Genomic DNA, 144,179 nt, shown 5'->3' on the forward strand with positions numbered 1-144,179 from the left:
TGTGGCTGATGTTATTAGGCCCTGTGATGGTGTCCCCTGAATAGATATGTGGGCACAGTTGGCAACGGGCTTTGTTGCAAGGATAAGTTCCTGGGTTAGTGGTTCTGTTGTGTGGTATGTGGTTGTTGGTGAGTATTTGCTTCAGGTTGCGGGGCTGTCTGTAGGCAAGGACTGGCCTGTCTCCCAAGATTTGTGAGAGTGTTGGGTCATCCTTTAGGATAGGTTGTAGATCCTTAATAATGCGTTGGAGGGGTTTTAGTTGGGGGCTGAAGGTGACGGCTAGTGGCGTTCTGTTATTTTCTTTGTTAGGCCTGTCCTGTAGTAGGTAACTTCTGGGAACTCTTCTGGCTCTATCAATCTGTTTCTTTACTTCTGCAGGTGGGTATTGTAGTTGTAAGAAAGCTTGACAGAGATCTTGTAGGTGTTTGTCTCTGTCTGAGGGGTTGGAGCAAATGCGGTTGTATCGCAGAGCTTGGCTGTAGACGATGGATCGTGTGGTGTGGTCAGGGTGAAAGCTGGAGACATGCAGGTAGGAATAGCGGTCAGTAGGTTTCCGGTATAGGGTGGTGTTTATGTGGCCATTGTTTATTAGCACTGTAGTGTCCAGGAAGTGGATCTCTTGTGTGGACTGGACCAGGCTGAGGTTGGTGGTGGGATGGAAATTGTTGAAATCATGGTGGAATTCCTCAAGGGCTTCTTTTCCATGGGTCCAGATGATGAAGATGTCATCAATATAGCGCAAGTAGAGTAGGGGCTTTAGGGGACGAGAGCTGAGGAAGCGTTGTTCTAAATCAGCCATAAAAATGTTGGCATACTGTGGGGCCATGCGGGTACCCATAGCAGTGCCGCTGATCTGAAGGTATACATTGTCCCCAAATGTGAAGTAGTTATGGGTAAGGACAAAGTCACAAAGTTCAGCCACCAGGTTAGCCGTGACATTATCGGGGATAGTGTTCTTGACGGCTTGTAGTCCATCTTTGTGTGGAATGTTGGTGTAGAGGGCTTCTACATCCATAGTGGCCAGGATGGTGTTATCAGGAAGATCACCAATGGATTGTAGTTTCCTCAGGAAGTCAGTGGTGTCTCGAAGGTAGCTGGGAGTGCTGGTAGCGTAGGGCCTGAGGAGGGAGTCTACATAGCCAGACAATCCTGCTGTCAGGGTGCCAATGCCTGAGATGATGGGGCGCCCAGGATTTCCAGGTTTATGGATCTTGGGTAGTAGATAGAATATCCCAGGTCGGGGTTCCAGGGGTGTGTCTGTGCGGATTTGATCTTGTGCTTTTTCAGGAAGTTTCTTGAGCAAATGCTGTAGTTGCTTTTGGTAACTCTCAGTGGGATCAGAGGGTAATGGCTTGTATCCCCGATAATGTCACGGCTAACCTGGTGGCTGAACTTTGTGACTTTGTCCTTACCCATAACTACTTCACATTTGGGGACAATGTATACCTTCAGATCAGCGGCACTGCTATGGGTACCCGCATGGCCCCACAGTATGCCAACATTTTTATGGCTGATTTAGAACAACGCTTCCTCAGCTCTCGTCCCCTAAAGCCCCTACTCTACTTGCGCTATATTGATGACATCTTCATCATCTGGACCCATGGAAAAGAAGCCCTTGAGGAATTCCACCATGATTTCAACAATTTCCATCCCACCACCAACCTCAGCCTGGTCCAGTCCACACAAGAGATCCACTTCCTGGACACTACAGTGCTAATAAACAATGGCCACATAAACACCACCCTATACCGGAAACCTACTGACCGCTATTCCTACCTGCATGCCTCCAGCTTTCACCCTGACCACACCACACGATCCATCGTCTACAGCCAAGCTCTGCGATACAACCGCATTTGCTCCAACCCCTCAGACAGAGACAAACACCTACAAGATCTCTGTCAAGCTTTCTTACAACTACAATACCCACCTGCAGAAGTAAAGAAACAGATTGATAGAGCCAGAAGAGTTCCCAGAAGTTACCTACTACAGGACAGGCCTAACAAAGAAAATAACAGAACGCCACTAGCCGTCACCTTCAGCCCCCAACTAAAACCCCTCCAACGCATTATTAAGGATCTACAACCTATCCTAAAGGATGACCCAACACTCTCACAAATCTTGGGAGACAGGCCAGTCCTTGCCTACAGACAGCCCCGCAACCTGAAGCAAATACTCACCAACAACCACATACCACACAACAGAACCACTAACCCAGGAACTTATCCTTGCAACAAAGCCCGTTGCCAACTGTGCCCACATATCTATTCAGGGGACACCATCACAGGGCCTAATAACATCAGCCACACTATCAGAGGCTTGTTCACCTGCACATCCACCAATGTGATATATGCCATCATGTGCCAGCAATGCCCCTCTGCCATGTACATTGGTCAAACTGGACAGTCTCTACGTAAAAGAATAAATGGACACAAATCAGATGTCAAGAATTGTAACATTCATAAACCAGTCGGAGAACACTTCAATCTCTCTGGTCACGCGATCACAGACATGAAGGTCGCTATCTTAAAACAAAAAAACTTCAAATCCAGACTCCAGCGAGAAACTGCTGAATTGGAATTCATTTGCAAATTGGATACTATTAATTTAGGCTTAAATAGAGACTTGGAGTGGCTAAGTCATTATGCAAGGTAGCCTGTTTCCTCTTGTTTTTTCCTACCCCCCCCCCCAGATGTTCTGGTTTAACTTGGATTTTAACTTGAAGAGTGGTCAGTTTGGATGAGCTATTACCAGCAGGAGAGTGAGTTTGTGTGTGTATGGGGGTGGGGGGATGTGAGAACCTGGATTTATGCAGGAAATAGCCCAGCTTGATTGTCATGCACATTGTGTAAAGAGTTGTCACTTTGGATGGGCTATCACCAGCAGGAGAGTGAATTTGTGTGGGGGGGTGGAGGGTGAGAAAACCTGGATTTGTGCTGGAAATCACTTTAGATAAGCTATTACCAGCAGGACAGTGGGGTGGGAATAGGTATTGTTTCATATTCTCTGTGTATATATAAAGCCTGCTGCAGTTTCCACGATATGCATCTGAGGAAGTGAGCTGTAGCTCACGAAAGCTTATGCTCTAATAAATTGGTTAGTCTCTAAGGTGCCACAAGTCCTCCTTTTCTTTTTGTGAAAGATAAATATGCAGATTTGCAAAGGTATTTAGGTGCTCAAAGATGCTGACAGGCCCTTAACTGCATCATTGGTGTCTAAACACCAATATAAATTGGGCCCAAATTCCATTTAGAGCTAACTGGACCATTTGTGATGTATCTGTGGGCCAATCTCATTCTTCCCTTGCTTCTTACAGTGTGGGACACGAAGCTCACTCCTATGTGGAAGAGCACCTAGAAGGTCAATATGCCAGGTTCAGAGTATGCTCAATGGGAATAGTTCATGGAGACATAGATTTAACATCTTTCCTCAAGAAATGCTACTCAGGAAATGATTGTTTCCCTCACCCTAGAAAAATGCTTTCATCTTCACAAATATTTTTCTTTGCAAATGTTCAAATTTTCCTTAAAAAGGTAAAAAACCCAAAGCTGAAAATATTTCAGCTTTTGGCAACTGAAAAGCTTAAAATTTAAAACCAAAAATGTTCAGGTTTTTTGGCTGCTAAAAGCAAAACCAAAAAATGTTGGGTTTTGGTTTATCGATGAAAACCTAAAATGGCTTGACAAAAACAGAATTTTGGGGATGAAAATTTTCCTTTTTGTTGAAAAGCCCATGCGCCGGTGAAAAATCTTTTTTGATGGAAAATGTCCAAACAGCTCCATCAGCTCTTCTCTGAGAATTCATTTGGTTGGAAACAGCAATGCCTGCTGTGGGCCATGTTGGCTATCCCCAGCCGCAGCCTGGACTACACCCCCATGTTATGTAGTCAAATATTTTTTTCCTTGCTTGTTTTGCAGCAATGTTCCAGGCTGTGAGGGCCCTAATGATCGTGGGCATCGTCCTGGGTGCCATTGGCCTCCTTGTGTCCATTTTCGCCCTGAAATGCATTCGAATTGGCAATATGGAGGACTCCGCAAAAGCCAACATGACTCTGACCTCTGGCATCATGTTTATTGTGGCTGGTAAGTCATTGTGCTCTACACAATTTCTTCTATTATGTGCAAAGCTCAGCAAGCAGCTGAATTTAAGATTGAGGAAGTCTTTGTAAAACAAAAAAGCAAAAGGACAAATACAGTCAAGATGCACAGGGAACAAATGTTTCAGAATTGCAAACTGCAGTGCTACCAACTCTGACAATATTTCTGGTGTTTTTATTAAGGCCTCAGCTCCCAGAGTCATGTAAATATATGAGAACCTCAGTTTTCATTTAATAGAAATGTAAGTTTCTAGCTTTCATGGAGATGGAAATCAGCATGAAAACGTGAACCCTAAAAGCTCAAAAACCAGATAACAAATAAAAAGATCCCAGAAATTATTACTTTTAAAATGTCATGATTTTTAAGACAGTTTCATGATTTTTGAATATTTGGGATTGCCAATAAAATCTAGTCATTCTTGTCTTCCTCATGTGGGCAATCCCAGAGGTTCAAATAACATGATCAGAGGAGAGGGGATAGCTCAGTGGTTTGAGCATTGGCCTGCTAAACCCACGGTTGTGAGTTCAATCCTTGAGGGGGCCGTTTAGGGATCTGGGGCAAAAAAAAAAATTGGGGATTGTGCCTGCTTTGAGCAGGGGGTTGGACTAGATGATCTCCTGAGGTCCCTTCCAACTCTGATATTTTATGATTCTATTCTATGACTTACATCAATAAATAAGCAGAATTTACCCCTGTATTTGCACTAAGCAACCAACTGTGAAAGTGGTGATACTTAAGGGAATTTCTTCATCACAGATTTACCCACAATCCATTGCAGGTGAGTAAAGAAACTGAGTCCATATTCTCATTGAAGCTGGAATGTATCAGCAGGATTGTTGTAAGGAAGACACGAGAAGTAATTCTTCCACTTCACTCTGTGCTGATAAGGTCTCAGCTGTAGAACTGTGTCCAGTTCTGCGTGCCACATTTCAGGAAAGATGTGGACAAATTGGAGAAACTCCAGAGAGGAGCAACAAAAATGATTAAAGGTCTAGAAAACATGACCTATGAGGGAAGATTGAAAAAACTGGATTTGTTTAGTCTGGAGAAGAGAAGACTGAGAGGGGACATGATAACAGTTTTCAAGTACATAAAAGGTTGTCACAAGGAGGAGGGAGAAAATTGTTTTTCTTTAATCTCTGAGGATAGGACAAGAAGCAATGGGCTTAAATTGCAAGGGCGACTTAGGTTGGACATTAGGAAAAACTTCCTGTCAGGGTAGTTAAGCACTGGAACAATAGCCAGGAAGGTTGTGGAATCTCCATTACTGGAGGTTTTTAAGAATAAATCAGACAAAAACCTGTCAGGAATGGTCTAGTTATTACTTAGTTCTGCCTTGAATGCAGGGGACAGGACTAGATGACCTATTGAGGTCCCTTCCAGGCCTACATTTCTATCATTCTATGAAGGCCTGATTTCTGCAATGCTTACACAGGTTGAGCACTTACTCAGGCAGGTTGTCCCAGTGACCTCAAACAATACAGTTCAAGCATGTACAATATACACTGTTTGGATGAAAGAAAGGGCTTCAGAAATGTGGGATCATTTTTGCATTTAAAATACATATAATTTTACCCACTGACTTCACAGGGAGCAGAGTTAGGCCAACAGTGAAAGTTTCTGCAAATCCCACCCATATATTCTACATTTGTGAAATCATTGAAAGACAATGAATGGAAGATATTATCTATCTAAAATACAGGCAAGGCCTCAGCTACACTGTGGCATATTAGAGCTGGAGAGCAAAGTCAAAAGGAAGGATAGTTCAATGGTTAGATCTAGCCTAGCCTTCAGGAGACCTGGCTTTGATTCCTTACTGTGCTATAGACTTGTTGTGTGACCTCAAGTAACTCTCTGTAAAATGGGGATTATTGCACTTCCCAAAGTCACCGAGGCTCTGGGAGGATAAATGTATTAAAGACTGTGACATGCGCAGATACTAGAATAATGGGAGTGATTTGATTCCTAAGATGGAAACACCACTGATTTCTGTGGTCCTGGCTCCTCAAGCTCTCCCACTCCTGCCATCAATAAAGTCCTACTTGCATTTTTTATTTGGCTATTAAAACCCATTTGATTTCCACAGCCCCCAAATTTTCAGTTGTCAGCATGCTGCAAATAGAGGGTCTTATGGGGAGCCAGAGGCCCTGGCAGCTGGATAAAGGATAGGTGGGGCTTTTGGAAGGTATCCCCTGGTTGGCAAGCAGGGGACTTTTGAGGACTTTGGTAATGTGATGGGTTCGAGTCTTTTCCTTTCCGCTTTGGGGCAGGGATATCTGTGACTTCAGATTTGCAAGAGGGATGTTTGGATTCCTCATTCACAACCTCAGAAAACGTTCATAGCTTCTATTTGCACCCTTTCCCAATATCCCAATGGCTGTGAAATGATTTTTTTCCACATGAAAATTTTAGATGACAATGGAAATACTTTCTTTGAAGTTTTTCACTGAAAAACCAAAATCTCAAAAACCGGGGGTGGGGGGTGGGGGGAGAGATGGTTTTCAGCAATCAAAATTTACATGTCTCAAAATGGTTTTCCTTTGAGAAAAGGTTGAACTGAAAAAATCTACCAGCTCTACTAGAGAAGGTTTTTTTGGGTGGGGGAAAGGGAGGGCTGGGTTGTAATGAATGTTTTGATTCCAGAGCACTCCATTATGGAGCAATTCACATGGAAACCTGACAATTAGTCTCAGTGCTTCTGCCATTGTATAACTTGTGCAAAATGAGTGCAATCGGAATGGTAGGTAGCACTTTACTCCCATTTTTTCAGAGATCTGAATGGCTCCCTGACATATAAGGCAGTGGGGAATCTTGCTCCCAGGCCCATATTATCTCTGTTCCCAGGTCTATGTGCTATTGCCGGAGTGTCCGTATTTGCCAACATGCTGGTCACAAACTTCTGGATGTCAACAGCCAATATGTACCAAGGATCGATGCAGACAATCCAGACAAGGTAACCTTCTCCTTTTGGAAGAGCAGTCAATGGGAGGTCAATATAGCTCAGGAGAAGAATGTTAGCATTGGCATGCAGTAGCCATGGCTGCCCCAGAATCAACAAGCATGTAGTGATGGCATCTACTCTGTGTTTGTAGATCAGTTCTGATGCTATGGCTAGATGGATTTATCAGGCCAGATCTTTAGCTGTGATGAGTGCACAGTGTAGTGAACACCACCCTTGGGATCCACTCTATCCAAAGCCAGTTCCCCAAGCACATGCTCAGCCTGCTGTAACTTGTATCAGCTGCCAATGGTCCCCAGAGGCTATTACAGCAGCTGAGGACAGGGTTGCCCAGTAATGTCATTTTTTGAGTATGTCTGCAGGGAAGGGGGCGTGCGTGATGTAGAAGTAACTATAGTGGTGATATGCTACTTGCTTATTCTCCTGCTTGGGGTGAGACTGGGGAGGTGTGGAGGTCCTCCTATGACTGATTAATCCTGCTTTAAGATCTGATCCAAAGCCCAGTGTAGTTAATGGTAGTCTGTCAATTGCCTTCAGTGGGCACTTTGAAGGTTGAAATGAATAAACAAGCAACACAAACAATGTAGCTGAGGGATGTCCGTGCTCACCTATCCAAACCAGAGGAGTAGGGAGAACACATCCGTCCACTCTACAATATGGATGACACTTGGGCGGCTGGGTGGGATATAGTCACTCTCATTCTTTTGGGACAGAGGGAAATCTGAAGGTAAAAACTAAGAAAGACCTCTGCTAAGAGAGACCAATGTGGTAGAAGAGACTTCGTGTTCCAGGAGAGAATTCTGTATCTTAAACACACTTCAAAACAAATTGCATGGGGAGTTCCTGCACCCCTACAGCATTACGGGCCCTTTGTCTTTTTATTTTGTAGGTATACCTTTGGTTCAGCCTTATTTGTTGGATGGGTTGCTGGGGGCTTGTCCCTGGTAGGAGGCGTTATGATGTGCATTGCCTGCAGGGGACTGGTACCAGAAGAAACCAAGTAAGTCCCAATGCTTCTAAGTTGGAAGCTTTGCTGGTAATGAAACAGTGTTTGATTGTGCACTAGAAAAGTGATGGACAGTCTTCTGCGGGGTTCATTATTTTATGGCACATCACAGATCTCTAGTTTAGATTACCCTGGCAAGCACTGGATGTGCAAAATGTATATAGCCCATGGACCAGATGCGCAGTAGCTGCAATCATATAGCACACCCAATTTACGAAGGATAGAATGATTAGAGCTTGGCAATTTTTTTTCAGAGAATAGTAATTTGACTGAAAAATGCATTTTGGGGGGCAAACTATATGCAAATTCAGGCTGAATTTTGGCATAGTTTGGCCAAAAAAAGATTTTAAAAAAATTAAAAATATTTCTTTTTGATTTTTTGTTTTGAAACTTTTTGTTTCATTTTGAAATTTGGTCACTTTAAAAAAATATATAAACAAACAAACAACGGTGAAAAACAGCCAAAAAGAACCAAAATGAAAACCCCAGAAGCATTCATAATGGATTCACAAACATTCATTTTCTCAAGTTTTTCAATACAGTGAAACATCTAGAAAAAAATTGGTTTGGATTTGAATTCAACCAAATTGGTGGGAGGCAGCGGGGAGGGATTTTTCATTTTGGCCCTGGAACTCAAAACCAATTATTTGCTCAGCTGTAATCATGATGTCTGTGGGCCGCCTGAGAATACAGTATACTTACTTGTATAGTGTTTACTTACATGAGTCACATGATATTGTTTCTCTTCCATGACTGGGTGATATATGTATCAACAAAGTATGAATTGCAATTTTTACAATCAAACATACAGTTCAAAATGTGCACTATGACTATGTTGGTTGGCTAACTTTGTTATATACATTACAGCATGAGTTGCAAATTGTGTAACTTGTCATAGAATCTCTGAAGCCAAAGGAGCGAGGACAATTTACACCAGATGCAAATCTGCCCCTGTATGTTTCATTGTTACATTTTCAATCTGCAATTCAAACAATCTGCAGGCCAGGAATTATTCGTGGAAGAAACTGGTGAAGCATTTCAAATAACAAATTTAAAGGAGAGAATTTTGCAATCTGTTTGTGGACATTTGGCCCTCATCTTAATCAGGGCCTCCAAGTGTTACTATCATACAAATAATAGGAATTAATATAGTGCTTAATCAGTTGCATTAAATCCAGGAACTCACGGGAATAAAGTTCACAGCAGAGTGGATATTGGAGAGTCTGCATTGCCGACATATTTTATTTCTCTTTCAGTTACAAGGCAGTGTCCTACAATGCATCAGGACGGAATATCTCCTACAAGACTGCGCCATATAAGGCTGGTACTGGCTACGAATCTGAAGCCAAAAGTAAAAAAGTCTCAGCATACAATGACGCTGCTCGTAGCGATGACGGGAAACGCTCATACCCTTCAAAATATGACTATGTCTAGAAGTCCTTCAGGGGTCAAAGATACACTATTGTTTTATAACACTTTGCAATCCAAAAACAAACCAAAAAGAATGCTTAAACAAGAGGCACATAGGCCTGTACGTAGGTTCACTCTTTCTTATTTTGTTTGGTTTACTGTGGTGAGGTGTAGGGCATTTTCATTGGTTGTTAATGTGACCTTGATTTGACTTTGTACTGGTGTCCCCAATATGACGAGGTCCATAAAAAAAGCAGTGTGAGTTCTTCTAGTTGTTCTCATCCTTAAAAGAGATGGTTAGTATTTCAAATACAGCTTATGAAAGCCAAAAGCATGGTTCTTCTATGTGCCGTTTTCTTTCTTTTAATTGATTTACATTTCTATTTAATAACAGAACACAGCTGGAGTTTGCAACCCATGTAAATCAATCACGATCACATTTTTGTTTGTGACTAAAAACTAAATAGCACTGAGAGCAGGCATGATAGGCCTTTGCAAGTCAGGTTGCTAAACCTAAATGTCTGTGCTGACTAGTAACAAAAGGCAATTGTCTCCAGAAACGCTGGTGGCTGATCTTAATTACAGAGCAGTATGGAAAAACAGCACCACACCACTACATTCCCCACCTCCCCATTCAATTTCATGCAAGGTATAGAGATTTGTCTCCTGTTTTTTTCAGATCCTGGAGACCTTAACGTAACCTCTAGTTATAGTCAGAGAAAGCAACAATGCTTTGCTTAAATGATAGTGTATCTTTGCCCTAGCTTTGTAACCCAGCCCTGCCACCGCAGGTTAAAGAGCTAAACAATCATTGCCTGCTGTGTTATATGCTGTGTGCTTTAACGAAATTCCAGTGGCCTTTCTTTAAGCAAAGTGAGCATAGACAGGCAGATCCCACATTTGTGCTTGGTCATCACTTGTACCCAGACACTTCCTTCCCTGGTACTGTAATGTATTATATGATGCTGATTTGGTGTGATATTTAATTTGATTTACCTTACTTAGACGTTAGATGTAACCTGTGATACCAAAGTGTATTTATTTCCTCTGATCCCATCAGGGAATATACATAATCCATTGTTATTCGCAGGCATGGTATTTTCTGTGAGAGCTGACAACCTTTGTGCACAAATGGTATTCCTGCAGATGTCATCTTTAATGAAGCCAGAGAAATTTCTCATTTAGAATTAATTAGAGTTACATTTGGAGCAGGAATCCCATGGAGCATTAGATGTGTAACTCTCGTCACTGACATTAGGGCTTCCTTGTATTAATTCTTCCCATACTGATTTAAATATTAACCCCTTAAAGGGTCACTATCCTCTTCTCAGTGGTCAATTTGACAATACAATCTGCTTGAGTCCTCAAGGCCAAGAGCACAAAAAAGGGACCTGGCTCAGTCAGAGGATGGGAAGCATTATCTGTCACCTGAGCAAGTCTGACTCAAGGGGTATCTTTGGTGGGTCTCTGAACAATGACTCGTTGGCAGAGTGAGGATCCTTCTCATAAGGGGCCTTGATGGTTTGAAGGGAAAAGCAAAAGAGGGATCCTAGAATCCCTTCCCTCCCAAGCAGCCATTTTGATAGCTAGCTGTGATGGGATTTTGCTCTCGTTCTTAGTAACAGTCTGAGTTCTCTGTATCCACTAGCTTGTGAACTCAATTGAAATGGAACAGAAATGAAGGCAGAAGATTTCCCCAACAATTTGATCCTTTTAATGTCTGGAGGTATTGACAGTGTCACCTTTCAACACACACTGGTTGTGTGTCTATTAAACTCCTAATCACAGTGTATCATGAATCTCCGTACTCACACTGCGTGTAGTCCACACACACACACACGTGCACACAGCCCATCACAAGACTGAAGCTCTGCAGTGAGCCCATGCTGGATGGGTCCCCAGGTGGAGTGGCTATGCACCCCATGTGTATCTCCACACTAGCTCCAAATAGGAGAGTGTATAAAGGGAGTTTAGAGGTGGGTTGGGGTGGAGCCACAAGAATCCAAAGGGCCAGAAAGGATGCATCAGTTGGGGAAGGGCAGCAGCAGCACAGAGGCTGTGGTGAAGCCACAAGGCTCAGCGGAGATGAACTGCATCCCCTAACCCTAGTGCAGAACCCTAAAAAAAGCCTTATTGTACTGTGTTGGGGTGGGAGTATGTGAATGTCACCAATTAAGTACAAAGAATGCTCACTTCCTTAAACCCAGAGGCACAGAAGGTATAAATCTGCACAGGAATATTGTATTCAATGGAGATATGCTGATTTACACCACTGGAGGACTGGGATAATTATTTTTATAGGCCCATTTAGTTACATGGCACTAAGATGTTTGCTTTTTTTTTTTTTTTACTAATATGTTTGTTATTTTGAAGACTAGATTTTCATACAGCTCTGATACATACTTTGCTTTTCTGTCTGTGTTTTGCATGCTGGAAATATTGTGCTCCATTATGTTTTTGTTACTTGAATATTAAATAAAGTGACTTTAAGTTCAAAAAGTGTTAGTTGATTTATTTGGCTTTCGTTTTGTCATTCCCTGAAGCTAGGTAAACAGTAGCCATTAATTTCCCTGCATTACTAGATTAATTCTGGCTTTAGACGCCTCAAGCTCTGAGGGATGTGATCTGCAAAAGAGGGGAAAATGGGTCTTGTTTTTTGCTTCTTCTGGTGTACAAAGAAGAACTAGAAGGGGTTTTGTTGTTGGGTTTTCAAAGTTTCTTTCCTGCCTGTTGTTACACTGGAAATTCAGTTTTATATGTAGGGTTGCTTTGAGGTCTAATAATATGTTCTCCAAAATGTGCTCCATACAGAACACTGAATATGGATCTGGAATGATCAATCAGGAATCTACACCTGAGCTTTCAAGAGTTAAGTGAATCAGAGCATCAGATCCAATGACTCCATTTTGTCCAACAAACTCAAAGAACTCTCATATTACTTTTGCAAGATCTATTGCTGCCTGTTACCAGGGAATCCAGCCATGCTCTTATTAAAAAGCAAATAAGTCACATATTAGCAGATGGCTGCTTTTACTGTGTAAACACAGAGAACCTGCAACGGCAAAGCACAAGAAAGGTTTCTTCTGATAACGGAGTTTCAGATGGCTGCTGGTTTTCACCATGAGTCTGGTTCACGTGCTCATTATGTGAAAGTGCAAAAGGTATTTTGGGTTTGCTTGTCATTTCCTGCTGGGCAGCTAAAGAGTCTAATCCCATACAGTTGGATCTCCAAGAGATAGGGTGGAACTTTCAGCCAGTTGTACTGTTACTGACATGGTTCATCATCATATGAATATGAGAAACAACCTAACTCAGACTTCATTTACCTTTAATGAACTGTTAAAAATATATTCTGGGACAGTAATAGAAAATCCAACAGATATGCTACTATAACCCACCTGTGAGTATATGTTATGGGCTCCTCTGTGCCTGATCTGCAGAGGATATGAATCTATTACAGCCCAAACTAGCAATTGCTGACTCTTGAGCTTTACCTACAACAGCTCATGTTCTTATCTGTGGAGGTTCCCAGTTCAGTCCCTAGTGTGTCCATCAAGATAGCAGCAGTCACTTTATCACAATGCCACAGGGTTGATTCAGCTCTGCAAACCAATGGATTTACCCCGGCATAGAACTGAAGTAACATAGTGGTGAATTAAGCCTCCAGTTTCCAAGCCGCACCAAATCAAACAGTTGGAAAAAAACCAATGACCAGCTGACTGTGAACAATCCCCGAATCACAGAAAACATAGGTCCTGATCCTGCAAATCCTTATGCATGGGTTTAACCAAACCCATGTGAATAGGGCCATTGGACTCAGTGAGTCTACTTGCAGCTGTAAAGTTAAACATCTTTGCAGGATTGGGGCCATAGCCAGTTCAGGCTCTGCCCCTGACTAGCACTCAATAGCTCTTCAAGGAAAGGGATCATTAGAAAAACAAATACTACTGAATACTTCATTGTGCTTTGAATGGGACAAAAATTGTTGGTATGCTCTCACTTCTGCTGCTAGATTCCGTCAGAGGAGAGACTGAAAGGACTGGAACTGTTTAGTTTAGATAGCAGTCAGATAAGTGGTGGCATGACAGAGGTACATAAAATGATGAGGAATATAATAGAATAGAATAGAATAAAGGCATGGAATAATCACAAGAATAAATTTTTGACCATACAAGAACAAAGAGTAACCCAAGTCAGTTACAAGGCAACACACTGAAATGTAAAAACAACAAGGAGTCTGGTGGCACCTTAAAGACTAACAGACTTATCTGGGCATAAGCTTTCATGGGTAAAAAACCCACTTCTTCAGATGCATGGAGAGAAAATTACAGATGCAGGCATTATACTGACACATGAAGAGAAGGGAGTTACCTCACAAATGGAGAACCAGTGTTGACAGGGCCAATTCAGTCAGGGTGGATGTAGTCCACTCCCAATAATTGATGAGGAGGTGTCAGTTCCAGGAGAGGCAACGTTGCTTTTGTAGTGAGCCAGCCACTCCGAGTCCCAGTGCGAGATGGGTACCCAGTGCGAGATGGGTACCCAGAAGACACCTACAGGATAGGCCCAACAAAGAAAATAACAGAACACCACTGGCCATCACATACAGCCCTCAACTAAAACCTCTCCAGCACATTATCAACTATCTACAACCTATCCTGGAAAATGATCCCTCACTCTCACAGACCTTGGGAGGCAGGCCAGTCCTCGCTTACAGACAGCCCCCCAACCTGATGCAAATACTCACCAGCAACTATACACCACAGAAACACTAACCCAGGAATCAATCCCTGTAACAAACCTCGTTGCCTACTCTGTCCCCATATCTGCTCTAGTGACACCATCAGAGGACCCAACCACATCAGCCACACCATCAGGGACTCATTCACCTGCACATCTACTAATGTTATATATGCCATCATGTGCCAGCAATACCCCTCTGCCATGTACATTGGCCAAACCAGACAGTCTCTACATAAAAGAATAAATGGGCACAAATCGGACATCAGGAACGGTAACATACAAAAGCCAGTAGGAGAACTCTTCAGTCTTCCAGGATATTCTATAACAGATTTAAAAGTGGCCATACTTGAACAAAAAATCTTCAGAAACAGACTTCAAAGAGAAACTGCAGAACTAAACTTCATTTGCAAATTTAACACCATTAATTTAGGCTTGAATAGGGACTGGGAGTGGCTGGCTCACTACAAAAGCAACTTTGCCTCTCCTGGAATTGACACCTCCTCATCAGTTATTGGGAGTGGACTACATCCACCCTGACTGAATTGGCCCTGTCAACACTGGTTCTCCATTTGTGAGGTAACTCCCTTCTCCTCATGTGTCAGTATAATAATGCCTGCATCTGTAATTTTCACTCCATGCATCTGAAGAAGTGGGTTTTTTACCCATGAAAGCTTATGCCCAAATAAGTCTGTTAGTCTTAAAGTTGCCACCAGATTCCTTGGTGTTTTTGTGATACAGACTAACATGGCTACCCCCTGATACTTGACACTGAAATGTAGTAAGTTTTTTTTTACACAACATGGTTAGTTTGAACTGCTCACTGACCCTGCCATTATTGAGGCAAAATTCTGATTAGGATTCAAGTGAGTATCTGAATAACAAGAACATAAACAGATATGTCACAGAGGATGAAATAGAGAGGAGTGAAACGTGGAAATTCCATTCCTAGGGAAATTCCAAGAATGAATTATTTATTTTTGTGCTAAATCGGGGGGAAATGAAAACATCAATGAAAATTTCTGAAAACATTCAGTTCCAAAGTATCAAAATATTTCATTCCAAATCTGTTCAACATTAAACTGCATCTGCCTATTTTGCTCCAGTGCCTCATATGAGTTGTAGTTTGGGTGTCCCTTGCCCCATTATCCACTATGGGCCACACTCCCTGGCTGGACTACATCCTTCATGATGCAGCCATAGAAATGTGGGATGGGATCCATGAAAGGACTTAGGCCTTGCAACGCTGAGCATCACAGCCCACAACTTTTAGGTATCTAGAAATATCAGGGAACAACAGTGTCATCCACAAATCTGAGTTCAGTGCTTACGCTCCCCATACAATGAGACACTGAATGGGGAGACACTGGCATGTCAGAATGTGATCTACAAAAGCCAGCATGCTAAGTGGAGAGCTGCCTCAGCTAGCCATTGAGAAATGTTGGCTAGACAGGTGAGTGATGAGCCCTGCCCCTCTCTCAGAGATCCATACCTAAGTTTTGGCCACAGGGAGCTGACTAGCTCTGCTTAGCAATACACAGATGGGAACTAGCCACTTGGACTCAGATGGCTTTGGTGCCTAAGGCATTTCTTGCTGGAATGAATTAGGCACCTGCCTTGGCACACACAAAATACCTGAAGGAGGAGGTGGTGTCTTTCTTATACTTTTAGCCCAGTGGGTAGAGCACTCAGCTGGGATGTGAGAGACCCAGGTTCAAGTTCCCCCTCTACCTGAGGGGGAAAAAGGCTCTGAACATCGGTCCCTTACCCCTCAGAAGAGTGGGCTAACCACTGAGTTAAGGGATATTCTGCAAGAAGGTTTCCTCACTCTCTCCTGTTGAATCTGTTCCACTGTGGCTCAATAATGAAAGAGTGGTTGGAGCAAGTGACCGAGGCTCTCCTAGGTGGGCGTGCAAACCGCTAAACTACAGAGTCATCTTCTCTCTCTCTCTCTAGCCAAACACTGTTTCAAATTTTTAATCCACAGTGGAGCAGCTTCAGCAGGAGAGCCTGAGGGAGCCCCCAAATCAGAATGTCCCCTAGCCCAGTGATTCTCACATCTCTGAAAAGTAGGAGACTCCTGTTTAACCCTTTCTCCCTGGCTGCCTAAGAGGGAGGACTTGAACCTAGGTCACCCACATCCCAGGTGAGTGCTTTAGCCACTTGTCTAAAAGCTATGAGTTTGGCAATGCAACCTCCTCCTCTGTCCAGATTTTGAATGGGACCCATTCTGGTAGGTGACCTCTAAGCACACCTACTGGATCAGGCCCTGCACACCAGGGGCATAGCCACAAGTGGGCCTGGGTGGGCCGCGGCTCACCCACTTAGCATCCAGGCCCACCCAAATCTGAGCAGGGGTGTAGTGCTGCCACAACGGCCCGGAGCATCACTCGGGCACCTGAAATCCAGGATGGAGCTATGTGCCCACCCTTCAGAAAGCTACGCTCTGGCAGCTCTGCCTTGCAATTTTCTGAGCCGTGGGCCAGAGGGTCCCTGCCAGCCTGACCTCTCGGGGCTGCCCGGCTGCAGGAGCACACGCAGCGAAGGACAGCACCGCAGAGACACATTAGCACCCCAGCTGCTCTGCCGCCCCACTTCTCCGCCCGGCCAAACTATCAGGCTGCTAATGTGTGCAGGGGGGAGGATTGGAAAGGAGGTGACAGGAATGACCCCCTCCACGTGTGGAGCGCATGGCCTGGGTCTTCCCCCATGCAGAACACAGCGTGGGCTGTTTGAGCTGGGAAATCAACCTCGTGCATGGTGAGGTGTGGCTGACACATCTCTCCCCCTCCCCCCACCTCTGAGGGGGAATGGTTGGGTCCCCACCAGCAGCTGCTGTGAGGGGAAGGGGGTAGCAGGCACTTGAGGGTGCTGCACCAGGTCCCTACCGGCTTTAACAACGCGCAGTGCGACCATGGGGCGAGGAGGCGGAGCTATGGCCCCCCCAGGAGAGGGGAGCTGCACCCAGTGGAGAAGGAGCTGCTGGCTGTGATTGCCCAAGGTGAGACATGCATGTGCCCAGCTCAGCAGGTGCAGCCCTGTGTCTGGGGGCACCAGGGCTAGGGAGAGGGCGTGATGTCGGGGAGAAGCTCAGCTAGCGTAGTCTGTCATTGCCCACACACCCGAAAGTCAGGGCCCACCCACATTTCCACTCCGAGCTATGCCACTGCTGCACATGAGCAGGCAGCCAAACACATGCCTCCCCTGCTGCGTGACTCACTCTGGGACTTAGGTGGGGAGCTAGGCATCCAGACGCCACAGTGGAGGCAACGTAGTGTGCATGCCTGGAAACAGAAACATGGAAACAGAAACATTTTTATTCTGAAAACTCAGGCGCTGAGTGAATTTAATACCTAGCGGTTTTGGCGGGAGTTTTGTGGGTCGGAGTGGAGCCAAAAGCGGGACTTGGGCACATGGATCCCACCTATGACACCCATGAGGTGCCATTCCACGAGCTAGCTGGGCTGCATCAAGGGTGATGTAGGCCAGTGAAGAGGCTCAGAAGGAAGAACGAGAGCGTGAAGCACCTGAACTACAACTCCCATGAGACACTGCAGCTCCGTAGGCAGAAGCCGTTTAATGCTGAGCAAACTGGAAACAAAATGTTTTTTGACCAATTCAACAAACCAAAATATTCAATTTGGGTCAAACTGATCTAAAACAAAATGTTTTGTTTTGATTTTCTTGGTGGAACATTTTTTTTAAAATGGCAAAATGAATAAGGGATTCATAATCTGGCATTTTTAAAATCTTTTGGCGAAGGGACTTGGATTTTAATGTATCTCAGTGTTGCTAGCTGTGGTGATTTTATCACAGGACTCACAATATTCGGTGCTTTATTCAAAGCCCCAGCTTTGGGAGTCATGTGATTATGAAATCTTAGTTTACAGTTAAAAAAACCAATTCCTAGCCCTCATGGTTGAGCAGAAAAGATTTTCAGCATGCCCTGAATGAGCCCTCTTGTTCTCCACATCCACTTTGAATTAAAAAAGTATGTTTTATACGACAAGATTTAAAAGACAAGGGAGAAAATTCCAAATCCTGCAGATTTACCCAGCCACGGTTTGCTAATTGTACATCATGGCCCAGTGTCGTGGTCTCCATGGTGACCCTGCTGATAAGTCTAAGGGAGCCTGCTTGCAAAGGACATGAAACCTAACACCACACCTGTGGGAGGGTGAATGTAGGTCACCAGGGGGGTTAGACTGGGCAAAGTGTTTGCCAAGGGACTCAGAGTCAAGTAGAGAGGACATGGAGAGACCAAAAAACAAAAGAAAGGAAGGGGTGAACAGAAATGGAGGTGCAGTAAGAAAATACAGACAAAGGCCAAGTCCAGGTGAGCCTGCTATGGAGGTTGGCTAGGCTGGTGACTCAGGAGACCTGGGCTCTGCTACTGATTTCCTGTGTGACGGGCAAATCACATAATGTCACTTGGTTTCATTTCCCCATGTGTAAAGGGGAGATAATAATAATCCTCCCAGTATCTCTTTTGTCCCTTTAGATTGTAAGCTCTCTGGAGCAGGGACTGTTTCTCACCTACCTTCAGTTGGGGCCCCTGGGAGCCACTGAATGGTTTTGTTTTCACACAATTTGGTCAGCTAGTGTTCAGCTCTTTGTGCAACTGTTTTAGGCTCATCTAATGAAAAACACACTAAAAGGTTGCCCGTATTGCCTACAAATAGAGCTTGCTATAGGTTCTTTCTGAAGGACTTTGGGCTCCTGAGACATTTCTCACTTTATGGAGTGCTGTGAATTTGTATTGACTTTGACCAAGGGAAGCAAAGACCCATATCTGGAGCTCCAAATTGGACTGTGAGATAAGAACTCTCCTGAAATCTATATGCAATTAAAAGCCCTATCTCCCTGCCTATAGTGACAAGGTTACTGCTTTTATATAGCTGAGCAGAAATGAATGAGGCTGTGGATTAATAGCGCTAAGATTTATGACACCGTGCTGCCCAAATATTATGGGAGTGTAGCTTGCTGGGTGAGATACTCCAGCTGCATAAATGTGATAGGATTTTTCTTTTTCTTTATTTTTCAGCTTTTGTGGTTTTTGGGTAAGCTGTGTTCCATTTTGAAAAGCAGATGTTGATGCTGTTTGCTTACCTGTTAGTTTTCCAGGAACGTGTGTAGCCTATAAGGGTATTACTGTTAGATACAGCCCTACACAGGAAACTGTCAACAGGAAAAACAAAATCCATGCACAAATACTCTAAAACAAATTTTTGACTTCTGTGGAGGTACAGTGATTGACACACAGCTGGGGATCTGGTCTATTGACTCCAATGGAACTAGGCTGATTTACACCACCTGGGGATATTAAGGAATCCTTTGTATCTGAGTCTCGCTGTGTGTCAGGCTATGGTTAAACCAGGATGTCTATAGCAGCAATCAGGGAGTGGTAAGTGCTTCAGTAATTTTTTCATTTCTTGGTCTCTTGTGTGAGTGGAGATTTCCATGAGCAATGGTGTGGAATTGGCATGCCCCATGGCTTTTCATAGAGGGAGGCTCCTCCGGCTGGGCAATAGAGAGAGGAAGTGGTCTGATCAGGGCAGGAGGTACTTCTTGAGTTTATGTGCATGGACAGCCTAATCTCCTTCATCTTCCCAAAGAGAGGATAATTGAGGGATGACCAGTAGAGGCTCCTTCCTAATTTCTTATTCTAGCTTTGTTTGGAGTGAGTTGCTGGTGAGGTCCTTCTTAAGGGAGGAAAACTTAAGGACTGATAAAATATTCCCATTGATTTCAAGAGGGTTTGGATCAGGCCTCTAGTGATTCCAAGCAGTAAAAAGGAAGAAATGCCCTGCCTTATACATAAAGGACAGCAGGGTCAGGCATCATACAAAATAAGGAGACAGAGAACTCCTTATTAGTTTGTAGGGCTGGTCAACAATGGTAAGTATCTTCCATAGGAAACATCTAAAGAAACAAACAAAAACTAGTTTTGTTCAAAACTTTGCACAGAATTCTTTGATTTGCCAGCAACATGAAATGGAACAAAACATTTCAAATGGAACCAAATAAGATTTTGTTTCTATGGGTTTTCCATTGGAAGTGGGGTGGAGACACCCACAAGACCACAAGCACTGATATTATTTTAGTCAAATGGAATCAAAATGATTTTTTTCTTGTGTTTGCAAATGAACAATTTTGTTTTGATGGATAATTTTGAACAATGCATGCATTTTCACATACATTCAGAAAGCCACATTTCATCCTGCTAATTTTGTGTTTCTTTTTGTTGCTGTCACTCTAAATGTATTTGGATTTTTCTCTGAAATACCCCTCAACTCATGAGTCAGATGAGACTAGTCTATGCAGATACTTTTATATATTATTTAGCTTGTTAAAGGTGTATCATAAAATATGGACAGAACTTTACTTTCCACTGCATTGCAACTGCTATAGTCCTTTACCCTGTGCAAAGGAGATATAAAATTTTGCTAATGTTTTCAACCCATTTATGCTTACTTTGCACAACTTTAAATAACTGCACAAGTCTGAGCAACACAGTATGTATGACATCAGCAGGAGGCTGGGATTGTGGGCATCCACAGAGCTGTGTTTCTAGGGGGGAGCCAAAAGCTGGAATAGTAGAGAGAGCTGCATATTGGGATGTAGGGCCCGTTGATTTAGCTGTGGGTGGATGGGGAAGGAGCCCAGGAATGGAATAGCAAGAGGGTCTGCAAGTTGGAGGGGACACCTTGGCTGGAATACTGGTGGAGGGACATTAGCAGGGCTGTGTAGCGCTGGACTAGCAGGGGGGCTCTGGGTTGGGAAAGAAGAGCATATGCATAGCTGGAGGGGATGGTGGAGGGCTGGGATTAGCCGTGTTTCGTAGTTTGGTATTGAGCAGCATTGCCAGAACTTGGATGGACGGCAGGACCCAGGCGAGCCCAAGCTTGGAATAGCAGGGGGTTGCTCGTTGGGACTGAGGGGAATCAGCAGAGGTGAGGGAAGCCCAGGTTAGAGTAAGGCATAGGCACTGAAGGCCTGTGCCTACAGGCTCAGCATGTTGAGGCTTGTGATTATGTGAGGCTTGCAGCTTTCACTGAAAGAAAATGTCCATATATAGCCCTTGTGGTTGCGAAGAAAAGCCTGGAACGGTGAGTGTAGTGTAAGCATCACAGCAACATCTGCCCGTGTCTGTAGAGAGCCTGAGATGATTGCTCTGTGAGGGGGTCTCGCCCAGTCCTTTCAATGTCATGTTTACTCCCAGAACCCCTGCTCTGGGGGCCCAACAACCCAGCCTCAGCTGAGGACTTCTGTATGGCAGGCGGGACAGAGCAGTGCAGTGCTGTTCTCACTCAAATAGGGAAACCCCAGATGATGAGGCAAGTATTAAGGGTACCACACACTGCTGTCCTGTCCATACAGGAAGGGATGCACACAGGGCCTGGCTGCCATAACCAGGGCCAGGTAATGAGTGTTTCTTGGGCCCACATTACTCCAATGTGTGGCTGACACATCACCATTGATTTCAGTGGAGTTACACTGGGAAATTGGGCCCTGGGGTTTTTGCAAGGCTAACATCCCTAATGAAACAATTCGTTAGCATTCACCTTCTAATCTAACTGTCATTTCAACCTGACTCAGATCTGGGTCCTAATCCAATGTGTGGTAACTCTTCTCTCTAAACATTTACTGCTGTTGATTATTGCACCAGTCCTGCTTCTGTCTAAACAAAATGAGAGCATGGCTGATAGTTTCTCTAGAAGCAAAATCAGGCCCTAAAACTAGAGGCCAGATTTTCAGAAGAGCTCAGCTGGTTGGGCACTGAGATCTTCAGGATATCTGGCCCCAGATGTGGGTCTGAGCCCACTTAGCTCTAGAACCAATGACCAGAACCTGCCATTAGAACTCTCAGCATGACCTAGAAAATTAAACAATGGGTTTGGGGTGAGTAGCACCTCTAAATGATGAGGCTGGATTTGGAGTTACCCCAGTGCTAGGATCTCAGAAGGGTGTGTCTGAGTGCTAAGAATGCAACCCATTAGTCACACAACATAACAGCATCTTCAATTTGCATGCACGGTTTCTGCTTGTAGAGGGCTGGCCTGCCCAGCTCCCCACTTGCATTTGCTGTTAACTGCATTGCATTGTCTTTTTTGTTTTGGAATCTCATCTTTACAGGAAGAGGGAAAATCATTTTGGATTAAGCTTTTGTTCTTTTGTGTTTCTCTTGTGGGAGAAGCCAAATTTGTTTTCTAATTCTGTCACAAGTAAATCTTTGTGTAAAGCAATTACCAAGACACTTGTTTCTCTATTTAAACTCAATTCATAGTAATGTAAGCAGAGTCTGAATGAGCTCTCCCTGACATCTAATGGTGAGCTGTGGAAAAAGATTTCAGGAGCTGATCTCATTTGCATGGACACACCCACCTGGTGTAGGTGCTCAGCATGATGGGATTGCTTGCCCAAATGATCACTTGTGTCTGGTGTTGGATCCCCAGTCTCCTTGTTATTGGGGCAGGAGTAATAAAGCGTTGTTATCCTTGTTGTGTGAACCGAGGGCAGCAGAACTATATCTGGGATACCCTGATGGAGGGACTCACCCTCAACTAAATAGCACTCGCTAGGCAGGGGATATGGGTTCCAAAGCCCTATGAGTGAAGAGAGGGTAAGGATGGGTATTTATACTGTCATTTCCTGTTTAAGGGTGTTAGGCATGATTTGACTCTTTCTTTCTCTCTGCAGTATAATAAAAGAGCTAATTTATGCTCAGTTGAGAGTCTTTTTACATACTGCAAAACTGAAGTCACTGATATGTAGGTCTAAGTATTAGACCTACTTTGGGACAATGTACCTATTGCAAGAGACTGTTCAGTATGCACCAGCAGTGAGGCTCCCCCACTAACAGCTGGAATCACTGAGAGCTGTGTTAAGTGCAGGGCCCTGAGGACATATTGGCAAGTGGCCAAAAGGGTGGCTGGTGGAGAGGCACAGCCAACAGGGCAGGTGGCAGAGATGGCCAGAGCATAGCCCCATAGAGAGGTGTGGCAATCAGCTGTTGGGGTGATGAGCAAGTGCCTGAGCAGTGGAGCATGTAAGGTACCTCCTTACCCCCTCCCCCTTCCACACAGGATGGGAGGTGAACTCTGAGGATGAATCTCTGAACTCTGGGTCTGCACTGGCCAAGGACAGCAACTGTGAGTGGGGTGCAGAGAAGGGATGGACACATTAAAGGGACTTTTGGGTTGTTGGACTTAAGAACCTGAGGGGAAAAGGACATTGCCCAACTTACTTGGGGGTGGGTCTTTTGCTCATGGTTTATGTTTATGAAACCTAGTTGTGGTATTTTCCCAAATTAATGGTGAGTTACTTTTATTCTTTTATTAAAAGTCTTTGCTACACAGATTCTGTGCTTGTGAGAGGGAAAGTGTTCCCTTTTAGAGGCACCCAGCAGGTGGTGTGTATCTGTCCCAGCTCACTGGGTGGGGGCTCGAGCCAGTATTGTGTTGTATTGTTGAAAAGGAACCCCTAGATACTGAACCTGGCCCTTGTTGCTGCTGGCTCCACCTGGCAGAAGGGTTACAGTAAGATTCCCTGCCCCTGCTTTTGACTCTCTCTCTCTTGCTGTGAACTTCCTATTGTTGGGTTTTTTTTGTTTATTCCCTTGGATTCGGTAATCCACCTGCTTGGTGGGAGTGAAATTCACTTCTATTTCTAGCCTGTATTATCATTGTGTAGCACATCAAGAGCATTCAGTACTGTTAATGTGCAATTTCTTGGCAACAGACATGCAATGATGCCGTTGAATTTTGGAACACAGAGACTGGATTAAACTGGAGACTATGCCCACCTGAAAATCAAGGCTTGACATGAGGCACAACAGGCAGTCTGACACTTTTCCAGGACTACACTGGTGGCCCCATCAGTGTCTGCAGAATTTTAAGTGTCTTGTCCCTTTGGCTGCAAAATGATAACTTGACGTGGTGGGAAACTTTCCATCCAAAAATTGTGGGGGTTTTGTTTGGTTTGACTGAAAATGATTTTTTAAATCTAAAGGCAAATTTCTGTAGCAAAGGTCCTTTTTTATTTTTAAAATTGCTTAATCTAAATGCTCCATGAAAAAAATGTGACTTTTTAGCAAACAATCAGAAACTGAAAATGTTGATACTGAAATGCCACCCTGGTGCTTCATGGGAACTTAATTTGTAAGCCTCATGCCCACATTCTCCTCTATGGGCCAGTTTCCCTAGCTGGTCGACATATCCCATGATACACCATAGACTCCCCTTTTGTTGAACCACCACAGTGCATCATGGGAGTCCCCTTACCATGTGCATCTTGGGAGATATAGGTCAGCTGGGGAGCCTGGCTCCATACGGGAGAATGGGGGTATGAGGTACTTGAACTACATGAAGCAGGATCACCAAATTGAAAACTTCTGTTTCTGGCTGAAGATTTTCAGTTTGGGGCCAAAAATATTTGGTTTTTCATTTTTTTAAAACCCAAAAGTCAATTTTCCATGGAAAGCAGATGCTCTCGATGGAAAATTTCACTTAATCAAAAATCCAATTTTCCATCCAAAAACCAAGTCAATGGGAAAATTTTCAACCAGTTTTAGTGAGATTATCACCTGGCAATTGCTTCTGCGTAACAATCATCCTAGGAGACCCAGAATGATTAAAACTTCTTGAATTTCATCATTAGCCACAAACTTTGTGTTCATTAGCAGCACCGGAAAAAACAATACAGAACATATGAATGGCCAGACTAGAAATGACATTCTGGGTGCAGTCCAGACCAGTGAGGGACTGTCACCACTTGCCATGCAATCTGGGGTGCCTCACAATGCATTGCTGCTATAGGTCCCAACCTGGATGCCTAACAAATACCCAAAGAGCATGCAGGTCACACCCTGAGTGTCTGTCTATAGCCACAGGTCCAGCAAACACCAGCCACACTCTGGCTCCCATCAGCCTTGGTTACTATTTTCAGGGTGACACCAACACACTCCCAGTCCTGAATTCCACCTCCACCCCTGCAACAAAGTGTGGTCTGTGCTGTCCAGCTCTCTCTTGGACAGTCCAGATATACTAGGTCTGTTGCTCCTCTAAGGGGATCAACATACAACAGCTTGCTACCTTAAATGGCATTACCTAAAGAATCTACAACACTGGATTAGTTTCAATTAAAGAATAAAACAAGTTTATTTACTTACAAAAAGATTTGAAGTGAGTACAACTAACGAGGCATTAAAATCAGAAATGGCTACAAGAAAAATAAAGATAAAACTCTTTCTAAATTTAACAAACTAGACTTCTCTCAAGGCGAAGTCCCTTACCATGTTGTTAGTACATTGCTGATGAAACTCTCAGGCCAGGGTCTGCTCCCCAAATCCAATGGCAGTTTCTTTTGTCTTCTCAGATGAAAAGAGAGATGGATAGGGAGAGAGAACTTGGGGTGGTTTTGCCCCTCACTTTTATAGTTGTCACCCTTTGGAATGCATTTCCCTGAGAGTGACGCTAGGTAAAGTTATTTCCAGCTGAGAGCATGGAGACATGGAATCTGGTGTGGGAGAGGTTTGCTAAATTGCTTGCTGAGATGCAGGTCTGTTTGTTCCTGCCCCCCTTCCTTGCTAAATACTCATTTGATAGGTAATGGCCCATCAGCTTTGATGACACCTGGCTGGGGAGTCAACTTGTCCTTTGTCTTTGAGAAACAGGCTTACCCACTCCCAAGAATTGTCTGGTAAACACGCTTCAGTCATGATTTCAGCTTATGTTCATAACTTTACATATAATGTTGCTACATACATTTCACCATAATATTATTTACCAGTAAGTTATTAGTTTTCAAATAATACCTTACAGGGCATATTTTGTACAAAAATTATTACAATAGTATGTAGGGAGTGAATACAGGGGTGCATTCTGTCACACTGGGTCAGATAAATGGTCCCGCTAGCCCAGTATCCTGTCTCTGACACTGGCCAATACCAGATGCTTCAAAAGGAATTAACAGAACATGGCAATTATCATGTGATCCATCCCCTGTCATCCAGTCCTGACTCCCAGCATCTGGCAGTCAGAGGCTTAGGGACACCCAGAGCATGGAGTGGCATCCCTGACCATCTTGGCTAATAGCCATTGATGGACCTGTCCTCCATGAACTTAGCTAATTCTTTTTTGAACCACGTTATACTTTTGGCCTTCTGAAGATCCCCTGGCAATAAGTTCCACAGGGTGACTGTAAATTATGTGAAAAAGTACTTCCTTATGTTTATTTTAAAGCTGCTAACTATTAATTGCATTGGGTGGCCTCTGGTTCTTGTGTTATGTGAAAGAGTAAATAACACTTCCTTATTTGCTTTCTCCACCCCAGTCATGATTCTATAGACCTCTCTATCATATTTCCCACTTAATCATCTCTTTTCCAAGCTGAACAGTCCCTGTCTTTTTAATTGCTTCTTGTACGGAAGCTGTTCCATACCCTTAATCATTTTTGTTGCCCTTCTCTGTACCTTTTCCATTTCTAATATCTTTTTGAGATAGGGCAACCAGAACTGCATACGGTATTAAAGGTGTGGGTGTACCATGGATTTATACAGTGGCATTATGTTATTTTATGTCTTCCCTTTCCTAATGGTTCCTAACATTGTGTTAGCCTTTGACTACTGCTGCATATTGAGCAGATGTTTTCAGAGAACTATCCATGACTCCACGCTCTCTTTCTTGAGTAGTAACAGCTAATTTAGTCCTCATCATTTTTGTATGTATAGTTGGGATTATGTTTTTCAGTGTGCATTACTTTGCATTTATCAACACTGAATTTCATCTGTCATTTTGTTGCTTGGTCACCCAGTTCTGTGAGATCCTTTCTAACTCTTTACAGTCAGGTTTGGACTTACTATCTTGAGTAATTTTATATCATCTGCAAAGTTTGCCACCTCACTGTTTACCCTTTTTCCCACATCATTTATAACTATGTTGAACAGTACTGATCCCAGGATAGATCCCTGGTGGACACGACTATGTACCTCTCTTCATTCTGAAAACTGACCATTTATTCCTACCCTTTGTTTCCTGTCTTTTAACCTGTTACTGATCCATGAGAAACCTTCCTTCTCATCCCATGACTGCTTACTTTGCTTAAGGGCTGTTGGTGAAGGCTTTCTGATAGTCCACGTACACTATATCCACTGGTGTCAAGTATTAGAGGGGTAGCCGTGTTAGTCTGGATCAGTAAAAGCAGCAAAGAGTCCTGTGGCACCTTATAGATTAACAGACGTATTGGAGCATAAGCTGTCATGGGTTGCATCCGACGAAGTGGGTATTCACCCATGAAAGCTTATGCTCCAGTACATCTGTTAGTCTATAAGGTGCCACAGGACTCTTTGCCGCTTTTATAGATCCACTGGATTACCCTTGTTCACATGTTTGTTTGACCGCCTCAAAGAATTCCAATAGATTGGTGAGGTATGTTTTCCCTTTACAAAAACTGTGTTGACTCTTCACAACAAATCATGTTCATCTATGTGTCTGATAACTCTGTTCTTTACTATAGTTTCAATCAATTTGCCTAACACTGACGTTAGGCTTACTGGTCTATAAGTGCCGCTGGTGCCTTTTAAAAAAAAGTTAGCTATCCTCCAGTCATTTGGTACAGGAGCTGATTTAAGTGACAGGTTACATACCATACTTAGTAGTTCTGCAATTTCATATTTGAGTTCCTTCTGAACTCTTGGGTGAATACCATCTGGTCCTAGTAACTTATTACTGTTTAATTTATCAGTTTGTTCCAAAATTTCCTCTGACACCTCAGTCTGGGATAGTTCCTCAGATTTGTCACCTAAAAAGAATGGCTCAGGTTTGGGAATCTCCCTCACATCCTCAACTGTGAAAACGGAAGCGAAGAATTCATGTAGTTTCTCCTCAATGGCCTTGTTGACCTTGAGTGCTCATTTGGTACCTCTTTCGTCCAGCGGCCCCACTGATTATCAGGCTTTGTGCTTCTGATGCACTTAACTATTTTTTTTTTTACTGTTTTGGGGTCTTTGTCTAGTTGCTCTTCAAATTCTTTTTTGGCCTGCCTAATTATACTTTGGCTCGCCAGAGTTTATGCTCCTTTCTATTTTCCTCAGTAGGATTTAACTTCCAGTTTTTAAAGAATGCCTTATTGCCTCTACCTTCTTCTTTTACTTTGTTTTCTGATGGTTACATTTTTTTGTCCTTTCACTATTTTTTGTAATTTGGGGAATACATTTAATTTGATCCTCTATTATGATATTTTGTTAAAAAAAAAAAGTTTCCATGCAGCCACAGGCATTTCACTCTTGTTGTGGGAGGGATAGCTCAGTGGTTTGAGCATTGGCCTGCTAAACCTGGGGTTGTGAGTTCAATCCTTGAGGAGGCCATTTAGGGATCTGGGGGAAAAATTGGGGATGGGTCCTGCTTTGAGCAGGGGGTTAGAGTAGATGACCTCCTTAGGTCCCTTCCAGCCCTAATATAAGTTGGTTACTCACCTTTGTAACTATTGCTCATATCCATTCCAATTAGGTGTGTGTGTGCATGATTGTCAGAAGATTTTTTACCTTAGCAACACCCGGTGGGTCGGCTGAGGCGCCCCCTGGAGTGGCGCCTTCACGGCGCCGAATATATGCCCCAGTCGACTTAGCGCCCCCTCAGTTCCTTCTTGCCAGCTACTCCAACAGAGGGGAACGAGGGTGGGTTTGGAATGGATATGAGCAACACATCTCAAAGAACAACAGTTACAAAGGTGAGTAAGTTACAAAGTTACAAAGATGACCAAGTTGCTGCTCTACATATCTCCTGAATTGGTACATGAGCCAGGAAAGCAGAGGATGAAGCTTGAGCCCGGGTGGAGTGGGCAGTAAGGTGTGTAGTTGGGACACCAGCCAAGTCATAGCATGCACGGATGCATGATGTGATCCAGGACGAGATGCGCTGGGAGGAGACTGGGAGGCATTTCATCCGGTCTGCCACAGCAACAAACAGCTGAGTTGTTTTCCTAAAAGGTTTTGTTCACTTCATGTAAAAGGCGAGGGCTCTGTGAATGTCTAGGGGGTGCAGCTGTTGGTCCTGTCGAGAGGTGTGCAGCTTTGGATAGAAGACCAGGAGGAAGATGTCTTGGTTGACATGGAAGGCAGAGACCACCTTAGGAAGGAAGGCTGGGTGTGATCACAGCTGTACCTTATCCTTGTGGAACACCGTGTATGGTGGTTCCGACGTGAGGGCTCTAAGCTTGGACACACACCTCGCCGAGGTGATAGCTACAGGGAAGGTTGTCTTCCAGGAAAGGTACAGGAGCGAGCAGATGGCCATCGGCTTGAACAGGGCACCCATGAGTCTGGATAGGACCAGGTTGAGGTCTCACATAGGGACCAGATGCTGAATTTGAGGGTACAGGCATTCCAATCCTTTGAGGAACCTGCTGACCATGGGATTGGAGAAGACCGAGCGCCCATTTTTGCCTGGGTGGAAGGCTGAAATCGCTGCTAGGTGTACTCTAATGGATGAAACTGCCAGGCCCTGCTGTTTCAAGGATAATAGGTAATCCAAGATGGTAGCTACTGACACCTGCAGGGGGCCCGTATCACCCAGAGCACACCAGCAGAAAAAACGCTTCCACTTGGCTGAATACGTGGATCTGGTAGAGGGCTTTCTGCTACCCAGAAGGACCTGTTGCACCGAGCAGGAGCAATGTAGCTCAGATTGAGTTATCCATGCAGCATCCACGCTGTGAGGTGGAGGGATCACAGGTCGGGATGGCAGAGTCGTTCATGTTCCTGCATGATCAGGTCCGGCCACAACAGAAGTGGAATTGGAGTGACCACCGAGAGCTCTAGGAGAGTGGTGTACCAGTGCTGCCTGGGCCATGCCAGGGCGACCAAAATTAAGTGGGCTCTGTCCCTGCGCAACTTGAGCAGGACCCTGTGGACTAACGGGAATGGAGGAAAGGTGTAACACAGGTGGTCTTTCCACAGTATTAGGAAGGTGTCCAACAGGGAACCTGGGGAGCATTCTTGGAGAGAGCACCTTGCACTTCCGATTCTCACGAGAGGCGAATAGGTCTATGTGGGGAGACCCCCACTTCTGGAAGACAGAGTGGATGACGTCCGGGTGAATCGACCACTCATGAGCCTGGAAGGATCTATTGAGGCAGTCTGCTAAGGTGTTCTGGACTCCTAGGAGAAAAGACGTCACCAGATGGATCGAGTGGTCTATGCAGAATTCCCACAGGAGAATGGCTTCCTGACAGAGGGGGGACGATCATGCTCCCCCTTGTTTGTTGATATAAAACATGGCCGTTGTGTTGTCTGTGAGAACTTCAACACAACGGCCCTGAAGGTGCCTGTGAAATACTTGACAAGCCAGGTGCACTGCTCTCAGCTTCCATACATTGATGTGCAGGGATATCTCTTGTGTGGACCAAAGGCCCTGCGTGCGAAGGTTCCCAAGGAGAGCACCCCAACCCAGATAAGATGCGTCCGTGGTTAGGGCCAGGGAGGGCTGTGGGGCATGGAATGGTACCCCCTCAACTACTGACTTGGGGGTCAGCCACCAGTTCAGGGAGCCTAAGATGTCCAGTGGTACCATGACCACCATGTCCATGCTGTGCCGGCCTGGATGGTATACGGTTGAGAGCCAGGCCTGAAGTGGACGGAGGCATAGTCTGAGGTGTCTGGTCACAAATGTACAAGACGCCATGTGTCCTAGGAGACCGAGGCACATCCGTACTGTTGAGGTCAGGAAGCCTTGCAAACCACGGATGATGTTCACTAGGGCTTGAAAACGTGCATCCAGTAGAAACGCATGGGCAAGTCTCGAATCTAGGACTGCGCAGATGAAGTCTATCCTTTGGGTCAGCTCCAAAGTGGACTTTTCTACATTGAGCAGCAGGCCTAGCTGTCTGAATGTGCTCATGGTGAACTGAACATGAGATTGCACCTCGTCCCTGGAGTGGCCCCGAATGAGTCAGTCATCGAGGTACAGAAACACTTGGATCTGATGTCGACGAAGGGAGGCAGCTACGACGGCCATACACTTCGTAAAGACCCTTCGTGCTGTGGATAGACCGAAGGGAAGGATGGTAAAATGGAAGTGCTGTCAGTTGACCACAAAGCAAAGGAAATGCCTGTGTGGCAGGTAAATCGCAATGTGGAAATACGCGTCCTTTATGTCGAGGGCGGCGTACCAGTCTCCAGGATCCAGGGAAGGAATAATGGTCCCCAGGGAAACCATGCGGAACGTCAAATTTACCATGAATTTGTTGAGTCCGTGCAGGTCCAGAATGGGCCGTAGGCCCCACCCCCTTGCCTTGGGGATTAGGAAATATCGGGAGTAAAATCCCCTACCCCTCAGTTCCCTTGGAACCTCCTCTATCGCTCCAATAGCTAGGAGCGTTTGCACCTCCTGTAGAAGGAGTTGCTCGTGAGAAGGGACTCTGAAGAGGGATGGGGAGTGAGGGTGGGAGGGGGAGGAAAAAGCAAACTGAAGGCTGTATCCACTTTCCACCGTGCGTAGCACCCAGCAGTCTGACGTTATATGGGACCACGCATGGAGGAAATGGGAGAGGCAGTTGTAGAAAGGCAGGGAATGATCCTGGAAGGAGACTGGTGCTCCATCCTCGGGCGCACCTTCAAAAGTGTTGTTTGGGTCCCGCTGATAGTTTGGGGGGACCCTGGTTCTGGCCCGTCTGCTGACCAGACTGTCTTCGCCTACCACCTCGGCCGTGTCTTCTAAAGAAGTCCTGTCTGGGCCGGGGTAGGTGCGCTGCGGTTGGGGTCGGAAGGGCCTATGTTGCATTACCGGGGTATGCATGCCCAGTGAACGCATGATGGCCCTGTTGTCCTTCAGACTCTGAAGCCTGGAGTCTGTCTTCTCTGAGAACAGACCCTGGCCATCAAAGGGTAGGTCCTGTATGGTCTGCTGGAATTCAGGTGGGAGACTGGAGACCTGTAGCCAGGAGATGCAGCGCATAGCTACTCCCGAGACTAGAGTCCTAGCTGCCGAGTCTTCCATGTCTAACAAGGCTTGTAGAGATGTTCTGGCTACTTTCTTGTCCTCCTCTACTAAAGCCCCGAACTCCTCCCTGGACTCTTGAGGGATAAGCTCTTTGAACTTCTGCATCGAGTTCCAGATATTATAATTGTATTGGCTCAAGAGAGCCTGCTGGTTAGCCACTCTGAGCTGCAAGCCACCAAGAGAGTATATTTTGCACCCCGAATAAATCCAGGCATCTAGTGTCCTGGGCGGGGGGCGGGGGGGGCTTGTTGGCCGTGTCTCTCCCTCTCGTTGATGGACTGTACGTCTGGGGTTAAGTATACAAGTACTCGAAGTCTTTGGAGGGGACAAAATATTTCCTCTCCACCCGCTTGGCAGTAGGAGGAATAGAGGCCGGAGATTGCCAGATTGTAGTGGCATTAGCCTGAATAGTCCGAATGAAGGTCAAGGCTATTCTGGATGGTGTGTAGGCAGACAGAATGTCCACTACTGGATCCTCTACCTCCACCACCTCCTCCACCTGGAGGTTCATGTTTTGTGCCACCCTGCAGAGCAGCTCCTGGTGGGCATGGAGGTCTATAGGTGTGGGGCCAGAGGAGGACGTACCCGCTACCACCTCATCTGGGGAAGACGAGGAGGATACTGCCGGGACTAATGGGTCCTGGGGAAGGTCTTCCTGGGGAGGGTCCGGTTGCCTTAGGTCCACCACGCTGGGGGCATGGGCCTGAACTGAGGGCAGGGCAGTCGCCTCCGAGCAACCCAGGGGAGGGCGACTCACGGGGCTCCGAGTGGGCAGAGCGAGAAGCCCCCGAGGGGACACCCTGGGCCTGATGGTAAGCCCAAGGAGTCCAAAAGGACCATTGTGGAGGACCCTGACCAGGGTCCTGGCCCTCATCCTGCCATTGGCTAGCCCCGTCCACCTCTTGGTCCTGGACATGGTAGCCACTTCCTGTTTGAGATGACCTCGAGGCGGAGCAGGATGGCCAAGGTGGTGCTGAGCACATTTGCGGTGCTATCTTGGCATGTGGTACCGTAGTGCGCTGGGGAGATGGAGATCAGTGTCACGACCCCGATCAGTACCGGTGGCCATATCGGTTCTGGGAGCCGGATCTGGACCTCGACGAAGATCTATAGGTGGATCGGTGCTGGGATCAACTCCGAGTAAATTGGCGCTCAGACCGGCGCCGTGATCGGTGCCGGGAGCTGGACCGGTACCGACCGTACCAAGAAGATCTTTGTGAGGCGGAGTGGCACCGTGAGTTCGACTGGCGCTGAGATGGTGATCGGTGCCGGGACTGCATGTGGTGCCGTGAACAAGACTGGCGTCTGGACCAGGATCGGTGCCGTCCTATCTCGCTCTGCGATGGAGGGTATAGCATGGAGGGCTTTCCTTTTTGAGGGAACAGCCTGTACCGGCGGCACTGGACGCTGTGATGGTCCCGGCTCGGTGAGCGCTATCAGGTCGCGCGCCGTGGAGAATGTCTCCAGCGTGGACAGTGGCCTAAGCTCGACCACCGTGTGCACCGGGGAGCTTACATGTGCCGGACTTGACGGCCCTTGCCGCACCGGAGTCAACAGTTCAGGGGTTGGTGCCTTTGCTAAGCCATGCTCCACAGTTCCAATGACTGTCACGGGCGGTAAGAAGGACCTGAGCGGGCACTGGGTTGGCTGGGGCATATATACGGTGCCATGAAGGCGCCACTCCAGGGGGCGCCTCAGCCGACCCACCGGGTGTTGCTAGGATAAAAATCTTCTGAGGATCGTGCATACGGTGCGCACACACATCATTGGAATCGATATGAGCAAGCACTCAAAGAAGACTGTTCCTTTTATTTTCTGTTTAACTAGCTTCATCATTTTTGTGTAGTTCCCATTTTTGAAGTTAAATGCCACTGTGGTGGGCTTCTTTGGTATCTTCCCATCCACTCCCAAGGATGTTAAATTTAATTATATTATGGTTGCTATTGCTGAGTGGTTCAACTATATTCACCTCTTGGCCCTCCTGTGCTCCATTTAGGACTAAATCAAGAATTGCCTCACCCCTTGTGGGTTCCTGGACTAGCTGCTCCAAGAAGCAGTCATTAATAGCTTCTAGAAACTTCAACTCTGCATCCCATCCTGAGGTGACGTACCCAGTCAACATAGGGATAGTTGGAACACATACACGTACACTGGTAAAACTGGTTGTTTTTATCTAATGTGCTGAAGTGTGGCAGAGGCTCTTTCAAGCATGAGGCTGCACTGTTTGTTTGCAGGTTGGAAATTATGTATCCAGGTCAAACATAATTGATTTTGATCTAAAGACTATTGCAACCGGTGGTGTTACTTAATTAATACAGCACTGTGTTCCATGGGAGCGCTAACTGAACAACAGAGGCTGGTAAATACATTTCCAGGGTTCCTAGCAGAAGGTGTTAAGGGATACTAAGACCTGGTATGCTGGTTAGAAGATTGATCAATCTGTAGAATATTCATGTTCCCGTAGCACACTACTGCAGTACAAGTGTATCATGTTATTTTCAATCCAGCAAATATAGAAAGGGACCTGGGCATTCCCACCAGTGGCCCCCATTGTGTGGTGTCTCTTGTTTGCAACCATCCCTACCTCTGGCACACAGATTCTTTTCTCCTTCCCCTCATTTGTGAATGCTGCACTACCTGCTCCTTTCAATGAGCTTTGACTCTCCCGTTGGCTGGGTCAGTGAGACACAAAACTTTGGGAGTCTCTGACTGCCCTTGTGGGCTTTATGGTTCTTTCCACATGTTCATAGACTTTCTACACTGAAATGGTTAAAAATGCTGGCCAGGGCCGCGAGAACAGCTGCCTTGGAATCCCTGATACAAAGTGGACATCAATATAAAGGCCATTGTTAGGCCTCTGCATGGGATTCATATTCATAGATTCCGAGGTCAGAAGGGACCACTGTGATCCTCTCTTCTGACCTCCTGCATAACACAGGCCAGACACCTGCCCCCAAACCATTCCTAGAGCAATGACATGTGGGGAAGGGGCTGGGTTCAGGCGGAGCCAGGGGAATGGCAATGGGAGCCAAAGCCTACAGGACTGCATGTGGCATCTCTAGCTGAGAGAACCAGTGTGGTCCAATGACTAAGGCAGCAGCTGAGCTCTTCCATTGCCCTGCTGTGTGAGTCAGTTCACCTCTTTATGCCTGTGTTTTGGCTCTTTAGAGTGGAAGACCTGCAGCGAGGGTCTGTCTCTTACTATGTGATTGTACAGCGCCTAGCATGATGTGCTGAGCTGGAGCGACCAGAAATCATTAATAACAATAAGGGAGCTACAGCTAGGGAGTGGCGGCCTGCAGCCCATGAGTTAAAAACTGGATTTGACTTCCTTAGCCCATGTGTGTTTACTCTAGCTTCAGGTGCATTCCAGCTAACACCTTGGACCTGTGACAATGTAAACTCATTTACTATTCTAGAGCATGTTTGGTGGGACTCTTTCATTTGCTTTCCCCAGACAAAAGCTCCAGAAGGAACAATTTAAAAGAAAACCCCGCTGCTGAAACAAACACGTTATATTGAAGGAAGTATTCACAAATAGGCTGATCACCAGCCAAAAAGAAGGATAACGTCTGTTAAAGTAATTGTAGAGTATCAGGCCTCGCTATGACACTGTAGCCATAATAAATAATTAATACAAATAAATCATAATTCTTTCTTAAAATGGGAACATTAATTAGTGATGAGGTGTGTGGAACACACTTCTGTGTTTTCAGATAGGGTTTGTTTATATTTGTTTTGAGATTGCTAGTTACCAGGTGTTCTTGATATTTTATGAAAGCTCAGAAATATCATTTTGGATTGAATTTCTATTTCCATTCTCCTAAACTCAGACTCTTTTATATTCCACAGACAATGAGACCAGATATGTAAAATGTTAGTTTAAAATATTTTTTCCCTAATGACACTAGGCACTAGAAATTAAAATTGGTTGAAAAAAGTGGGAAAATGTAATGAATTTTGCTTTTAATTTGACCTTTTTCTTTAAAAAAAAAATGAAATTACAAAAATGTAAAAATTCCAACCAGCTCTATACTTGGTTGAAAAAAAAGGGGGCAGGGACATGGAGGTTGTAAAAATGTCACTGATTTTTCCTTTTTTCAAATTTACAAAAATTAGAAATCTGAATTGTCAAAATTGTCTCAGACACAGCATATAAGTAGATGTACAAAAATGTATAGATTTCCTGGCACTTACTTCATTTTTAAGGCTAAATTTTAGTAGCAAAACTCATTTTGTGCAGTAACTTATTTTCATGGACTATATTCATTCTTTGGATAGGGTCCTCCAATAATTTAAAAATAAGAAGGGGGGAGTAAAGCTATGATATGCATTTCTGTTCAGCTGCGCACAGGCAAACTCCATTCTAGAGCAGGAAGTCCCTGGTTGTTTCCCATCATATGGAGGGTGATATAACAAGAAGAGGATAGGTCCAGCAATGGCAACTAGCCAAGATTTTCAGGGACACAACCCCTCCTCTGGGTGTCCCTAGCCCTCCAAATGCCAGATATGGGGACTGGATGAAAAGGAAGGGATCACTTGATAATTGCCCTATTCCCGCTGAAGCATCTGCCACTGGTCACTGTCAGAAGACAAGATACTGGGCTAGATGGACCATTGGTCTGACCCAGTATGGCTGTTCTTATGCTCTTGAGAGTCCTTTTGCTTTCTAAAACCAGTTCCAAACTCATGCATAGATGTTTTTGATGGGCATAACAAAGGGACACCATTCATTTAATCCCCACCACCCCGAAGTCTGACACTTCTTCACATACTCTTCTTTCAAGCAATGCTTCAGTCTCTTCAGTGATGCCAATCTGAAAACTAATTTTGTTCCTATTTTTCCATTAAATTTTTACCTTTGACAGCACTTTTTGTCAAGTCACTTTGTGTTTCTCCTTGTCTAGTCAGTTTCCCTTGCACCGGGGGGAGACAAATCATATTTAAAAAAATGAAAATTTGATTGTACAACAAAAAAGGGCAGGCGGACTCAGGGTCAGGGTTAATACCTGGAATAATTTTTAACTGTTTTAAAAAGTCACCTGATTTCAAAATGAGTGTCCCTTGAACACAGATTGGATTTCTTTTGATTCACTTGGCTGAAGGCAGTTGCCTCTGAAACACTCATCTAGCAAAGCACTTAGGCCCAGCTCCTCAAAGGTGCCTAGCTCCCCTGAAATAACTTTCAGGATCTAGGCCTTAAGCACATGCATAATGTCAAGCACTGATGCCCTGAAGACAGTGGGACCATTCCCATGCTAAAGTGCTTTGCTGCATCAAGGCATGGGAGCAGAATAACTCTCTTGCTAGGAGGAACACAGAGGAACTCTGCAACAAATAAGAAAAATACCCTGATTAGGAAGGACAGTGCAAATCAACAGCAGATATGTTGTAAAGCAAAGGGAGCTCGAGCAAATGCAGTGAAACCTTGTTAACCCTTTGGAGTCTGTGGAAATTTATCACAGCCTTGTAAAAGTACCATGAAAAGCATCCTCAAGTGAGTGGGAGGTAGCATTTGGGAAGGCTGTTATATTGATTATGTAAGTAATACACCGTATCCAGCCATTCTAGTCACACAGGGAGCCAGATCTGTCATTAAGGCAGAGCTATCAGTAGGCAGAGGTACGGCTCTGCCCTATAGCTCTGGGGCAGCATTGTGTGGCTCCACTCACTCCCTGTCCTTTTGGCATGGCTTGAGATTCAGGAAGCACTCGCAGGGGGCAGCTCCTGCCCTCTGGAGTGGCCATAGACTGCAGAGGTCCCTTGCCAGTGGGACACTAGGAAAGCGTTTGCATCCTCCTCCTTTTGCACCTGAACAAGGCCCAGCCACAAGCCACCTTGCAGATATACCTGAAATTCACAGTGTTATCGGTCGTAACAGCTATGGGCTGTGTCCCTCTGGTGCAGCTGAGGAGATTGTGAGGCACTGTAGAGTTCATTGCTGAACCTTGTGGATTCTCAGTACACAGAGCCCAGGATGTGGTTTCGTATGCTCTTCAGTGCATGACACTGTGGGGCTGATCTTCTGCACTGCACCTTGTGTAACAATTTATGCACATGCAAGGGGAGGATGTAAGTGGCTACCGTTCTGACCAGGTAATATTTTACGCTCCTTGGCGTAAGCAACGGCATAAGGTGCAAGCTCACGGAGAGCCAGACTCTGCGTATTTATGTGACAGAGCTCTGCTGCTTTCTCTAATGTGCTTTAGACAAGTGCACCTGCTTGATCAGATCTGTTCCTACAACCTGCTCCTGACTTTCCAGCAGCTCCCTTAGTCAGTACTAAGTATAGCAGCCCTGCCCATTTCTGGGGCTATGGCGCCATCGAGTGGACGTTTCTGTACATGTGTGTTCTCAGAGAGAACTTGCCAAGCATTCCCAATCCTTGTTAATGTTTTCTCTGTCACCTTCTCTCTGCATTGCTTTGCCAGCTGTAGGACACGGCTCATCTGAGCTGGCATACGCTGTCAGAGGGAGTAGCTGCAGCCAGGCCCATGCTGAGGGGCCTGTCCATGCAGCGCTGAGGGGGTTAACAGAGTCCTGTTTCTTGTATCTTATCTTTTGCTCCCCGGCTATAAAATCAGGGCCGGATTCCCGCTCCTAGGGGAACACCCCCAGTGTGAGGTGGGGAAGAGGGATGGAAACCTACTGAGGCTCTCCTTGTGGACAGCGTTCCAGTGGGGAGAGGAGGTTTGCCCCCTGAAGAACAGGCAGTGGGGCCAGCCCAACCATCCCCCAATGTGGGAGGACCAGCCATCCATCTGAGACCCTGTGCCCCTGGCAGGCTGCCCCAATCCCTCCTCCCCTGCCTGCTCCCTGGCAAAGTGCATCCTATGGAACTGAGCTGATGGGGCCTCACAGCCAGCAGTTGTCACTAGGATCCCTCCTAAAGGGGGCTCCCCAGTGCAGACAGTGGGGAGGCATTAAAATAACCTAGCTGTGGCCTGTGTTATCTTTTCATGGCTGTGCAGGGCTGTGAGGGTCCAAAATACATCCCCATCCCTCCAAGGGCCCTGCCCTATCCCCTCCCCCAAGGCAGACCAAGGATCACCCGCCACGGGCCTGGAGGAATGGGGGGATGATGCCACCAAGGCAGCTGACCCCCTAGCCGCATGGAAGGGGTTGATCTGCATGAGGAGAGTCTGCACTGTGCATGGAGCTCTGGGGCACAATCGGACTTCTTTAGGGCCTGATCCTGTGAATCTATGCACAGTTAGCTGTCTGCTGGGGATCTCTCTGGGTGGGAGGAGTGAGGGGTTCCTTCCTCCGCTCGGCCAAGGAGGGGATGAGAAGCTTGGGGGATGTACCTGCAGCCTTGATGCTCCCGTGGCCTTCATACTATGCTTGACCCAACTACAGAGTGTCCAAAGGATGGCAACCATGCCCTTGCCCTGCCCCCACAGAGCCCTGTGTATCCCCTGAATGCTGACACAGTGTCTTCCCTCCACAGGCTCAGTCCCACTACTTTCTTCACACTGGTGGCTGGGCAGCAGAATGTGCCCCTCCACACGCAGGGGTGTTGAATGATATGTTTTTCCAACCAGCCCAGGATATACTGACCCTCATGCACTGTGGAGAGGGCACTTGGGCAGCCATTGCAAAAATGCGTCATGGCTAGGTAGCATTTGAGGCCATGGGACAGGGATTCCCATTCTGATCGCTCTAAACTGGTGGGTTGTTTTTAAATTAGAGCCCAGTGCCTGATCATCCTATGAGTAGCGGGATTCCAAAGCCTTGTGGCCACATGGCAGGAACTTCCAGCTTTGGGACTGGGCCCTGAAATCCAAGCACTTGTAGGGTACGGCGAAGGGAGCTATCAAGCAAGTCACCAGCCTCCAGCCCTCATGCTGTTGGAACTCCAGACGCTGGTGCCCTGCGACCCTGCCGAGTTCCCGCTGTGCCTCACAGCTGGTTGCTGCTGCTGCTTCGTCTGGCTCTTAGCATCCAGGAGCTGGGTGATCTCTTCAAGGGAGGAAGTTTCCAAGTCGCTGTTCTCATCCACAAACTGCATGGGGAATGGGAGGAGACAGAATGAGCAAACATGGCGAGCATTAGCCGGTGCTGTCTTTGCTGATAATGGCCCTGGCTGATTGCAGGGGGCTGGCATGGGATTAGTATAGTGCTTGCCCTCTGCACCCAGGGGAGCATTTCCACGTGGCAAACCCTTATCATTCAAATCCAAATATACGTTTATCAAATGCTTCCTTCAGCTAATGGTTTTCTGCTGCAGCGCCCCAGCACTTCCCAGTGCAAGGCAGGGCTGGCCCAGCAGCAGAACTACTTACATGCTCAGATGTGTATTATGGAGCATGAACTACAGGGACTCCCTAGGAAACTCAAATACGCAGTTATAGGCCTGACCAGGCTGTTGGGATCATGTAGTCTGACCTCTTTCATAACACAGGCCAGAGGTTCAGCCTGGGATTCCTGCACCAAGCCCACATCTTGTGGGTTGAGCTAGAGTATATATTTTAGAATGACACATCCAGTCCTGATTTAATGAAGCTGGGAGAGGAATTGGGCAGAGCTGCTTGAAGTGTGTCAAGTTACAGAATTTCCATGACATTTCAAAAACTGAAAAAAATATACATGGGGGAACAATGTTGAGATAGTTGCAGAAAGTCTTCCCCTGAGTATATTCCTAAACAATCCCTCATGCCCAGAGCATAAACACACATTCCTCCTCCCCAGTGCGAACGCTCTAAAACTCCTTCCCCTACCCCAATGGCTTGTTATTTTTTGAGTCTCTGGCTGTATAGTGGTCTCGACTGGGAAATGGTTTGAGACGATGCTGGTCTCCATACTAAATCGTTGCATTCCTGAATACCAGACACTTCCCATTCTCTGTATGGCTTGCCCAGCTTTCTCCAAAAGTCTGCCTGTTGCACAAGGTACCTGGAGTTTCTTGTCTGAGTGACTTGGTTTCGGAGAATCAGAGGGCGCGGCAGGGAGGAGTTTTCTCCCACCAGCAGGCTTCCTTGCTGGCATGCTCAGTGTGCGCTCCAGATTTTTAGCCATTGCGGACACCAGCGTCCCTGCACAGAGCACAGCTTGTTAGAATTGGAATCCAGGGCCCTGCAATCACATGGTCAATATCGCTGCACAACTGAATTGCTCATCAGGACTCAGAGTGGATGGGAAAGGATTTCCTTCCAGACCTCTTTTCCAGTTTAAAAGGGAACATGTTGCTGGTGAAAGGTGTCAGTGATGGAGTTCAGAAGCCAACTATAGTTCATAGAATCATAGAATATCAGGGTTGGAAGGGACCTTAGGAGGTCATCTAGTCCAACCTCCTGCTCAAAGCAGGACCAATCCCCAACTAAATCATCCCAGCCAGGGCTTTGTCAAGCCTGACCTTAAAAACCTCTAAGGAAGGAGATTCCACCACCGCCCTAGGTAACGCATTCCAGTGTTTCACCACCCTCCTAGTGAAAAAGTTTTTCCTAATATCCAACCTAAACCTCCCCCACTGCAATATGAGACCATTACTCCTTGTTCTGTCATCTTCTACCACTGAGAACAGTCTAGATCCATCCTCTTTGGAACCCCCCTTTCAGGTAGTTGAAAGCAGCTATCAAATCCCCCCTCATTCTTCTCTTCCCCAGACTAAACAATCCCAGTTCCCGCAGCCTCTCCTCATAAGTCATGTGTTCCAGTCCCCTAATCATTTTTGTTGCTCTCCGCTGGACGCTTTCCAATTTTTTCACATCCTTCTTGTAGCGTGGGGCCCAAAACTGGACACAGTACTCCAGATGAGATCTCACCAATGTCCAATAGAGGCGAACGATCTTATCCCTCAATCTGCTGGCAATGCCCCTATTTATACAGCCCCAAATGCTACTGGCCTTCTTGGCAACAAGGGCACACCCTTGACTCATATCCAGCTTCTCGTCCACTGTAACCCCTAGGTCCTTTTCTGCAGAACTGCTGCCTAGCCATTCGGTCACTAATCTGTAGCAGTGCATGGGATTCTTCTGTCCTAAGTGCAGGACTCTGCACTTTGTCCTTGTTGTACCTCATCAGATTTCTTTTGGCCCAATCCTCTAATTTGTCTAGGGCCCTCTGTATCCTGTCCCTACCCTCCAGCGTATCTACCTCTCTTCTCAGTTTAGTGTCATCTGCAAACTTGCTGATGGTGCAATCCACACCATCCTCCAGATCATTAATGAAGATATTGAACAAAACTGGCCCCAGGACCGACCCTTGGGGCACTCCGCTTGATACCAGCTGCCAACTAGACATGGAGCCATAGTACACAGGACTGGAAAGGACCTCCTGGGTCACTGAGTCCAGTCCCATGCTATCTCAGGCAACCCGATCATATCACTTGCAAACTTACCAAGCTCCGTCTTCAAACAAACAATTTGGTTGTTTGCCCCCAGTGCTCCTATTAGTAGGCTGTTCCAAAACCTCACTCCTCCGATGGTTAGAAACAGTCCTAACTTCCAGCCTCAATTCACCCATAGGACAAATACAATCAGCTGCAGGCTACCACAGCAGTGTGCCTCAATCCTGAGTTACTAAGGCTCCTGCTAAGTGTTGGAGCTTCTAGCTCCATGTCTAGTCAGTCCTTCCGAAAAGAGCTGATGTGGACTCTGGTTGTGGTGACAATTTTTGTGATGCAGATGGCTGCCAGCTAGGCAGTGGATAGAAGGCACCCGCTCATTTCATAGACAGGGCTGACTAGCAGCCAGGGAAGAATGACTTTTGTCCACGCCCAGCATGGTTCAGCTCTGAACTGCTGGCCTGCACAAGAAAGGCTTTGTGGCTCATGGCCAATCACTGAGATTACCCAATTATTGGAGATGTCGATGCAAAGTACTGACATCATGGAAGGTGGAGCCACTGGGTCATTTCCATAGATGCCAAGGCCAGAAGGAACCATTAGGACCATCCAGTCTGATCTCCTATGTAGCACAGGCCAGAGAACTTCCCCAAAGTAATTCCTAGAGCAGAGCTTTTAGAAACACAGCCCATCTGGATTTAAAAATTGTCAGCAATGGATAATCCGCCACAAACCTTGGTAAGCTGCTCCAATGGTTTAGGGCCTGTTTAGTGCCCTCCAGCTAACTGATTGCCAGTTAACTCAACATAGTTAGCATGTGTGTAAGAAATAGTCTTAACATGCCCCAAATGTCTGTTCCAGGATAAAAGTGCCTGTAGTTGACCACGGAGCTGGGCACAGGGAGAACCACAAAGGCAATAGTTTTCACTGCCAAAAACCATTGGTTTTACTGCGGGATAATTAACACGCATTAACTATCCTGCTGGAAAGCCGTAGTGGAGACAAGGCTGTGAAGTTTTTACTGCAAGGAAGGTCGGTGAGATCAAAACTATACCTCTGCCCATGGTTCACCAGGTTTATATCCTTCAACAAACGCTTGGGGAGCATTCACACTAGCCTTTACAAAGGGGCTAGCTAAAAAACCTTTGGTGTAAACAAGTTCTTTGCCAATAATGTGCATCAGGAGTGTCATTTAAAGGGACAACTTCAACATGTGGGACTAAACATGTGGTACCCATGTAACATGCTTGCCAAATGTCTGTCTCTGCGGTGGCTGCTCCACAGATGAAAGATGCCTACTGCTGCTCCCAGGAAATGGACATCATTTAGCTCAAGCAGGAGAAGCTGGCACGTTGGAGATAAAAGTCCTGGATTTATTCCCCACTGGGGATTCAGCCAGGGAACTGTGGTATCTACTATAGCACCAAAGGCTTCTATAGTCGAAGGGAGCTACTTGAAATAAGTGATTCTTTCTGGTGTCCATTTGACAGCCCTTTGTATATAGTTTGTTTCATTGTCTCCCTGTATAGTCAGTTTCTACGTTGCTAGAAACGCCCCCCCACCCCATAAACTGACACTAAACTGGGAGGAGAGGTAGATACGCTGGAGGGTAGGGATAGGATACAGAGGGACCTAGACAAATTGGAGGATTGGGCCAAAAGAAATCTGATGAGGTTCAACAAGGACAAAGTGCAGAGTCCTGCACTTAGGATGGAAGAATCCAGTGCACCGCTACAGACTAGGGACCGAATGGCTCGGCAGCAGTTCTGCAGAAAAGGACCTAGGGGTGACAGTGGACGAGAAGCTGGATATGAGTCAACAGTGTGCCCTTGTTGCCAAGAAGGCCAATGGCATTTTGGGATGTATAAGTAGGGGCATTGCCAGCAGATCGAGGGACGTGATCGTTCCCCTCTATTCGACACTGGTGAGGCCTCATCTGGAGTACTGTGTCCAGTTTTGGGCCCCACACTACAAGAAGGATGTGAAAAAATTGGAAAACGTCCAGCGGAGGGCACCAAAAATGATTAGGGGACTGGAACAAATGACTTAAGAGGAGAGGCTGCGGGAACTGGGGATGTTTAGTCTACGGAAGAGAAGAATGAGGGGGGATTTGATAGCTGCTTTCAACTACCTGAAAGGGGGTTCCAAAGAGGATGGCTCTAGACTGTTCTCAGTGGTAGCAGATGACAGAACAAGGAGTAATGGTCTCAAGTTACAGTGGGGGAGATTTAGGTTGGATATTAGGAAAAACTTTTTCACTAGGAGGTTGGTGAAACACTGGAATGCGTTACCTAGGGAGGTGGTGGAATCTCCTTCCTTAGAAGTTTTTAAGGTCAGGCTTGACAAAGCCCTGGCTGGGATGATTTAATTGCGGATCGGTCCTGCTTTGAGCAGGGGGTTGGACTAGATGACCTCCTGAGGTCCCTTCCAACCCTGATATTCTATGATTCTATGATAAATCTCAGTAGGGCAGCAGAAAAACCCTGATATTTGTTCCCCAAAAGCATTTTTTAAAAAGACAGCACTCACACTTTCAGGGTGAGCTAGCAGAAACTAGCATTTTAGTCTATTTAAAAATGCCAAGCTGAGAGGTCCCTTTGAACAACATTATTTCTTACACCTAAAGAAGATATTTAGAAATCCCCTGGATTAATGGCAAGGTCTATTCTAAAGGGATAGAGAAGGAACCATGCACCCCACTCTCTGGGGTTTAAGAGGGGAGCAACAATGCATTTTGAAAGCACATCAGTGTTAATCCCCTCACAAAGGCCCTGATCCAGGAAGGTACATGTGTACATGTGTATCTTTATGCGGGTGAATAGTCCCATGGACTTCAGTGGGACTGCTCATGTGGATTGGAGCCAAAGTGACTTAGTAATGGCTCCGCAGGAAAACAGAAGCTGGTTTTGTTTCTCATGGGGAGGACTACCCCAGAGCAGGGTGCAGGCTATCTATCTGTGAACACCCCTTAGCTGAACCAGCAGCATGCCACTGTAACTGACTCCCAAGAGTGCAGATGCATCAGAACAAAGTCTTACTCCTGACACCCATTATCTTGGTACCTCTGGGTCTTGTGTTAGGAAAAGCAAGGTGAGAAATGTCCTTTTCTGGGGCCTTGGCACTAGTGCATTTAGGATTCTATTCCTGGAGAATGACCACCCCATTCTCTTCACAATCAGTTTCCCCCAGGCTGAGAGCGGGCTTAATAGACACTAACACAGAATTACCTCTTTTGTTGGCTTAAGCTGTCAAATGTAGAAACAGATGTGCATGCAAATCTCCCCTTTCCTTCAGTATCAGGGCATGAACTACGATAGAGATTTCTGATTTTAGCACATTAACTATATTCTGATAGATGAAAATTATTATTTATGATTCACCTGTTGGAGTGGTTCTCATGGCTGGGCTGGCTTTTCCCTCTGAGGAATCGATGTCAGACCAGTCTGATGTGGTTTCGTCATTCTGGGTCAGCCTCAAAGGGGTTTGCGCTTGCTGCAGGGTGATGGGATGTTTGAATTTCACTGGGGTGAGGCTGGCGCCGTCCTCCCCAGAGTCCTCCTCGGAACTGAAGGGTGGGGTGCTGAAAGTAAAATGATGGAAGAAGGAAAGGTCAGACATGGAGGAAGTGGAGGGCTCTGAGCAGTTGGGTCAGGGATATCTGGGACAATCTGTGATGAGGAGACCAAGACCGTTGTCATTAAATATAGATTGGCAGTGCTTTCAGTGGTTGGCTAGAAGGTTGTGTGTTCAAGTCCCCTGGTGGGGCGAGAGCATATGTACAACCAGCACTGAAACTTTGAACAGCAAGGTAGAGTACAGGGGCAAATATTAGGCCTGTTTTCCTTCACCCCCATTCCACTGGTACTTGCAGCAGCTGCTCCATGCACCTCAGCCCTGTCTTAGCACCACACCACTTTCAAGAGCAGGCTATCACAGCTTCAGTACCTAGCTTGTTCCCAACCAGCAGGGGGAGCAGGAATTTCTGACTGCCAATTCATCCTCTTCAATCCAAAATGCTGCCACAAAAACTCAAGTATCTTGTCCAATTCTTTGTCTACTTCCAGCCCATCTTCAAAACCCTCAGTTGGCTTCCTCTTCCTCCCTGGGGCAAATGTGAGCTCCTTGTTCTCACTTTTAAAACCCTACACAACCCAGTTACTCCATACCTCTCCTCTGTCATCTCTTATCCCCTCCCAGTTGCCCTCTTCATTCTGCCTAAGCGGCATGGCCTCTCTGTTCTTGTCCTTCTAGTCTCTTTTATTACTAGAGCTACTTGGACATTTTTCATCAAAACATTTGGCATTTCATTCATTTGGCATTTCATTTCATCAAAACAGTGTTGGCATTTCCTGTAGAGGGGAAAACCCCCCAAACAAAGCACTTTGATTATGTCAAAATGTCTTGGTTTGATATTCTTGGAATGAAATGTTTAGACTTTTCAGTTGGAAACAAAATTAATTGGGATATTTTTATGTTATATAATATTTGAAAAAGTTAAAGGTCAAATTGGACAAATTGAATCTCAACATCTACTCTCATTAAATTTTCACAGTTGTGAGAAGTTATGGGGGAGGCCAGACAATTATTTAAATTGACAAAAATAAAAATAAAAGTTTATTTTTAGGCAATGGCATTATCTGTTGAAATTATAAAACAATAAAAATGGAATTCTGCAAAGTCTATCTGTATTGGAGCTGGAGGTGTCCTTTCCAGCTCATGTGGACATATCCACATGACCTCTGGTTGAGCTAGCACGCAAAAAGTAGCTACATGATTTAAAAAAAAACAACTGCAGCTGCATGGGCGGCGGGATGAACTAGTCACCCCGAGTCTTATCCCATCCAAGACCCTAGGCATGTACTTGGGGCGGCTAGCCCATCATGCCAAGCATACCCTGCTATTTTTAGCATGATAGCTCAATCATGGCTGTCATATTACAACACATGAAAGCTCCTTCCCTGGAGGCTTTCAAAAGGAAGCTAGATAGTCTTGGATGGTTTAGACACAACAAATCCTGCACCTTACCAGGGGGTTAGCCTAGATGACCCTTGCAGTCCCTTCTCACCCCATGGTTCTGTGAATCAGAGTTAGTGCTGGTGTATCTACTCGAGCTGGAAATTCCCTAGGGTAAACATACCCTCCATGGGTCCTGCAGCTTAGACATTTCAGGTGCACCCCACGCAAAGCTTCCTGCCACAACAAATGATCTGCGTTTGCACTTCACCTAGCACTGTGGGGCCCTGGGGCTACTGCAGTCCACATTGTAATAGAATAGCGATGTCCACGCTCGGTACGAGGCTGCTTGCCCCAGTAAGCATGCTAGTGAAAGGCATGAGTGCAATGTCCGTAGTGAGGATGGGAGGTGTGGATGGGCCTCACCTCGGATGCTGGATGGCAGCATGTCGTGAGCTGCTGGCTTTGCTTTGTGGCATTACTCTGGGCACCTCTACTGGGCTGTGGGAATAGCTGGCTTTGCTCCGAGGAGCTGGTTTGGGCGTCTCCTCCGCATAGGGCTGTAACTCAACTTGCAGTGCTCTAGGCTTGGCAGATGCAACCCGGCAAGGCGACAGGGGGCTCTTCTGGCTTTTAGCTGGAAAGGTACAAGGGACACTGAGAGCAAAGGCTAGATGGACCTTTGGTGTGACCCAGTATGGCTGTTCTTTAACACCTACAAGCTGCTTGGCCCAAGCAGGTTTTTGCCCAGCAAAATTAATTAAGCAGGATTAATGCTTGTAAATTGATGCTGTTAAACTGGATTGGCTTAAAAAAAGAAAAAAACATACAAAATGAGTGGCTGATGAGAACTCCCATGCTTTACCATCTAACATTCTCAAAATGTCACACAGCCAATGTAGCCAGTGTTAGGTGACTTCCTTCCCCTCCCACACACACACATCCACTTCACATTGGGAGGAGAGGTCAACATATGTGACTCTGTCTGATCCTTGGCCAATGCAGTGACTCAGCTGGTGTAACAGACAGCTGTTTTTAGGCTGCTCTAAACTATTCTGAAGGATGTTTTGGTCCCTAGCTGGCCCAAAAATAGGGAAGAAGAAAGGTGGGTTAGAATCACCTTCATTCCCTCACCCCACCCACTCTCTCCACCTGCACTATCCTTCTGGTATTTCCTGTGTGGCATTCCACTAATGTGTGCTGACACTGTGCTTTGTGGCTCGCTATAACCCCCATTTGATGCTGATAAACTGGATCTCTGCATGTTCTAGCAACAGGCAGAAGGAAGAGAGTTTGCGGACCAGGTTCTTCTTGCAGCTCTTTTCCCTTTGAGCTCTTCCCCATCCATTCCCCAGAGCTGAGAAGTGTGCGTTTTATTTTTATATATAACCTTTTTTTTCAAGGTCACTCAAGGCAAGCAGTGCACACCGCAAGTGCAAATGGTTATTTGACACTGAATACAATATCTATCTTGCCCAGTTTTCCTTGGGGATGCACAATGGGTCACGGAAATGTCTCATGACAATAACACTATGTTGGGATTGAACTCTTGTCTGCAGCACAGGTTTCCAAAGACAGCATCGCAGCCCTTTACCTGAGACTACTGAAAGTTGCGGTGGCAAAATGCCATCATCCTTCTGGCGCTGCTTGACTTTCCAAGTGACCTCTTGAACTAGCTTGTCCCTCAAGCTGAGGAGATTTGGAAATTTCTTGGCCTTCTGCTGCTGCTGCGTCATTACGAGGGAGCTCAGATTTTTATAGGTCTGAGCTGGAATCCCCTTCGCAGCCTAAAGCAGAGAGAATTGTGGGTAACATTAAAACCAGCCCGACATAATTCTGACACTGCCTCAGATGGTGAAACAAGCCTTCTCCCCTAAGGTTTCCATCACCTCTGAAAGAGAACCCAGCCTTCTGCAAACTATGGACCTCATCTAACTTTCCATCAGATTCACCTGGCTTTGGATCCGGCCTTACACCCAGAATGGTCATCAGCATAAGATGGAGAGACTCCTACCCCATCAGGTGACCCAGTATAAGACTCCATCCATCCTTTGTGCTGCTGGTTGACATACATGTAATAAGAGTCTCAGCCCATAGGAGTGTACGCTCCATTGATGTGTGCTGCAGCAGGGTACCTACCAGTGGTGTGGACAAGTGAGCACTCTCAACCCTCCACTCCTGTCAGCATCATGTAAGCCAGTCCCCAGACACACGGGAGATTTTCAATGATTTTCCTCACTTAGCCCTGTCTACACTAGAGACTGGTGACATTCAACCCCCACCTCTCCAGTAACACACCACACACGCACAAAAGTGCAACTGGTAGCACACAGGGGCACACATCTGGACTGTACCTGCTCTGAGTAAGGCTAACCATGGGGTACATCTGCACTGCAAATGAAGGGGTGATTGTAGCAGGTGTAGATATACCTGTGCTAGCTTTAATCTAGCCAGCACGGGTAGCAATAGCAATGAGGACATGGTGACATTGATCCTGGCGTAGGCTAACAATGTAAATACATACCCAGAGTCCCTGCTGGGCTAGTCCCCACTACCAATGTTACCCATGCCACCTTCATCTGCAGTGTAGTCATACCCACTATGCCATCCACTATCATGTTGCTCTATACCAGTGATTCAAACTTTTGTACTGGTGATCCCTTTCATATAGCAAGCCTCTGAGTGTGACCCCCCCCTTATAAATTAAAAACACTTAACACCATTATAAATACTGGAGGCAAAGCGGGGCTTGGGGTAGAGGCTGACAGCTCGCGACCCCCCATGTAATAACCTTGCAACCCCCTGAGGGGTCCTGACCTCCCATTTGAGAACCCCTGCTCTACACCTATGAAGCACCAGCGTACACAGCGAGCGTTGCTCTAGCACGGGGTGGGCAAACTTTTTGGCCCGAGGGCCACATCGGGGTTGCAAAACTGTATGGAGGGCCAGGTAGGGAAGGCTGTGCCTCCCCAAACAGCCTGGCCCCCGCCCCCTATCCGCCCCCTCCCACTTCCCGCCTCCTGACTGCACCCCTCAGAACCTCTGACCCATCCAACCCCTCCCTGCTCCTTATTCCCTGACCGCCCCCTCCTGGGACCCCTCGCTCCTAACAGCGCCCCCCGGGCCCCACCCCCCTGTCCACCTCCCCCCGCTCCCTGTCTCGTGACTGCCCCAAACCCTATCCACACCTCCTGACATGCCCCCTTCTCCCTGCCCCCTTACCATGCCACTCAGAGCAGCAGGAATTCGCAGCCCCACTGCCCGGCCGGAGCCAGCCACGCTGCTGTACTGCCCGGCAGGAGCGGCGGGCCAGAGCGCAGGCGGCGCAGCAAGCTGAGCCTGCGGGGGAGGGGGAACATCAGGGGAGGGGCCGGGGGCTAGCCTCCCTGGCTGGGAGCTCAAGGGCCGGGCAGGACGGTTCTGTGGGCCAGATGTGGCCTGCGGGCCGTAGTTTGCCCACCTCTGCTCTAGCAGCTGCAATGGTGCGGTTAGTCCTCCCAGTGCAATCCCACACGTTTCTGAAGGGGTAGGAACAATCTCAGAGAACTGGCTCTGTCACCTGCAGGGTCACTCACATGCTGACTGCATGCAAGCCCTAGAGGACCTGAGGTGGACTGGGGGTGCTCCCATCTCTGCCATGCCCCACTTCAATGAAGATCTCAGTTGCTTTTAGCTCTGCCGGCTCTCCCTGGGAAGGGTGCACCCTCCCTCCCTGGAGCATGAAGGAAGGACACAGAAACTGGATGACAAGCACTGGGCAGGGACTGTCTAGGCAGCACCTGTTACAATGGGATCCTGATCTCAGTTAGGACCTCTACATAGCACAATAACTTAAATGAAATTTGAGGTGCTCTTTATATCCATGCAATGCTCCCTCACAAATATTAACATACCTCGGCTAGCTAATTAACATTTGAAACACCGGAAGGAGTGAAAGGGACAAGGAGGGAAGGGGTTGCACTGCAAATAGAGAGATGTCTCTCTCCCCGCTTTTTTGGTTTCCCCTCTCCTGATACTCACCTTCTTCACGCCCATACTCTCCAGCTTCTCCTCCAACATCTCCTCCAGAATGGGGCGGAACTGCTTCAGCAAGTTGGGATTCCTCCGCAGGGCTTCCAGGAGCCTCTGCTTCCTGTCCAGGGTATCCTCCAAGTCTGCGGCAAAACCCAAAATCACAAGGGTGGGTTTGGATGGACCGAACTCTCAATATCGAAGTCAGAGCCAGAGACTCAGGGACCAGAGGCCTGGTCCGTCTTGGGGACCCTCCTCCCTAGCAGAAGATGGATTGGTAGCTCCCTGTTCCCCAGCTGTGGCACGTTTTGAATTTTTTCTTCACAACCACAAGGGCAAGACATATATAAACAAAAGCTGAGATTCTAACATCACGAGAGGATCCTGGGAGCTGGGCCATAGGCATGTGTCTCTTGTGCCTCTGCCTTAATCTGTCTCTGCCATAACTTTCTCAATAAGGAAAGTGTGGGCCCCTTACTGAATGAGGGAGGCAACCTAGTGACAGAGGATGCAGAAAAAGCTAATGTACTCAGTGCTTTTTTTGCCTCTGTCTTCACGAACAAGGTCAGCTCCCAGACTGCTGCTCTGGGCAACACAGTATGGGGAGGAGGTGACCAGCCCTCTGTGGAGAAAGAAATGGTTTGGGACTATTTAGAAAAGCTGGACGAGCACAAGTCCATGGGGCCAGATGCACTGCATCCGAGAGTGCTAAAGGAGTTGGCGGATGTGATTGCAGAGCCATTGGCCATTATCTTTGAAAACTCATGGCGATTGGGGGAGGTCCTGGACGACTGGAAAAAGGCTAATGTAGTACCCATCTTTAAAAAAGGGAAGGAGGAGGATCCGGGGAACAACAGGCCAGTCAGCCTCACCTCAGTCCCTGGAAAAATCATGGAGCAGGTACTCAAGGAATCAATTCTGAAGCACTTAGAGAAGAGGAAAGTGATCAGGAACAGTCAACACGGATTCACCAAGGGCAAGTCATGCCTGACTAAACGAATTGCCTTTTATGACGAGATAACTGGCTTTGTGGATGAGGGGAAAGCAGTGGACATGTTATTCCTTGACTTTAGCAAAGCTTTTGACATGGACTCCCACAGTATTCTTGACAGCAAGTTAAAGAAGTATGGGCTGGATGAATGGACTATAAGGTGGATAGAAAGCTGACTAGATTGTCAGGCTCAACGGGTAGTGATCAATGGCTCCATGTCTAGTTGGCAGCCAGTATCAAGTGGAGTGCCCCAAGGGTCAGTCCTGGGGCCAGTTTTGTTCATTATCTTCATTAACGATCTGGAGGATGGCGTGGATTGCACCATCATCAAGTTTGCAGATGACACTAAATTGGGAGGAGAGATAGATACGCTGGAGGGTAGGGATAGGATACAGAGGGCCCTAGACAAATTAGAGGATTGGGCCACAAGAAATCTGATGAGGTTCAACAAGGACAAAGTGCAGAGTCCTGCACTTAGGACGGAAGAATCCCATGCACTGCTACAGACTAGGGACCGAATGGCTAGGCAGCAGTTCTCCAGAAAAGGACCTAGGGGTTACAGTGGACGAGAAGCTGGATATGAGTCAACAGTGTGCCCTTGTTGCCAAGAAGGCCAATGGCATTTTGGGATGTATAAGTAGGGGCATTGCCAGCAGATCAAGGGATGTGATCGTTCCCCTCTATTCAACATTGGTGAGGCCTCATCTGGAGTACTGTGTCCAGTTTTGGGCCTCACACTACAAGAAGGATGTGAAAAAATTGGAAAACGTCCAGCGGAGGGCAACAAAAATGATTAGGGGACTGGAACACATGACTTATGAGGAGAGGCTGCGGGAACTGGGATTGTTTAGTCTGGGGAAGAGAAGAATGAGGGGGGATTTGATAGCTGCTTTCAACTACCTGAAAGGGGGGTTCCGAAGAGGATGGATTCAGACTGTTCTCAGTGGTAACAGATGACAGAACAAGGAGTAATGGTCTCAAGTTGCAGTGGGAGGGGTTTAGGTTTTATATTAGGAAAAACTTTTTCACTAGGAGGGTGGTGAAACACTGGAATGCGTTACCTAGGGCGGTGGTGGAATCTCCTTCCTTTGAGGTTTTTAAGGTCAGGCTTGACAAAGCCCTGGCTGGGATGATTTAGTTGGGGAGCTTTGAGCAGGGGGTTGGACTAGATGACCTCCTGAGGTCCCTTCCAACCCTGATATTCTATGATTCTATAAGCTGACCCACCCCAGACCACATCCCTGACTCTGCTGTTGGAAAGCAGATTATACCACTTTAATGAGTAAGGTGGGGCCCATCCCAGGTTTCACTGGGAGAATCAGGTGCTCAGTTGTGCAGTTATTGTGTTGCCACACATTCACACTACGTTTCTCAGGCTGGTTGCAAATTTTCCATGCACAATCCATTTTAAATGGATTTTGATGGAAAATTGGATTTTCATCTAAACAAAATTTTTCATGAAGTGTCTACTTTCTCTGAAATTATTTAATTTTTTTGTCAAAAACCGAATCCTGCAAAACTGAAATGCTTTGCTGAAAACTCATCAGACAACATATCCCATGATGCACCATGGTCTCCTCTTGGGATTCCCTGATGTTCCACCTCCCTCTCCAAGAGAAGATTCCATGGTGCGTCCTGGGAGATGTAGTCCAACTCAGAATCATGGGCTATAGAGAAGAACGGGAGCATGAAGCATCCAAACTACAACTCCCACGAGGCACCACAGCAGTATTTCCAAATTGAAATAGTTTGGTTTTCAGCTGATTTTTTGTTTGGTAGTTTTTTTCAATTTTTCAGCAAAAATTATTTTTGTGGGAATAAATTAAATGAAAATGTGGGGTGATTATTTTCTTTTATTTTTGTAAAAAACTTCTTCCCATTTTTGACCAGCTCACAGTACATGGCTCCATCAGGTTGGGTCGGTAAGTGATTCTTGGCTTTCCTTTCCACTTAAACTCTCCGCAGAGCTTAGGGATTGCTCCTGCAGACAGCACTACTCTTCTGAGGGAGGGGTAGAGTGCTGACATCAGGGTGGCGTTACCCTCAGGGTGCTGTTAGGTTGTACGCTGTTGAGAGCTGAGGTACAGTCAGGTTCTTTCTAACAGGGAGACAGTGTGGGCCTGAGTGCAAGAAGGGCATCCTTGCTGAAAACGTCTAATCACAAGAAGCATGCAGAAGGCTGCTTGCTGTGATGCTGTTGTAATCAAGTGACCGTGCTCTGCTCAAACTTAGGGAGAAAACATCGGGGACAGAGTACCTCACCCAAAGCCTGTTTTGTCCCGAAATTCCTCCTTTTTGCACACCCTCATCAACGTCTAAAGTCCAACACCTGCATGACACCAGGAGAGAAGGACTTTCATTTATATGATAGATACCTTCTTCAGAAGACTCCTCTAGATCTGGTACCCTGGATGTTTCCTGGGTCACTGCAGAGAAGAGAAATCCTTGATGACTCAGAGACCTATGCACGATTGGTTACATATCCCACTGGAAGGGACCTTCTCCCCAGAAAAGGAAGACTCAATCCTCTGATGAACGCTATGAAAACAGTGGTCTTCAAAGCTAGCAACTCAACAGACTCTTAGGACCTTGTAGGATGTGAGGAGGCGAGAAAGTCTGCCCCATTCGTTTGAGTGTAACTTTGTATTCATAACAGGTGGGTGCAGAGCCTGGGCCTAAGCCAGCCCTGATTACAGGATGGGTCCCATCTGAGAGGAATTAGGTGATTACTGAATAAAAGGAGCCATGGTTAAGTGCTGGCAGGGTCTGGTTGGGGGAAGAGCTGGAGGGACAGGACTGAGATGGCTCCTGCAGGGTCATAAGCAAGCAGAAAAGACTGCTCTCCAGGCAGGGAGAAACCCTGGCTAAATGCAGAACAGACTGGGAGACCTTCAAGACATGAAGTGGTCCTGAAAAACTGCAATACAGGTAGAGGATCCAACCCAGAGTTGATAGAACCCAGAGTTGAGCATGGGGCTGGGTTCCCTCACCGGCGTAAACCCTTTACAAGGGAAGCTGAGCCCAGCAAGGGAGCAGCAGATTGAGTCAAGAAGAAGCCCCAGAGAAGGTGGAAGGATTTTTTTTGTTTCTGTTATGGACATTTTGGACCTTTTAGTTGGGCCAGTTGTGACTCTGGAAGGGGAGGCCTTAAAATCCTGACCCAACTCAACTGCCAAGTTATCCAACAAGCCACCACAGCACTGGAGTGATGGTCGGTAGGGGGTGCTGGCCCAGTGTGAGAGCTGCAATACCAAGCCAGGCCACAAGAGAATGCCTAGTGGGGAGGGGACTGTTACAGTGATGGCAGGAATATTTAAAATCTCTTTGCTGCCAAGATTGGTTTCTGACACTTCAGGGCTCTCTGCAGCTTAGTAGCCACAGCATCTGAAGGGAAGTCCTTGCTTTGCCCTGGCACTGGCATTGTGGGAAACCTCGATCTCAATGAGAAAATCTGAGATGGAACAATTCCTTATTCTTGTGCAACTGATTTACTGGAACAAAGAATCATTTGGGAGGGGCTCTTACTTTTATTGCCAGATCTTGATTTATATCTGAATCCCTAGGGGCAAGTCTACACCTCCGCGCTACATTGGCATAGCTGCATTGCTGTAGCACATCTGGTAAAGATGCTGTATGCTGACAGGAGGGCGCTCTCCTGTCAACATAATTACTCCACTTCTGTGAGAGGCAGAAGGTATGTCAGTGGGAGAGCATCTCCCACTGACATAGCACCAGTGTGGACAGCACTTAGGTCACTGTAACTTGCATTGCTCAAGTGTCTTTTTTACACCTCTGAGCTATGTAAGTTACATCAACTTGAGCGATGGTGTAGACCAGCCCTTAGACATGAGGGTCAGAAAACTTTAGATGCTAATCAGATATTTTCCTTGCTTGCTTGCCTGAACCAGCAAGTATGCTGTAAAGGCTGTCAAGAGAGAGATGAAGTTGTACATGCAGCTGGGTGGTGCAGTCACAGCTATGGAAATCTTATCAGTTCTCACTCTCATTAACCCAAAAGACAGAACATTACCTTCAGCTTTGCTTGCAGACAGTATCTTGATCTGCAAAGAAATTATCTATCATTATCCACAATTCAAAGACTGGTTTCTTTTGTCTGCAAAGTCTAGTAACTTTTTTATCTCTAACTGAAGTTTTCACATTTGGGCACAACCTCAAAGGGCGCACAAAATAATTCGATGTAAGGCCAAAGCATAGACATTTTTGGTGGAATTATACACCAGATGGTTCCTAGATGGATGCTTTGCCAGCAGACAAAAAGAAAAGCTTTATTTATTATATATAATTATATGTAACGCTGTCTCAGTCAAAGGTCGAGAAAAGAATAAAATAATCTCCAAGCTGCAATACTAAATGTTGTCCCGTTATTATTCTGCACATGGCTTGTGCCTGCTCGTTCCCATATGTATGTGATAATGGGGGGTGTTTGTGATTTTGTGGGACTTAGGCCATTTCTACATCACAGGCATTACAATGCCAATGTAGCATCATAGGGCAGATGCTTCCTACATCTACGGAAGGGGTTTTTCTGTCCACGCAATAAATCCATCTCCCCAAGCAGTGGTAGCTAGGTCAGCAAAACAATTCTTCCATCAATTGAGGCACATCTATACCAGGGGTTAGGTTAGCTTAGCCACAGAGCTCAGGGATGTGAATTTTTCACACCCCTGAGCGGCATAGCTAGGCTGACCTAACATGAAGTGTAGCCCAGGCCTGAGACCCTGATTTGACAAAGCATTTTAGCACAGGCTCCTGCTTAAATCCATCCTGAGTTAGTAAAACATTTAAGCATGTGCTTAAAGTTAAGAACATACTTAAGTGCTTTGCTGAATCAGGGCTTACATCTTTAATTGTATCATCATTATATTTTAGCTCAAGTACCAGCACCAGTTACAGTTGGGGGCCTTGAAGGACCCTTCTCGCCTCCTTATAACTGTTTGCCCTTCCCCTCCTCCCCCTCAAAACCAGTAATTTTTGAGACTGAGTAAAAAACCCCAACATTTTCCCCACTGTATATGAGAATCCTCCACTCATTTTTGGATAGCTCTAGTACTTCAGCAGTTTGTGTAGGAAGCTGAAATACCTCTGGTAAATGGTTCTTACTGAGGAGAAGTGAGTGGCTTAAAAATCATACTTCAGATGCACTCTAAAGCAAATAACTGTTACTGCCTGTGTTACTGCCTGAGCTGAAGATGCCATCTTCTGTAGCTCAAAGGCTGTGGCAGACTCGTAAACTAAGTGTGGATTAGCCTCTGGAGTGGGACAGAGAGCCATGTTGTGTTCACAGGCCCACAAGAACATGGCAAGCTTACTGTTTTCTCCTGCAACCTGATAACCTTGGTCTGCTCTTTGAGCCGAGCATTGAGCGAGCCCATTTGCTGTTGGAAGCAGTCAGCAGCTATCCGTTGTTCCTGAGACAGGGAGGCCCGGAGTCTCTCATTTTCACTCTTCAACTGAGAGAGACAAGGAAGGTAATTATGAGACCTGGATGTGACGAGTATAAAATATGGTGAAAATACCATTTTGCCCGTTAGCTCAGATTGCTCTCCTGGCCAAGGTTAAGTGGGGCAGCTCCTGGATTTTCACTTTGCCTTGAGATTTTATTTTGCATTGATATCCAGTGGCATATTTATAAACTTCTGCTGCTCTCTTTTCCTGCTTGATCATAGATTCAAATCAAGACTAAGTAGAGAGAGAAGAAATGGAAAATGCAGCTTCATGGAAATCAAAACATTTAATGGGAAAGTATCATTTTGACTAAGTTTTTGATGGGAAAATTTCATAACTAATCATTTGACTTTTTTGTTTCATTTGATGATGTTTCCATAAGGCAAAATATTTCACTATATTATTGAAACATAATGATATAAAATATTAACTACACTATAGATTTGACTTTATAATTTTGATTAAATTTGTCTATATTACTTTAAAATTAACATATATGTATCAATAGTATTAAATATATCATTGAAATTAATATGTATCATTTTGATTTTTGTTTCAATTATATTAAAGTTGAATCTGTATTAGTTAATATTTTATCATGTTTCAATATTATTGAAATGAAACATTTCAATGGTCACAAATTTTCATTTCACAAGAAATTTCAAAAGTGTCAGAATTTCCCACAAAACGGAAATTCTATTTTCCAACCAGCTCTAGTAACAAGTGACCCACAGCTGCTGCTGTCTGATGGTGCTCAGTGTCCCCTGTGAAATGGCAGCGGATGGTCACTTTCCACTTGTGGAAGCACACATGGCTGTGTCATAAAGCCACTGTGACAACTGATGGCACTGTGGGAATCTTCCCATTGAATCATAGAATATCAGGGTTAGAAAGGACCTCAGGAGATCATCTAGTCCAACACCCTGCTTAAAGCAGGACCAATCCCCAATTAAATCACCCAACAGATTTTTGCCCCATATCCCTAAATGGCCCCCTCAAGGATTGAACTCACAAGCCTGGGTTTAGCAGGCCAATGCTCAAACCATTGAGCTATCCCCCCCGAAGTAGGACTTGAACTTGTGGTCATCTGGCTCCCAGCCCGGTGGTTATCCCTTTAAGCCAAAGATTATTTGACTTTAATTAGAGTCACATTGGGCCCTTATATTTCAAGCTACATTTTTGTTTACCCTAATCAATCCATGACCAGCTCTGTAAAGTGTTTCTTCTCTATTGTACGGGTGCCAACAACTGTATTTAAAAAATAAGGGATGGTTTTCTTAGTATCCCTGCCCACCATCCTCCTCCTGATATTATGACTATTATTTTATTTATTAAATAATCACCTACATGCACCAGGGCTATTTCTTGCAGCTTTTTGCAATACTCAGTAATTCCCAATCATGTTGCACAGAGATGAAAAAATAAGGGAAGTCCCTTGTAATAACGGGCTGTTGGCAACCCTACTGCAACTCCTCACTGTAAAACCCCTTGAGCTATTTTGTAAGAAAGCTACTATTGAAAAAGACCATAAGAACAGCCATACTGGGTCTGACCAACGGTCCGTCTAGACCAGTACTGTATCTTCCAACTGGCCAGTGCCTGATGATTCAGAGGGAGTGAACTGAAGAGGGCAATTTTGAGTGATCCATCCCATCATCCAATCCCAGTTTCTGGGGGTTGGAGATTTTAGGGACATATGGAGCATACTAGCCATTTTGGCTAACAGCCATTGACTGTCCACTCTATGAACTAATCTAATTCTTTGTTGAGTCTACTTACACTTTTGGCCTTCACAACATCCCATGGCAAAGAAAAATAGTTACTATTCAACCTTTGCACTACATTGCCGGGCAACCTTCCTTGTTTCTAGTGGATGGGCCGAATTCTGCTGAGGGAGCTCTGTGCAGCTGATGTGGTCTAATAGTGCAGATGTTTCAAACTGAGGCAGAAAAAACCTTCTGCAAATGTGTCTGTGAGATGTGAGTCCAGGTGGTGCAAGCAGGATCTTACTGTGTGCCTCAGGAGCTCATGACTGATGTGCTACCCATGGGAGAACTCTCAGTCATCACTTTTAGCGTCCGTCTGGTATTTACCTCTTCCTTTTCCACCTGGTGCTCCTTCTGAAGCTCCTTCAGCTTCTTCTTCCATTCTGTTTTCTGACAAATCAAAAATACCTTTGTTTTTTCTTCTCATTCAGTTTGCCATGAGTGTGCCATTATTCACCATTACTGTGATCCAAAGTTTCAGAGGTTAAGGCTGGTGCAGAGGAGCACCTCCCAACATTTCCATTCTCCAAGTGAACTAGCTTTCTCTGGCTTGACCTTTGGACCTCATAAGGCTGTTTCAGGGCAGCCTTAAACCTGGTATAGGGCTCTTCCTCCAACCCCACTCTGGCATAGAGGCCAGTATTCTTGTGCTCTTGTAATCTGCCATTATTTGTTAGTCAATGCATATAGGTTATTTTTTACACACTCACCCATACACCACATTAATAGTATTATGTGCAGGGTATAGATTGTTAAATTGTACTATGCTTATTCTTGCTCACTTATGCTAAGTCATATATCCCATGATGCCCTGGGACAAATATAGTTCAGTACTTGTCTTAAGGAAATTTAAAAACTGTCAAAAGTTAGCTGGACGAGTGTTATGAAACAAAGGTACAAGAAAATAATGTAAGATGTATGAATGCATTGTAGTAGGGAGTATCTTCCTGCCCCTTAACATTTGGAATGTAATAGTCAAATGACAGATGGAAAAGTACAGTGAGGCACCAAAGACAATGCTGGCTAGTTAAACTTTAAGTGATGTGAATAGTGCTTTGTAACGTGTGAACAGCCATGCTATAAAAGATGGCTAGTTTAAGGAGGCATTGGGGAAGCACACCTTCTGTGTAAGGTGAATCTGCTGTGAGAATTTGCTCCCTGGAAGAATGGCATGTATTTCTCATTTTCGTATTCTACTGCTTTGTCTTTAGACAATAAATTTGGTTATTTGGTCTCTTGAACGTTTTAAAGAATGAGCCATGCGTGTAGTCAAACAATTGTAGTCAAATATATTGTAATAGCTGTTGGGAGCGACTGGCAGCCCACTCTATTTACAGCTTCACTAACTGGAAGGCTGGTGAACAACCCCATAACTTAGCAGAGGGGACAGGAGGCTGGAGAGTGAAGGTTCTATATTTCAGCTGGCCCATGACTGTGTCTAAAATAAAAAGCATGGTCAACCATGCAATGCATGCCTATGGCTTTTGCCTCTTGGGAATGTCTGCTCAAGCTGTCTTCTACCAAGGTTAACCTTGCCATAGACACAAGCATCGAGCAGAAAAGAGAGCAATGGGTCCATTTAATCAGAGAGCTTGTTTGGTCAGATAGTCCAAATCCTCACTTTGAACAGATGGAGCCTTTGTCCAGTGGAATCTCATCTGCAGAAAGAATGGACCATTCCACTGTGCATGTACCGTGGGTAGAGAGCAAGAACTACGTCTTAAAATTTCACCTCATAGGCAAAAAGGAATTGCCAGATCGGATCAGACCAGGGCTCTATCTACTCCAATACCTGTCACCAAGTTGCTTCACCTTGTAAGGGATGGTTATGACTTAAACTGCCACCAAGGAAAGTTTCTTGCCCCCATGAATTAGAGGTCAGTTATGTACTAGAGCACGAGGGCTCATAACCCTTCTGCAGAGCTGTGCATGTTGGAAAACACACGCAAGCCACGATTCAGAAAAGCACCTGGGATTACGAACATGCTAAAAATTAAGCATATGCCCAGTGCTATCCTGAATGTGAGCCCTAGTGTGCCATGAAGTTCCATGCAAGGGACATTACTGGATTTCCCTTGCCCTGTGCTATATTGCGCAGTCATGGAAGAGGTTCCCCACAGCTGGCTGATGGGAAACTGATCCGAACCAAATGGGCTGCTGCAGCTGGAGGCACTGCCTCACCTGTAATTCCATCTTCTCCCTCATGCCCTGGAGCTCTCTCTGAGTCAGTGCCCACTGCTGCTTGTCATCAGAGTCCTCATCCCGCAGGACCCCCAGATTGGATGCCACCAGGTTTTTGGCCTGCAGCTCCTGCAGTTTCTGGAGAGGATGGAAGGAGATATTTCTGCTTACGTCAGATACCAGCTAGCAATGGTACCTGATGGGGAAGTGACTCGAGCACTGATACCTGCGACTCACTTATCAAAATGCTGCATTGCCTGTCAGATGGGAGTGTCTGACCTTAGAATATTGTTTTCCTTTAGGTGAGACTTACCATAAAAATAACAATGCAACTGAACTACACACAAGCAATCCTGGCTTGATATTGTACATGACATGGCGGGGCGTGGTAGGAAGTTTCCTTGAACAGGTCAATATTTCCCCCCATTCTGAGAGAGACCCATGTGTTGCCAAACTGGGGTGCAATGGGGCATATTAAAATGCCAGGGCTACTGCAGCGGCTGGAATACACAAGTCACCGAGCTCTGGAATCCCACTGACTCCACTGAGCTTGTTCAGCACCCCTTGAGGTCTCTTTTCTGTGCTGTGATTCGTTTGGGTTCCCAGCACTATTTTAAGCCAGTTTGTTTGCTTCCTAGTTTCACTGACATTTCCTTGTGTGACACTCCTTCACTTTCCGCATTGGTATAAAGGGGAGCTACACTTACCAGCCTGTGGATGAAAAACATCCTTGCCAACTTTTGATATTTTGTTCTGATCTGACGGCATTAGAGAGAAAAAGCAATGGGACTTATTGAGCCAAAACACAGGCCAGGGGAAAAGCTGAGCATCTGTTTCAACAGAAGAACATTAACCCTCACATTTCACTCACCCCTTCCAAGGCAGAGTTCTTGCTGGCAATGTCCTTGAATTCTGTCAGGAACAACTGCCGCAGGCCGTCCATTTCCTCCTGAAACTTTGTCCTCTCCTCCTCTTTCCATCTCTCAAATCCCCTTCTTCCCTCCTCTTCTCTCTGGCGAACTATCTCTGCTTCCTGCCAAGGAAACATAAACTCCAAGCTGGAGCTGAGAGGAAAACACAGGCTTTCTAATGATTCAGACCCTGCATCTTCTGCCCCCCCCCCCCCCCCCCCGGGAAATAAGCTCTGGCAATCTGACTTCACAGATCAGTCAGTTTCTCTGAGCTTAGGTTGTATCTGCACCCAAATTTTGTTTTGATTTAACAATATCAGTATAACTAAAGTGGCACCTCCCCACTCAAGCGTGGACGCAGTTATATTGGTATAAAGGTGCTTATTCCTATTAGGTATCCTGGTATGAGGCATAGTTATATCAGTATAACTACAGCCATACTAGCGCTTCTACCAGTATAACTATTTCAACATAAAATCACCACCCCAATTGACAAGAGTATGTAATTATAGAATCGAAGAAGTGTAGGACGGGAAGGGACCTCGAGAGGTCATCTAAATCACTCCCCTGCACACAGGGCAGAACTACGTATTATCTAGACCACTCCTGACAGGTGTTTGTCTAACCTGCTCTTAAAAATCTCAAATGACGAAGATTCCACAGCCTCCGTAGGCAATTTATTCCAGTGCTTAATCACCCTGACAGTTCGGAAGTTTTTCCTCAGAAACCACCCTTGCTGCAATTTAAGGCCATTGCTTCTTGTCCAGTCCTCAGTAGTTAAGGAGAAACAATTTTTCTCCTTCCTCCTTGCAACAACCTTTTATGTACTTAAAAACTGTTATGTCCCCTATCAGTTTTCTCCAGACTAAACAAAGCCAATTTTTTCAATCTTTTCTCATAGGTCATGTTTTCTAGGCCTTTAATAGTTTTCGTGGCTCTTCTCTGGACTTCCTCCTATCTGTCCACGTCTTTCCTGAAATGTGGCGCCCAGAACTGGACACAATACTCCAGCTGAGGCCTAATCAGCATGAAGTAGAGTGGAAGAATTACTTCTCATATCTTGCTTACAACACTCCTGCTAATACATCCCAGAATGATGTTTGGGTTTTTTTGCAACAGTATTATACTGTTGACTCATATTTAACTTGTGATCCACTGTGACCCCCAGATCCCTTTCCGCAGTACGGCTTCCTAGGCAGTCATTTTGTTTTGTATATGTTCAACTGATTGTTTCGTCCTAAGTGGAGTACTTTGCATTTGTCCTTATTGAATTTCATCTTGTTTACTTCATTTCTCCAGTTTGTCCAGATCATATTGAATTTTAATCCTATCCTCCAAAGCACTTGCAACTCCTTCCAGCTTGGTATCATCCACAAACTTTATAAGTGTACTCTCTGTGCCATTATCTAAATCATTGATTAAGATATTGAACAGAATGGGACACAGAACTGATCCCTGCAGGACCACACTTGTTATGCCTTTCCTGATTGACTTTGAACGACTGATAACTACTCTCTGAGAATGGTTTTCCAACCAGTTATGCACCCACCATACAGTAGCTCCATCTAGGTTGCATTTCGCTAGTTTGTTTATGAGAACAGTGTGAATTACCCAGAATTCCAAGTGGGCTTGTACAGCCCAGGTTGCCACAACGTCACTGCTCTGGTACTCTAGCTAGCTAGATGAGAACTAGCTCAGATATGTCTAAAACTGGCTGCAGCCACACCCTGTGATTGCAATCATAGAATCATAGAATACCAGGGTTGGAAGGGACCTCAGAAGGTCATCTAGTCCAACCCCCTGCTCAGAGCAGGACCAATCCCCAATTTTTGCCCTGCTCCCAAATGGCCCCCTCAAGGATTGAACTCACAACCCTGGGTTTAGCAGGCCAATGCTCAAACCACTGAGCTATCCCTCCCCCAATGTAGACATACCCTTAGTTACACCACTGCAAAAAACATGTGTAGAGCCGGCTTTGGGCTAAAGTCAGGTCTACGGTGGAAACGTTTGTTGGTATAATAATGTGAGTCAGGGCTATGACTCTATGACATTTTGATAGTGGCAAAAGCCCTAGTATAGTTGTAGTTATACTAGCAAAAGGGCCATTTGTCAGCATGGCTCATTCAGTTTCGGGGACTAGTATAAGCGATACCAGCAAAAGCACTCTTTGGCGCTAATAGGTGCATCTCCAGTAGGAGGGTTTGCTGGTATAGCACTGATTGTATATACCTGTATAGTGACACCAGCAAACCTTTTCTAGCATAGACTAGGCCTAGAAAGTTTGAAAGTTTGTTTGTTTTTAAAGGAATGTTACTTTTAGGACATATCCAAAATTTTGTTACTGTCAAGCAGTTTTGCCTTTCACTGCAGATTTTCTGTGAAAAATTTCAAAAGAAATTAGAATTTTCCTTGATGTTGGAAAATGTTCGCTGAGTTTTTCATTTTGTTTCAGGTCAAAATAAAATAAATGTTCCCCCTTCCTCCCTCCCTCCCTCCCCCGTTTCCCCCCAAATCCTTGGAAATGCACTTGTTTTCATACCTGAACCCTGCACTGAGTCTCAGCCTCTCTCTCAATTTCCAGCTGCATATGGGTCTCTTTCAGCTTCATTCTTAGTTCTTGAATCTCATCCTCCATTTGCTCCACCTGCTTCTTCTTCTGTCTCTCTGTGAAGGCCATTCAAACGGAGGAACCATAAGTGACAGCCTGAATTGCCAGAAGCTTCTGCTGTGACTTATCTGGGATGTTTAGGACCTGATCCTGCTTTCATTAAAGCCAGAGGCAAAACTCTCGTTGACCTGAAAGCTTCAGGATCAGCCCTTGAGTCATTTGCCCCAGAAAAGGGGCTCAATTTTCCGTGAAAAATATTTGCAAAACGTGGCACATGTTCAAATTTGTAACAAAATTAAAAATGCCAAGCCATTCTTTGCTTTTCACTGCAGGTTTTTTTGAACAGCTGTTGCCATTTTAAAATAAGATACTTGGGCAAATGACTTAAGGATGGGACACATGAAGATATATGTATAACACCACTGCCCTCTGCTGGACAGAATGCATATCACAGCAGCTGAAGAGCCCTCCTTTGAGCTCAGCTTGCATTTTTTGTACCCAGCCTTGTGATTTCTTTCCTCCAGGCAACCTGTTTGTGGGTAGTGGAACAGGTGACTATGGTGTCTGTGTGGCTCCAGTTCTGAATTATCTTATCTGCCAAGCTGAAGCATCGGAATTCTGGTCTTGATAAGTGACTAAATAGATCCATAGATAGCAAAGTGCTTAACAAAGTAGATCAGTAGCATCATCTCTATTTTACAGATGGGGAAACTGAGGCACAGAAGGGGAAGTGACTTGCCCAGCGTCACCCAGCAGGCCAGTGGCAGCACCAGGCTTAGAATCAAGATCTCCTGAGTTCCAGTCCATTGCTCTAGCCACTAGGCCACTCTGACTTTCCTTTTTTTTTTTGAATAAAGGAGACATCTATATGTTTTCAAATGTGTTGTTTCTCATTTTAGATGTAAATGCTTCATTACTGATTTGGGATCTTCAGCAGTGCAGATGGGCGCCTAAGGTTAGTCATGTAGATCTATTTCTATGAACCTAAATTGATTTTCAGAGATGCTGAGTATCATAGTTACTGGGCTCACTGTACCTTACACAGCCCCTGGTCTCTCTGCCAGCACCCACTCTAAGTCCCAGCCCTGGGTCTGTCACCTCTTTTGAGGGGTGAGAAGATACATTTTTCCCACTCTCAGACTGGATGCTGGGTGACAATGCACTGCGATCACCTTAGCAGCTTGGACTTGGACTCAGACCCTGCAGTGCTGCTCCCATTAGGGCCTTGACAGAGGAAATTAGTGACCCAGCAGGTTCCTTAAAGGAAAGTATGATATACTTAGAACAAAAGTATTTCAGAAAAAGCCAATCTTAAAAACAATAAAGTGTGTTGCATGCCCATGTCGTTCCTCTCCAAGGCTTGCCATCCCCTGCGGCTAGGAGGCCTAAAACCCTTCCAAAAAGAAGCCAAAGGAGAAAAGCTCAGCCCCATACTCACCAGCTTCGCTGGCCTCAGTGTGTCTACGCTGAACGTGGGCTTGGAGGTAGGAGTAGTTCATGAAGGCCTTGTCACACAGCTGACACTGGGCATTAGGAAAAGCGAATGAGTGAAAGGGGTCAGATTACCAGAGTGCCACGCTCTCCCCATCCCATCCTATCTTCCCACCCCAAACAAAAAGACTTCATTCTGTTACTTGAAAGCAGAGTTCCCAACATACTTGGGACCTGTGTCAGAACCTTATCACAGCATGATTATCAGGAGTATCTTTACTCTGAGGCCAAAAGAGAACCTCTTGTAGGGGTGGAGAAGAAGAGACAATCCAAGAAGATGATTCAGAGACCGCTCAGGCTTGCAGGGAAAACTTTGAGCAAGAGATGACCAAAACAAGTCAATACTAGCCACAGGGTGATGAAGGACAAAAAGAAGGGCTTTTATAAAGATATTCAGGAGGAAAGAAATACTAGGGAGAAAGAAGGCTCATTAACAAACGAGGAGGAGGATGAATTAATGATTCAAAAATGGCTGAAGTACTGCAATTAAAAAAAAATTGGTCTTCAACTTGAAAAAGATGGAAGTGAAGCTGGAGCCATTAATAAAGAAGGAAGAGCTGCGGCTAAGAGACGGTTTGGAATAGATGAATATAAATTCAATGGCTTGTAGGGCATTCCCAAATAAGGGAATTGGATGACCGATGTGATGATTTATTGGCAATCACTGGTTTTTAATAATTAATAATTGTACCCTGGGTAGGTACAATAAGACTGGAGGAAAGAAATGTGCTACTGGTTTCCAAAGAAAGAGTGATCCTAGATTTCCTGTCATATATCTATCATAGGTATTTATATGGCCCCCAGGACTGTAGAATCTGAGGACCTCAGCTTGGATCCACAAAGGGCCTTCGGCATTGCAACCCCTAACTTTTAGGTGCCCAGCAAATCACAGGAACACACTGGGATCCACAGAGCCTGAGTGAGGCACCTAAGCTCCTTACACAAGGCATGGGGAGAGAGAGGCACCTAAGAATGGGATCCACAAAGCCAGCACGCTAGGCAGGGAACTAAGATAGCCAATGGGAGAAGCTAAGGAGAGGGGTGTGCCCTAAGCCACGCCCCATCCTGGAGTTAGGCACCTAAGTCTGGGCTGCAGGGAGGCCCGTTGCCTGGAGCTGGGCATCTTAGGTACCTCCCTCACTCCACACAAAACAGCCTGGGGGGAGAGGGAAGAAGGAGGATCTCCTCCCTTACATTTTTTAGCCCAGTAGTTAGAGCCCTTCCCCCAGATGTGGGAGATCCCAGCTCAGCTGCCTGGGGGGAGAAGGGGTTTGACCAGGCATCTGCCACCTCTCAGGGGACTGCTCCAACTGCTGGGCTAGAGAGTGATTCTCACTGGCTCTGACCCAACTGACATTTGATGAAAGAGGAATGGCTTCAACAGGAGAGACTGAGGGAGACCCACCTCAGAATGTCCCATAGCCCAGTGGTTCAGGGAGCTCACCTGAGACGTGGGAGATCCCTGGTCAAATCCCTTCTCCTCAGTAGGCAGAGGGGAGACTTGATCAGGGTTTCCCACATCCTGGGTGAGTGCCTGAGCCACCAGGGCCATGATCCAGCCAAGCATTTAAGCACACACTTACCTGGAAGAAGAGCGGTAGTCAATGGAACTCTTCACAAGGTTCCAGTTCAGATTGGCTGGATCAGGGCTGAACAGGGAAGTTTTCTGTCTAGTGCCTGGTCTAGGTCACGCTTACCTAGTGCTGCTGGGGACTGAATTGCCATTGCCTCTGAGGTCAGTGATGAAAAGGCTCCTTCCTCTCATACCTCCAGGACAATCAAGGCTGGGAGGTTATTTTTGTTCTCTGCCCCAGAGCTCACCTTGTGGTAGTTATTGGTCCCAGCCTGCAAGAGGAGCTGTTGGGTGGCAATCATCTTCTTCCGCCTCCGGCTCTCCTCCTTCACTCCCTTCAATTCCTCCGCCTGCTTGTCCAGCTCCTGCTTGGTGCGCTTCAGTTCCTCCAGGGTAGCCTGCAGCTGCTCCTCCTGCAGCGCCAGGCTGGCAGTCAGGTACTCCTGCGAGTGCAGCAGGTACTCGATGGTCAGCTGTGCCATCTTAAGGACCTTTAAGAGAACCGGGTCTATGGGCTGCTGGCAGTGTGGACACTTCTCCGAGTCCAGGTTACAGAAGGTGACGCTGACAATGTTCTCTTGGAGCGTGGTCACGTCCAGCTCCCGAGCCACCCGCTCTACATCTATGGCACTGAACCGCCTCCAGTCAACGCTGTCTCGACGGGCCTGGAATTTGAAGGAGGGAATTCCACCTGGATTGGTCAGCATGTTCCCAAAGACAACACCACTAGTTGGGTAGCTCATGGAGGCGGTGTGCCCTGGCATATCCAGCCACTTAGTTTTGAAGACAGGCCAATGCAATGGGTAGTATGTATTTTGGGAGAAAGGCTGGAAAATAAGGAAAAAAGGCTGGTAAGTATGTTTATTGTTTTTCACACACACAGATCTGCACTGAGCATGCACATCTACTGTGTGCATACACAAAGCTACCTTTCTTCTGCATACATTCAAATCTCTGTGATCCTAGGGCTGGCCGCAACATTTTGTCAAAACATTTTTCAAAACAAAGAAATGGCTTTTTGAATTTTCGCAAGAAAGTTTCTGCTTTTGTTGGAATATTTTGGATTTTTGTAAAAAAAAAATAAATCAACCAGTCCCTCCAATAGTTCGTTTTTATTTATTTTATTTATTTTTAATGAAAATCAAATTATTTTGAGGAAAATTTTCTTCAATTTTTTTTGGTAATTAAAATACATTTTTACCAACTATGTATAGAACTCACCCATATACTGAAGATGCACGTACCCATAGTTTTTGCATATACATGTATGCCTATACAAAGTCAGTGCAAACTGCTGTGCTCAACCCTTTTGAAAATCAGAGAACTTATTCAGGTGCCTAAATGTATATTTAGGAGCCAATTTCAGAAAGTCACTTTTTAATATAGTGGCCTTAGCACTCACAATGGTATGCATACACATACCTACATTGTACAAATACATATCTATGTTCATACAAACACCTCTATACAGCATACCTATACTTAAAGGCTGCATACACACCTAAAACATATGCATGCACCCATTGTGTATGAATCCCAATAACACATGGCTGTAGCTCAGTGGTTCTCAAACTAGGGCCGCTGCTTGTTCAGGGAACATGCATCCGATGAAGTGAGCTGTAGCTCATGAAAGCTTATGCTCAAATAAACTGGTTAGTCTCTAAGGTGCCACAAGTACTCCTTTTCTTTTTGCGAATACAGACTAACACAGCTGTTACTCTGAAACCCATCCTTTTTGAGTTACAACTGTTTAAATGTTCTGTCTCTCTCTCTCACACACACATATACACACACACAGTTCTTCACGGTAGCACACAGTTCTGACTGCTTTCAAATACCACGTGTTAACCAGATACATTGCCTGTATTGCAGCATTTTTTATTTGTGCCATCCACAGGCCAAAACCACTTTTTTGTGTGACCTAGCTCTGACTTAAATCTAAGTTATTCCATGACACAGTGTTTGGTCATTTTGTGTCCTAAAATATAGACCTACATATTAGAGCAGCTAGATAACCAGGCTTAAAAGATATTTTAAAAATCTGTAAACCTCTATATATAGTTTCAAGGAATCTTTCTCATTAGCCTTGGTAGCTGGAAATTCTGCTGGGGGTTAATATCCACAAACTGTAAAATGTAACAAGTATTTAACTGTTAAAATCAGGACATCAGTTACAGGATTCTAAAATTCTGCTCTCAGTGTTTACAATCATCCTGAATGGGATGGGATACCCGCTGTTCTATTCCTACAGAGAAGTTATTTAGAAAAATTGCCATTTATAAAATGTTACATACCATATTTTCAGATCAACTCTGAACACTAAGAAGACTGACAACAGAGAGTTGTGTAGAGCAACAGTGTGTTACTAGGTGTGTCATGTGCAATAGTAACAAGATGCCAAAGGGCAGACTATTGTAGACTTATACTGCCATCAGCCTGAGATCTCTAGGCGGTTAAAATAAACATGCGTTCATTGTCTGAAATTGAGGGAGCAGGGTGTGTGTGTCTGAAGCAAGTCATTGACAGGGCCAGGAAATGGAGTGAGAATTTATGCAGATCTGGGTACATTTCATGAATGCAGAGCTCTATCAGATTTTTCTGAGCTTCTGTCCAGGCTGAACTCCCAAAGGAAGATAAGGCAGCACTTGTTCACAGGCTGTAGCACACTTAAATAGAGACTCATGGACCACATCCTCAGTTGGTGTAACTCAACATAGATTCATTGACTTCAAAGGTGAGGATTTACACCAGGGGAGGATCCGTCCCATATGTTTCTCCTGAGTTGTGCCCAAGGGGGTAAAATGGAGTGACACATGGCAACAAGTTTCAGAGTAACAGCCGTGTTAGTCTGTATTCGCAAAAAGAAAAGGAGTACTTGTGGCACCTTAGAGACTAACCAATTTATTTGAGCATACGCTTTCGTGAGCTACAGCTCACTTCATTGGATGCATACTGTGGAAAGTGTAGAAGATCTTTTTATATACACACAAAGCTGGAAATGGCCCAACTTGATTATCATACACATTGTAAGGAGAGTGATTACTTTAGATAAGCTATTACCAGCAGGAGAGTGGGGTGGGAGGAGGTATTTTTTCATGCTTTGTGTGTGTATAAAAAGATCTTCTAAATTTTCCACAGTATGCATCCGATGAAGTGAGCTGTAGCTCACGAAAGCTTATGCTCAAATAAATTGGTTAGTCTCTAAGGTGCCACATGGCAACAAGGAGAGGAAGAGTCACAAACAGCCAGGCTGAGAGAACTCGGCCAGAGTTCCCCCCACCCAGAACCACCCGAAGCCTAATCTATCTATCATAGGTGTGCATGTCCTGGGCCTGAGCCTGAGCCTGATCTCACCAACACCTATTTAACACAGGAGAAACCACATGGACTTCAATGGAGTTGCCCCTCATTTGCAATGGTGTCAGCAGGAGGAGAATTGGGCTGGCTGTGACTAACACTGAAACACTTGTCCTGCATCCAAGGAAGACAGGAAATGGTGAATTTGCAAATCAGCTACCTGCGGGCATTTGTCACAGTTGTATCTCCCCAGTAGTTCTCCAAGAGGGACAGTGTGCACCTGGGCAACATACTTCTGTCTACAATTGAATTTTTTGACCAAAAAATGGGATAGGCTTGTTTCCTGCTTCATAGATTTTTTGGAAGTGAATAAAAACCCTTTAAAAGCCCATCCTGCACGACCTGACTTTATCACTCATTGGGATAGAGATGGCAAGTAGGGTTGCCAGGCATCTGGTTTTCGACCGCAACGCCCAGTCAAAAAGGAACCCTGGCAGCTCTGAGAAAGCACTGCTGACCGGGCCATTAAAAGTCCAGTTGGCGGGGGCCCGGGGTTAAGGCTGGCTCTGTGCCTGCCCTGGCTCTGTGCAGCTCCCGGAAGCGGACAGCATGTCTGCCTCCTAGGCGCAGGGGTGATCGGGGGGCTCTGCGTGCTGCCTCTGCCCCCAGCGCCAACTCTGCAGTTCCCATTGGCCAGGAACAGTGGCCAACGGGAGCTGCAGGGGCAGCGGGTACAGGCAGCATGCATTGCGCAGAGCCGACTGGCCACGCCTCCGCCAAAGGGCTGGACATGCCAGGCGCTTCCAGGAACAGTGCGGAGCCAGAGCAGGCAGGGGCCTGCCTTAGCCCTGCTGCACCGCCAACTGGAAGCCCCCTGAGATAAGCGCTGCCCGGCCAGAGCCTGCACCCTGAACCCCCTGCCCCAGGTCAGAACCCCCTCCCGCATCCTAACTCCCTCCCAGAGTCCACACCCCAACCCCTTGGCCCAGCTCTGAGCGTGTGCCTGTACTACAAACCCCTTGGCCGCAGCCCAGAGCCCCCTCCTGCACCTCAAACCCTTCATCCCCAGCCCCACCCGAGAGCCCGCACCCCCAGCCAGAGCCCTCACCCACTCCCACCCCCAATGCCCTGCCCCAGCCCAGTGAAAGTGAGTGAGGGTGGGGGAGAGCAAGCGACAGAGGGAGGGGGGCCTCAGAGAAAGGGCAGGGCAGGGTAGGGCCTTGGGAAAGGGGCAGGGCAAGGGTGTTCGGTTTTTTGCAATTAGAAAGTTTGCAACCCTAATGGTAAGGCTACCACGACTAATACCCGGATGCACCATATTTCTTGCCTGCAGAAGTAATGATTGCTATTCATTGTTTATTTAGGATTTGCACTGTGGTAGTGTCTAGAGGCCCCAGTTGAGATCAGAACTCCAATGTGCCAGGAGCTGTGAAAAAACAGGCACAAACCCCAGCCCTGGCTCATAACAGTTAATCGCAGCCAGATGCACGCAAGCTGAGATTAACCCAGCCAACTCCTATCAGTTTTCTGTGTCCTGCAGTGAAACGTCTATTTCACTGTTGCTGTGACAAACAAAGGGGACCCCTGAGAGTGGGACTGTCATGCAATGTGATATTCAATATGATCTGGGGACGGGAATGCTGAGCAGCGCTCTGTGAAATGGAAACCTGCAGGGATCGCTTCTAGCCTTGGGTTATCAGCTCCTGTTGTTATGGTTACCTAGGTAATAACAGTGTCGAAAGCGCACTGTACTGTTTATATATAGCAAAAGTAACTGCAGGGCTGCTGCAGAAATACAGAATTATAGAGAACACAATGTTCTAGTATATTACATATATTTATAGTATTTTAGAGAGCTTGAATGAGAGAGAGTATAGTCCTGCTGGGTGAGGAGATGGGGAATCAGTCATTTCAGGGCATAAACTGATCACTGTATGGGTCAAAAGATATATAGTAGTGTACAACTGGCTCCTTATGGGAGCTTTTGCCTTCTTCTGAAGCATCATGTGCTGCCTTAGCCACTCCTGAAGGCAGGGTCTCACACTAGATTGATCGATGGACTGGTTTTGTGTGAGAAATCCTATGTTCCTCCCATTGCAGTCAAAGGGGATAACAGGGGTATTCTCTTCCATGAGGGAAACCAGCCCATGGAATATGAAATCTTCCCAAACCCGGGGTGGGACAAGAGAGGTAGGGAAAAAGGAGAAAAGACCTGGGTGCTTATCTCTAACCATCCAGAATTTCTGTTTTGCCGTTTGCTTTTTAAAAAACCTGGGAAATTCCACACACAAACCCAACATGAAAAGAACATTACGGAGTTTTCAAAGGCAAGCACTCAAAAGCTAAGAATTGCCAGAATTGAGGTTGTCTTTACAATCTTCATTTAGCTCTTCTTGAGCACTATGGTATGGTCTTTAATTACATGATCATATACTAATACAGACACAGACAACATTAATGCTGGCATTTCCTGACTTTTGCATGTTCAACTTTGCAACCTAAATAGTATTTTTAACATAGTTTTTTGTGTGTAATGTGTAACTAGATCTTGTATATTGTGTGTAATTGATCAGTAGAGTTATCTGAAGCCCACCATGCCTTTGTTGTTTCTATGTAGTATTTCTGTTGTGTAAAATGCAAAAAATACAACAATCTCTTTTTGCATTGAGGGAGTGGTGCTGATTTACATCAGCTGAGGATCTGGCCCTATAAATTCAGTTTGCCTCTGTTCCAGGACTTCCTCTACCATTACACGACTGGAGGGACCCAGTTGTTTAGCTCAGCACATATAACTAAGGAGAATGTTTCCCCCAACTCCTCTGGAAGCCCGCCCATCTCTGTAACACAGACAAAAAGAGGCATCTAGGGCTGAATCCAAATTCAATAAATTTGGCTCCCCATCCAACTTTGTAGCCAGCAACACAGTCTGAATGAATGTCTCCAGGTTGCCTCAGCTCTGGTACACTTCCTGTGTATTGTCAGAGCACCAATTAGAATCCACTAATGAGCTGCTCCATGACACTGGAGGCAGGTGTTGTTGTGCAATCTCATTAATATTCATGGTCTCCTTGCCCTCCTAGGGAATGGTGTTTAACCTGATTTTCATCATGAACTTGGTGCCTGGCAATACAGCTCTAAGCATGCTGTTGCTTACCGTAAGTGTGTGTTGGGGTGACGGTGAACTGTTTGCCTTTGCCGTAGTTTTCCTCAGGATCATTGATACACAGCACTGTGTGGAAGGACCTTGGTGGGCGGCTTTGTTTTGTACGGTCAAACTCTATTTCCCATGGTATCAGACTGAACCAAGGGAGCCCACTGATGGCCCAACACCCCAACCCCAGGTGAGGACTCTACATGGCAGAAGGGACAAGGCACTGCAGGGCTGTCCTCACGTAAGGAGAGCCACTCCAGCTGCTGGGGCAGGTACTGAGGCCATCAGAGCTGGGCCAGATCCTCAGCTGGTATAAATCAGCACAACGCCCTTGATTTTCAGGGCACTGTGGTGATTTGCACCAGCTGAGGATCTCTGTGTGAAATCCTTCCCCAATGAAGGCCCATGGACTACAATGGAGCCAGGACTTCACTGTGTGCCCTCAGCTGTGTCCAAGCATGTCAGAATGCTGTACGACTAACTCAGCACAGTGGTATTAACTCTCCATTGTGTAAATCTGAACCCCTCAAAAGCCCTGATCGGTTTGGCTTCCATAGCATTAAGCTGGGGTTAATGTTTTGAGTTCATCCTCAAATTCCAAGGAAAAAACTGGTCATAGATTAGTACAAAATGAGGCTAAGAAAAGGCCACAACTTTTAGAAATTGAATGAGGAGTTTCCTTGTGCACTTTGAGAAACCACTCCCCACCTAATCATTCTGAGAGATGAAGTAGCCGATAAATGCAGCCTCTCCAGTGTATTATTCTGAAAAGAGGCTAACTGTAAGTCTACAACTAGGTTTGGAAGGATTAGATTTTTATCGGTAAATGTCGGCAAATGTTGATTTCATTGTACACATACAAACCAACAAAAATATTTCCATAGATAATAATCAAAATATACAGGAAAGTAAAGGAAGAAAAATGCTGCTTGAGAACTTATTAGGTTCTGATTTAACACTATTTACATTGTATATTGTGATGTGATGTTTGACGGTTTGTTTTAACAATTAGAAAACTAGGGGCAGGTTATTGGAGGGGCTGAGGGCCTTCCCCCTCCTCTTACTTATTTGTATTATCAAAGCACCTGGGAAGTGCTAGGTGCTTTACAAACCCACAAGTAAAAGACAGTCCCTGCGCTAGGGAATATACAATCTAAAGATTATTTAGTTAAGGTCTGTAAAGCACTTTGAACATGCAAAGGGTGTAAATCAGTGTTAATTATTATCAAGTATTATCGAATCTTCCAACAACATTGTTTCCTACCTCTCCATTCCCATTCCCCCCCCCCATCCTCCCCCCCCCCCCCCGCTATCTGAGCATTCTAGGGACATTCTGGTTATTTTGTTGGCCTTTTTTTCCCTTCTGAAAAGCACTCGAGCTGTGGGGAAGACTAAAGCACCCCATTCACACAAGAGGAGCCAGCAGCTTCTCCCCCCCACACTCCCACCCTGCTTATTTGGAAATTTGTCCCTTGGAAAAAAGTTCCCAAATGCTGGCAGCTGTATTACAGCGGAACAGCATAGGGTGGCCCTCAATTCTCAACCCTCACTCTAGGGCTACCACCTGAACAGTATTTGACCAGCCTGGCCATTTTTTTAAATAGATTTGCCAGTTGTCAGAAAAATAATTTAATCTGCTCGGTTTTTTTACGTGGGTCTAAAGATTTTCATTATTCTGCCAATACACTGGGATACATAAAAGTGTCTGTGTCCAGCTAGAGATGCTGCAGTGTTCCCACTTCCACAGTTTAAGTGATAACAGATCAAAACTGTTGAAAAGAGAGCAGCTGTCCGCCCACCAACACACAAGCGCACTGTATGTGTGTAAGAGGGTTTGAGTCACAGGAGAGTGAGGAAACCTGTCATATTACCAGTCTTATCTATATGTATTCTATCTCTAGATACTATAAATGGCTGTTGGGGGGGGGGCGGTGTTGTGGAGTTGGCTTGGGGGTTGGGGTTGCAGTGGGCTTGCTTTGGAGGGTGCTGTGTTTTTTGCCTTTCAAAGGTGGTGACCCCACCTCATACAGGCAAATATCCCACTGGCTTCAGAACCAGATTATAGACTTCAGGATTTGGGCCCTGGTTCAGAAACTGCTTAGCAGGCTAACAGCCCTCCCCCAGACCCGGAGTGAGTGACAGCAGAGTGCCGTCCCCTCCTTTCTTGGCAGGGTATACTTGCTCCAGACCTCCCTTCCGGGGGAAGCCACACAAAACTCTCTTTCTCCTGCATGGATGCAACAGAAACACCCTCTAACAGCTGAAGCAAGCCAAGGATTCCATGTGCAGATCCCAGGCCTCAAGGGCTGGTTGTAAAAAATCCCCACCGTCTGCAAACCTAGCACACAGCCAAGTGGAGGTGGAGTGGGATGTACCCGTGCTCGGTTAGCCTGCTAGAGACATGACACAGCAGCTAATACTTAACCAAGCGGAACCTCTGCAATACTTCCTTTTCCAAAGCATGAGTGTGAACAGAAGCTCTTTCCAACTAACACAGTGTTTCTCAGGGATCGGTCCATGCACGGCACCAGTCCCTGAGATCTCCCTGACACAGTTTAGGAAGGCAGCAAGCTTGTCCCTGGTATCAAAAAGGTTGAGAAACGCTGGTCTGAGCCCTCCTCTGAGCTAGACTTTTACATCCAGTATTTATTACTCGACCAGCCAGGAGAGACTGCAAATCCCAGCCCAAGGACACAAGAAAAGCAAATCCTTACCTGTCCCCAGAGAGGGAGAGTTTGGAAAGAGTCTAGAAAGGTCGCCTTGGAGTGATGAACGCAGAGGGTTAAAGTGGTTCCTAACACAGAAGGGCCATGCAAAGCTGCATGGAAAACAGGGAGGGTTTCCTGTGCTGTAACACTACACCCCTCCCTGCATCTCCCACCGGGAAATTCAAAGCCACCCAAGAAAAGCAGCTGTTAGTGCTTAGCTCAAGCAAAATCCCAGTTCCCCTCTCCCAGCATAGGGAGAAAAATACATCTCAGCCTATGCCTATGTGCTGATGAAAGCAGCCTGCCCTGCCTCCCCCTCCCCCGAGGCGGCTTCTCCAGGGAAAAACAAATGGTAAAATGCTCCCTAAAGCCAAGCTGTTGCTCTGGCAACACTTGGTTTGACTCTCCTCTACCATGTAGCCTCTTGACACTGGTGTAGCTTTAGGTACTTCAGTGCAGTTACTCCTGATTGACTGTGGTGAGTGAGAGGAGAATCAGGCCCCATGATTTAAGGGAACAGAGCTCAGGGTTCACTGTGCGTGTGGATACGTGTACATACTCCTGCTAGTTAATTCTACTGTAACTTGTGCAGCATAGAAAAGGCTACAGCTTGCAGTCCACTTGTTAGCGGCTGTGTTTACAAAAGACACCATATCACAGATGGCAAACATTTGATAATGGGTTATTAAACTGCCATCCCCTGGGCTTTGGATTTCTAAACAGCCTTTCAAGCAGAGCAGAAACAGATTTGCTATTTAGACTTGTTTGAGGTCTGGGCTTGAAAGGATTTGAACTAACACTGGGAAAGACTCCAGCTTACATTTCTTTCTAAGTAAATGAAACCCCCTAATAAAAGGCCAGGAGACTAAAAGCTGGGAAGACCTTCTGCTGTTGTGGCTTGCAAATCATACCACAGGGAAGATAGGGGGAGGGTTTATTTGTACCACAGAGTGGAGGTAAACATCATGATGAATTACAAGGGGTGAGGGTGAAGGATCTTGTCATTCTTCTCCTAAGGTGTAGCTACACTGCAGCTGGAGGTGTAATTTCCGGGACAGGTGTAAGGATTTAGGGATGAGGACCCAGGTCGGCAGAGCCTGGGACACCACCACCCAGGGCCCATGCAAAGTCACAGCCAGGGAGCATGGTGGAGAGTAGGAGCTGCAGGACGTACGGCCCAAGTGACCCAGAGTGACAGTACCTTGTGGCCCTTTGATTTGCCAGGAGCCCTATTTAACCCTGGAGGGTGCCCCAGGAAGGTGACTCCTGACTGCAGCCTGGCACTATCTTTGGTCTCTGACCCTCATTGACTTTGATCCTGACTCTTATTTATTGAGCCTGGATCTAGCAATTCCTCTGACCACTGTCCCCGCTGTGTGGATCCCAGTCCAGCTGTAACTGCTTGGCCACACTGCCTGTGCCATGGTCTCTTACATTCTGTAAATATTCATGTGCTACCTCTGATTGAGCTAACATGCTAAAAACTGCCATGTAGCCACAGCCTGGCAGAGGCCAACTGCCTGCGGATGTACGAAAGTTTGTGCTTTCTCTGCCCTAATGCGTATTTAATTATTCATACAAAGTGGACCAAGCTTCATCAGGAGAGACTCTCACATCAGAATACCCCATAGTTCAGAGGCTTGGTCAGTCCCCTGAGAGGTGGGAAGCCTAGGTTACAATCCCTTCCCCTTGCCAGGCAGAGGGGGGAATTGAACTGGCATCCCCTTCACCGGGTGTGAGTTTCCCAACCACTGGGCTAAAGGTTATAAGGGAGGCCTCCTTCCCCTGCCCATTTTGTGCTGAGTTAGGAGTGCTCAGAGCACACCTACCAGACTGGGCCCTGCAGGCAGCGCATGTGAGTAGAGGCAGAAACAGGTGCCAAGGGAACTTAAATCATGAGTTCAGCACCTGCTGGGTTAGGCAGTAGCTGAATGGGGGGTTTTGTGGATTGCAGTAGTGCCTAAAACTGGGTTTTAGGTGCCTAGGTTCTGTTGGGGATCTAAGCCTTCATCTCCATGCCTGAGTTCTCCAGCTGTACAATGGGGAGAATAGTACTTCCCATCCTCACAAGTTGTTGGGAGACGAAATTCAATAATTTAAGTGAGCTGCCCAAATGCTATAAGAATGGGGCCACATAAGTACTTAGATATATTAAGAAACAATGAATAAACACAACCCCCTTTCCTCTTCAGTCCATCCCAGAAGCTTGAAGGAGGCTTGAGAGGGGAATACAAATTCAGAGCCACTGGAGTGGGTTAGATATTTTATTTATATGTGAATTTAAAATGTCACTGTCCAAAAGGTAGTGTACACCATAGCTGAAGCAGAAGAGAGGAAAAATAAACAATGTAAATGAACACTTGGAGTGGGGAAAGTTTGAGCTATGATTATCATTATATTCATTATTACTGAACATTGATATTACAGTAGCACCAAGAGGCCTCAGCCAGTTTGGAGCTTCATTGCACAAAGTGCTGTACAACCACACAGCAAATGGCAGGGAAAAATTTCCAAAAGCATCTAAGGGGCCAGATTTTTAAAGGTATTTAGGCACCTAAAGATGCAGATAGATGCCTAATGGGATTTGCAAAAGTACTTTTCTGCATGTGTAGACACACTATCTTTGAAAATCTGACCCTTGGGTTCCTAGGTCGCACTAATTTTCAGTGGATACGTGGCTCCCAAAGCCAACATGACTTGAAAATGGGACTCAGGCTCCTAGATCACTTAGTTTGGAAAATTGTACCCTAAAGGACAAAACATACTTACCATTAGTGATGACATGATATTTACACCCCCACCTTCCTACACATTTGGGGAGAGGGATAGCTCAAGGGTTTGAGTATTGGCCCGCTAAACCCAGGGTTGTAAGTTCAATTCTTGAGGGGGCCATTTAGGGATCTCGGGCAAAAACTGGGGATTGGTCCTACTTTGAGCAGGGGGTTGGACTAGGTGACCTTCTGAGGTCCCTTCCAACCCTGATATTCTACGATTTCATAGAATCATAGAATATCAGGGTTCAAAGGGACCCCAGAAGGTCATCTAGTCCAACCCCCTGCTCAAAGCAGGACCAATTCCCAGTTAAATCATCCCAGCCAGGGCTTTGTCAAGCCTGACCTTAAAAACCTCTAAGGAAGGAGATTCTACCACCTCCCTAGGTAACGCATTCCAGTGTTTCACCACCCTCTTAGTGAAAAAGTTTTTCCTAATATCCAATCTAAACCTCCCCCACTGCAACTTGAGACCATTACTCCTCGTTCTGTCATCTGCTACCATTGAGAACAGTCTAGAGCCATCCTCTTTGGAACCCCCTTTCAGGTAGTTGAAAGCAGCTATCAAATCCCCCCTCATTCTTCTCTTCTGCAGGCTAAACAATCCCAGCTCCCTCAGCCTCTCCTCATAAGTCATGTGTTCCAGTCCCCTAATCATTTTTGTTGCCCTTCGCTGGACTCTCTCCAATTTATCCACATCCTTCTTGAAGTGTGGGGCCCAAAACTGGACACAGTACTCCAGATGAGGCCTCACCAATGTCGAATAGAGGGGAACGATCATGTCCCTCGATCTGCTCGCTATGCCCCTACTTATACATCCCAAAATGCCATTGGCCTTCTTGGCAACAAGGGCACACTGCTGACTCATATCCAGCTTCTCGTCCACTGTCACCCCTAGGTCCTTTTCTGCAGAACTGCTGCCTAGCCATTCGGTCCCTAGTCTGTAGCTGTGCATTGGGTTCTTCCGTCCTAAGTGCAGGATCCTGCACTTATCCTTATTGAACCTCATCAGATTTCTTTTGGCCCAATCCTCCAATTTGTCTAGGTCCTTCTGTCTCCTATCCCTCCCCTCCAGCGTATCTACCACTCCTCCCAGTTTAGTATCATCCGCAAATTTGCTGAGAGTGCAATCCACACCATCCTCCAGATCATTTATGAAGATATTGAACAAAACCAGCCCCAGGACCGACCCTTGGGGTACTCCACTTGATACCGGCTGCCAACTAGATATGGAGCCATTGATCACTACCCGTTGAGCCCGACAATTTAGCCAGCTTTCTACCCACCTTGTAGTGCATTCATCCAGCCCATACTTCCTTAACTTGCTGACAAGAATACTGTGGGAGACCGTGTCAAAAGCTTTGCTAAAGTCAAGAAACAATACATCTACTGCTTTCCCTTCATCCACAGAACCAGTAATCTCATCATAAAAGGCAATTAGATTAGTCAGGCATGACCTTCCCTTGGTGAATCCATGCTGGCTGTTCCTGATCACTTTCCTCTCATGCAAGTGATTCAGGATTGATTCTTTGAGGACCTGCTCCATGATTTTTCCAGGGACTGAAGTGAGGCTGACTGGCCTGTAGTTCCCAGGATCCTCCTTCTTCCCTTTTTTTAAAGATTGGCACTACATTAGCCTTTTTCCAGTCATCCGGGACTTCCCCGGTTCGCCACGAGTTTTCAAAGATAATGGCCAATGGCTCTGCAATCACAGCCGCCAATTCCTTCAGCACTCTCGGATGCAACTTGTCCGGCCCAAAGGACTTGTGCACGTCCAACTTTTCTAAATAGTCCCTAACCACCTCTATCTCCACAGAGGGCTGGCCATCTCTTCCCCATTTTGTGATGCCCAGCGCAGCAGTCTGGGAGCTGACCTTGTTAGTGAAGACAGAGGCAAAAAAAGCATTGAGTACATTAGCTTTTTCCACATCCTCTGTCACTAGGTTGCCTCCCTCATTCAGTAAGGGGCCCACACATTCCTTGGCTTTCTTCTTGTTGCCAACATACCTGAAGAAACCCTTCTTGTTACTCTTGACATCTCTGGCTAGCTGCATTTCATTAGGTCCTAGGGAAACTTGGGAGAAGAGGTGGTTTCTGAGAGACTTTCCTACGAAGTGGTCTGCAGACAGAAAATGGCTGAGTCACTGACGAAGAGGAGGTACACATTGTGCAGTTTATTTTAGTCACAGGACTATCAGGGCTGGAAAGGACACCTCGTTTGGCTAGATCTAGTCATTCAGTCTTATTTCGTTGCATATGACCACTGCCTTCTGTGCCTTGAATAAGGGCCTTATAAGTGGTGGGGCAGTATGTTTTGTACAGATTTTCCACTAACGTGTTACTTCCTGCAACCACAGTCTTGTGTTCCTTGTTCATGAAGTTCCACAGGTGCAAAGCATAGGAGTTGTTGAAGTCAGGGCTTCTCTTCCAAACCTTGTAGTACTGCCTCCATGCTGGGTAAGGGATGGGGTAGAAACGCTGAGGATGTAAGAAGGAAATGTTCTGACAGCTCTGATCCTCCACATTATGGAAATTGGTCAGGTTGCACAAGGCTTGCAGCCTTCTCGTCATTAAGAGGGGTCCTTGGTTTCCCCAAATGCGTCCATTGTAGTTTCGAACAAAATCTTTCATGCAATCCCAAATGAACCAGTGATGGTGAGGAAAGCCAAAAATCCCACTGCTGGAGACCTGGGAAGCCTGGGCTGCCAGGAAGTTTGTCACTGGAATAGGCCTGATGGAGATGACATCTGTGTCCATGTAGGTCCCACCGTATTTCCAAATGAGTGCAAGTCTGCTGGCATCAGAGCTGACATGAACCCAGTGTTTTTCCTGGATTGCATTTACCTGCAGAGTTGGAAAGGGATCATAGAGATCCAATTGACTCCACTTCAAAACACCTGATCCCATTAGCTATATATTCTATAAAACTCTTAACAGTATCTATCCTTACTTTAATCCCTTTAAAATTAATGGCTGTTTCTCTTTTTCAGTTATGAAACTTTTCTAGAAAAAGGCAAGAGCAGATGTAGGTTTTGTTCAATGTGATTCTACAGGTGTTTCCAAGGTGCAGTAAACTCCAAGGAAATATGCAACTGTCATAAATATAAAGGGAAGGGTAAACCCCTTTGAAATCCCTCCTGGCCAGGGGAAAGCTCCTCTCACCTGTAAAGGGTTAAGAAGCTAAAGGTAACCTCGCTGGCACCTGACCAAAATGACCAATGAGGAGACAAGATACTTTCAAAAGCTGGGAGGAGGGAGAGAAACAAAGGGTCTGGGTCTGTCGGTAGTCGTCTTGGCCGGGGACAGAACAGGAATGGAGTCTTAGAACTTTTAGTAAGTAATCTAGCTAGGTATGTGTTAGATTATGATTTCTTTAAATGGCTGAGAAAAGAATTGTGCTGAATAGAATAACTATTTCTGTCTGTGTATCTTTTTTGTAACTTAAGGTTTTGCCTAGAGGGGTTCTCTATGTTTTTGAATCTAATTACCCTGTAAGATATATACCATCCTGATTTTACAGGGGGGATTTCTTTATTTCTATTTACTTCTATTTTTTATTAAAAGTCTTCTTGTAAAACACTGAATGCTTTTTCATTGTTCTCAGATCCAAGGGTTTGGGTTTGTGGTCACCTATGCAAATTGGTGAGGCTTTTTACCAAACCTTGTCCAGGAAGTGGGGTACAAGGTTTTGTGAAGTATTTTGGGGGGAAGGACGCGTCCAAACAGCTCTTCCCCAGTAACCAGTATTAGTTTGGTGGTGGTAGCGGCCATTCCAAGGATAACGGGGGTAATATTTGTTACCTTGGGGAAGTTTTGACCTAAGCTGGTAAAGATAAGCTTAGGAGGTTTTTCATGCAGGTCCCCACATCTGTACCCTAGAGTTCAGAGTGGGGGAGGAACCTTGACAGCAACATTTATGAAATAATGAGAATATGAATTATGAACTGTAATTTCCACAAAAACAACCTCCCCCATCTCAATTTACACACACTGTCTGATACCAAGCCCGTGGGATTCAATTGAAAGATTCTCATTGATTTCAGTGAGCTTTGGAATAGGCCCCTCCTGGCAATCTTTAAAGAGGATAAAAAGTGAGAAATTCAGGCCTGGGGTTATGCCGGTGCACGGAGGGCTGGTGTACCAGTATAGCAGCCAGGTCCCTGTTTATTCTCCAGACTCTCCACTTCCATTTAAAAATAATGGAAATAATGACGTCCTTAGCTATAATGGTTGTCAATCGACCCATGGAAATATGAAACAAGTGCAGAATAATGCAGTGAAGTCTACCTGAGTTTTCAGACAGGACTCAAAGGACTCAGAACAAGAACTCAAAGGTGTGTGAACTCCCTGAACAACAGTTCTGAGAGGCCTGGTTGGAACTTGGAAGAGCATCACTGCCTTTTTTCCCCCCCAAAATTTCTCTGAATGACCCTCTCACTTCTAGAGCTTGTCCCCAGACATTTTCATTGCGGTGTCTGACACCTTTAACAAGCACTGAAATCATTTTCACAAACCTTAAAAGCTCACTTTAAATTCACGCTGACTGAAATTTTTCAAATACAACCTTTTTTATCAATACATTGCCTTTTTTGAAAAAAAAATGGTGATTAACCATATTTTATCAAAATCATTATTGAAATGTTCCATTTACCACACCTCCTGTCATCAGGAAATGGTAAATGTCCATAACAATTTCAATAAATATTTTGACTAACGCATGGCAAACTGTCATGAACAAGGGGTTGATATTGGGTGCAACAAAATGACAACAGCTTCAAAAAAGTGCAAAAATGTTTTCATTTTCCACCACCTCTACGTTAAATCTTGTTCAAAAACATTTCCTCTCACCTTGTGATACCATGGCAGCAGAGGTGTCTCCTGGAACAAAGTTTCCATCTGGAAAGGAAAAATGAAGACATTCTTCATAGCAGATAAAAGTGAGAAGGCTGTGTAAGTGGAATTTGAATCCAGCCATGTGCTATTGTTCAGCCCTTTCATGAAGAAAACAACAGGTCTGTCACGGTAGATCCTGGCAGCAGACTCCACAGAACATGAAACCAGTGGAGGAGGCTCAAGGCGATCTGTGGTCTCCACAAAGATGATGCTTCTGCTCTGGCTCACAACATCCTCTTGCATCAGGAATTGCTCAGCAATAGGCATGCATGAGAAGATGCAGCCAGACCTCAGGGAGAGTTTATAGAACAGGGCAAAGACAAAGACAAAAAGGAACCAGAGTACTATTTGGATCTCCTTCAACATTCTTGCTTTTCCTTGGACATCTGAATCTTAATAAAAAAGAAAGAAAGTCAATGTCTGTGGTTCATTGTTCATCACTGGGAGAAAAAACGTGACAGGATAGGATTTCAAAAATTACTACTACCTTGGATTATTTCTTATGAGATTGAGAGCATATTACAAAACTGGGGACTCAAGAGTTAAACTAAATCACATACCTGAGTTGGCATAAGCCTTGGACTCACGCTGCAGTTTATGAAAATGACTTGTTAACCGTCTATGGCAGTGGTTCCCAAACTTGTTCCGCTGCTTGTGTGGGGAAAGCCCCTGGAGGGCTGGGCCAGTTTGTTTACCTGCTGGGTCCACAAGTTCGGCCTATCGCAGCTCCCAGTGGCCGCGGTTCACTGCTCCAGGCCATTGGGAGCTGCTGGAAGCAGTGGTGGCGAGTACATCCCTCTGTCCGCGCTGCTTCCAGCAGCTCCCATTGGCCTGGAGCAGCGAACCGCGGCCACTGGGAGCCGCGATCAGCTGAACCTGCAGAAGCAGCAGGTAAACAAACCGACCTGGCCCGCCAGGGGCTTTCTCCGCACAAGCAGTGGAACAAGTTTGGGAACCACTGGTCTATGGGTTGGAGCCCTGAAATTTGCAGTCCTCAAACCAAAGATGTTCTCTACTGATCTTAATGGAATTCAGTGCACGAAAAGGGCCCTAGGTCATAACAGGAAGGAGAAACTGCCTGGACTCTAGTTGAATGGCGTGCTGCACACAAGCAAGCAAGGGACCCTCCTGAGCTAAGGTGGTGGGTGTTTGAAGACGACCCAGTTAAAGGCACCGATGAACAACCTTCTCTCTTGTCTTAGGAGTTCCATATAAGGAGCAGAAGAATCAGTCACTCACACCTTTCAGATTATATGAAATCCCAAAAGAAGTGGGTAGTGTATTTTTGTATGTATATTCTCACTGCAGGGCATTGGTAATATTAGAAGAAGCCCAGTCTACTTGGCTGTGCAGTCCCTGTGGAAGCCAAGTTATTATCCATTAGTCTTCTGTTTTCTTTTGGCTGCATGAAGTGAAAAATAAATGCATAGGCCAAATTAGGCATTCCTGCACAACCCAGTAGATCAGAAGTTGCTGCATAAGAGGCAGAATTTGGCCCTATATCTGGACTGGACTGTTTCAGGTGCGTTCACTCTGGGTGTGCTGCTTGATTGCATGTTACCAGTGCATATCCATTATAGTCAGATCTGCCAATACTCATTAGCCAGCCTGAGGTTTTGAACAGCAGCCTCAGTACCTAAGGGGGCCACTTGTTTTATGTTTAGGATAAGGCTGCAAGAAAGATACATACCTGGGCTCCCATTCCAGTATATGGCATGGGGGTGATTGTTTGACAGTTGCGGATTTGAGGTGTCTGAAGGGGAAATCTGTAGTAACCATCTATAATACTCACCAAGCCTGCGAGTAAACTGAATAAATTGTACTTCTAGTAAAGTTAGGAGATACACCCACATTTCTTTGTCTGGTAATTTGTTTTATTAACTAATTAACCAGATCAGAATATAGACAAAGTACCATGTACTGCACACCAATCAGACACAGATGAACATGATATGTTGGGGAAGAGTCAACATGGCTCTTTGTAAAGGGAACTCATGCCTCACTGATCTATTAGAATTCTTTGAGGGGGTCAACAAGCATGTGGACAAGGGTGATCCAGTTGATATTGCATACCTGGGCTTTCAGAAAGTCTGTGACAAGGTCCCTCACCAAAAGTTCTTAAATAAAGTGAGCAATTGTGGGATAAGAGGGAAGGTCTTCTCATGGATCAGTACTTTGTTAAAAGATAGGAAACAAAGGGTAGGAATAAGTGACCAGTTTTCACAGTGGAGGGAAGTAAATATCAGGGACCCCCTGAAGGATCAGTACTGAGACTGGTGCTATTCAACATATTCATAAGTGATCTGGAAAAGGGGGTAAACAATGAGGTGGCAAAGTTTGCAAATGATACAAAATCAAGATAGTTAGTCCAAAGCTGACTGTGAAATGTTCACAGGGATCTCACAAAATTGGGTGACTGGGCAAGAAAACGGCAGATGAAATTCAGTGTTGATAAATGTGTTGCCAGCACCCAGTGCCAAGAGGCAAAACAGCAGGGGTTCGTTACCCAGTGTGCTTCACTCAATAATCACAATGGGGTGGAGAAGCAGAAAAGTTTATTTGCAGCTGCAAACAAGGTACAGGGAGAATAGAATCTCAAATCCTGCACTACCTCATATGGTTTAGTCCAATTATTCTGTCTGACAGCTGCATGACTGAGTCCACACAGTAGCAACTCCTTATAGGAGGTGAGGTGGGTCATAGCCTGATTGTCATTTGGGTCCCACCTAGGATCCTTTATAGGAACCTGATCATCTGGGGTTGGGATATTGTTATGGTCCTGGTCATATCGCCTCTTTGCTTCCTCCCTTGCTTTAGCTTTGACCTGTTCTCGTTCAACCTCAGTCAATAATGTTCGCAGAAGGACATTACAATCATCCCAGTCTGGCTTGTAGCTGCTAAGACATCCCTCAAAAACTGATACAAACTTGCTTGGGTTGATAGAAAATTCTCCAGCCTGTGCTTTGAAAGCGGCCAGGTCCATAGGATTAAAAGGTGCATGAGTATTGACCTGCATGGTAAGGGCTGGTCTACCTTCTGCTGCATTTCGAGCAATTTTAGTCTTGGTAAGTAACGGGTATAGTCCAGCAAATGGAGCTCGAACCTCACTATGAGCTTCACTAGGAATCTTACTCTGAGCCTCGCTCTGTGTGGCTGTAGGGGTCGAAGGGGACACCGGATCTGCCATTACATTTGGGGTGGGGGTCCGGGGACTGACATTAATTGCTACCGGGCCAATCGGGGTTAAATTACAGTGTTGTAAAATATCAGTACAAGACCACAAGGTCATAAACAAGTAAGCATATGAATGCTCATTCCACTTCCCCGTTCGCTGACAGAACAGGAGTAACTGGAGGATTGTATTATGATTTAGTGATCCTCTGGGAGGCCACTGTTCCTGGTCCTCTAATTGGTACTGAGGCCAGTCAACTGTACAAAATCGCTTCAATTTACTCTTAGTCATTGGATCTGATCCAAATACCTTCCAGTTTACTAAAATACACTCTTAGGGGTGTGCACTGTGCCCTACCTCCCGTGCTCTGTTCCTGTCCCATACCTACAGGGTAACTCTGGGCGTCCCCAGGTTCCAACAGAGCATACAATCCGGATTTCAAAAGGTTCCTACCTTATCCAAGGGAGCGGTTCCCCACTGTCGCCCGCAGCTGCTTCTCCACTATGTGAGTGCGTTGCACCATCGTGCCCTCCGGGGTCGATCAAACTGCATCTCCTCCAAGGCCCCCGATGAACTCACTGGTGCGTGCTGTGCGTTGGTTGTCGCTGCAATCCTCGACCTCCAGAAGAGATCCAGGCAAGGCTAAAGAGCAGCCTCGTCGCCCCACGTTGGACGCCAAAAGCTGTTGCCGGCTCCCAGTCCCAAGAGGCAAAACAACAGCAGGGGTTCGTTACCCGGTGTTCTTCACTCAATCACAACGGGGTGGAGAAGCAGAAAAGTTTATTTGCAGCTGCAAACAAGGTACAGGGAGAATAGAATCTCAAATCCTGCACACCAGAGCAGGTCATTACACACACTTTTATATTCCTTAATGCTACTGCACTACACATCAGCCCATTAAAACTTAATACTCTGCCTTCCTTATATGGGTTACAACAATGTTTATTTCCTGCAACCTCTAACAAGCATTCCTAGCAACTTAAACAATCAGCACATTCTGTCTGGCCTTGTAACTATCTCCTATTATCTTTAACTTGGCGTCAGCAAACCTTACACTATAAGGCATTATCTGCGGCTGCAACATTGTTTTAAGAGCAAAAGAGCTTACTCAAACCAGCCAGGCCTGAATTCTATTAAGGGGGGTTAAGAAGAAGCCCTTAGGCCTTCAGCAGGGAGACCTCCTCGACCCTTATGGCCTTCCATCCCCTCGACTTAACTAGTGGCCATGCCCTGGGGTCTCCAACAAATGCAAAGTAATGAACATTGGCAAACATAATCCCAATTATACATACAATATGTTGAGGTCTAAGTTAGCTGTTACCACTCAAAAAAGATCTTGGAATCATTGTCAATAGTTCTCTGAAAACATCTGCTCAATGTGAAGCAGCAGTCAAAAAAGTGACCAGAATGCTAGGAAGCATTAGGAAAAGGATAGATAGACATCAAATATCATAATGCCACTATATAAATCCATGATACGCCCACATCTTGAATACTGCAGGCAGTTCTGTTTGCCCCATCTCAAAGAGAGATATTTTAGAATTGGAAAAACTACAGAGAAGGGCAACAAAAATGATTAGGGATATGGAACAGCTGCAATATGAGGAGAAATTACAAAGACCGGGACTGCTCAGCTTAGAAATGAGACAACAAATGGGAGATAAAATAAAGTAGTATATAATCATGAACGTGTGGAGAAAGTGAATAGAGAAATGTTATTTAATCTTCCACATAATATAAGAATCAGGGATCACCTAATGAAATTAATACAGTAGACAACAGATTTAAAACAAACAAAAGGGAGTACTTTTTCTCACAACACCCTGTCAACCTGTGGAACTCGTTGCCAGAGGATGTTGCATAGGCCAAAAATATAACTGGTTTCAAAAAAGAATTAGATAAGTTCGGGGAGGATAAGGTCCATCACTGGGTATTAGCCAAGATGATTAAGAATGCAAACCCATGCTCAGAGATTTAGGGACACGCAGACTGCCAAAAGCTGGGATGGGATGACAGCTGGGATGGGATCACTCAAAATTACCTTGTTCTGTTCATTCCTTCTGAAGCATCTGGCACTGACCAAGGTGGGTGTCACAGGGTGCTCCACTCACCTCTTGTCTGGCACACCTCCTGCTGACCACTCTGGGGATTAGTGCTTGAGCTCAACACCTCCTTCCACAGTTTTCACGCTGTCACACCATCTTTCTCTCTCTGGTCTGCACCCCCTCTCTCACTCCAGGAACCACAGCGTCCTCTTTGTGACTTAGCCCTCCAGCCAGGTCACTCAGGATTCCCTCACTTCCAGGGTACACTCCTTCAAATCTCTGTCACTTCCAGTGACTCAGGCAGTCTTCCTATTCACTGCCCTGCTGGTGCCACTTCCCCAGTCACAGGTGGGGGAACCCGGGTGGGTTCTAGTCCAGGGACCCTCAACCCAGCAGCTCTGAGCTTTCCTATCACAGCCTTCACTGCTCCTTCCCTTGACTGCTTTCTACAACTCCTAGTTCCCCTCCTTTCTCTGGGTAGATCAGCTCTAGACACTCCTCCCTCTTCCCAAGGCGTGACTGCCCTTTCCTAGCAGCAGCCCCTCTGTTACCAGCTTCTTGGCTTTATAGGCCCCGCCTGTTCCTGCCCAGGTGAACCTGCTTGCAATCAGTTCCCCGCTCCATGGCTCTTCCTCCAGGTGCAGGCTGTGGAGTTAATAGGCCTACCCACCTCCAGTCTGTGTGGGGTGGAAACCCCATCACATACTCTCCCACTCAGGATTGCTACCCATGCTAGGGAAGGGGGCAGGCATCATCTCCCCAGCTTCCTACAAAGCTAAGCACACAGACCATCCCTCTCCTGCTTTATATCATCCTTCATGAGAAGACCACCCGCATGTCATCTCTTAATTTCTTCCACTAGGTTTCTGGGTCATGCACAGCCACCTGAAAGACCTGCTCTGTAGCTACCAACCTCCCCTGCAGCTGCTTCATCTTCTCCAGTGAGTCCCCCAGAACCCTCTCTCCCAGAGTCTGAGTCCCCACAGTCTTGTGGTTCATCTTGGTACTAATTCCTACATGCTTCAGCTTTCTCCCTGGGGATTTTCCTCCTCCCCCACAGTCTCAGCTGCCTCTCCACTTTTCCCACAACATCTATAGGTTCATTATGGGCCTCTGTTTCTCCTTTCTTTTATTGACTGTCTTTTTTTTCTCTGGTTTCAGAGTTTAGCAGCCATGTTAGTCTTTATCTACAAAAAGAACAGGAGGACTTGTGGCACCTTAGAGACTAACAAATTTATTTGAGCATAAGCTTTTGTGGGAAAACTTATGCTCAAATAAATTTGTTAGTCTCTAAGGTGCCACAAGTACTCCTTTCTTTTCTCTGTAGGTGCAATGTCTCATTATATGGCCCTTCTCCCCACACCAAAAACAGGTTCTCCTCTGACCCAATCGCTTCTTGAGTGGGGCTTCCTGGGCCCTTGCCTCCTGATATGACTCTTTCCTTTCATCTACTTCGGGACACTCCCTCTTCAGCTGCCTCTTGCTCCCACAACCTTAACACCTTCAGGGTTGGGCCTCTGATCTCCTAGTGCCAGACCGTTTCTGGCCCTTCCACCTTCTCCTATTTCCCGCCTGTAGGATCCTGCATGCTGTCACACCATCTCTCTCTCTGTCTCTCTCTCTCTGGTCTGCAGCCCCTCTCTCACTCCAGGAACTGCAGTGTCATCTTCATGACTCAGCCCTCTGGCTAACTCCCTCAGCATTCCCCCTTCCAGGGTACAGTCTTTCAAAACCTCTGTCACTCCCACAGTGACTCTATCCTCCAAAGTATTGGCAACCTCCCCAGGTTTGTGTCATCTGCAGACTTGATCAGTGTGCTCCCTATGCCTACATCCAGGTCATTCATAAAGATGTTAAACAACACTGGACCCAGAACAGATCCCTGTGGGACCTCACTTGAGACCTCCCTCCAAACTTATATTCCATTAATAGTTTTATTTGTGGTTGTTTAACCATTTATGTATCCACTTAAGGGTAGTTCTGTTGAACCCCCATTTCTCCAGCTCACTTATCAGCATGTCATGAGGGACTGTGTCAGAAGTCTTGCTGAACTCCAGGTATATTATGTCCACTGCATTCCCCCTATCCACCAGATCAGTTACCCTGTCAAAGAAGGAAATCAAGCTGATCCTCTCTGGATTATCAGACACTTCTAATATCACCCAGGAGTTCCTGCAGGGTTGCAGGGAATACACTGTGTGGAGCAAATTCATAAATTAGAAGTGCATGTTCTTGTGCTCTGCTTAGCAGAGGAAATTTACAAAAAAAGCCAAAAATAACACATAGACTCATAGCCTTTAAGGTCAGAAGGGACCATTGTGATCATCTAGTCAGACCTCCTGCACAGTGCAGGCCATAAAATCTCACCCACCCACTCCTGTAATAGCCCCCTAACCTCTGACTGAGTTTCTGAAGTCCTCAAATCATGGTTAAAGGCTTCAAGTTACAGAGAATTCACCATTTACACTAGTTTAAACCTTAAAGTGACTCGTGCCCCATGCTGCAGAGGAAGGTGGAACCCCTTCCTCTGGGTTTCTACCAATCTGTAAATTCCTTTCCAACCTAAAATATGGTGATCAATTAGACCCAGAACATGTGGGCAAGACCCAGCAGGCAGACACCTGTGAATGAATTCTCTGTAGGAACGCAGAGCCCTCCTCATATAGTGTCCTGTCTCCAGTTGTTGGGGATTTTTGCTACTGGCAGTTACCAATGGGCCACATGCCATCATAGGCAGTCCTGTCATACCATCCCCTCCATAAACTTATCAAGCTCAGTCTTGAAGCCATCTAGGTTCTTTGCCCCCACTGCTTCCCTGAGAAGGCTGTTCCAGAACTTCACCCCTCTAATTGTTAGATACCTTTGCCTAATTTTGAGGCTAAACTCGTTATGGCCAGTTTATAGCCATTTGTTTTTGTGTCCACATTGGTGTTTAACTTAAATAACTCCTTTCCCTCCCTGCTATTTATCCCTCTGATGGATTTATAGAGAGAAATCATATCACCCCTCTGCCTTCATTTGGTTAGGCTAAACAAGATAGGTTTTCCATTCCTCTGATCATCTTAGTAGCCCTTCTCTGCACCAGTTCCAATTTGAATTCATCTTTTTTAAACATTGGAGACCAGAATTGAACACAATATTCCAGATGAGATCTCCTTGTATAATGGTACTAACACTTCCCTGTCTCTGTTGCAAATACCTTGCCTTGTGCATCCTAGGATTGCATCGGGAATGGTGAAAAATGTGGCACCTGCCATATCTTCTAGGTGTTCATGTTTGGTTGGCATATGATGACATTCTTTTATAATGCTGGCATCTGGTTCCTTGGGATCCTAGCACAAGCACAGAGATCTCACTGTTTTTCTCCTGTGGAGGGTGGGATTTTTCAGAAGCTCCCAGCCTTTATCTAACCTTTCTCTCAATGAAGTTAATGGAAGTTTTGCCCCGACTCCAGAGTATAGCCAATGCTGAGTTCGTTTGAACATTGCACCCTGAGTGCGTTACTGTGTATACTTCAAAATGATGCCCGTGCCCAGGTTCTCATTTGGGAGGTTCCTTAGCTCTGTCATTTTCATCGATAGATATTCTGTTCTCTTTGTAGTTTGCTCTGAGAGACATGCTTACTTTCCTGAAGGCATTTATTGCGCTTCTTTCTTTACAGTTATTTTATCTATCATTGACATCTTTCCTCCTGGAAACACCGCCATGGGTTCTTCTTCGAGAGATGTCCCTGTGGGTGCTCCACTCCAGGTGTTGGTGTGCCCCTGCACCTTCACTTGGAGATTTTTACAGCAGTACTTACACGGGCCACGCACAAGCGGTGCCTGCCTCATGCCCCAAATGTGCCTCAATAATGCGCACGTGGACCTGGCTTCTCAGTTCCTTCTCTACTGTCCCTGGTCTGAGACAGAGCTCAGCAATCTTGTTCAATTATTTCTTGCTTTAGATAGTTAGTTGTTTATACAGTTTATCTAATTTTTTTAGTCAGATAAGCTTCCTTTCCCCTTTCTTCTCTTAATTTTTTTTCCTTCCCAGTTTTTTTCCTGTCAGCTAGACAGTTTATACTATGCCTGGCTCACAAGGTTTTAAGAGATACACTACACACTATATAGTCCAGCTCCTTCTACCGTGGCACCACAATTTATTAATTCCAGCGATTTGCTAGTCTTGCCAACTCCAGATTCCCTATTACTTGGTACCGATCTCTCACCAGAACCATTGTCACAACACCAACAGCTATTCCCTATTCCCTCTCACTTTTCTAGTGATGAGGACGATGAAGTGGAGGGAGTTTTTTCACCATAGCAGTCCTCCATCCTTCACACTCCTGCTAGCATGGGACCAAGGAGACCACAGTCCTCATATTCTAGGGACTTACCACCCTTGTATGGACATCCGTGGATGGGACCACCCATGCCCTTCCCTGGACAATGGCATTATTGGAACCTGTGGGGGTCCTGTAGCAGGCACCACAGTAGCTGGTACAACCCACACAGAAGCAACACTAGATCTTCTCCTGTATAGATACCCAGATTCCTAGGGATCCATACATCAATGCGACGGATGGACAGGAGCAACCTGCAATGGTGCACACAGACAAGGAGGCACCTGAACCCTCTCCAAATAATAATAATTCATCCATCTCACAAGAAGAGGCTATGCCCCCACCCCCAATAACAGCGGATTATTTTACTCATTTTCAGGACCTCTTCAAAAGAGTGGCTAATGAGCTCAAGATGACTGTAGAGGACGTGTCGGAGACTAAGCATGAGCTGACTGACATATTACAACCTTCGACCTCCTCCAAGATCACCCTAGCCATTATGGACCCTGCCAAGAATATTTAGCAAACCGCAGCCACCATACCCTCTACCTGCAAAAGGGCAGATCGGAAATACTATGTCCCCTCCAGGGGCTCAGAATTCCTTTTCATGCATGCAGCACCAAATTCACTAGTAGTAGAAGCAGACAACCAAAGAACAAACAGCAGCATTTCCAGTCCACTCCTTCTGACAAGGACAGCAAAAGAATGGACCTATTTGGGTGCAAAGTTTATGCATCATCCACTCTACAACTGAGAGTCGCAAACTACAGGCCTGGAAGAGATGGGGGGGGGGGGTGACCGCTGGCAAACTGATTAACATGCATGTAGTTTCTTTTATTTTTTCTCTGTAATACTTGAACTGTAGGAATCAATGTGCTTGCTTAGAAAGAGCTGGGTGGTAGTTCAATGGTGGCAGTGTCCAGAGTCGTAATGAGGCATTTTAGTGCCCTGGGCGAGCAAGCATATCTGCACCCCCTGCTGTTTTTTCCATCATTTTTCCTCTCCATTTTTCTGCCCCTGTGTATTGAATAGCACTGGACCCAGGACTGACCTCTGTGGGACCCCACTAGATACGCCCTGCCAGTTTGACTGCAAACCATTGGTACCTCCTCTTTGAATACAGTCTTTCAACAGCTGTGCATCCACCTGATAGTACATTAATCTAGACCACATTTCCCTACTTTGCTTAAAAGAATGTCAAGTCTCCTCCATCTCAGTCCCTCTGCTTTAACCCCTAGGGTTAAATGAAACCTCCTGCTGCTGTTTTACCTCCATGACAGCCAGCAACTGTCTGCAAGTTTACTTCTGCGATTCACATACATGTCTAGATTCCTGGCCTGTTATAAGGTTTTGGTGCCCTTCCTTGCACTGACTATTCTCATTAGGCAGGTTTTTTCCCCACGTCTTGCTGAGCAATAACCTCACACAGAGCATCTCGGCTACCATCTTTACATCTGTAAGATTGCCTGTCCAGGCACTTGCAAGATCTGTAAAGCTTTCGTAGACTCTGAATTTCTCAGCAAATGCTCAGACAGCACCTTCACAGCCCATGACCAACCTATCTTTAGTTGGGGATTTTCTAAATTAAATGTTTAAAAATTTTACAGGGTATAATGTCATACAGGACAATCAAAGAGACAGAGCAAATTTGGGGTTACCTGCAATGGGAGGTTGAACTCAATGACCCAGGAGGTGCCTTCCAGAACAATTTAGGCCTTACAGGTTCCAAGACACCAGTACAAATAGGTTAGCCATGACTGGTGGAGGGATTTGTCCATGCTGCACGACATTTCTCTGTAGGTGTCATAAACAGAGGTAACAAGCCGGTCTTCTGCTACCCCGCCCATCCAATCACCAAAAAAAAAGCCAGAAAGCCTGGAGGATGGGGTTAATGAAGTTTAGGCCCCGTGTGATTACAAGTGTCAACAATCTAAAAAGATAAAAAGTGATGTAAGGGGAAGAGAGGCAAATACATGCTACCATGGTACAGTTTGAAGCCTGCAAAAGTTACCAAGGTGGGTAGCCTGGGGAGAAGAGAGGAAGAGCTCAGGAGAACCCAAGTACAAGCTGAGGAGGTTCTCCTAAGGTTATCAAGGAATTGGCTGAGTTGAGAAATGTGGCTGATGGAAATGAGCCTCATGTTCCTTTGACAACCCCAGCCGTTTGTCATAATGGACTGCAGGGCTACCTGTGCTGATATCTAAAAGTCTCTGGTACTCCAAGTGATATGGTCTCTTTAATAGTGCAGTGGGGTTGTAAGTCTCACCTGCCAGTGTGAGAGTCCAGGCAACAATCCTGGATAGGATACAACTGAATAGGAGTTTGACAGTCTTATCCTAGCTCCCGCAGGTCACAAAACCACCCTGCAGTTAAGAAGTCTGTTTGAGAGAGGCTCAGTATCCGTACAGGAAGCATAAGTCAGATTACGACTGTGGTGAACTGAAAGAGGTCTGGTAGGCACTTGTGCAAGAACTACCAGGTTACGCTTGACTCAGACCAGGCTCTTAACCAGTCACTTTCTTGAGCCTTTGCAGTATTGAGTACTTATTATTTAAATTCCTTACACTGGCTTCCTCTCAACTTTGCATACAATACTACTTTTCCCCAGGTAATGCTCATCACTAAGACATTGGCCATAAAAAGCTTTGGTTTGCACCCAGCAGAGTTACTGAGCCTTCTCCTCAGCAGCTGAGAGCTGGTCCTGAAGAGACTTCTCTTTATTCTGAAGAATCTTAGAAACCGCAAACCCATTAAATCACCTTTGCTTGGGTTTCTGTTTCACGTGTTTTATATCTCAGCAGTTTGGGATCTAGTTTGATTTTGTTCCATAAGATGCTGAGGGTATTTTCCCTACAGATCTGCTTCAAGAACAATTTGGTTGCATTGGCTGCCAAAGCGAGGGTAAGCAAATGAATCAGACAAAAGTCTAAACTCAGCGAACCCACATGGCTACAATTTGGATTTGGCAACAAGTAGCGGATGTTCAATACATGACAATGTGGTACCCGGAACTCTGCAGAGAAAAGCAAAATCCCCAGAATGTTCCTTGGATCGGTTCAGAGCAATTCAGGGCCAAGGTAGTTCCTTGTGAAACAAAATCAGCATCCCATGGCTGCATGCTGCTCTTGGGTTCAGTACTGTAGCTTCAAATATAGTACTATTTCGGAGTGCAGATGCACCCACACAGACCTTCAAAATAGCCACAATTGTCGTTTCACCACCCATTTACCAAAATGTACCAAAGTATGTCATAAACCACGGGTGCCCTGAGAAATTTTTACTCGTCCATCCCTATGGAGCCATCCCCCACTGCAGCGGCTGGCCTCATGCCTTGCCCACCTAGTCTGTGCCATGCTCAGCCCCCATCTTCTAGCCCTGCCCACACAGGTGCAGTGTCACTCCCCATCCCTGCACATAATGCAAACCTCCAACATGGGTGAAAAGTGTCCTCTGTGGTTGGTATCACACTGAACAGAAGTGTCAGCCATCAGTGTGGGATTTCATCTACCTCTGCACCAAACCAAAGAGGGTCATTTTCGTGAATTCTCCCTCAGCAACTACCTGAGTCCCACTGCAAACTAGGTGCAGATCTCCTCTGGCTCCTTCCCCTCAGGATCAGTTGGGTTGGTGCAGACAGAACTGGAACTCCTGTGGCCCCCACATGCTCAAGAGCCAGCTTCATCTTACTAGAGGCAAATGTAATACACTGGCTTGGTGTCATGTCTTTCACTGGTGGCTAGTTTACTCTGAGGAGAATAGTGTATCTAGATTCTTACATGGCCACCGTCAAGAAAGCCGTTGAGTGTTTGTTGCAGACTTACAGCTAATGATGTTTCTTCTTTGGGGCCTGCTCCTTCTCCCATCAGCCTTGATGGTGCAGAATCAGGCTCCTAGTGCACAGGGTGCTGGGTTCTGTTCCTGTTACATTCATGGAACACACACTGTGGAGTTAGATAAAATATTCTTCCTGGAAGGTTGCAATGTCACTCTCCTTTATTTCTTAAAATACAGAACCTTACCATACAAGAACCAAAAACAGAGAGAGACAAAGCAGGCTGCTCCCTAAGACAGAGGCACAACTCACCCCCACCTTACCGACTGCTGAAAGACCCAGGCTGCACATTTCCCTGTGAGAGAGGGATGGTGCTGCTTTGCCTTCTTCTCAGAGGCTATAAACCATGTGATAGCCCACAGATAAGTTACCATGCAGCTTTCTAAGCAAGCACATTTAGGCTTAAGGTTTGCTGGACAAACCAAAGCATTGGAAAAAAGATAGCTTGGAGTTGGTATGAAACAATTTTTTCAAAAAACTTTTGGTGAACCAAAAAAGTTGAAAACAATTGCATTTCAAAGTGCTGTGTCCAACCTGAAAGAAAACATTTTGTCAAGGTGTTTTTTAAACCTTCTTTAACAATAACATTGTAGTAAAAGTTGAAATGAAAAGTTGTTTCACAACACAATGCTTTGTTTAGAAAACGTTGAGAACAAAACATTTTGATCTTTTTGGAGTTTGGTTTCCCCAAGCAAAACAATTTGGTGAATTCTGCACAAATTTGCCAAATGTTTCAGTTCACCCAAATCTGCACTTTTCAGCCAAAAAAAAAAAAAGTCACCCAGCTCTTGTCAATGGTGCTCGAACCCCCTAAGGAAACCCGTGCAGCAAAAGATTGAAATCGCAACTAAGCTTGTCAGGGAGAAGATGTTATCTAAAAGGTGTTTGCACACATCATCTTATGGAGTTCTAAATAGCCCCAGACCTTTGGGATTTGGGGGCCTGTGTATAAAGTATCTGTGCCAGGTATATGGAAAATCAGCAGTTACAGCATGTGCCTACAGGACAGTTGAGGAGTTTGGGGCTGCCCGGGGATGGGAGTTTATCCAAGTCATTCTATTTCTACATCTCTTTTAAATGCAATCTTCTGCTGAACAGTGTCCTTTGGCCTCTTGATAGGCTGTATTTTAAGCTCACAGCCTTGATTCAAACTGGAGCAGAGGTGATCTGAGAGCTCGAAAAACCATGGTCTGTCGTACTCTGCAAATCACATTCTCCCTCTGCTGCCTGTTAATGATTCAGAGAATTTTAATGTTTGATTTTTATATTTCAGTCATGAACAGTCCTACAAACATCCTCCCATGCTGGCCCCTGTGGGTATGTGCACACAGCCCTGGGCAGCAGACCCCTCCCTAGGCCTTACAGCCTCAGCTCCAGCCCAAGCTGCAACGCCGTGTACACAGCTGTTTTGGGAGCACTAGCACAAGCCCCGCTAACCCGAGTTGGTCGCCCCAGGCTGGGAGGCTCGCTGCCACGGGCTGGGCAGCCATTCCCAGAGTCAGACATTCCTAGGAAGGCAAACAGATACGCGGCCCTCCCCTTAGCCTGTTTCTGTGACACACATTGTGCCTCTGCAAGAGTGGGACATCGTACCCGCAAAGCCTGGGGGCTCCCTGCAGGCTGCCAGGAATCCCTGTTGACGCCTATAGCCCTGCCTCAGCCACTCTCAGACCCCGGTTTGAGACCTGGCACAGCTAGATCAATGGACTGCTGTTTGTTCGCCCCTCAGGGGAGGACGAGACTTGGTCCCTGGGGTGGAAGGAGGGTCCAGTGGTTAGGGCCCTGGCCTGGGGCTTGGGAGACATGGGGCCTGTCTATATGGTGCTTTACTCCGCACCAGAGGGGTGTACATTTCGTCTGCACTAGCGTGTCTCACACCAACGGGCCCACTTGGCCCCTGCTGGCGCGCCCCAGAACTTCCCTGGTGCACGTTAGCATCACACTGTTTGAATGGCTCCACCATGGAGCTGTGCTGACTGGGCCCAGTGAAGGGTCTGGCCACCCTGTACTCGTCTGTAGGGTACCAGCACTGCTGCAAACAGGGCCAGTGGTACAAATGGGCTGGCTAAGGAATTTGGGGTCTGTGAAATGCCATAATTAAATGGACTAGATGCAGTGACTCTATGGTCAAGAGGGAAACAACCAGGTGAGAAGTTGGTGGATCATAGCGTGCATTTGCCTGGGTTCCCAGAGCCATCGCAGGCCAATAATACATAATGCAGAGTTGTAAAAGGGCTGTGACAGGGTAATTTCCGGCAATATCCTGAGCAAACCTTATTGAATTGAGTTTCTGTTTTCATTGTGGGCTGGGATTGTATGCACTCCATGGGGGAGGGGAGCACAGCCCCCCAGACACTAATATAAAGTCACTCAGTTGTAACACCTCCAGAGAGACTGCGTCCTGGTCCAGTCCACACAAGAGATCCACTTCCTGGACACTGCAGTGCTAATAAACGATGGTCTCATAAACACCACCCTATACTGGAAGCCTCCTGACCGCTATTCCTACCTACATGCCTCCAGCTTTCACCCTGACCACACCACACGATCCATTGTCTACAGCCAAGCTCTGCGATACAACCACATTTGCTCAAACCCCTCAGACAGAGACAAACACCTACAAGATCTCTATCAAGCATTCTTACAACAACAATACCCACCTGCAGAAGTGAAGAAACAGATTGATAGAGCCAGAAGAGTTCCCAGAAGTCACCTACTACTGGACAGGCCTAACAAAGAAAATAACAGAACGCCACTAGCCGTCACCTTCAGCCCCCAACTAAAACCCCTCCAACGCATTATTAAGGATCTACAACCTATCCTGAAGGATGACCCAACACTCTCACAAATCTTGGGAGACAGGCCAGTTCTTGCGTACAGACAGCCCCGCAACCTGAAGCGAATACTCACCAGCAACCACATACCACACAACAGAACCACTAACCCAGGAACCCATCCTTGCAACAAAGCCCGTTGCCAACTGTGCCCACATATCGATTCAGGGAACACCATCACAGGGCCTAATAACATCAGCCACACTATCAGGGGCTCATTCACCTGCACATTTACCAATGTGATATATGCCATCATGTGCCAGCAATGCCCCTCTGCCATGTACATTGGTCAAACTGGACAGTCTCTACATAAAAGAATAAATGGACACAAATCAGATGTCAAGAATTATAACATTCATAAACCAGTCGGAGAACACTTCAATCTCTCTGGTCACACGATTACAGACATGAAAGTTGCGATATTACAACAGAAAAACTTCAAAACCAGACTCCAGCGAGAGACTGCTGAATTGGAATTCATTTGCAAATTGGATACAATTAACTTAGGCTTGAATAGAGACTGGGAGTGGCTAAGTCATTATGCAAGGTAATCTATTTCCCGTTGTTTTTTCCTACCCCACCCCCTCAACCCCCCCGTTCCTCAGACATTCTTGTTAAACCCTGGATTTGTGCTGGAAATGGCCCACCTTGATTATCATACACATTGTAAGGAGAGTGATCACTTTAGATAAGCTATTACCAGCAGGAGAGTGGGGTGGCGGGAGAGAAAACCTTTTGTAGTGATAAACACCCATTTTTTCATGGTTTGTGTGTATAAAAAGATCTTCTGTATTTTCCACAGTATGCATCCGATGAAGTGAGCTGTAGCTCACGAAAGCTTATGCTCAAATAAGTTGGTTAGTCTCTAAGGTGCCACAAGTACTCCTTTTCTTTTTGTGAATACAGACTAACACGGCTGTTACTCTGAAACCTGAGTTAAAACTGACTCAGGGCCTGCTTTCTGATCCATCGAATGAACAGACTGTCCAAGGGGCCCCCCGCATCCTTAGGGAAGGCTTAGAAGGTCTGACACTGACCAGAGGCCTGGTGGAGATGGGGAGGGGAAGTGACCGCTGGCAAACTGATTAACATGCATGTAGTTTCTTTTATTTTTTCTCTGTAATACTTGAACTGTAGGAATCAATGTGCTTGCTTAGAAAGAGCTGGGTGGTAGTTCAATGGTGGCAGTGTCCAGAGTCGTAATGAGGCATTTTAGTGCCCTGGGCGAGCAAGCATATCTGCACCCCCTGCTGTTTTTTCCATCATTTTTCCTCTCCATTTTTCTGCCCCTGTGTTTTTTTTGCCCTGGGCCGCTGCCCACCTGCCCCTCTCCCCGCACCCTGGTTATGGCCCTGGCAATGGCACTGTTTGCCACCTCTGAGAAGAAAAGCAAACCCGGCCTGCTGAGGCAGTCTGACTTTCCTGGGGAATTCACAGTGTAGGCAGAGAGCTGTGCAGCCTGGAAATACCCCAGTCAGGAGGGAGGGAGACATGTGTTTCTGCCCAAGAGAGGTGAGGGCTGGGGAGCCAGGAGCCTGAGGGTGGGTGCCTTGGCTGGACCCCAGAGGGGGAACACGGGTGCAATTGCCATGAACTGTAACAGTTGCAATGGCAATAAGCCACCCTGCTTTGCTTTTTGCAAGCTGGGTAGTTGTTGTCTCTTCTTTCCAGAGCAGATTTTTTGTTTTCTCCACTCACTCCCAGCTCCCTTTTTACCACACTGGGAGAATTAAGATTTAAAATACTGCTTGTGACCTTTATAAAAGAGATCGCTGCCCTGATGCAGGGAGTTCAGATTCAGACATAGCTTCACACGCTGATCGATCTTTACACGCTCAGCTGCTGCTGCCCTCTGAGAATGCAGTGGAGAAGCACTGTGGCATCATCTCTCATCATGATGCTGTCCCTGCCCCCTCTCTCATGATGGGTCCAGGGTCTGGGGCCAGTCCGGAGGTTCCGCCACCTTACCCCGAAGTTAGGAGTTCAGCTCTAGTGGTGCTGGCTAGGTTACTTCCTGGAGGTTACTCAGCTCTGGCCTTGCACGCTGTGCCTTTTGCAAAGAGGTGCCTGTAGCTGGGGTCCACTGGCATATCGGTCCTTCCAGCAGGGATTCAGTACTTGGACACAAGTCAGATAAAGGGGAAGGGGGGAAAAACTTCTGCCATGTGGCAAGATGTTTTTTCCCCGCAGGTTTCTGGGTGGGGCTCAGGCTGGTGCTGTTTGTGAATTGTAAGAGGAACCCCTAGGTCAGTGATACTCAGACTGCGGCTCATGAGCCCCAAGTGGCTCTTTAATGTGTCTCCTGCGGCTGTTTGCAGCACATGGAATTAAAGCCCCATGTGATTTAATTTAAGTTATTAACGAGTCAGGATGCTTTTACTATGTTATTAACCAATTAAGTTATTGTCTTGTGCTAAGTTATTAACTTGTTTGTTGTGAGAATAAACTAAATATTTCCCCTCTCATACTAACTAAATATGAATAGTACTATAGTAAATGAAACCATGAACTCAAACTACAGTGGCTGTTCTGGTAATATTGATCATTAATTTGGCTCCTGAACCACTGAGGTCTGCGTATCACTTCCCTAGGTACTTGTGCCTGGCCCTTTTTGCTGCCAACCTCACCTGGCAAAGGCTTACATACAGATATGGAGGTGTAATGCAGTAAAATGTGACTGAAAGTAAGATCAAAACTGTGTAGCTGTGTACAGCTACAAAAATATACGGGGATAATATATGCCCAATAGCAGGCAAGGATGGCAATTCCCTCCCTCTCCCGCAGTGCCAGGGCTGGAGCCCACCTCTTAGTTGCCAGGAAGACGTTGGAGGCATAGTTCTTATAATTCATAATTCTCATAATTCAGAATTACGTGCGTATGTGTGGCTTCCCCTCAAGATTAAAAAATCATGAGATCATCAGTGATGGTTCTTCCAAATCTGCCTCCTGATTCATGAACTCAGAGGGATGGGAAGAGGCTTTGCACCTGTCTCTTGTTCATCTGTGTACCGGCAGTGTCATTATAGGATAAGTATAAAATTAAAGAATTAGAGTTAGCTGAAGCTTGGCTAAGGAGGTATGTCTGTGTCTGTTTGTGTTGTAAAGAAGGCCCCAATCATTGAGTAACAAAGGCCGTGAGAATAATAAGTAGTATTACTCGCAGTGTGGGAAAGATGTTTGGTTCCAAAAGTAACTAATAAAATAAAGAGCTGCAGTAACAAGACAAAGAAAAATGGTTTTAAAAGAAAAAAGCCCAAACCTTCCCACTGTTCTGCTGGCAAGCAAGGAGTGGGGGAGAAAATAAGAAAGGAAAGGTTTTGGAAGAAAGGAGGTTGTAAATCTTATTTGGATTAAGACTGGAAATAAGGATGAATTGTCTCAAATTATTTCTTTAGCTGAAGCCAGAAATTGGCAGTGACATCACTTATTTGTTAAAGGATATGAAAAATAACATCTTAAAGGGTTCATTTGCTATTACCTGCCTGACCACGTTGCAGCCAACCAGTATGGGTCTAAGCAACCCGCGGGTAGACCATTTGTAAGTATCTTGATCAAATGCTTATAAAAGTTTGGATGTAATAAATTGCTTATTAGTTAGGTTTTTTAGGCATGTTTAGAGCAATTGAATAAAGTGGCCATTGGATTTAATAAAGAAATTTATGATGAAATTGGTGCTTGGTGATTCCCCATATTAATATTAATAATTTAAAATATAATTCCAACATGTTGGCAACCCATGAAGGGATACCAGACATTAATTTCAGTTGCTCTGAACCCCCAGAGTGAAGGGGTAGTTACCTCTCCTCTGGAACCAATATCGAATTCTCTCCTAAAGAGAAATTCGGTCATATACGGGAAATGGAAGGGACTTTGGATACCTGTGTGGAAAGCTTTTTGGTAAAGAATGATGGAGAAATGTTGCAGAAATACTAAAAGCAAAACACCCTTGGGCAATCATGGAGACAAATATTAATGCTGCCTTCTTCAACAATTTTAAGGTAAAGAAAGCACAGCTGGGTTACCGAGCTTATACTTTGTGGCTAAGTCTTTCCAGGCAAAGTGCACCACCTGGAAGAATGAATGCAAAAAAGCACAAAAGTAAGCTCAGTACCATCGAGAGAAATTGGCTGATGAATGTATCACTTTGAGAGATAAGTAAATGACTTAAGCAAGAGAAAGAGGAGTTAAAAGTAGCTTTTGCACAACAGAGTGTGCGGAGTATTCAACGGTTGGGGGGTTGTGGAAATGTTAAAGAGTGAAAGTGTTATAAGAAGAGAATGTTTGGTTTGGTGATAAAACCCAGTTGTGGCGATACAACTTGATAGAGTCACACTAGGTGGAACCCTGGTAGTCAAACAAATTACACAAGGGGGTCAAGTAGTGGCTACTATCACCAATATGTTTTTGTCCCCTTTACAGCCATTCTGAGGGAAAATGGGCCCTTTCCCCAAAGGAATGATTTGTAAATAATCAATTGCAGCAGGCAGAGATTCGAATAATTTGACTATGAACAATTTAGTCAAAATCACTAGCAGGAAATAAGAAGTTTCCATTGGAATTTGACTTTGCTTATACCTTCTTGACCACGTTGGAGCCAACCAGTATGGGTATAGGCACCCTGGGGTTAGCCCATTTATATGCCAATTTCACCATAAATTCCTTTATGAAATACAAAGGCCAAATGATTTTTTATGCAGCTGCTCTAAACATACCTAAAAAGCCTAACTAATAAGCAATTTACATATCTAACCAGTAATAAAACATTTATAGGCATTTGATCAAGATACCTATAAATGGGCTAACCCCAGGGTGCCTATACCCATACTGGTTGGCTCCAACGTGGTCAAAAAGGTATTAGCAAAGACCCCTTTAAAAGAGTTCACTTTTTATACCCCTTAACAAACAAGTGATGTCCTTGCCAATTACTGACTTCAGCTAAAAAAAACAATTTTTTTAAAAAAGCCAATTCATTTTAAACATACAAAATAGGGTTTTACAAACCAGGAGTGTTGGTTTAGGTCCTTAAAACCTTACACAGTTACAAAATATATTTACATTTTTCAAAAAAAAAATTGCTTAAAATCCCTTGCACTGCTTAATAACCAGATTCCATTCCCATCTTGTACATTTGGAGGCAGTCAAATTCCAATGGAAACTCCTAATTTCCTGCTAGTGATTTTGACTAAATTGTTCATAGTCAAATTATTCGAATCTCTGCCTGCTGCAATTGATTATTTACAAATCATTCCTTTGGGGAAAGGGCCCATTTTCCCTCAGAATGGCTGTAAAGGGGACAAAAACATATTGGTGATAGTAGCCACTATTTGACCCCCATGTGTAATTTGTTTGACTACCAGGGTTCCACCTAGTGTGACTCTATCAAGTTGTATCGCCACAACTGGGTTATATCACCAAACCAAATATTCTCTTCTTATAACACTTTCACTCTTTAACATTTCCACAACCCCCCAACCATTGAATACTCCGCACACTCTGTTGTGCAAAAGCTACTTTTAACTCCTCTTTCTCTTGCTTAAGTCATTTACTTATCTCTCAAAGTGACACATTCATCAGCCAATTTCTCTCGATGGTACTGAGCTTACTTTTGTGCTTTTTTGCATTCATTCTTCCAGGTGGTGCACTTTGCCTGGAAAGACTTAGCCACAAAGTATAAGCTCGGTAACCCAGCTGTGCTTTCTTTACCTTAAAATTGTTGAAGAAGGCAGCATTAATATTCGTCTCCATGATTGCCCAAGAAATAATTTGAGACAATTCATCCTTATTTCCAGTCTTAATCCAAATAAGATTTACAACCTCCTTTCTTCCAAAACCTTTCCTTTCTTATTTTCTCCCCCACTCCTTGCTTGCCAGCAGAACAGTGGGAAGGTTTGGGCTTTTTTCTTTTAAAACCATTTTTCTTTGTCTTGTTACTGCAGCTCTTTATTTTATTAGTTACTTTTGGAACCAAACATCTTTCCCACACTGCGAGTAATACTACTTATTATTCTCACGGCCTTTGTTACTCAATGATTGGGGCCTTCTTTACAACACAAACAGACACAGACATACCTCCTTAGCCAAGCTTCAGCTAACTCTAATTCTTTAATTTTATACTTATCCTATAATGACACTGCCGGTACACAGATGAACAAGAGACAGGTGCAAAGCCTCTTCCCATCCCTCTGAGTTCATGAATCAGGAGGCAGATTTGGAAGAACCATCACTGATGATCTCATGATTTTTTAATCTTGAGGGGAAGCCACACATACGCACGTAATTCTGAATTATGAGAATTATGAATTATAAGAACTATGCCTCCAACGTCTTCCTGGCAACTAAGAGGTGGGCTCCAGCCCTGGCACTGCGGGAGAGGGAGGGAATTGCCATCCTTCCCTGCTATTGGGCATATATTATCCCCGTATATTTTTGTAGCTGTACACAGCTACACAGTTTTGGTCTTACTTTCAGTCACATTTTACTGCATTACACCTCCATATCTGTATGTAAGCCTTTGCCAGGTGAGGTAGGCAGCAAAAAGGGCCAGGCACAAGTACCTAGGGAAGTGATACGCAGACCTCAGTGGTTCAGGAGCCAAATTAATGATCAATATTACCAGAACAGCCACTGTAGTTTGAGTTCATGGTTTCATTTACTATAGTACTATTCATATTTAGTTAGTATGAGAGGGGAAATATTTAGTTTATTCTCACAACAAACAAGTTAATAACTTAGCACAAGACGATAACTTAATTGGTTAATAACATAGTAAAAGCATCCTGACTCGTTAATAACTTAAATTAAATCACATGGGGCTTTAATACTATGTGCTGCAAACAGCCACAGGAGACACATTAAAGAGCCACTTGGGGCTCATGAGCCGCAGTCTGAGTATCACTGACCTAGGGGTTCCTCTTACAATTCACAAACAGCACCAGCCTGAGCCCCACCCAGAAACCTGCGGGGAAAAAATATCTTGCCACATGGCAGAAGTTTTTCCCCCCTTCCCCTTTATCTGACTTGTGTCCAAGTACTGAATCCCTGCTGGAAGGACCGATATGCCAGTGGACCCCAGCTACAGGCACCTCGTTGCAAAAGGCACAGCGTGCAAGGCCAGAGCTGAGTAACCTCCAGGAAGTAACCTAGCCAGCACCACTAGAGCTGAACTCCTAACTTCGGGGTAAGGTGGCGGAACCTCCGGACTGGCCCCAGACCCTGGACCCATCATGAGAGAGGGGGCAGGGACAGCATCATGGTGAGAGATGATGCCACAGTGCTTCTCCACTGCATTCTCAGAGGGCAGCAGCAGCTGAGCGTGTGAAGATCGATCAGTGTGTGAAGCTATGTCTGAATCTGAACTCCCTGCATCAGGGCAGCGATCTCTTTTATAAAGGCCACAAGCAGAATTTTAAATCTTAATTCTCCCAGTGTGGTAAAAAGGGAGCTGGGAGTGAGTGGAGAAAACAAAAAATCTGCTCTGGAAAGAAGAGACAACAACTACCCAGCTTGCAAAAAGCAAAGCAGGGTGGCTTATTGCCATTGCAACTGTTACAGTTCATGGCAATTGCACCCGTGTTCCCCCTCTGGGGTCCAGCCAGGGCACCCACCCTCAGGCTCCTGGCTCCCCAGCCCTCACTTCTCTTGGGCAGAAACACATGTCTCCCTCCCTCCTGACTGGGGTATTTCCAGGCTGCACAGCTCTCTGCCTACACTGTGAATTCCCCAGGAAAGTCAGACTGCCTCAGCAGGCCAGGTTTGCTTTTCTTCTCAGAGGTGGCAAACAGTGCCATTGCCAGGGCCATAACTAGGGCGCGGGAAGAGGGGCAGGTGGGCAGCCGCCCAGGGCAAAAAAAACACAGGGGCAGAAAAATGGAGAGGAAAAATGATGGAAAAAACAGCAGGGGGTGCAGATATGCTTGCTCGCCCAGGGCACTAAAATGCCTCATTACAACTCTGGACACTGCCACCATTGAACTACCACCCAGCTCTTTCTAAGCAAGCACATTGATTCCTACAGTTCAAGTATTACAGAGAAAAAATAAAAGAAACTACATGCATGTTAATCAGTTTGCCAGCGGTCACTCCCCCTCCCCATCTCCACCAGGCCTCTGGTCAGTGTCAGACCTTCTAAGCCTTCCCTAAGGATGCGGGGGGCCCCTTGGACAGTCTGTTCATTCGCTGGATCAGAAAGCAGGCCCGGAGTCAGTTTTAACTCAGGTTTCAGAGTAACAGCCGTGTTAGTCTATATTCACAAAAAGAAAAGGAGTACTTGTGGCACCTTAGAGACTAACCAACTTATTTGAGCATAAACTTTCGTGAGCTACAGCTCACTTCATTGGATGCATACTGTGGAAAATACAGAAGATCTTTTTATACACACAAACCATGAAAAAATGGGTGTTTATCACTACAAAAGGTTTTCTCTCCCCCCACCCCACTCTCCTGCTGGTAATAGCTTATCTAAAGTGATCACTCTCCTTACAATGTGTATGATAATCAAGGTGGGCCATTTCCAGCACAAATCCAGGGTTTAACAAGAATGTCTGAGGAACGGGGGGGTTGAAGGGGTGGGGTAGGAAAAAACAACGGGAAATAGATTACCTTGCATAATGACTTAGCCACTCCCAGTCTCTATTCAAGCCTAAGTTAATTGTATCCAATTTGCAAATGAATTCCAATTCAGCAGTCTCTCGCTGGAGTCTGGTTTTGAAGTTTTTCTGTTGTAATATCGCAACTTTCATGTCTGTAATCGTGTGACCAGAGAGATTGAAGTGTTCTCCGACTGGTTTATGAATGTTATAATTCTTGACATCTGATTTGTGTCCATTTATTCTTTTATGTAGAGACTGTCCAGTTTGACCAATGTACATGGCAGAGGGGCATTGCTGGCACATGATGGCATATATCACATTGGTAAATGTGCAGGTGAATGAGCCCCTGATAGTGTGGCTGATGTTATTAGGCCCTGTGATGGTGTTCCCTGAATCGATATGTGGGCACAGTTGGCAACGGGCTTTGTTGCAAGGATGGGTTCCTGGGTTAGTGGTTCTGTTGTGTGATATGTGGTTGCTGGTGAGTATTCGCTTCAGGTTGCGGGGCTGTCTGTACGCAAGGACTGGCCTGTCTCCCAAGATTTGTGAGAGTGTTGGGTCATCCTTCAGGATGGGTTGTAGATCCTTAATAATGCGTTGGAGGGGTTTTAGTTGGGGGCTGAATGTGACGGCTAGTGGCGTTCTGTTATTTTCTTTGTTAGGCCTGTCCAGTAGTAGGTGACTTCTGGGAACTCTTCTGGCTCTATCAATCTGTTTCTTCACTTCTGCAGGTGGGTATTGTTGTTGTAAGAATGCTTGATAGAGATCTTGTAGGTGTTTGTCTCTGTCTGAGGGGTTTGAGCAAATGTGGTTGTATCGCAGAGCTTGGCTGTAGACAATGGATCGTGTGGTGTGGTCAGGGTGAAAGGTGGAGGCATGTAGGTAGGAATAGCGGTCAGGAGGCTTCCAGTATAGGGTGGTGCTTATGAGACCATCGTTTATTAGCACTGCAGTGTCCAGGAAGTGGATCTCTTGTGTGGACTGGACCAGGACGCAGTCTCTCTGGAGGTGTTACAACTGAGTGACTTTATATTAGTGTCTGGGGGGCTGTGCTCCCCTCCCCCATGGAGTGCATACAATCCCAGCCCACAATGAAAACAGAAACTCAATTCAATAAGGTTTGCTCAGGATATTGCCGGAAATTACCCTGTCACAGCCCTTTTACAACTCTGCATTATGTATTATTGGCCTGCGATGGCTCTGGGAACCCAGGCAAATGCACGCTATGATCCACCAACTTCTCACCTGGTTGTTTCCCTCTTGACCATAGAGTCACTGCATCTAGTCCATTTAATTATGGCATTTCACAGACCCCAAATTCCTTAGCCAGCCCATTTGTACCACTGGCCCTGTTTGCAGCAGTGCTGGTACCCTACAGACGAGTACAGGGTGGCCAGACCCTTCACTGGGCCCAGTCAGCACAGCTCCATGGTGGAGCCATTCAAACAGTGTGATGCTAACGTGCACCAGGGAAGTTCTGGGGCGCGCCAGCAGGGGCCAAGTGGGCCCGTTGGTGTGAGACACGCTAGTGCAGACGAAATGTACACCCCTCTGGTGCGGAGTAAAGCACCATATAGACAGGCCCCATGTCTCCCAAGCCCCAGGCCAGGGCCCTAACCACTGGACCCTCCTTCCACCCCAGGGACCAAGTCTCGTCCTCCCCTGAGGGGCGAACAAACAGCAGTCCATTGATCTAGCTGTGCCAGGTCTCAAACCGGGGTCTGAGAGTGGCTGAGGCAGGGCTATAGGCGTCAACAGGGATTCCTGGCAGCCTGCAGGGAGCCCCCAGGCTTTGCGGGTACGATGTCCCACTCTTGCAGAGGCACAATGTGTGTCACAGAAACAGGCTAAGGGGAGGGCCGCGTATCTGTTTGCCTTCCTAGGAATGTCTGACTCTGGGAATGGCTGCCCAGCCCGTGGCAGCGAGCCTCCCAGCCTGGGGCGACCAACTCGGGTTAGCGGGGCTTGTGCTAGTGCTCCCAAAACAGCTGTGTACACGGCGTTGCAGCTTGGGCTGGAGCTGAGGCTGTAAGGCCTAGGGAGGGGTCTGCTGCCCAGGGCTGTGTGCACATACCCACAGGGGCCAGCATGGGAGGATGTTTGTAGGACTGTTCATGACTGAAATATAAAAATCAAACATTAAAATTCTCTGAATCATTAACAGGCAGCAGAGGGAGAATGTGATTTGCAGAGTACGACAGACCATGGTTTTTCGAGCTCTCAGATCACCTCTGCTCCAGTTTGAATCAAGGCTGTGAGCTTAAAATACAGCCTATCAAGAGGCCAAAGGACACTGTTCAGCAGAAGATTGCATTTAAAAGAGATGTAGAAATAGAATGACTTGGATAAACTCCCATCCCCGGGCAGCCCCAAACTCCTCAACTGTCCTGTAGGCACATGCTGTAACTGCTGATTTTCCATATACCTGGCACAGATACTTTATACACAGGCCCCCAAATCCCAAAGGTCTGGGGCTATTTAGAACTCCATAAGATGATGTGTGCAAACACCTTTTAGATAACATCTTCTCCCTGACAAGCTTAGTTGCGATTTCAATCTTTTGCTGCACGGGTTTCCTTAGGGGGTTCGAGCACCATTGACAAGAGCTGGGTGACTTTTTTTTTTTTTGGCTGAAAAGTGCAGATTTGGGTGAACTGAAACATTTGGCAAATTTGTGCAGAATTCACCAAATTGTTTTGCTTGGGGAAACCAAACTCCAAAAAGATCAAAATGTTTTGTTCTCAACGTTTTCTAAACAAAGCATTGTGTTGTGAAACAACTTTTCATTTCAACTTTTACTACAATGTTATTGTTAAAGAAGGTTTAAAAAACACCTTGACAAAATGTTTTCTTTCAGGTTGGACACAGCACTTTGAAATGCAATTGTTTTCAACTTTTTTGGTTCACCAAAAGTTTTTTGAAAAAATTGTTTCATACCAACTCCAAGCTATCTTTTTTCCAATGCTTTGGTTTGTCCAGCAAACCTTAAGCCTAAATGTGCTTGCTTAGAAAGCTGCATGGTAACTTATCTGTGGGCTATCACATGGTTTATAGCCTCTGAGAAGAAGGCAAAGCAGCACCATCCCTCTCTCACAGGGAAATGTGCAGCCTGGGTCTTTCAGCAGTCGGTAAGGTGGGGGTGAGTTGTGCCTCTGTCTTAGGGAGCAGCCTGCTTTGTCTCTCTCTGTTTTTGGTTCTTGTATGGTAAGGTTCTGTATTTTAAGAAATAAAGGAGAGTGACATTGCAACCTTCCAGGAAGAATATTTTATCTAACTCCACAGTGTGTGTTCCATGAACGTAACAGGAACAGAACCCAGCACCCTGTGCACTAGGAGCCTGATTCTGCACCATCAAGGCTGATGGGAGAAGGAGCAGGCCCCAAAGAAGAAACATCATTAGCTGTAAGTCTGCAACAAACACTCAACGGCTTTCTTGACGGTGGCCATGTAAGAATCTAGATACACTATTCTCCTCAGAGTAAACTAGCCACCAGTGAAAGACATGACACCAAGCCAGTGTATTACATTTGCCTCTAGTAAGATGAAGCTGGCTCTTGAGCATGTGAGGGCCACAGGAGTTCCAGTTCTGTCTGCACCAACCCAACTGATCCTGAGGGGAAGGAGCCAGAGGAGATCTGCACCTAGTTTGCAGTGGGACTCAGGTAGTTGCTGAGGGAGAATTCATGAAAATGACCCTCTTTGGTTTGGTGCAGAGGTAGATGAAATCCCACACTGATGGCTGACACTTCTGTTCAGTGTGATACCAACCACAGAGGACACTTTTCACCCATGTTGGAGGTTTGCATTATGTGCAGGGATGGGGAGTGACACTGCACCTGTGTGGGCAGGGCTAGAAGATGGGGGCTGAGCATGGCACAGACTAGGTGGGCAAGGCATGAGGCCAGCCGCTGCAGTGGGGGATGGCTCCATAGGGATGGACGAGTAAAAATTTCTCAGGGCACCCGTGGTTTATGACATACTTTGGTACATTTTGGTAAATGGGTGGTGAAACGACAATTGTGGCCATTTTGAAGGTCTGTGTGGGTGCATCTGCACTCCGAAATAGTACTATATTTGAAGCTACAATACTGAACCCAGGAGCAGCATGCAGCCATGGGATGCTGATTTTGTTTCACAAGGAACTACCTTGGCCCTGAATTGCTCTGAACCGATCCAAGGAACATTCTGGGGATTTTGCTTTTCTCTGCAGAGTTCCAGGTACCACAGTGTCATATATTGAACATCCGCTACTTGTTGCCAAATCCAAATTGTAGCCATGTGGGTTCGCTGAGTTTAGACTTTTGTCTGATTCATTTGCTTACCCTCGCTTTGGCAGCCAATGCAACCAAATTGTTCTTGAAGCAGATCTGTAGGGAAAATACCCTCAGCATCTTATGGAACAAAATCAAACTAGATCCCAAATTGCTGAGATATAAATCACGTGAAACAGAAACCCAAGCAAAGGTGATTTAATGGGTTTGCGGTTTCTAAGATTCTTCAGAATAAAGAGAAGTCTCTTCAGGACCAGCTCTCAGCTGCTGAGGAGAAGGCTCAGTAACTCTGCTGGGTGCAAACCAAAGCTTTTTATGGCCAATGTCTTAGTGATGAGCATTACCTGGGGAAAAGTAGTATTGTATGCAAAGTTGAGAGGAAGCCAGTGTAAGGAATTTAAATAATAAGTACTCAATACTGCAAAGGCTCAAGAAAGTGACTGGTTAAGAGCCTGGTCTGAGTCAAGCGTAACCTGGTAATTCTTGCACAAGCGCCTACCAGACCTCTTTCAGTTCACCACAGTCGTAATCTGACTTATGCTTCCTGTACGGATACTGAGCCTCTCTCAAACAGACTTCTTAACTGCAGGGTGGTTTTGTGACCTACGGGAGCTAGGATAAGACTGTCAAACTCCTATTCAGTTGTGTCCTATCCAGGATTGTTGCCTAGACTCTCACACTGGCAGGTGAGACTTACAACCCCACTGCACTATTAAAGAGACCATATCACTTGGAGTACCAGAGACTTTTAGATATCAGCACAGGTAGCCCTGCAGTCCATTATGACAAACGGCTGGGGTTGTCAAAGGAACATGAGGCTCATTTCCATCAGCCACATTTCTCAACTCAGCCAATTCCTTGATAACCTTAGGAGAACCTCCTCAGCTTGTACTTGGGTTCTCCTGAGCTCTTCCTCTCTTCTCCCCAGGCTACCCACCTTGGTAACTTTTGCAGGCTTCAAACTGTACCATGGTAGCATGTATTTGCCTCTCTTCCCCTTACATCACTTTTTATCTTTTTAGATTGTTGACACTTGTAATCACATGGGGCCTAAACTTCATTAACCCCATCCTCCAGGCTTTCTGGCTTTTTTTTTTTGGTGATTGGATGGGCGGGGTAGCAGAAGACCGGCTTGTTACCTCTGTTTATGACACCTACAGAGAAATGTCGTGCAGCATGGACAAATCCCTCCACCAGTCATGGCTAACCTATTTGTACTGGTGTCTTGGAACCTGTAAGGCCTAAATTGTTCTGGAAGGCACCTCCTGGGTCATTGAGTTCAACCTCCCATTGCAGGTAACCCCAAATTTGCTCTGTCTCTTTGATTGTCCTGTATGACATTATACCCTGTAAAATTTTTAAACATTTAATTTAGAAAATCCCCAACTAAAGATAGGTTGGTCATGGGCTGTGAAGGTGCTGTCTGAGCATTTGCTGAGAAATTCAGAGTCTACGAAAGCTTTACAGATCTTGCAAGTGCCTGGACAGGCAATCTTACAGATGTAAAGATGGTAGCCGAGATGCTCTGTGTGAGGTTATTGCTCAGCAAGACGTGGGGAAAAAACCTGCCTAATGAGAATAGTCAGTGCAAGGAAGGGCACCAAAACCTTATAACAGGCCAGGAATCTAGACATGTATGTGAATCGCAGAAGTAAACTTGCAGACAGTTGCTGGCTGTCATGGAGGCAAAACAGCAGCAGGAGGTTTCATTTAACCCTAGGGGTTAAAGCAGAGGGACTGAGATGGAGGAGACTTGACATTCTTTTAAGCAAAGTAGGGAAATGTGGTCTAGATTAATGTACTATCAGGTGGATGCACAGCTGTTGAAAGACTGTATTCAAAGAGGAGGTACCAATGGTTTGCAGTCAAACTGGCAGGGCGTATCTAGTGGGGTCCCACAGAGGTCAGTCCTGGGTCCAGTGCTATTCAATATTTTCCTTAATGACTGGGACAATGGAGTGGAGTGACTAATTGGAGGATGGTTCTGAATTCAACAAAATGAGACACTGAAAATAAGTGTGATATATTTCACTTAGAAAGGAAATATCAGATGCTCATCTACAAAATGGGAAATAACTATCTTGGTGGTAGTACTGCTGAAAGGGATCTGGGGGTGATAGTGGAATATGTGTCCAATTCTGGGTGCCACACTTTAGGAAATATGTGGTCAAACTGGAGCAAGTAAAAAGGAGAGCAACAAAAATGATCAAAGCTTTACAATTTGAGCTAAAAGGAAAGGTTAAAAAAACCTGGGCATGTTTAGTCTTGAGAAAAGAAGACTGAAGGAGGACCTGATAATGGTCTTCAAATATTAATATTTATGTTCAGGGCTTTATAAAGAGGACAGTGATCAATTGTTCTCCATGTCCTCTGAATGTAGGGCAAGAAGCAATGGGCTTAATCTGTAGCAAGGGAGATTTAGGCTAAACATTAGGAAAAACTTTCTAAATCTAAGGGTAGTTAAGCTCTGGAATAGGCTTCCAGGGAGGTTATGGAATCCTCATCATTGTAGGGTTTTTAAGAACAGGTTGGACAAACACCTGTGAGGGAGAGGGAGAGTGAGAGAGCACTGGGTTCTCACCACTCCGTGAAGCTTAACTCCATGAAACTATTACTGAACACACAAGTCAGGGTCAGAAGGCTATACCGAGAGAGAGAGAGAGTGAGTGAGTGAGAGAGAGAGAGCGAGAGAGAGCACTGGGTTCTCACCACTCCATGAAGCTTGAATCAATCGGGGTACCGAGATGGTGGTAGTAGCTGAGGGTCCAGAGTGCTGGAGACAGGCAGAGCCTCCAGCATGATCAGCCAGGAGAAGAGGAAGTCCCAATGGAACTGATTCAGATTTTGGATCCAGGCATCAGAACACTTATGGGTAGGGTTTCTGGTAGGTTCAAGGGTTCAAGGGAGAACACTAGATTTGTTTATGGGTAAACTAAGTATACCAAAGTTGTTTTGTTCAGGCTAGACAATAGGAACTGATCATTCCTGGCTATGGGTGGTGTTCCTTGGAGGGAGCTCACAATGCAACTAGGGAGCTTCAGTATTTTGGATATCAATAAAGGATTTATTACTAGAATTGGTCTGATAATTACTGAGGTGGGTGTGTGCAGGTGTTGGTTTATTAACAACTGGAGCAAAGATCCCCCATCATGCAGTGCTTCCCTGCTTTTCTGGTCCCAGAGCTCCATGCAGTTCTTGCCTTGGAATCTCTGTTCTCCATTCTGTATGCTACTGGAGATGCTTCCCTGTCCCATCTTCAATGCAAATGAGGCTAGGGGAGTTTCCTTAATTCTGTCACCCTTGTCCCAGGGGTTTAGGTGTGTCTCCCACTGCCTTTTCATTGCTTTTTGTAAATCTTTCTTTTGACTGGTTTTGGTTCAAGTGGAAGCTGAGGGAGGGAAGGTTTTTCGTGAGTCAGACAGGCTGCGTACTGTGCCCTGGTTCCCCAAGAACACAGAGCTGAAAGGTAACAGTCCTTGTGGGTGTTCCACTCCAGGTGTTGGTGCGCCCCTGTGTCTTCATTCAAAGATTTTTACAGCGGTACTCGCACAGGCCATGCACACGCGGTGCCCACCTCACAAGCCAAATGTGCCTCAACAACGTACGTGCGCAGCCTGGACTCCTCATTTCCTTCTCCACAATGGAGACCACTCCAAACTCCGAAGTAGAGGGGAGGAGAGTGGGTAGTGGAGCACGCACTGGACACTCATCTCAAAGAACGGCACTTACTGCTCAGGTGAGCCATACTTTGAGGTGCAGCATCATTACTTTGGGGTGTTGTAGTTGACCCCTGCATTGTGATTCTAGGTTTGGAAGGGGGGAAGTGGAATGGGTGGGGAAACTGATATCCTCGTTAAAAATGGGTACCACACCTGTCTGGGCCATGTAGGGGCTATTAGTATGACCCTAAAATTTGGATACTGTGTTGGAGGCACTAATTCCAAAGTTCCATAGCCTCCGTGCAGAGTGAGCGGGATCAAGCTCCCCCTTGTCTGTTTATATAAAACATGCAGGCGATGTTGTCGGTCATGATCCTGATGGGACAGTTCTGGATGTACGGGAGAAATTGGAGGCAGGCGTTGCAGACCGCTCAAAGCTCTAAAAGATTTATATGTAGTGAGGCTTCTGTAGGGGACCAGAGTCCCTGAGTGGTGTGGTGTGCCATGTGTGCCTCCCAGCCCATGCGGGAAGCATCTATGGTAATTATGTTGGAAGAGGATTCTTGCATGAATGGGACTCTGGAGCAGAGGTTGTGTGGATGAATCCACCATGTGAGTGAGTCCGTGACTTTGGTGGGTATGGACTGAATTCTGTTTAGGTCGTGCACATTCAGTCTGTAGACAGTGGTCATCCAATCCTGCAGGCACCGCATGTAAAGGCATGCATTCTTGAGCACAAAAGTGCAAGAGGCCATATGGCCGAGAAGTTGCCGTCGGTCCTGGACAGTGACCTGCAGGCTGTTTTGCAACCTGGTGACAAGATTCTTTATGATGTCCAATCTGTCGGACGGGAGAGATGCAAGTCCGGTTGTAGAATCAAGGTGAGCGCCTATGAACTCCAGTCATTGAGTAGGAGTTAATGTGGATTTGTTTTTGTTTATTTGTAGGCCCAGACCCTGGAAGCAGTCAATGGTCATCTGCGTGGCTTGGATGGCCTCCCCGAGAGTCTGTGACTTGAGCAGGCAATCGTCAATTATGACTCCTTTTTTTCTGTAGGTGCGTCGATGCCACCACGAGAATCTTGGAAAAGACGCAGGGTGCTGTTGAGATGCCAAAGGGCAGAACCCTGTATTGGTAGTAATTTGAACCCATAACAGGTCTGAGAAAACGCCTGTGGGCAGGGTGTATAGTTACATGAAAATAAGAATCCTGCAGGTCAAGGGCTGAAAACCAATCTCCCTGCTCCAGTGCTGGAATTATGGCTGTGAGGGTCACCAGTCTGAATTTTTGCTTTTTGACAAACTTGTTGAGTCGCCTGGGTCGAGGATGGGTCGCCATCCCCCACTTTTCTTTTTTGTCAAAAAGTCGTGGGAATATAAACCCTTTCCCCTGTGCTGATCGGACACCATCTCAACTGCTCCTATTTGTAGAAGATGTTGCACCACTTGGTGGAGCAAGTGGTCGTGAGGGGTGGGATGGGGAGGGGGTGGTTGGTACGGACAGGAAGGGGATGGAATAGCCCAATTGAATGACCTCTAGAGCCCATCTGTCTGTAGTGATGGCTCTCCAGTTGTGTTAGAATGGGAGTAAACGATGAGCAAAAGGTTGGATGGGAAGCATAAGTACTGGAATGTGTTAGAATATAGATATTCAGGCCTGCCTGTAAAGGCCTATACTTTAAGAACTTAGGGGTATTTTTATCATTTAGCTAGTTACAGGGGTATAAAAACAAAGAATCAAAACCACAGTCCACCTGTGTATGGGCCTTCTCTCACTAGGATAGTCTGAGGTCTTGTTCTTAGGCTAAGGCCTTTGGCTAAGAAGCAGGGGCAGCCATAAGCTGGGAAGCGTATGGCCACATCCTCGCATTTCAAACCAGTCACATTGAAATAAGGTGGTATTGGGCTGTTAGGAAGGAGATCCTGTCCTGATAGTGCCCATCACCACCAGATAAAGAAACAGATCTTAAGATGGTTAAAGAAAACTTAGTTTGATAGCATCCTGTCTGGCAAGAACTCACTTATCAATCACTGTGGCTGGGAAACCCTCATTTCTGTATGTTTTATCTTTATGGCCCCCACTTTTCTATTGTTAATCTGTCTGGTTCTCTAATTGTTTCTGTCTGCTGTATAATTAATTTTGCTAGGTGTAAATTAATTAGTGTAGTGGGATATAATTGGGGTTATAAACGGGGGTCAAACAGGAAGTGGAAGGGAAATTGGAATCATGCTTGCTAAGGTGGGGAACGGGAACAGGGAACAGGGACACAGGCAAGACTCTGTGGTGTCAGAACTGGGAAAGGGGATATGGGGTAAATGGTCTGTGGCATCAGAGCTGGGAAAGGGAACACTGGGAAACAGGCTCTATCGGTGTATAGAGATAAGCCTGACTGGTGTGAAGGGCTTCGGAATATGCTTCCTTGGAAACTAACCCCAATAAACATTGCATTGTCTGCACTTCAGACTTCTGGTCTTTTGCTGCTTGCTGTCTGCATGACAAGAACCAAGGAAGTGGGAGGATGAAGGGACAGCCCTCGCACAGAGGGGGTGGGAGGTCTTCTATACCCTTGACCAAGGCTTCAAATCTGCTTATTAGATGGAGGGGGTTGGGATGGTGCCGGTGTTGTGGGGCGTCGTCGCTGATGCCTGGGTCTCTGGCGGTGTTGCTGCTTGTGGTCATATGGTCTCTGTTGTTATGTGTAGGCCGGGTATCATGGGCATTGGTAAGGCTGATACCTGTATTGTCTTCTTCTAGTTGCCGGTGTATGGATACCTAGGAATGTGAGTGTCGTTCTGGAATCCTTCATGGTGTGCAACACCTCGCTGGTTTTTGCAGCAAATAACTTCTCACCATCGAAGGGCAGATCCTCCAAGGTGTTTTATATCTCGCATGGGAAAGAAGAAGAGATAAACCATGAAGCCCAATGCATCACTACGGCCATCGCGGTGGACCTGGCAGCTGGGTCCACAGCATCGAGGGCAACCTGCGATGCCGGTTGGGAAATAATCTGCCCTTCAGAGACTACTGCTTTGAATTGTTGTCTCTTGTGCTCTGGGATGTCATTAATAAAGTCCATGAGTTTTCTGTAATTTCCGTGATCATACTTAGCCAGTAGAGCCCTGTAGTTTGCCACTCTCACTTGTAGTTGGTGCAGTTGGTTGGTGAAATCTAAGTTTAGAACTCATGATCAATTTGGGGTTTGTGCTCTGTGTTTTTAACAGTCTGCCCAGAGATTGGTATTCCTGCTCTTGTGCCACCTTGGAAGCCTCACAATGAAGTAATTAGCTTAGTTTGCAGCAAGGGAGATTTAGGCTACCTATTAGGAAGAACGTTCTAACTAGAAGGATGGTTAAGCAGTGGAACAGGTTACCTAGGGAGGCTGTGGAAACCCTGTTATTGCAGGTTTTTAAGAACAGGCTAGGCAAACTCCTACAGGGATGGTCGAGGTGTATTTAATCCTACCTCAGCACAGAAGGATGGACTAGATGACCTCTTGAGATCCCTTGCACCCTACATTTCTATGAGCTTCTTCAGAGTGAACTAAAGGGGTTCTGGGTGCTGTAGAAAAGTCAAATCATTGGTGGATCAGTCCCGGAGGGGCCACGCAACACTGAGCTATGGGCTATAAAAGCACTTGAAAACAGGGGTTTAGCTGAAAGTGCCTTTTCTGCCAAAACTATAGTGCAATTCTTACATTTAAGATTATTATATGTAAATGTTAAAAAAGAATTTGGACAAACTTTTGACCCTTTGGATCAAAGTGGAAGGAAACAGCAGTTTCAAAGATGTGCCAGAATTACACTGTGGTTTAATTTAAATATTCCTTAGAAGCAGCTTTTCTCGCTTTGCACCCACACCTGGATCCCAGCAAGCAACATCCAGCTCACAATTAATCTCTGGCCCTGGATCAAGCCAGGGCTGAGCTCAGAGACGTATGAACCATTTACACAGATTATCCAAAACATTCACTGCAGCTTCCTATAAAACTATTTCTTGATCATACCCCCATGACCTTGTCTTTCCTCCATGCCATCTTCTTACCTCCAAAACCACATCCTAGGCTTTTCATGCTGTCTCCAACCTCACCATGGTGAGCTTGAATGAGTGTCCTTTGCAAACCAGCCAAACACACTTCTCTCTTGTTCCAGCTCCCCCAGTGTCTTGTGTTACTGCCACTATTTCTAGCAGTCCACCACATCTATAAAAGGCTGGGACAGGCGGGGACAAAGGGAGTGTGGCTACATGTCCGCAGAGTGTAAGTGCAATTTATTTTATAAGGCACAAAGAGCACTGAGATGACTTGGAATGATTAATAATATTGGAAATTCTTAATATTAATATGGGGAATCACCAAATGCCAATTTCACCATAAATTCCTTTATGAAATACAAAGGCCAAATGATTTTTTATGCAGCTGCTCTAAACATACCTAAAAAGCCTAACTAATAAGCAATTTACATATCTAACCAGTAATAAAACATTTATAAGCATTTGATCAAGATACCTATAAATGGGCTAACCCCAGGGTGCCTATACCCATACTGGTTGGCTCCAACGCGGTCAAAAAGGTATTAGCAAAGACCCCTTTAAAAGAGTTCACTTTTTATACCCCTTAACAAACAAGTGATGTCCTTGCCAATTACTGACTTCAGCTAAAAAAACATTTTTTTTTAAAAAAGCCAATTCATTTTAAACATACAAAATAGGGTTTTACAAACCAGGAGTGTTGGTTTAGGTCCTTAAAACCTTACACAGTTACAAAATATATTTACATTTTTCAAAAAAAAAATTGCTTAAAATCCCTTGCACTGCTTAATAACCAGATTCCATTCCCATCTTGTACATTTGGAGGCAGTCAAATTCCAATGGAAACTCCTAATTTCCTGCTAGTGATTTTGACTAAATTGTTCATAGTCAAATTATTCGAATCTCTGCCTGCTGCAATTGATTATTTACAAATCATTCCTTTGGGGAAAGGGCCCATTTTCCCTCAGAATGGCTGTAAAGGGGACAAAAACATAATGGTGATAGTAGCCACTATTTGACCCCCATGTGTAATTTGTTTGACTACCAGGGTTCCACCTAGTGTGACTCTATCAAGTTGTATCGCCACAACTGGGTTTTATCACCAAACCAAACATTCTCTTCTTATAACACTTTCACTCTTTAACATTTCCACAACCCCCCAACCGTTGAATACTCCGCACACTCTGTTGTGCAAAAGCTACTTTTAACTCCTCTTTCTCTTGCTTAAGTCATTTACTTATCTCTCAAAGTGACACATTCATCAGCCAATTTCTCTCAGTGGTACTGAGCTTACTTTTGTGCTTTTTTGCATTCATTCTTCCAGGTGGTGCACTTTGCCTGGAAAGACTTAGCCACAAAGTATAAGCTCGGTAACCCAGCTGTGCTTTCTTTACCTTAAAATTGTTGAAGAAGGCAGCATTAATGTTTGTCTCCATGATTGCCCAAGAAATAATTTGAGACAATTCATCCTTATTTCCAGTCTTAATCCAAATAAGATTTACAACCTCCTTTCTTCCAAAACCTTTCCTTTCTTATTTTCTCCCCCACTCCTTGCTTGCCAGCAGAACAGTGGGAAGGTTTGGGCTTTTTTCTTTTAAAACCGTTTTACTTTGCCTTGTTACTGCAGCTCTTTATTTTATTAGTTACTTTTGGAACCAGACATCTTTCCCACACTGCGAGTAATACTACTTATTATTCTCACGGCCTTTGTTACTCAATGATTGGGGCCTTCTTTACAACACAAACAGACACAGACATACCTCCTTAGCCAAGCTTCAGCTAACTCTAATTCTTTAATTTTATACTTATCCTATAATGACACTGCCGGTACACAGATGAACAAGAGACAGGTGCAAAGCCTCTTCCCATCCCTCTGAGTTCATGAATCAGGAGGCAGATTTGGAAGAACCATCACTGATGATCTCATGATTTTTTAATCTTGAGGGGAAGCCACACATATGCACGTAATTGTGAGGGGAAACATACGCACGTAATTGTGAGGGGAAGAATTATGCCTCCAACGTCTTCCTGGCAACTAAGAGGTGGGCTCCAGCCCTGGCACTGCGGGAGAGGGAGGGAATTGCCATCTTTGCCTGGTATTGGGCATATATTATCCCTGAATATTTTTGTAGCTGTACACAGCTACACAGTTTTGGTCTTACTTTCAGTCACATTTTACTGCATTACACCTCCATATCTGTATGTAAGCCTTTGCCAGGTGAGGTTGGCAGCAAAAAGGGCCAGGCACAAGTACCTAGGGAAGTGATACGCAGACCTCAGTGGTTCAGGAGCCAAATTAATGATCAATATTACCAGAACAGCCACTGTAGTTTGAGTTCATGGTTTCATTTACTATAGTACTATTCATATTTAGTTAGTATGAGAAGGGAAATATTTAGTTTATTCTCACAACAAACAAGTTAATAACTTAGCACAAGACGATAACTTAATTGGTTAATAACATAGTAAAAGCATCCTGACTCGTTAATAACTTAAATTAAATCACATGGGGCTTTAATTCCATGTGCTGCAAACAGCCGCAGGAGACACATTAAAGAGCCACTTGGGGCTCATGAGCCGCAGTCTGAGTATCACTGACCTAGGGGTTCCTCTTACAATTCACAAACAGCACCAGCCTGAGCCCCACCCAGAAACCTGCGGGGAAAAAATATCTTGCCACATGGCAGAAGTTTTTCCCCCCTTCCTCTTTATCTGACTTGTGTCCAAGTACTGAATCCCTGCTGGAAGGACCGATATGCCACTGGACCCCAGCTACAGGCACCTCTTTGCAAAAGGCACAGCGTGCAAGGCCAGAGCTGAGTAACCTCCAGGAAGTAACCTAGCCAGCACCACTAGAGCTGAACTCCTAACTTCGGGGTAAGGTGGCGGAACCTCCGGACTGGCCCCAGACCCTGGACCCATCATGAGAGAGGGGGCAGGGACAGCATCATGGTGAGAGATGATGCCACAGTGCTTCTCCACTTCATTCTCAGAGGGCAGCAGCAGCTGAGCGTGTAAAGATCGATCAGCGTGTGAAGCTATGTCTGAATCTGAACTCCCTGCATCAGGGCAGCGATCTCTTTTATAAAGGCCACAAGCAGAATTTTAAATCTTAATTCTCCCGGTGTGGTAAAAAGGGAGCTGGGAGTGAGTGGAGAAAACAAAAAATCTGCTCTGGAAAGAAGAGACAACAACTACCCAGCTTGCAAAAAGCAAAGCAGGGTGGCTTATTGCCATTGCAACTGTTACAGTTCATGGCAATTGCACCCGTGTTCCCCCTCTGGGGTCCAGCCAGGGCACCCACCCTCAGGCTCCTGGCTCCCCAGCCCTCACCTGTCTTGGGCAGAAACACATGTCTCCCTCCCTCCTGACTGGGGTATTTCCAGGCTGCACAGCTCTCTGCCTACACTGTGAATTCCCCAGGAAAGTCAGACTGCCCACAGCAAGCACATTGCTAAGCAAGCAAATATAGGCTTAAGGTTTGCTGGACAAACCAAAGCATTGGAAAAAAGATAGCTTGGAGTTGGTATGAAACAATTTTTTCAAAAAACTTTTGGTGAACCAAAAAAGTTGAAAACAATTGCATTTCAAAGTGCTGTGTCCAACCTGAAAGAAAACATTTTGTCAAAGTGGTTTTTAAACCTTCTTTAACAATAACATTGTAGTAAAAGTTGAAATGAAAAGTTGTTTCACAACAGAATGCTTTGTTTAGAAAACATTGAGAACAAAACATTTTGATCTTTTTGGAGTTTGGTTTCCCCAAGCAAAACAATTTGGTGAATTCTGCACAAATTTGCCAAATGTTTCAGTTCAGGTAAAGAAAAAAAAGTGGGCACCTGATGAAAAGACCCAATGGGAAGGCTAGAACTTTTTAAATTGGGGAAAGAAACTTTCTCTTGGTCAGTTGTTCTCTGGGCTGCAGGGACAGGAGTAGCAATGCTATAAGCAGGAATGCTGTGTAAGGTTTGAACCGGGTATGAAAAGGTATCTTCCATACCTAGAATAATTTAGATAGGGAATGTTTAGTTAGATGCAATTAGGTTTATTTCTTATTTTGGCTTGTGGATCTCCTCTGTGCTAACCCCTGATGCTTTTGTTTGCTTGTAACTTTTAGGCTGAACCCCCAAGAAAGCTAGTTTGGGTGCTTAATTTTTGTAATTGCTCTTTTAAAATCTAGCAAAGCCTAAGTTCCGGATGTATTTTTTTTCCTTTTTGTTTTTAATATAATTTACTTTTAAGAACAGGATTGGATTTTTGGTGTCTTAAGAGGCTTGTGCATGTTGTTTGATTAGCTGGTTGCACAGCTAATTTCCTTTGTTTTCTTTCTCAGCTCTTCCACGAAGGGTGTGGGGGGGTGAAAGGGCTTGAAGGTACCCCACAGGGAGGAATTCCCAAGTGTTCCTTTCTGGGTCAAAGGTTTGGGTTTTTTTGCATTTGGGTGGTGGCAGCATCTACCAAGCCAAGGTCAGAGAAAAGCTGTAACCTTGGGAGTTTAATACAAGCCTGGAGCGGCACGTATTAATGTTTAGAATCCTTGCAGGCCACTACCTTCTGCGCTCAAAGTGCCAGAGTGGGGATTTAGCCTTGACAACGTCTCACTCAGTCTAAAGTCTGATGCAAGCTGTAAGTATATTTTCAAGAAATGCAGAACTGAAAAAGGTAAGTCCTGGGCTTTTTAACAATCTGTTAGCTGTTTCACAATTAGTCTGAGCAGCATTTGCCTGAGCAAAACCTGGAGCTAACATAATAGTGCCAGGAAGGGTTCTCCAGCTGTTGCTTAATTTGGAATAAACTTGGCACTCTGAGTCCCAGAGAAGAATGCTGGTGTTAAATTAACATAGCTACGTTGACTGTAATGGAACTCCATGGATTTACACCAGCTGGGAATCTGTCACATTGATTTCAATGGAGGGATGCTGATTTATACCAGTTGAGGATCCAGACTGGCCTTCCAGCACCAGTAACGCTGCCCCCAGAAAGCATTGGCCTGAGCTGTTACTGGTAGCTGGAGAAGCAGGGCAGAGCCTGAAGCTCCCCTAATTCCACTCCCTGAGGGGAGCAGACCTAGAGTCTGTAGGTCAGGATGGCACACAAGGGGGAGTAGTGACACCTTATTTCCTGTGTACATCCATCGGTGACTGATATTGCAGCCACATGCAACATCTTTGGGCATCATATTGTAGTTTAGGTTTAAAACAGGAAAATGTCAAAAGGCCATTGTAGTGAGATGAGCCAGGCAGTGTGGGCTGTGGAATATCCATAGCCCTTTGTCTCAATACAGGTGACGTGTATTTGTGTGTTCCTGGTTCACAGGGGCAGGTTTCTTGCTGAACCTGGAACACTAGGGGGTGACTAATGCAAATTTCCCAACACCAGTTATACAAAACCCCAGCTTTTGAAGCTTCCTTCTGAGGAGAGGGCCAGTGACTGGTGATTCCTATTACAGGAGGTGAGTGACCAAAGGTGAAAACTGTGTAAAGAAACAGCTGAACTGTCCCCAGAGGGGGTCTGGTTCTTGACCTGAAACCTGACATGAACTGGACCCAACTGAGGAGTCTGAAAGACTGACACCTACCAGAGCCCTGTGTTGGAGTTGAGGGGTGGCCTCCGGTCCTCTATAGAATGTGTGTAGGTTGGTTGGTTGGTTTTTGATTTTTCTGTAACCCTTTTGCCCGAAGAATAAAGTTGCTTTGCTATGTGAAGTCTGGTTGGTACCTGGGTTACACTGTTGTAGCCCCTGGGGAAAGGTTCACCACAGGTGCTGGACCCTGGTCAGATCTGCTGGACAAATCACAATATGGTGCTGGCGGACTGCAAGCCTAAACCCTGGTCTGGAGAGAGAAAGATGTGGTCTCTGCCCAAGACAGGAGACTGCTAGGAAGCCAAACCTTAAGTGAATGCCCTCAAGGAAGACCAGAAGAGGGAGGGGTCAAAGGTGCAGTAAACCCTGAAACTGAGTCACCCTCCCCAGTAATTCCATAGAGGTGAAGTTCTACAGATTGTTTGGGGCCTTGCTGGGCACAGGAGGGGGCAGAGCCAGGATCAGCCCCTCTCTGGTCTCCATTGTACCTGGTAGATTTCTGCTGGGAAATCCACACAGGAGTTAATGATGCTAGAAGCTGCCCTATGTCCCCTGCATGGCTCTGTGTTAAATTAGATGGCTGTCCAGAAAGACGCTGGAGCTATGACCCCTGTTTTGTGGTGCAGTACAGTTTTGTATATGGGGTGGGCTGGAGAGGCTGGGTCCAGGAGTACCCAAGAGACTAGGGAAATTGCTATAAAGGGGATACGTTACTGGTTGAAAACCATATTCAGAGTGGTTATCAACGGGTCACCATTCATCTTGGAGGATGAGGTTCTGAAAGGGTCTGTCCTGAGTTTAGTTCTAGTCCAGGGGTCTCAAAATCCCAGCCTGCGGGCCATCTGCAGCCCGAGAACCTCCCAGCTGCAGCCCGAGGAAACTTTTAAAAAGGTTATTTCATCCGGCCCTCATGGCTGCTAGCCGAGGGGGGTGGGAGGTGGGGGGGCAGCGGGCAGGAGAGATTCACATGCCCCTCCTCCCAGAGGAGAGACTAGGGTGACCAGACAGCAAGTGTGAAAAATCGGGACGGGGGTGGGGGGTAATAGGAACCTATATAAGAAAAAGCTCCAAATATCGGGACTGTCCCTATAAAATCGGGACATCTGGTCACGCTAGGAGAGACCCATGCAGCCACGCTGCTTTGTCTGTCTGCTGCAGGCGCCACCTCCCGCAGCTCCCATTGGCTGGGGGAGAGGGACAGAGAACCATCACTAGTCTCCGGGCAGAGTCAGCCATGGCGGCAGCATCATTAGTTGCTGGGCAGAGTCAGCCATGGAACTCAGCATCACTAGTCACCAGGCAGAGTCAGCCAGGGTGGCATGAGGCCAAGGGAGTGAGGTGACATTATTGGTCCGCTGGAAGGATTCGACGACTGGCACTGGCCCTAAGGTAAATTGAGTCTGAGACCCCTGTTCTAGTCAATATTTTCACTAATGACTTGAATAGTGGAGTGGAGAGTATGCTCATAAAACTTGTGGATGACCCCAAACTAGGAGGGATTGAAAGCACTTTGGAGGACAGGATTAAAATTCAAAATGATCTTGACAAATTGGAGAATTGGTCTGAAATCAGCAAGATGAATTTCAGTGGAAACAAGTGCAAAGTATTACTTTTAAGAAGGAAAAGTCAAATGCACCACTTCAAAATGGGGAATAACTGGCTAGGCAGTGGTTCTGTAGAAAGGGATCTACGGGTTACAGTGGATCACAGATTGAACATGATCCAACAGTGTGACACAGTTGCAAAAAAGGCTAATAGTATTCTGGGGTGTATCAACAGGAGTGACATATGGCAGATATGAGAAGTAATTGTTCCATTTTACTCAGCACTGGTGAGGCCTCAGTTGGAGTACTATGTCCAGTTCTGGGTGCCACACTATAAGATAGATACAGACAAATTGGAGAGTGCAGAGGAAAGTTAGAAAAATGATAAAAAGTTTAGAAAACGTGACCTGTGAGGAAAGGTTAAACAAAACTGCCCATGTTTAGTCTTGAGAAAAGAAGAATCAGAGGACTGGGAGACCCGATAACAGTCTTTAAATATGTTGAGGCCTGTTCTAAAGAGGACTGATCAGTTGTTCTCTATGGCCACTAAAAGAAGGACAAGAAGTAATTGGCATAACTTATAGCAAGGGAGATTTAGGTTAGATATAGGAAGAACTTCCTAACTGTCAGGGGTGGTCTAGGGTACTTGGTCCTACCTCAGTGCATGGGGCTGGGCTTGTTGACCTCGCAAGGTCCCTTCCAGCCCTACATTTCTGATTCTATGGCATTCTGCCATCTATTTGATTGCAGTTCATTTTTATATGCCAGGGATTTTTCCCCCCAAGTATGTAAAGTTACTCATTAAACTTTATGGCTTTGAACACTTTGACTGCAGTTGCTGTTAGGACAGGAATTTTACTCTTCATGTTCCTTTATTTCTGCACTCCCTCTTTTGTTAGCCTCCCCAATAATCCCCTTTGTCTTCATTTTCCCCTTATAGACTTCAAGGACAGAAGGGATCATCATGATCATCTAGTCTGACCTCCTACCCTTTGCAGGCCACAGAACCTTGACCAGACATTCCTGTAACAGACCCCAACCTCTGGCTGAGTTACTGAAGTCCTCAAATCATGCTTAAAAATTTCAAATTACAGAGGATGCACCATTTACACTAGTTTAAACCTGCAAGTGAACTGTGCCCCACGCTGCAGAGGAAGGTAAAACAAAAAAAACCAAAAAACTAGGGTCTCGCCAAATTGACCCAAGGGAAAATTCCTTCCCAACCCCAGATATGATGATCAGTTAGACCCTGAGCATGTGGGAAAATTTCCTTCGTGGGTTTATTTTCCAAAAGCAGAAAACTGGGACTTGGCCCATTGAGCCGTGACTAGTACAATAGGAATGGAGACATTTAAATTAGTCCCCAAATGCAAATAGAACTATTAGTCCAGTTAAGAGGCAGAAAATTGTAGCCTACTTTGAAAAACTGCCTTAGTTCAGGAGACACAGGGCCTCCTGCCCCACTGCATTGCTGCAATGTTACATCAGTGTAACTGCACTGAAATCAAGGGCGTTACCCCTGTGAAAAGCTGGGGTAATGTAGCGGGTAATCAGGCCCATATACTTCTTGCTGTAACACAGTACTTGTAAATGTATCACTCTGAAAGGGACTTTCACAAGAATGCTTTTCCTTAAATAAAAATATGTGACAAATGATACTGCTGCTGACTTCATCCTAGGAAATCACACTCAAGTGAAATTCAGATGCACAGTGGCCATAGGTGAATAGAGCAACAAGAGGACCCTTGGTGAAGCAACCAAGAAATCTGTGGAGCTGGTTGAAAATGTGTGTATGCAATGCCAACAGACCCTGGTCGTCGGCGGGCGGGATTGAACCTGGGGCCTCTGGAGCTTAGAGCATGAGCCTCTACCACATGAGCTAAAACTTAACCCCCTGTTAGCTAGGGCTATAAAGCAGACTTATTTTATCTTGCTCTTTAAGTGGTCTTGGGGTTACTAGATGGGACAGAACACCACACCCAGGAGGTGTGTGGGTTACATGTGCACATAGGGAGGTGAAATTCTGAGAAAGGTACTGTTTTTTCAAAATATTGAAAAAATGTTGATGAAAACGTCATCAAAATTTTTAATGGGGGAGGGGTGTCTTAAAAAAATTCAAACTATTCTACCAAAAATATACCAGAATTTGAAAAACTTCAAACAGGTCTACAAATCTGTAGTATCTTAAGATGTTTTGATTCTCAGGATGCATGAAAAAATGGTTATTTAAACCAGGCAAGGCTGCTGAATCTGGGCTATTTCCTCTTGGGCGGTGATTTGAATTACATGCTGCAGTGAAAAATCCCTGGGATTCAGCCGAGCTGATGACATCTGTGGAAGGAGAGCAGAATCTTGAAGAGATGGAGGTGAGGTTTCCTCAGCTTGATTTTTTTTTTTTATATTAGATTGGGGTTCTAGAAGTGCTGCAGATCTCTGTTCCATAGTTAATGTTGTGAACTCATGTTCTTTCTGGCTAGTGGGAAAGTACTGGGTGCTTTGCTGATGGAGATTGTCAGAACCTCCTTTAAGGTGGGCAGGCTGCCAAGTGTGCATAAGAAATGTGTGTTTCCTCTGCTGCAGAAGCCGTCACTTCACAATGACAGCTTGGCCTGGTCTCTTCCAAAGACACCATTGTGACTAGATTCCTGCTCTGGAGTCTCAGATCCTTTGGGCAAGATAGTTCAGACCTCCACCAGCTCTTGAAAGTCTGGCCCTGTGGGGTTCCAGTAATGCACCTCATTCTGAGACTGCCTGCCAGTGGCTCATGGCCATCTCCAGAATATTCTGTTTAAGTTCCTCTCTGAGCCGGGTCACAGGGTTCCTCCCCTTAGCCCCACCAGAGCCCATCCCAGCCCTTGTTGAGTAGCTCTTCAGGGCACTGCTTTGTATGAGCTGAGTGTTGATCTTAGCAATGTTCCTTGGTGTCATGCACTGGGCATGATAATCGTGCATTGCCCCAGCCTCTCATCATGCATCCCCAAGAGGCTGGGCTGGCTGAGAGTCAGGCAAGTGGTGTTTTGCTGACATAGTTCGAATAAAGAGTAGCTGGCTGTTCCCCCAGAAGGTTCATGTGTCAGATTCTTCTCCATTAACCGATGACTGAGGTCCAACTCAATGGGGCTGTATGGGTGGAACTGAGAGCAGACTCTGGGCCTACAAGTTTAATGGACCAGTTAACACTGGTACTCAAATTCTCCTCTCAGCTGCATATCAGTACAGCTCTACTGAAGCCAGTGGCATTGTTCCAGTCTGATGGAAGGCTCCAAAGTTTTACAAGGTGTTTACGGTGCAGTTGTAACACTATTATGAGAAACAGAACTCTGAGCTTAGATCTTGGCAGGTAAGTAAAAGAGCTAAGTTAAATTTCCAACTATTTTGTTAACATTTATTTACAACTTTTAACTCTATGCATGTTCTAGTAAAGGTTTGGGATCTTAAATAGTTTTTTTAAAAGGCAACTCAGCTGACCTTTAAAGAGAAGGAAGTCCTGTTTCCTTCATTAGCACAAAGAATTAACTCATACTATCACTGTGAGGGTGATACAACTTCATTGGCTGTTCCTTACTGATTTGGGGCCATATTCTTCTTCAAGTGACATTAATGTAAATATGGAGCACCTCCACTGAAGTACACGAGCGTAAAATTTAAATGAGATGAGAATCAGGCCCTGGTATTTTACTTCCCAAATGTAGAAATGGTTTGAACCCCAGGGCCTGGCCCACCAACCAGCCCACTGGTTCCAAACTAGATACGGAAGCTGTTGCACTGTAAACAGATTTCAATCACGTATCCTCCACTTGTCATAACTGGTAGGGGAGATTCCTTCTGTTCTTCTACATACTTTTCAGAGAGGCAGATCTTGGCTAATGCCACAGGCCGAACACATGCTGCATTCTGTATTTGGCACTGGTATGACTGCTGCTGGAGTAACAGGGTTCCGAAAAGAACGAGATAAGTTTAAGATGGATAGGTCCAGCAATGGCTGTTAGCCAGGATGGACAGGGATCCAAACCATGCTCTGAAGTGTCCCTAGCCTCTGTTTGCCAGAAGCTGGGAATGGGAGACAGGGGGTGGATTACTTGATGATTACCTGTTCTGTTCGTTCCCTCTGGGGCAGCTGGCATTTGCCACTGTTGGAAGAGAAGATATTAGGCTAGATGGACTATTGGTCTGACTCAGTATGGCTGTTCTTATGTTCTTGTGTTCTTATTCAGGTTCTGATGTTTTAAACCTATTACGTGCAGTTTAGATTCTTGCTGCTTTTAAAACGTTTTATTTATGAAAAAGTGTCACAGTCCAGAGCAACTACACCTGCATTGCCCACCATAGTGCACTGAAGGCCCCACTCTCAGGATTTCAGCTCCCCACCCATCACTTCTCTAAACAGATCCATTCTTTTATAAAACAAGTTATAAAATCGTATAGCTTTAGTGCCTATATGATTATAAATTATGCTATGGAAACCCCTAAAGCTGTATGGATAAGACCTGCTACCAGTCGCCTTCTTCAAATTTGTGATATTGTTCACATCCTGTGGTTGACATTTCTCTGCTTTTTGTCTTCTGCCTTGTCAGTTGATAGATTCAGTTCAAGTTTTTTCATTATCTCATGTTTATGTTCAAATTTCTGTTGTTCTTACATTTAGATGCATAATCTGTTTTCTAGTTATCCTATCTAAACTCTATGCAATAGTAAGCTTTTCTCCTTCCCCCCCATCTATTTTCCTTTTTTAAAAAACATCTTAAATTTAAATTTGACTACTGTTGAAGGACTTTCTCCTTTCCTTAGTTTGAGAACTTTTCTTGAATACTATCAGGCTTGATGGTGGATGATGACCCTCTTCCAGCAAACTCCAAAAAGTTCCACTGGATTTGTAAATAGTTATCTGTTTTCCTTCTCCCCTGTAAACTCTGACTTAGGGAATTAACATGAGTGAAGTTTTCTAGTACCAGAATTTCCCGCACTTCCTGAGACAAGTCAATAGGTTTAGAGGAGTCACCCTTCTTCCACCAGCTTGCTATGGTATTTCTAGGAGCAACTAGGAGGTGAGTGAGTAAATCTTTATGACTTTTGCAAGGTGCAGCATTTTCAGGACAATTAAATAAAAATACCAAGAGGTTAATTGCAAGCTGCCACTATCTCCCTTACGCAATCTCAATGGCTATCCAAAATGTCTTAACTTTTGGGCTCATCCACCGTATCTCCCATTTCATTATATTCTCTTCAGCATTAGCCTGTCCCTGTACCATAAATTAATTTAATTTTAAGGGTCATGAGGTACCATTGGTAAAGAATTTTATTCTAATTTTCGTTTATTAATTGGTTTATTGATGTGAGGGAACCATTGCTCCATATGTTCTTCCATTCCTCAGTTTTGCTGTCTGTGCCTACGTCAGCTTTACATCCTTTCACGAACATGGTTATTTCTTCTAACTAGCAGAGATTATTCTATGAGTAATCAGTTCTCTATGAGTTATACAGTAGAGCATAAGCCTTTGTGTTTCATAGGTGTAGGGAGTGGTTTTCCAAAATCCATCAATTTCCTACTTAGGTTTGCCTATTTGAAAACTCTCAATTATAGGTATTGATATACTGGAATTCTGGTGTGTCTTGGAAGTTGTAATTCATCAAATTATCTAAAAGTATTGACTCTAAACAGTTGGCCAAATTCTGATATACCTATAAGTTCCCAAATGTCAAAACTTCCCAGGCTTTTATTGCAGTTTAATTCTATATTAATTTCTATGGGTGTTAAAGGTAATGGGTATGTGTTTAGCTTTCTAAATAACTTATCTAAGCTGCTCTTTTTGCTTGTTCTATCTCTACGCAGTGCTTATCAGGGTTTGGTGTTACCCAGTACATCAGGTTTCTGTTATGACTAGCGTGATAACAGAGCTTAATGTTTGGTAGAGCCATGCCCTTTGTAAGGGAGGTTAGTTAACTCTGGGTTTCTTATTTCCCCAAATGATTTAGGTTTGCCATGGATTGCCATTGAGCTAAGACTGGAACTAAAACCAGAGTGTCTAGAAAAGGAGACTAATTAGGGGTAAGATACTAATTTTAACAGCTGCAATTTTGCCTGACAATGAAATCTAATTTTGGCCAATTATCCAAATCTGTTTTTATATCCTTAATTGGAAGTATAGTTAATATTATACAACACTTGCCATCTTTTAGAAATGCATATTCAAAGGTACCTGATTGAGGTAGTTACTCATTTGTATTTATCTTTTAGATCTTTTTCCCACATCTACATACAGGAGTTATGACTTGTTTTAAATCCTGACACCTCACCAAATGTTAAGATTTCTCTTGCAATTCTAGTAGTGTATGAGCTGGATTAATAAGAAAATACCAAGACATCATCTGCATGTAAGGCTAATTTGTGTTCCTTGATTCGTATTGTAATTATTTCTGATCGATTGACTCTATTAGATTCTAAGGCCAGAAAGGAGTATTCTGGCCATCTAGTCTGACTTCCTCAAAGTAATTCGTAGAGCAGAGTTTTTAGAAAAACAGCCAATCTTGATTTTTAAAATTTGTCAGCGATGGAGGATCCACCATGACCCTTGGTAAATTGTTCCAATGATTTAACACTCTCACTGTTAAATTATTCCTTATTTCCAGTCTGATTTTGTCTAGCATAAACTTCCATTGGATTGTGTTCTACCTTGGTCTGCTAGATTGAAGAGCTCATTATTAAATATTTGTTCCCCGTGTAGATATTTAGACTGTAATTAAGCCACTCTGTGACCTTCTCTTTGTTAAGCTAGATAGACTAATGGAGCTCTGTCTATCACCATAAGGCAGGTTTTCTATCCTTTAATCATTCTTGTGACTCTTCTCTGACCCCTCTCCAATTTATCAACCTCCTTGAATTGTGGGCACCAGAACTGACTCACTATTCCAGCAGCAGTCGCACCAATGCCAGATACAGACATAAAATAACTTCTCTACTCCTACTTGAGAGCAGGGCCATAACCAGGGTATGGTGAATGTGGCAAGTTGCCAAGGGCACAAAGCTGCGGAGGCCAAAAATGGGGCAGAAAGATCAGATCCCTTCTGCCCTCGGAGGGACCCCACTGTAAACACATCCATTTGATGATTCCCTGTTTACAATTACATTTTGAGACATAGCTTAGCCAGTTTTTACTCCATTTAATATGCCATATTAATTTTATATTATTTTAGTTTTTTAATCAAAATGTCACATGGCATCAAGTCTAATGCCTTACAAAAGTCAACACTACTACCTTAAGCAACCAAACTTGTAATCTCAAAAAAAAATCAAGTTAATTTGTCATGAAAAAAAAATCAAGTTAATTTGTCATGAAAAAAAAATCAAGTTAATTTGTCATGATCTGTTTTCCATGAACCCATGTTGATTTGCATTCATTACATTACCCTCTTTAGTTCATTATTAATCAAGTCCCGCATCAGTCACTCCATTATCTTGCCCGGGAACGATGTCTGACTGACAGGCATATAATTACCCGGGTCATCCCATTTACCCTTTTCAACATTGGCACAACATTAGCTTTCTTCCAGTCTTCTGGAACTTCTCCAGTGCTACAAGACTTACTAAAAATCAGCATTAACAGTGCAGTGAGTAACTCAGCTAGTCATCCGGTTATCCAAACCTGCTGATTTTAAAATGTTTAATGTTTGTGGTTTCTGTGTAACTCCTCCAGAGATACTAGCAGAATAGAGAGAGTGTTCTCGCCATATGATGAAATTGCATCACTGGTTTTCCCCCAATACAGAACAGATATACTTTTTGAACACCTCTCCCTTTTCTCCATTATAACTGATAGTTCTAACATTTCCATTTAGTAATGGACCGACACCATTGCCAGGATTCTTTTGTTCCTAATATATTTTAAAAACACCTTATTGTTCTTAACTCTGCTGGCCATAAATTTATCTTTGTCTCCCTTGGCTTCCCCTATCTATTCTCTACAATTCATAACTTCTGATTTATATTAATTACTATCTACTTCCCCTTTCTTATAATATTTTGTAAAAAAAAATACCTGCTTTTGCTTCTCCTATAAATCAGGATTATTTTTTTAAACCAGCACAACCTTCTCCCTTGGTTTGTGGCTTTTGGGGTATCTAGTAAGGTGTTTTTAAATGTTTTTTAAATTATTATTCACATTTTTCTGGTTCATTTCTTGCTCCCAACTGATTTTGGCTCATAATTGTTTTCAGCTGTGTGAAATTGGCCCTATTAAAGCACCAAGTATATATATGACTGGTCTGGACTTTGTTCTGCTTGCACATTATACATATGAGTCATAATCACTTGTACCTAAGCTACCATTAACTTTTAGTTCTGTGACCCATTCCTCCTTTGTCTGTTAGGATAAAGTCTAATACAGAATTCCCCCATGTTTGACTGCAATATTTTCTGAGTTAGGAAATTGTCATTATTATATTTAGGACATCCAGGGATGGTTTAGAACTGGCAGCATGAGACCAATTTTGAGTGACCTATGCTGGAAAAGTCTCCAATCAGGTTTTTTCCTCTTATACATTGTAGATAGGTGCATAAGGAGGTCATCATCCTGTTCCCTAATGTGATTTGATGGTCTGCAGCAGACACCAACTAGTACCTCATCTTGTGTCTTATCTCCTAGGACACTGATCCACAAGCATTCAAGATCATTTTCTTCCAAGTGGTCAGTGACTTAGAAACAGGTGATGCCATTTTTACATACTGTGCCACTCCCCTTCCCCTTTTGCCCACCTGATCCTTTCAAACATGTTATTATCACAGCAAAAAAGAGGTGATAATGGGCATGTACCTCTAAGGAGGGGGAAATTTTCTGATAGATATCCTTTTAACTTTTATAGTTGCATTTGTCTTATACTCCAGTCCATATGCTATTTTAAAATTTAGGGCCTAACCCAAATGTATCTAGAGTTTAATAATTTTAATTTTAAGAACTGACTGTTTACTCTATCAAAAGCTTTTTCTGCATCAAGTGATAAAAACAGATGGGTCTCTTTGGTAGATTCTGAGAGGGTCTGGTCTAAAGCTCTGTGAACATTATCCAATAGTTATCTGTTTTAGTACAAACCCTGTCTGGTCTCTCGTAATGTATCTAGGTAATTTTTTCAGTCTGTTTGCTAGGACTGAAACATATATTTGTGCAACTTGATTTAATAAGGAGAGGCCCTCTAAGAAACACACTTGGATAAGTCCTTACCAGGTTTTGGGATAACTACAATTTGTGCTTCTCTCCAGGATCTTTCTTTTGATATTTCACTGAAGACATCTGTTAATTGTTGCATTAGATATACCCTAAACACTTTAACAATTCTGGAGGAAATCCATCAGGGCCAGGCCATTTACCATTTTAAGGGGCTTAATAACCTCTAGGACTTCCTCTGGTTTAATATCTTCCTCCAGGGATTCTAGGTCTGCATGTTCTAGTTTTGATATGTTAGCTTTAGCTAAATATTCCTTTATCAGTTTATGGTCAGCTGACTCTAGGGAGTAAAGCTCCCTATTGAGGCTTTTGCCAACTTGTCATATTTTTGAACGAGTTGTTAGTTGATTTGGAGTTTTCCAGACTGAAGGTAAATTTTACTTAAGTGTTTTTGGTCTGTTAGCTAGTAATTTATCGCTTTTGTTCCACTTTTCATAACACAATTGTTTTGTGTGTCTGATCGCCTGTTCAGCTTTGTCTGTTTGTAGTAAATCTAACTTGCTTGTGGCCTCTAATTTTTTTTAAAATGTTCTGTGATTGATATTTCTGCTATAACTTCAATTTTTCAACCTCATTGAGTAATGTTTGCATTTCCTCTCTCTAACTTTAAGATAGGATTCTTTGTTAATTAAGCTGCCCCTAATCACTGTTTTGAAGGCCTACCACTGAGTGCTTTTTAAAATCTGGTCAGCATTGTTTTTCTTAAATTGCTTATACCTGATTTCTTGAACTTTTTTCTGATCATCTACTAATGGGGTGTTTAAGCTCCATTTTTTTTAGGTGTCTCCTTCCAGTTTCTAATAAGAAATGGTGCCATGAGTTGAACAGGAGATACAGCCTTGCTACTTTGATGTTCCTGTATTAAGCAAAGATCTAGAGATTAGAATAATAAGTTCTTGCATATATTCTCTTGGGTATTGAAAAGGAGTAGTCTCTTTCCTTTGGACTAAGACACCTTCAGGAGTCACACAAATCATCTTTAGTAATTAAAGATTACAAATTGACTGAATTTTCTACTTTACTATACTGCTGTCTGTATCTAGAACACAATTATCACCTCCAATAATAACAGTTCCTTCTCTAAGATCTTCTAATCTGAGATAATTTCCTGAAAAAAAGGCATTTGACCTTGATTAGGAGCATAAATCCTAAAATTAGCAGTCTATCACCAACTGTGCCTTTAACTAGTAGACATCTGCCTACAGACTTCGACTCCCTCAGGGAACGGATGGCCAGGATCCCCTGGGGGACTAACTTGAAGGGGAAAGGAGTCCAGGAGAGCTGGCTGTATTTCAAGGAATCCCTGTTGAGGTTACAGGGACAAACCATCCCAATGAGTCGAAAGAATAGTAAATATGGCAGGCGACCAGCTTGGCTTAATGGTGAAATCCTAGCGGATCTTAAACATAAAAAAGAAGCTTACAAGAAGTGGAAGGTTGGACATATGACCGGGGAAGAGTATAAAAATATTGCTCGGGCATGTAGGAATGATATCAGGAGGGCCAAATCGCACCTGGAGCTGCAGCTAGCAAGAGATGTTAAGAGTAACAAGAAGGGTTTCTTCAGGTATGTTGGCGACAAGAAGAAAGCCAAGGAAAGTGTGGGCCCCTTACTGAATGAGGGAGGCAACCTAGTGACAGAGGATGTGGAAAAAGCTAATGTACTCAATGCTTTTTTTGCCTCTGTTTTCACTAACAAGGTCAGCTCCCAGACTGCTGCGCTGGGCATCACAAAATGGGGAAGAGATGGCCAGCCCTCTGTGGAGATAGAGGTGGTTAGGGACTATTTAGAAAAGTTGGACGTGCACAAGTCCATGGGGCCGGACGAGTTGCATCCGAGAGTGCTGAAGGAATTGGCGGCTGTGATTGCAGAGCCATTGGCCATTATCTTTGAAAACTCGTGGTGAACCGGGGAAGTCCCGGATGACTGGAAAAAGGCTAATGTAGTGCCAATCTTTAAAAAAGGGAAGAAGGAGGATCCTGGGAACTATAGGCCAGTCAGCCTCACCTCAGTCCCTGGAAAAATCATGGAGCAGGTCCTCAAAGAATCAATCCTGAAGCACTTGCATGAGAGGAAAGTGATCAGAAACAGCCAGCATGGATTCACCAAGGGAAGGTCATGCCTGACTAATCTAATCGCCTTTTATGATGAGATTACTGGTTCTGTGGATGAAGGGAAAGCAGTGGACATATTGTTTCTTGACTTTAGCAAAGCTTTTGACACGGTCTCCCACAGTATTCTTGTCAGCAAGTTAAGGAAGTATGGGCTAGATGAATGCACTATAAGGTGGATAGAAAGCTGGCTAGATTGTCGGGCTCAACGGGTAGTGATCAATGGCTCCATGTCTAGTTGGCAGCCGGTATCAAGTGGAGTGCCCCAAGGGTCGGTCCTGGGGCCGGTTTTGTTCAATATCTTCATAAATGATCTGGAGGATGGTGTGGATTGCACTCTCAGCAAATTTGCGGATGATACTAAACTGGGAGGAGTGGTAGATACGCTGGAGGGGAGGGATAGGATACAGAAGGACCTAGACAAATTGGAGGATTGGGCCAAAAGAAATCTGATGAGGTTCAATAAGGATAAGTGCAGGGTCCTGCACTTAGGACGGAAGAACCCAATGCACAGCTACAGACTAGGGACCGAATGGCTAGGCAGCAGTTCTGCGGAAAAGGACCTAGGGGTGACAGTGGACGAGAAGCTGGATATGAGTCAGCAGTGTGCCCTTGTTGCCAAGAAGGCCAATGGCATTTTGGGATGTATAAGTAGGGGCATAACGAGCAGATCGAGGGACGTGATCGTTCCCCTCTATTCGACATTGGTGAGGCCTCATCTGGAGTACTGTGTCCAGTTTTGGGCCCCACACTACAAGAAGGATGTGGATAAATTGGAGAGAGTCCAGCGAAGGGCAACAAAAATGATTAGGGGACTGGAACACATGACTTATGAGGAGAGGCTGAGGGAACTGGGATTGTTTAGCCTGCAGAAGAGAAGAATGAGGGGGGATTTGATAGCTGCTTTCAACTACCTGAAAGGGGGTTCCAAAGAGGATGGCTCTAGACTGTTCTCAATGGTAGCAGATAACTGAACGAGGAGTAATGGTCTCAAGTTGCAGTGGGGGAGGTTTAGATTGGATATTAGGAAAAACTTTTTCACTAAGAGGGTGGTGAAACACTGGAATGCGTTACCTAGGGACGTGGTAGAATCTCCTTCCTTAGAGGTTTTTAAGGTCAGGCTTGACAAAGCCCTGGCTGGTATGATTTAACTGGGAATTGGTCCTGCTTCAAGCAGGGGGTTGGACTAGATGACCTTCTGGGGTCCCTTCCAACCCTGATATTCTATGGTTCTATGATTCTATGATTATCCGTATATTTATTCTTTAATTTGAAAGATATGTTTGGCAGTAATGATTGCTATTCCTCTTTTATTTGATGTTCCTGGAAAAATATAAGAAGTGTGGAACCAGTTACCTTTGAGGGGTTTATGTTCTTATTTAAGGTGTGAGGTTTTGTTTTTTTTTTGTTTTTTTTTTGTAGAAAACATATCTGGGGCCTCAGTTTTAATAGCTTGAAAACCCTTTTTTCCCTTTTTAAATTACGGTTAGGACTGGTGGCATTTATGGAATTCAGTTCAATCATATTAGCCATGATCAAAGAGATTTAAACTGTTATTTGGTAGATATAATTGTATGAAGAAAAAATAAAGCCAAATATTGGAATTTTTATCTATCAGAAATTTTTAGAATACAGATTTTTAATTGAAAGTCTGTTTGTGCCATTGGTACGTCTCTCTCCTCAATGAAACAAAAAGTCTTATTCAACATGAAATATCCATTTCCATTCTTTGGATCCAAAGAATTTTCGAGATTATTTTTTAATTTTAATTACTCCTAATCAATTTTCCTCCCTGTCAAGGCTGATTCCCCACTCTGGCACTTAGAGTGCAGAAGGTGGGGGCCCGCAAGGATTCTAAAAATTAATACTGACCACTCCAGGCTTGTATTAAACTCCCAAGGTTACAGCTTCTCTCTGTCCTTGGATGGGTAGATGCTGCCACCACCCAAGTGAAAAAACCCCTTTCTGGCGCACTTAGGAATTCCTTCCTGTAGGATACCCTCAAGCTCTTTCACACCCCTGCCCCCCGGGGAAGAGCTGAGAAAGAAAATCAAAGGAAATAAGCTATTGCCACCAGCTAATTAAACAACATATGCACAAATCTCTTAGGATACCAAAAAAACCCAAACAACCCCCACCAATCCTGTGCTTAAAAAAGGTAAATTTTATTAAAAACAAAAAGAAAGAAAATATATATGGAACTTAGGCTTTGCTAGATTAAAAAACCCACTTATAAAAATTAAACATCAAGAGTAACCTTCTTGAGTTCCACCTTAATGGTTACAAGCAAAACCAAAGAGTTTGGGAGTTAGCACAGAGGAGTCCACAAGCCAATAAAAAATAAAAGAAATAACCCTAATCATGTCTTCCTAGGCCAGTGGTGGGCAAACTATGGCCCGGGGGCCACATCCGGCCCTCCAGATGTTTTAATCCAGCCCTCGAGCTCCTGCCAGGAAGTGGGGTCTGGGGCTTGCCCTGCTCTGGCGCTCCAGCTGGGGACCAGGGTCGGGGTCTTGCCCCACTCCATGTCCCCCTTCTGGCTTCTACGTGTAGGTGCAGCCAGAGGGCTCCGCATGCTGCCCCCACCCCAAGCGCTGCCCCCGCAGCTCCCATTGGCTGGGAACCGCAGCTGGGAACCGCAGGGAATGGGTTGGGAACCGCAGCCAATGGGAGCTGCAGGGGCGGGGCCTGCGGACAGGGCAGCACACAGAGACACCTGGCCGCATCTCCACATAGGAGCTGGAGGGGGGAGATGCCGCTGTTTCTGAGAGCTGCTTGAGGTAAGCGCTGCCCGCAGCCTGCCCCCCGAACCCCTCCCATGCCCCAATCCTGATCCCCTTCTCACCCTCCAAACCCCTCGGTCCCAGCCAGGAGCACCCTCCTGCACCCCCAACCCCTCATCCCCAGCCCCACCCCAGAGCCTGCACCCCCAGCCGGAGCCCTCCTGTCCTCCAACCCCCAATTTCATGAGCATTCATGGCCTGCCATACAACTTCCATACCCAGATGTGGCCCTGGGGCCAAAAAGTAACATCTCTATACAGTTGCATTAGCCTTTGTAGCTAGAAATTTTAATGTGGGTTAAAATCTACAAACTGTAAAATGTAGCAACTATTTAACCATTAAAATCAAGACATCAGTTGCAAGATGGTAAACACTGAGAACAGAATTTTAGAATCATCCAGAATGGGATGGAATACCTGCTGTTGTACATTCCTACAGAGAATACTCCTGAGGGCATTCTGTGCCAAAAAAATAAAATTCTGCACACAATATTTTAAAACTCTGCAAAATTCTGCCAATTGTATTTGTCAAATAAATGTAGAGGCTCCAGCATGGTATTGGGGAGCACAGGCCACTGGCTGCACAGAGGTGGGAGATGCAAAGACGGGGCCTGCACCAGAAATACCCCATGGCCTTGCCCCTCCATGCCAGGTGCACCACGTAGGCTCAGCAAGGCAGGATCCAAGAGTGGTGGGGTTTAGTGTGGGGGATCCAGGTGTGGGTTGAGAGGATTCTGTGTGGGGTAATCCAGGTGCAGGCAGCTCAGTGGGGGATCTGGGTGTGGAGGGGATCTGGATGTACAGGGGTTTGTTGGGGGGTTCTGGTGCAATGGTAATGGGTCTCTGGAGGAGGGTCCAGGTGAAGGTCACTGAGACTCAGCGGAGGGGGTCTGGGTGTCAGGGACTCAGTGGGGGTCCAAATGCTGGGGGAGTG

The 144,179-nt window shown here is 45.3% G+C and overlaps 3 protein-coding genes across 3 annotated transcripts in view; 1 reads left to right on the forward strand and 2 right to left on the reverse strand.

Moving 5' to 3' along the window:
- CLDN18 (claudin 18) overlaps positions 1-9,493 on the forward strand; it is a gene marked incomplete at both ends in the record, with an annotated part of 20,258 nt that extends 10,765 nt beyond the window's left edge. Inside the window, 4 exons of the mRNA XM_084639833.1 lie at positions 3,915-4,079; positions 6,939-7,047; positions 7,943-8,053; positions 9,316-9,493. Coding sequence (XP_084495959.1) covers positions 3,915-4,079; positions 6,939-7,047; positions 7,943-8,053; positions 9,316-9,493 — 563 coding nt within the window. The remainder of the gene's footprint in view (positions 1-3,914; positions 4,080-6,938; positions 7,048-7,942; positions 8,054-9,315) is intronic.
- Positions 9,494-36,372: 26,879 nt separating this feature from the next.
- Positions 36,373-77,749, reverse strand: DZIP1L (DAZ interacting zinc finger protein 1 like). The gene is made up of 16 exons (XM_084639203.1): positions 77,604-77,749; positions 68,690-69,268; positions 66,816-66,900; positions 65,309-65,433; positions 62,730-62,891; positions 61,859-61,996; positions 60,005-60,067; positions 57,776-57,916; positions 56,476-56,506; positions 54,821-54,871; positions 51,464-51,597; positions 49,038-49,230; positions 47,870-48,080; positions 45,871-46,070; positions 41,101-41,240; positions 36,373-40,210 (listed from the first exon to the last, which is right to left on the reverse strand). The coding sequence occupies exons 2-16, from the start codon at positions 69,203-69,205 to the stop codon at positions 40,031-40,033; spliced, it is 2,370 nt and encodes a 789-aa protein (XP_084495329.1). The 5' UTR covers positions 69,206-69,268; positions 77,604-77,749; the 3' UTR covers positions 36,373-40,030.
- A 4,851-nt stretch (positions 77,750-82,600) lies between these two features.
- LOC311525840 (alpha-1,4-N-acetylglucosaminyltransferase-like) lies at positions 82,601-85,627 on the reverse strand (the record flags this gene model as incomplete). Its single annotated transcript, XM_084638240.1, has 2 exons — positions 82,601-83,212; positions 85,217-85,627. 2 exons carry the CDS (start codon positions 85,625-85,627, stop codon positions 82,601-82,603), a joined length of 1,023 nt encoding a protein of 340 aa, XP_084494366.1.
- Positions 85,628-144,179: the final 58,552 nt, after the last annotated feature.

Source organism: Lepidochelys olivacea (genome assembly GCF_965140295.1).
Source record: "Lepidochelys olivacea isolate rLepOli2 genome assembly, chromosome: 9".
NCBI lineage: Eukaryota > Metazoa > Chordata > Testudines > Cheloniidae > Lepidochelys > Lepidochelys olivacea.

What these genes read in the sequence shown, in the direction of transcription:
- DZIP1L (XM_084639203.1), bottom strand. Translation starts at nt 69,205, where the DNA reads ATGCCAGGGCACACCGCCTCCATGAGCTACCCAACTAGTGGTGTTGTC. An exon ending in AGAACTCTGCCTTGGAAGGG is followed by an intron (nt 61,997 to 62,729) that starts GTGAGTGAAATG and finishes CATCCTCTCCAG; the next exon opens with AAACTGCAGGAGCTGCAGGC. An exon ending in GTCTGCAAGCAAAGCTGAAG is followed by an intron (nt 54,872 to 56,475) that starts GTAATGTTCTGT and finishes TCTTCTCTGCAG; the next exon opens with TGACCCAGGAAACATCCAGG.